The 142,076-nt window shown below is 47.3% G+C and overlaps 3 protein-coding genes across 12 annotated transcripts; 2 read left to right on the top strand and 1 right to left on the bottom strand.

Moving 5' to 3' along the window:
• Window positions 1-8,779: 8,779 nt before the first annotated feature.
• NDRG3 (NDRG family member 3) lies at window positions 8,780-65,687 on the top strand. 4 transcript variants are annotated; one of them, XM_050313736.1, is made up of 18 exons: window positions 8,814-8,882; window positions 9,124-9,193; window positions 34,004-34,108; window positions 37,876-37,911; window positions 53,969-54,074; window positions 54,726-54,846; window positions 55,291-55,353; window positions 55,676-55,736; window positions 56,839-56,925; window positions 57,461-57,517; window positions 58,649-58,752; window positions 59,142-59,207; window positions 59,658-59,709; window positions 60,980-61,027; window positions 61,674-61,709; window positions 61,800-61,851; window positions 63,633-63,671; window positions 64,174-65,687. In XM_050313736.1, exons 3-18 carry the CDS (start codon window positions 34,052-34,054, stop codon window positions 64,350-64,352), a joined length of 1,164 nt encoding a protein of 387 aa, XP_050169693.1. In that variant the 5' UTR covers window positions 8,814-8,882; window positions 9,124-9,193; window positions 34,004-34,051; the 3' UTR covers window positions 64,353-65,687. The 4 variants fall into 4 exon arrangements, with proteins under 4 accessions (XP_050169692.1, XP_050169691.1, XP_050169693.1 ...); XM_050313734.1 differs by having other exon boundaries at window positions 8,811-8,882; window positions 61,674-61,851; XM_050313737.1 differs by lacking the exon at window positions 63,633-63,671 and having other exon boundaries at window positions 8,815-8,882.
• A 3,327-nt stretch (window positions 65,688-69,014) lies between these two features.
• SLA2 (Src like adaptor 2) lies at window positions 69,015-72,330 on the top strand. The gene is made up of 8 exons (XM_050313738.1): window positions 69,015-69,117; window positions 69,530-69,699; window positions 69,793-69,892; window positions 70,023-70,109; window positions 70,415-70,518; window positions 71,033-71,182; window positions 71,326-71,449; window positions 71,549-72,330. The coding sequence occupies exons 2-8, from the start codon at window positions 69,612-69,614 to the stop codon at window positions 71,694-71,696; spliced, it is 801 nt and encodes a 266-aa protein (XP_050169695.1). The 5' UTR covers window positions 69,015-69,117; window positions 69,530-69,611; the 3' UTR covers window positions 71,697-72,330.
• Window positions 72,331-75,550: 3,220 nt separating this feature from the next.
• Window positions 75,551-138,385, bottom strand: PHF20 (PHD finger protein 20). 7 transcript variants are annotated; one of them, XM_050313726.1, is made up of 22 exons: window positions 138,275-138,385; window positions 136,192-136,242; window positions 135,381-135,428; window positions 130,461-130,512; window positions 124,319-124,433; window positions 118,405-118,576; window positions 118,171-118,255; window positions 117,399-117,478; window positions 114,094-114,481; window positions 113,600-113,707; window positions 112,468-112,644; window positions 111,323-111,496; window positions 104,950-105,228; window positions 96,657-96,830; window positions 93,497-93,595; window positions 92,760-92,921; window positions 90,380-90,576; window positions 85,340-85,439; window positions 83,259-83,454; window positions 81,425-81,824; window positions 79,737-79,920; window positions 75,551-78,212 (listed from the first exon to the last, which is right to left on the bottom strand). In XM_050313726.1, the coding sequence occupies exons 5-22, from the start codon at window positions 124,399-124,401 to the stop codon at window positions 78,070-78,072; spliced, it is 3,201 nt and encodes a 1,066-aa protein (XP_050169683.1). In that variant the 5' UTR covers window positions 124,402-124,433; window positions 130,461-130,512; window positions 135,381-135,428; window positions 136,192-136,242; window positions 138,275-138,385; the 3' UTR covers window positions 75,551-78,069. The 7 variants fall into 7 exon arrangements, with proteins under 7 accessions (XP_050169683.1, XP_050169684.1, XP_050169688.1 ...); XM_050313727.1 differs by having other exon boundaries at window positions 90,380-90,549; XM_050313731.1 differs by having other exon boundaries at window positions 124,360-124,433.
• Between the last annotated feature and the right edge of the window lie 3,691 nt (window positions 138,386-142,076).

Genomic DNA, 142,076 nt, shown 5'->3' with positions numbered 1-142,076 from the left:
ATTTCTCTTTGCCTCATGCAGAACCTGTGTGGAGCCTCACCCAGGATTCCCCAAAGCTTTCATTTGCTGGGTGATGTCCATCAGCCCATGTGAAGTGCTGGATACTCCTGCCCTCTGGCCACTCCAAAGCTCCTCAGGGGCACAGAGCACTGCATGGTGGGGTTTGCACATCACTGAGCTGTGGGGCACGAGGCTCACAGGGCCAGAACATCAATCAGGCTGCACTGAGTGGGACGGGGGTGGTGGTGGTTGTGCTGTGCAAAGACCTCTGATGTAGGGGGATAATCAGGCACAATCAGGCATGGCTGACCCTCTGCAATGGCAGCTCTACATCTCTTCTCTGTGGACCACACATACCACGACCACCAGGTATGTTGGAATCCAGTCCATGTTGATTGTTTCCTTTCCCAGGTGAAAGCAGAAATATACAGAGATTGCAGATGCACCAGAAGAGGACAAAGGCTGCACACAAATCAACTGCTGTAAATCACTTGGCATTAGCCAAGGTATCATGGTTATCACTGTTGAAGGATCAGGAACTACTGGTTGCAGTACAGTTACCCATTCATTAATTGCTTGTAAGTCTTGGATAAACCTATGAACTATTTTTCTATCCAGGCCTAGTTTAGGTTTTTGAATGGGCAAGGCAAGAGTATTACAGGATACTCATGAAGAATTGAAATCTCTTTTTTCAGAAAATCTTCAATTACTGGTCTTATACCTTTCCTTGCTTCCTGAGATAATGGGTATTTTTTTAAGGAGAGGGATTGGCCTCCCTTTGTCTCTATCTGCACTGGATTAGCTGACTTTGGTATCCCAACATTTTTGGAACTTTGGGTCCATCTTGTCCTCAGGACACCCTGCTCATGTTGCTTCTCACTGCTGTAATCCAGCAGTTAACCCTTCCATCACATGTACCTCAACAGCTTTATCAGGTAAGGTCACAATTGTCACCAGCTGTGATGGCTGACTGTGTCATTCCCATAGAGCACGCTGGGGTTTGTAGTGCTCCCCCAGTCCATGAGTGCCGTGTTTGTGTGAGGGTGTGGCAGTGCACCCATCCCAGCAAGGACCAGCCCCTCTGGCCAGTGAGCTGCCACCACCTCGGCCACGTCCCTGGCCAGCGTGACCAGCCCCGTCACCCCTGCGTGGTGGCTGTGGTGGGGCAGGAGGTCAGACCCCGCTCAGTGAGGGGTAACGTGACTGTGTCTGACCACAGGTCACATTCAGTGGGGCTACAGACCGAGCCCCAGTGGGCTCAGTGGAGCTGCTCCTCCTCAGAGCTGAGGGTCAGCAGACAGGGGTTCCCCCCGAGGAAACTCCTCGAGGCTGAGAGCCCTCATTGCATGAGGGATTGTGTATTCTGGGTTTCCCCTCTGAAATCTGGAGAATTCTTACAGTCAGGGAGCTCCAATTCCACTTGAGAGCACAAATCTGTATTCTAATGTTGTGGGAGCTTTAATTGGTTTATCTGGTTTATAAAATAATTCTCATCTGAACACATCCTCAATGACAGAGAGCACTGGGTAATTCCATAAATCACACCTGACTCAGCATCTGCCAAGCACTCCCTCTGTGCAGCCCTCCTCGCACCAAGAGCAGGTGGTTTCCATAACAGCACTCTGTGGTTCACAAGAAATTTAGAAGATAAGGTACAGTCATTGACAGAAACGGAACAGCAGGGCGATGTGGAACAGCAACGTTCTGTTGTTGATGTAGATGTGTGCCATGAGATGCTGTAGAAGTACAAGTGTTACCTCAGAATCAGCACCTCATCTGTGCCACAAGGCAAGTGGCTCCTGCTGCTGCCTGATGGTGGGACACCTTTGTGGATTTAGCTCCAGCAGCTGCTGTTATACAACTACTCCCACACACGACAAATTTTTCCTTATTGCAACTCTTGTATTGCTGATTGTTGTAACAACTGTGTATGTAAGGATCTTCCTACTAACTGAAAAGCTTACTGATGTAACCTGCAAATTACAGTATCCTTGGGAAGACCCTAAAGACCACAACAGCAGGGGCATAAGGCTGTCCCTGCTATTCCCCGTTTCCTTCTCACAGTCTCTCCAGTAATGGGTATTTTGTTTGTCTCCTCCCAGAGTCAGAGCACCTTTCTCCTGGGGGCTGTACCGGGCACAGCAGCGAGCACAAGCCCAGGGTGGGTGGCAGAGGCCACCGGCTGTGCAGCTCCAGGGTGGCACTCACGTGACCTGCTAGACAGAGAGATATTTATACACATCTATCTCTACATATGGGAAGCTGTACAAATGTGTACAAATATATTATACAAATACAGGTGTACTTCCATATGTTTTTTTTTTTATTTATTTATTTGCAGAACATATCAGGTGTATCAGGTGCCCAGGGAAGCTGTGGCTGCCCCATCCCTGGAAGTGTCCAAGGCCAGGTTGGACGGGGCTTGGAGCAACCTGGGCTGGTGGAAGGTGTCCCTGCCCATGGCAGGGGGATGGAATGAGCTGAGCTTTAAGGTCCTTCCCAACCCTGCGATTGTTCTGTGATTGGTTTTTATGATAACATAATGATTCTAAAAAAGATTGTGTAATAAGACATTAACTTAATAATTAAAATTTACCCGCAAACAGAAAATGAAACAAGAGGAAAAGGCAAGCTCAGGGACTGCAGTGTGCAAATGTGCTGGGCAGTCCTGACCCCATGGGCTGCACACAACCTGCACCCAGCTGGGACTCAGGGACAGACCCTGCTAGAGGTGGTCATCCATTCATTAACGGGGCTATTAATGCTGGTCTACCAGTTACACCCTCTGAGAAGCCCTGTTGTGCTTTACACTGCAGGCAGCAGCATCTGGGATGAGATATGATGTAAACTCGACTGAGACTGGGGAAGTAAACCTGCAGTTTTCAACTCTTTCTCTGACAAGCTCCTTTCAAAATTCATGGCTTATTTTCAAAGCTCACCTGAGACAGTTTGGTCAGGAGTCACTGTTTTCTCCCCACCCAGTGGCTCGGCACTGAGAGCTGCAGGCAGGGGGGCATTACCCCAGGCACCCCAGCTCAACCCCCTCACACTGCTCCCCAGCAGCACAAGGGGGGCACCCCAGTGTGCCGCTCCCATCGCTGCTGTGCAGGGGGCAGCGGGCACAGCTGCCAGGGAGCACCAGCCTGGTGTGGCAGAGGGGACGGTGTTTGGCCCTGGCCTCCCCAGCCAGGTGCTCTGCTGTCCCCTGGCACCCAGATGGGCCCCTGCCCTCACTTGCTGGGGACCTGCAGCCTCTTTGTTTTGCCACTGAAGCACTTTCTCTGCTATAAAATGACTCATCACTATTTTTACCAGATTTTTTTCCATATTTCTATCAATCACATTCTCTGGAATAGCTTCCATACATTTGCCTGATAAAGCCAGTAAACTGAGCGGTCTGTAGTTCCCCAAATCCCTTTTAGAAAGCATCTGCCATGTCCCATTCCTCTCAAATCAAGGGCATTTCATTCTGTGGTTATATAAGCAGGTAGATGACTAATGTTTGTTTAGTCTACAGCACGGGAGCAAGTATGATCTAGTGCGAGCAATTTCTTCTTATGGGCAATTTGTCTCAGGATTTCTTCTACTTCCTTCAGTTTGAAACAGATTTTCTGGCTGATTCATTCCCCACCAAAAAAAAAAATCTCACCCAGGGAATAGCCTGAAGCTGTTTTGGAGTAAACAGCACTGGCAGCAAAGCTTCAGCTGCCTTCTCAAAAACCTTTTGGATTTTTCCTAGGCTTGAACCTCCCTCCCTGCCTTTGGATAGTAAGCAGACACACATGGGAGTTATCTTGACTTTGGGCCTCACAGAGAGGCCCACCCTTGCCCATCCCATCCTGCTCCTCCTGGGATCTGCCTCTCCCTCTGCCCACTGGTGGCACCCAACTGGGCAGGGAGCCAGGGAGCTTCGTGTCACCCTGCCTGTCCAGAAACACTGCCCACAGCTGCTGCTTTAGACCCCTGTGAGCCCTGGGAGGAACAGGACCTTTTCTGCCCACTGGATCAGGCACAAGATTTGCCACACAGGTCTCCTGTAGAGAAGCAAGTGTTGTGCTGTGACTGAGCCTCAGGGGATGTTATCTAAGGTAGAGCTCTGTTTTATAAGCATTTCATCAGTTCCTTATCACACTGCACCATGCATTTTCTTAGAGGATGTCTTCTATCATTCATGTTTTAATTCACTAATTATTTTACAAACACTGAGCATATTTCCAGTCCAAAGCTCCATCCCAAACTACTCGGTCTCCAGGACCATGCCTTCAGTTAAATCTATACCCATATTAAATATATATCCATATTAAATGCTATATATCTTACATATAATGTATAGGTCATATAGCATTAACATATATCATAGATAATATATCCGTAATCTTAAACATTCATTTATGTACATTTATATGTATAGTTTTAATCTGGATATTTTAGCCACTTCCTGAGCCTGCTCTTCTGCACCAAGATAATACCACAGGGGTCTTGCAAAGATTTTCTTCCCTTTTACTGTAACCCCAATGGCATTGTCCCATTTAGAGCTTTTTCAGAAAACAAGATGTGAAAAAATGCATTCCATCAGCCACATTCCCACATTTCCCATCACTTCCACTGCACAGCTCTAATGTGTAGCTGTACTTTCAGGCATGCTGAGCTTTCATTGCTTTAGTTTCTATTTATACTTACTAGGAAGTGAACACAGATACAGTGTTTACTAAACAAGTAAATACTTACTGATGGCAAGGCAAGGGTTTGTAGAGGAAGAGGGAACCTGATGCAGTCTGTCTAGGCAGGAGGCCGGGAGCCACTCCTACCTGCACAAACAGAGCCAGTACTCCCAGCTGCTGTGCCTGGAGCAGGGCCAAACTCGGGCAGAAACGGGGGATTGCTGAAAAGGAGCAGAAGAGCCTTTTGTGTTTGGCTGCTGGGAGGGTGCACGGGCCATTCACACCTGGTCTGTGCCCCTCAGCCACAAACCAGCCGACACAAGGAGTTCTCTGCCCTGAGAACACCGAGCAGTCTGGCCCTGTTTGCACCATGAGCTGCCCTGCCCCACAGATCCTCAGTCAATGGTCAGCACAAAGGATGGGCAGTGACAGTGTAGGAGATGTTTCAACATGCCAACGAAACAAGCAGAGGGTTCCTTTCACCTCTTCCATTTCCGTGAAAGCCCCAGAAAGACACAAAAGATCCATGAGCCACGATACAAAGCAATGAGGTTTCTGGAGAGCAGCTTTGCCCCCCCGTTACAGTGCTCCATCTTACGGGGAGGAGCTCTTTGAGCCAAGGCACACCGTGCAGGGAGCTTTCTGGACGTGAGCAGCCACTGCTTTGGAAACACTGGCACCCAGTCCTCTCGCACAGCCCACCTTACAGGCGTGTCATTCCCCATGCACCCCTGGGGTAGCAGCTGCTCCACATCCTGGCTGGGACTGTTATAAGTTACTTTTCCTCTGGAATTTTGAAGATGGCAAAAATACCTGCAGGACAAAGAAATATAGCAAGAGATTTTTATTGCAGTGCTGGGTACCCATTTCCAGCACTGGGTGCACCTTTGAATCAAACAAAGAGCACACTGCTGTTTGAAAACCGCGCTTTTTGTACCCTTTGATATCAGTTGTTGAATATTCATTTTGCTGTCCGCTTGTTGCCTTAAAAGGTAATTTCTCTGCTTTGGAAGTGGGTGTTATCTTTTGGCTGGTTGTAACATACCTCCCCTGGGCTTGTACAGGGGGGTCTTGCATCATCCTCACATTGCAAGGCATGGAGGGTCTCTCTGTGTATCCACATGGCACAGAGGAATACATTTTTATTCATAATTTGTTCCCTGTTCCCAGCCGCAAAAGATTCCCTGGTGAGAGGTCCAGATAGGACCCTTCACCTTACAGTCTCCACGGTATGCCTATAAGTTAGTAAATATACAGAAATAGTTCTTTTGTTAGTACCCTCTGTTCATTTTAATTTGCTTGGAATAAAATCAGTTCCTCAATTTTTCACAGGACTGAGGGGGACAGTCAGCACCTGTGGAGCCTGGGAAGATGCTGGACAGCAGGAGAGTCCCATCCTGGCGAGGCAGAGCTGCAGACCAGGCTCCAGCCGGGAGCTGCTGGGGCAGCTTTGCTCTCTGCATGAAACTGCAAAGGCCTGGGAACCCAATCCCCCTGGTCCAGGAGATCTGAACAAACCTGGTGAGGCCTGTGGATGCAGGGATGGCAGAGTTAAGCTTGTGCTCCACTGACTACTGCAACAGAAGACAGAGGTGCCTGCTCAGTACCAGCCTCGGGTTCTTCACAGGCTGTCACCTGATCCCTGCTGTCCCTGGAAACAAGCCATCCATCAACCAGGACAGCCCTCAACAATCAAATGAATCTCCTGTGGGAAAATCAACAGACTTTGCTCCCCTCACCTTGCAGTACAGCAGCATATATGCTGCATGCTTCCTTCTGTGCTGTCACAGAAGCTGTCAGAGGGAGAAATGTTAGATTTGTAACTCCTTGCAGACTGAGAGCAGTCCCAGGAGCCTTCCAGCCCAGTGAGATGCTTTGATAGAGACTCTGTTTTGTCAAAGCTGATACCTCTGGCAAACACTCTCCTTCAGAGAGTGCTGAATGAAAATATGCAGAGAAGATGTTGGAGCATCTCTGATTGCAACAAAAAACAACAGTACTTCAGAAAATATGATGTGGATTAGGCAGAAGAGAGGCTGGCAGAGACAGACGGAATTCTAGCTCTTATTTTCCATGTACAGCTTTCCTCTGAATGCAAACACTCGTTTTAGCTGTACTAAATGTGCATATTTGAGCAAGTAATGGGTGAGGTTTAAGTTGGCCTAAGACAGTTTTATCACTTGGTAGTGAACAATTCATTTTTCTATAAAGTTTGAAAAACAATTAAATGAATTAAAATACAATACTGTTTCAAGATTGTCCTAGTATTTTGAACTACAGATATGGATGGAGGGAATGGTTGCTTCATTACCATTGATCTCCTAGACTGACTCATGCACCCAGGTGGACATGTGTCTGAGTGACTGCAAAAAGCATTGAGGAGCCCCATCCCTGACTGCCTTTACAGCCAGAGAGCCATCACATTGTGGTTATTGCTGCACTGGATGCTCAACACCACAGTGTAAGGCTTTGTATGTCACTGCCAGCAGTGCTGCTTTTCTTTAGCGTCTGCTCTGAGAAAAATAGAAGCTCACACTCTCTGAGAGAATTGCAGAAAAAAAGGACACATGTCAGTCAAAAGCACATGGGGAGGAGGTGGTGTTAGTTAGGGCAAATGCTGCTGCCTTTCGGAGGGTCCTGGACTGCTGTTCTGCAGCACATGCCCAGATGAAATAACAGAATCACTAAGGCTGGGAAAGTCCTCGGAGACCATCAAGTCCAATCATTAACGCAGCACTACCAAGGCCACCACTGAACCGTGTCCTTGTGTTTGAGGAGTCCATTCGGGGCAGGTGGCTCAGGGTGCTGCAGACTCAGCTCTGCCTGGAGGGAGCCTGAGGCAAGAGGAACTGCCACCCTGTGCATAACAAAGGGCAGGGGGACCTGTGGCCCAGCCAGGTGCCTGGACACTCAGAGACACAGCACAGCACTAGGGAGGAAGAGCTGAGACTTGCACACACTGGGACTGCGAGGGGAGAAAAGCCCAGGGGTCTTTTGCTGGGGGTCCCTCCTTGGAGGCACCAGCTCCAGCTGTTCCTGTGTGCCTGCACTGTCACTAAATTGCTCTGTGGAAGAGACAGCTGAGACTGTCCCTGGGAGCCCTGGTGAGTGGGGTGTGCGGGGATTCAAGCGGGATCCGCCAGTCATGGGAGCCGCTGCTGCAAAGGAGCTTCAGTCCCGCTGGGAGAGCCACTGGTGGTGGGAGAGCAACTGCCAGGGAGTCCCGGGAATGGCCAGGCTGGGAAGTTTCCTCAACAACCCAAGTGCCACATCCACGCATTTTCTGAGCGCTACCAGGGATGGTGACTCCAGCATTGCCCTGGGCAGCCTGTTTCAGTGCCCGACCACCCTTTTAGTGAGGAAACTTTCCCTAATACCCAATTTAAAACATCTCGTGGCACAACTTGAGGCCCTTTCCTCTCACCCTGTCACTTGTTCCCCGGTGGGGGGGGGAAGAGCCTGACCCTCCCCGTGACGTGCTTGGGAACGACATCGAGGTGCTGGAGGGGGTCCAGAGAAGAGCAACCAGGAGTTGAGCACAGGTCCTATGAGGAGAGGCTGAGGGAGCTGGGGTTGTTTAGTCTGGAGAAGAGGAGGCTCAGGGGTGACCTCATCACTCTCTACAACTACCTGAGAGGAGGTTGTAGCCAGGTGGGAGTCAGTCTCTTCTCCCAGGCAATCAGCAGCAGGACAAGAGGGCACGGGCTTAAGCTCTGCCAGGGGAGGTTTAGGTTGGATATCAGAAAGAAGCTCTTTACAGAGAGAGCGATCAGGCATCGGAACGGCCCGCCCAGAGTCGGGGGGAATCCCCCAGAGTGTGGGGGGAGCGGTGGATTCCCCGTCCCCGGAGGTTTTCAAGGCGAGGCCGGACGCGGCACTGAGCGGTAATCGCAGCGGGGTTGCATCGAGGGGGTTCGGACTCGACGACCTCGGGACGTCTCTTCCAACCCAGTTAATGGTTTCGCAGGACCGCAGGGTGGCACCAGAAACCAGGGCACGGGGGAAGCCTGGGTAGTTAAACATCGGCGTTCCTTCCCCTCCCGCCTCTCTCACGGCCCCGCTTCCCGCCCTGCGCGGGGAGGCGGCCGCCGGCGGCATGGCGCCGCCTTCCGCCGTTCGGCGGAGGGCGGCGCCATGCCGCCGGCGGGGCCGCCTCCCCGCGCAGGGCGGCCCCGCACAGGCGCAACGCGGCGGGCGGAGAGCGGCGGTCCCGCGGTGCAGGTGAGCCTCGGCCCGTCCCCCGCGTCCCCCCGGCCCCGCGCCCCTCTCCCGCAGCGCCGCCCCGGCCGCGGGGCGCTGAGGGAAGCGGCGGCGGCGGAGAGAGAGAGAGAGACCCGCGCTGAGGGAATGACGCCCCCCCACCCCTCATCGCTCCGCGCCCCGCCGCGGGAGCGCCGCGGGTTTGTTGCGGTGCCCCTTCATGTAAATAGCTCTCTCCGCTTGCTCTCGGTCTGCTCCGTAGGTTTTCCTCGCCGGTGTTCGCGTCTCGGAATTCTCGCTGGCGGTGGTTAGTTCGGGGCGAGGAAAACGCGGTGGGTCTTGATTTTTTTGTTTGTTTATTTGTTTGTTTGTTTTTTCATTTTATTTTATTTTGGCCCGGCCTTGTGGGAACGTGAATGGGAAAAGGGAATGGCTCGTAAAAAAAAAAAAAAAAAAAAAAATTCGTCGGCTTGTGTCATCACGTTATGTTAATGTCTCTGGGTTTTTTTCTGTATTGTATTTGATGTCGCAAGGAGCTACAATTTAAAACATTATAGCAAAACGAGATGGTTCTGCCGTTTTACGAGCTGGGATTGTGAAGTGCTGCAGAGCAGGTGAGGCCCCGAGCCCTGCCCTGGCTCCTGGCGGGGCCTCGGGGGTCCCGAGGGCACCGAGAGCCTCCTGTCCCACCCGGGCTTTGGCTGCTCCCCGGTGAAAGGAGGCTGGAAGCGGTGTGTGATCACGGCGTGTGAACCGCTGTGAGCTTGGGGCAGGACTTGGGTGACTTTGTCAGGCTCGCGTTTGCTCCAGAGAACGGGAAAGGTCTGGTAAGGATCAGGGGAAGTGGCATCTGGGAAAGCCAGAAGAGCTTTTGTGCTTGAATACTGAGGTGATGAGAAGATGGGGGTTACAAGTGGAGAAGGATGCCCCATCCCTGGAAGTGTTCCAGGCCGGGTTGGACAGGGCTTGGAGCAACCTGGTCTAGTGGAAGATGTCCCTGCAGGGGGTTGGAAGTGGTTGAGCTTTAAGGTCCCTCCCAACCCGTTCCTTGGTTCTATGAGGAATCTGCTTCTGCTACCTGTGCCGGGCATGCTCATGAATCTCCTGTATTCAGGAGGACTTGGGGGCTTATTGCTTAAGCTTTTGCCTTGCCTTACCTGTAGAAACAATAGCCTTCCAAGTTCTGGAGCCTGTCAAACCATGTTTAGCACCAGTGTATTAGTCTGTGGTGAAAAGTGAAAAGGTGAGGTAAAGTCAAAGAGCTGGGTTTAAAATTAGTGTGGATGTTTTCCAGTGCAATAATTTACTTGGGCTGGGGGAGCAGAGCTTAGCAGATGTCTGTCTTAGTGAACTGGGGGTAGACCCCTGAAGGAGCAAGACGATTGCCAGGATTCATCTGGATTGTTGGCCACTGGACTGGGGATTGTGGAGGGATCTCAGGACTGGCAGTGACTGTTCCAATTTCCTTTATTTGTTTGGGATTTTGAAACTTAGCTTGCGTGTGGCACGCAAGGCACGGAAACTTGTCTTGGGGGCAGCAGCTTGGTGTGGGCTGTATTTGGCTTGGATCGAGATGTTTGCAAGTGTGGAAGCTGCAAATGTTACACGGTGAAAATTAAACAATGCTGTACAATTAAAATTAAACAACTCCTGGAAGCAGCATTATTGGAGGCTGTAATTATATTCCTAGCTATTCATTTTGTATCTGAGGTTAAAAATTAATTGAAATGAGGAAACGTGTTTGATTTTCATTTTCCTGGTCTCTGATCACCTTCAGAAACCTTCCAGTGCTCCTGTTTGCAGCTCATATTTCACATTGTTCATGTATGACACAATTATCAGTGTTTTTCATTGGTAAGTGTGCTGGTACATTTAGATTTCAGAGGCCTTATTACGTACAACATGTATTTTGGTTCCTTACAGATATACTAGAAAATTTTCTTGAAGGTTTTTCTGGGGCATTTTTTCTTAAACATTCCTCTGTTTTATGCTCAAGGTAAACACTACAGCAGAATAGTAATATATAGCTATTTCAGTAAGAAGCACCAAAAATTACAGTCATAGTATGGTCTAAGTACAAAAATAAAAAAGGAGAAAGCCATTCATCTTTAGTTTTTGGGGAGTTGGTTTTCATGTGTAAGAGACTAGGGATTTTAATTTTTAATTACTTAATTGTCATTCTCACAAACAACAGCTCAGTTGGATTGCCAGCACTGTTGCTTTCTGGAAACTGGTTGAAGCCAAACCCTCAGTTTTGTTTCTGTGGGCAGTGCTAACACCACAATTCCCCCCTGAGCAGGGTTTATCTTGTGCTCATCATGTCGGCTGTGTCTTGGACACAAGTAAATGTGTCTGTGCTGCTTGAGCCCTGTTGGGCACTGGGCAGGGCTGGCTCAGGCTATTTGTGGCTGTGATTATTAAGGCCTGGTTTAACCCACGAAGGTGAGAGCAGAGGAGGGGTTTGCTGCGATTTCCCTATGTAATGCTGAAGACAACGTTCCTGATGGATGTTTCAGTGCTTCTCAGTGGACTCATTTTCCTTTGAATGAGGTTTGGGAGGAATAATAAAATGCTGTCTTGCTTTTCCCTGGGAATTCTCAGTGTTCTGTCTATCAGGGCAGTTACTAAGTAGAGCAACTGTGATTTGGTCCTGCCATGAGAAGGACTGGGTGATTGTGCCTTCTACTGTGCACACTGGAGTTGATGAGAGACTTCAATAACCTCACTTGGTCTTCAGTTCTGTGCTTGTAAATTCTAAATTGTAAATGGGACTTGCTGGATTTTTAATGATCTTATTGATCACTCAGTGTTTTCTGTCTGGTCATATCCCCTTGTCTTCTGTGACTGTTTATTGCAGTTATCCAGTTGGTGCTGTGGGAAGCATGGAAGGAACAGCTCTGTTTTCATTTGGCTATCATCTTTCCCAGGCTTGGATGTGTTTCTGTGTTTACAACGGGTGGAGTTCCCCAAAGAGATGTTCCTTATTTTACAGAGTGTAAAAACAGTAGAGGTTATGAATGCAATGTTTAATTTTGCAGTAACCTTTACTGTTCAGTCATGTATAAACCAGATTCTCATTGTAATTACCAGATGGATTAAAAATGTGAAATTGGCACTTCCCCCCCCCCCCCCAAGAACTGGAATAGTGGCTTTTACCTGTGTGTTTAAACAGAAGAGACAGGCAATCTGCAGCTTCCTTTTCATCTGTATTTTGGTCATGGAGCTGTGTGTTACATCTTAACTGATCTAATGACTGGCTGGGCCTGTTCTTGCTCTGTCTTGTACCACCTTCAGCATTTCCTGGAGGTGTTCCTGATCCGTTTTAGTTTGCTAAATAATCAGAGCACTAATCCAACCCCTCTGTGTCCTCATCTCCCCAGAAGATCAGCTTTTGCCAGGTAAGCAAGCTGAATAAGTTCAAAGAAGGGCTGAGGAGTACCAGAGACCTAATTGATTTCTGCAGTGTAAGAACAGCCACAGAGTCAGGTGGAACCATCTAGGCTGCTGTTCTTTCCTGACAGTGATCAAAAAGACGAGCATAAGGTCAGGACATATTATATAAACTTTGCCTGATGGCCCTTTTGTCTCTCCTCAGCTGTGGGATGTCAAGAGTTAGATGTTGTTTGCCTTTGTTTTGTTCACCCTTAATGCGTTTTTGTGTGAACTAGCCTGTGTCTCCTATCTGTTTAAATGTACAGCACTGCCACATCCCAGGGGAAACCTTCCAGAGCACAGAGTCATCCTGTAGGTACTGACTACCTCTGCTTGTTTTCTTTTCAACTTGACAGCTGCTGGCTTCATTTCCTATCTCTGAGGTGTTGTATTGTTTGGACACAGTGAACAACTGATCTCGATTTACCTTCTCTGTTCACTGATGATTTTACAGGTTTCTGTCATGTGTCACTGCAGCAATCTCTGTTTCCAGGCAGAAGAGCCCTAGCCTGATTGATTATTCCTCATTCATGTTTTCAAACCTTGTTTCCTTTTAAAAAATATTTTCCCTTCCATTACGTCCTCTCGAAAGGAAGGAGCAGGCACTGCATCCAGGATTTAAACTACAGACATTCTACAGCTTTATAGGGTGGTTTTATTACTAATCATTTCCTAACATTAGCTTTATTCTTTCATATGTTGAATGGCTTTGAGCTGATGCTTTAATCAGTCTGCTGTGACTCCAGCAAGATTTCCTGAATATTAATGATCAGTTTGGAGCACACCGGTCTACGTGTGAAATAAGGACCACTTATCTTCAGACCGCTACTTTATTTGCACAGAATTTCATCTGTTGTTTTATTTCCCCATTGTTTACTCTCAGAGGGTTTTTTTGCAGACCTTCAGCCAGCCCTTCTCTTTGCTCTCAGAACAGCTTATATCCTCAGGAGACTTTCACTCCTCGCCTTGCCCCTTTTTCCAGCCTGTTTGTGAATACAGTGTGTAGCAGAGCACTGCAAAGGCTCCTGGCTGACTCCCTCCCTGGGAAAACTGACCTCTTATTCCTGTCCTGTGTGATTTGTTTTCAGCTGGTTGTGGGTCCAGGCCTGGGCTTGCCCCCCAGGGTTTCCCGAGGGTCAGCACCTCTCTGGGTGTCTCCGTGTGGCGGTTCCAGCGCTGCTGTGAGCGCTGCCTGGGGAGAGGCTCTGCCTGTGCTGGGGTCCCTCTGGCACTCCACACAGGGAGTGGCTGCAAACAGATCTGACTGGAAATGAACCCAGCAAATGATAAATTAACGCTGATTTAGTGTTGTTGTTCTGGCAGTATCCAAACGTGGGGATTTAATTAGAATCAATTCAGTCAGATAAGTGTGTATTTCTGTGCCTGCTGCTGCTGATTGAAACTGTGACCTTACAGGCTGAACTGTAGTCTAGACTGCAGTCTAAGTGCCTGTGCACACACTTTTCATTTCAAATTGGCATGATTTTGATGCTGTAGTTACATTAGCGTGACTTGGTGTATGAATTACACCCAGGTACTAATTCAGTGGGGTTTGTGACTGCTTCTTGGACACCTTCCCTGGACTGAGGCAGAAAGACATGGGACCCTGAGTTAGCATCTGGAATTTCTTAAACGAAGACAGTGAATAGGGAGGGGGGTTTAGTGCATTTATGTAAATTAATAGGGATCTAGTAATATTTTTTTATCCTATATATGGACTTTATTCTAATTTATTAAGAACAATTGCATTATAAATATTTTAAAAATATGCGACTGGAAATTCACAAATTTTGCGATTGATACCCTTGTAATGTTTTGTAAATGCTAGAATTCTTTGGGGTCTGTGTACATTTAAGCTTCCTAAATACAAAGGATAAAAATCTTTAAGGACATTTCCATTTGCTAAATCGACTGTTCTTGAAAATTTATATCTGAATTCTCCAGTTTTGTTGTCACACGTAATACTTTTCTGCTGAGGGTTTTTTAGGTTGTTTTGTGTGGAGAACCAAAGTTAGGTGCTTATGTTTTTGGTGGGTTGTTTTGGCTGTGATAGTTTTGAAATTTGTTACTTAGCCAACAAGGTCTGGGTTTTTTTTTTTTCAATTTGTGTAGGTGTTTCTACCTTTGCACAGGCAGAAAGAAAAACTTGACTGGCGTAAAGGTATAGCCCTGTGACTTGGATTGGTGTCTTTCCTTCCAGAAAATGAGGGCTTGTATGTGGATTTGTGCTTTATTTTCAAGGTGGTAGGAAGATGTGACTCGGGGAGTGGTTTAAATGTGCTTTTCTGTGCTGCCAGTTCAGGTGCTGCATGGGTTGTCTCTGCCTTGGTGGAGGACTGACATAACAGTGTTGGGAGTGTTGAGCAAAGAGGCATTTTTAACCATTGTATGGGAACTCTACGTGTGCTGTTTTGCTCATGAAGTTCATTCTGACGTGATTTTCATCAAAGAAATGGCCCTCATTAGAAATTCAATTTCTTTTCCCCTTTAGCTTGGGTGAAAAGATTATCAAATACGTACCATACGGTCTTAGAGAAGCCAGGGAAGGTTTTTTTCTCATTTTACAATGCAATTGGGCTTTATCCATGGGCTGAAGGAGAGAAAGGCACAGGACTTGGTGAAAATTTTCACATGGATTAGCTCAGCCACAGAACAAAACTATTCTTTCCTGATAAGTAGTTAATTAGAAATATTCATTATTAAAAAACCCCAAATCAATAAGAGTATTTTTTTGTTGTTGTTATTTCTAGGGGTAGGTGGATGGAATGCCCAGCAAGTATTGCAGCCAATTCATACTTGGCTAAGAAGAAAACCCCCAGGAGCAGCAGTGACAGGGGCTGTGTGCTGCTGTGACCCAGCTCTGTCTCAGCCTGGGAATGTTCCCAGACAGGGGGTCTTGCCATGAGAGGGAAGGTTTAAAATATTCTTTTGGCCACACTGAGCAGAGCCGTTGCACTGGCTGGGCAGTGCAGTGTGCAGTACCTTTTGGGCACTGAATTTCTCTGTTTTTAACTGATTTTAAATGGACTTGGAGTTCATGGCTGTCCAGCTCCTGGAGTCAGTCATAGAAACCATCGGCATTTCTCCTGTTTCCTACGTGCAGAAGGGTTATTCATGTGCAATTGCAAAGTGTGATGCTTGCAGATGGAGAACACTCTTTAAAAAAAGGCTTAAAGCCGTGTTGATTTTGTTGTTCTTTAGCTGAGGTGTTTGAATATGTGCTTGTCTGGATGTATTGCAGGTGGTCAAAGGATCTGTGACCAGAGTGCTTTGTGGCAGTAACTGCTGACTGATTTTGCTGTGGCTGTGCTCTAACAGAGGGAACCATCTCAGGTGTGTGGTGGTTACTCGAGGTGTTCCTTGCCTTAAAAGTGATTGTACTGCAGCACTCCCTGTCGCTCAGCCAGTGTTCCAGTTCTCACCCCAGACCTGCAGGGAAGTTAGAGACCCTTGCTGATGTGATTTTCTTAGGGAATGTCCTGGTTCTTCTGAACTTGGCATGCTGGAGAGCATAGAGGTGGAAGTGCAGGGATAAAAAAAACTGCCTTCCCCCGCCAAAAAAAAAAGATCTTACTTTCTGATATATTTACACTTTGGGTGGTAAATGGAAGATTTTTTACAATTCAGTTTTTTAATTGTTGGACTCAATGATCTTAGAGGTCTTTTCCAACCGTAATGTCATGCCACCTTTCTGGTCCCTCTCTGGCCAGAGATGGTCATTCCAGGGCAGTGATGGACACTCCTTGCACCTTTCTAACCAAATGTTTGTTGGTTTGTTTTTGTTTTGTTGGTGTTTTGTTTGTTTTGTTTTTTTCCATTTTGTGTTTAGTTTGGTTTTTTGTTTGTTTTGTTTGCTGTTCATGTTCAGTATTAATTGATGCATTTTGTGTGATACATGCTTCCGTGTTGCCTTCCTGAATTCTTTGCAAATGCATAGGAATGTTGGCAATGATTTCCAGATTTTAGGTAGCCTGACAATGCTGTATCTGGCTATTTGAGCAGTTCTTGGAAATCTGGGAAGCAGCTGTGTCAGTGCCAGGGCTGCCTGGTCATGTGTGCACTCCAGGAGCTTCACGAGGATAATGAACCCCTCAGGCCCTTTGGAGAGTGATTGGGTTTACACTATGAGAAATGGCTCTTATTGTTATGCTTGCTGGTAATTGCCTAAATAAAGTGTTTTCAAGGGTAATTCTAGGCCACTCACACCAGTATAAAAATGTCTTTAAAAAAATTTTCAGAGCTTAGCAGTTGGTTTCTCAGGAGGGAGGTCCTGTGCTTGTTCCACATGAATGCATTCTGGTTTTGGTGGTGGCTTTAGGTGTTAGGAAATGAGGTTTCTTCTCTGAACATTGATTCTCTTGGCAGTGCAGTGACCCCTAAAGACTTGTAAAAAGTCTGTCATTTGCGCTTTTTTTTTTTTTTTTTGGTGGTGTCCCAAAGGAGCAGCGTTCCTGCAGGAATTCTCACAGTGGAGAGCAGATGGGTGTGTGTGGTGGAGCAGCAGATGCCTCTGGCAAGGGACAGTGAGCTGAGTGCTGGTGTGGCACAGACAGACCTCGGCAGGGACACCGAGCTGCTCTGTTCCCCTTCCTCATGACCTGCTCTGCAACAAAGGCCTTCAGCTTCTTTTTTCCTTGTTTAAAAAAACATTTTGTTGACGTTGCAAACCAAGCACCAGGCAGCCCTCAAATGCCAGCTTTGGAAGTGGGGTTGCACAGGATTTCTCAGACAGATGGAGGAGGCATTCACTGAGCACTGTATTATCTTTTGTTGTCAGGAGGAGAAAAATTATGGAGGTTTCTCCTTGGGCCTTACAAAAGATAACTGCTTTTCCACTCTTGACTTTAATTGTTTCATTCTTCTTTATTAAAGACAGGAGCTTCTTAACAATGAAAGCAATAAAACAGGCAGAGAAGCCTGTGCTGTCTTCAAAAACAGAAAAAAGGAAGAAATAAGAAATAGGATAAAGTCCATTGTATGGCATAGTAACCTTTGAAGAAATTAATAGTAGAATAAGAATATGAATTTAGGACTTTATATAGAGACAGGAGAAATATTGTCAGTACTATATTGTCATAAAATAAGAAATGTTTGGGTGGGTGTTTTTCAGCTCTTTAGGGAAGTCTCCAGAATATCAATCTCTGTACTTTCTCTCATTGGTGGGAAGTAGTTGTTGGGGGAAAAGATGGAAATGGCCTAAAACACATTGCACCAGAGGGCCTAATTCTCTACCTGATCATTAATTGCCTGAACTGAGAAGTGTTGCAATGCAGAGAGATAGCTTGCTTTTCTGTATTTGATGAGTCCTTTGATGTGATATATTAATGTTTTCTCAGATCTCTGGCCTTCAAATGTCATTCTGGGCTACGGATTGATTGCAAATACAGCACTTATGCTGCTATTTTTATCATGTCTCCACATTAAAATGATCTGCTTATGTAGACACTGTCATCAGTCACCTTGTTGGCCTGAAAATGACTTAAGCAAATACAATCTTCGTATTGTCAAAACTTTGAATAAGGAAAGGCTCACAGAGTTTAAATCCTGATCTTGAAGCATTTCCTTTAGTGAAGTCTGAAGTATTTTTATCCTATCATAAATCACTAGACTCAGGTTTTCTTTTGTGTTTTAAAGAAAACCCCAGGTCTTGCAAGCAGCAGTGATTGCAAGTTGCTTCCCATAGTCTGGGGCCTCACTTTCAAGACTGGCACTCACCTTTACATAAATCAAGGGACTTGTTCCGTGCCCTTGGTCACTGCTTCCCTGCAGGTTCAAGCATCAAAGGTACAGGGGCAGACAGGGTGTCCCTCAGAAAGTCTGCTTGGGCCTCTGGTCTGCTGAGCTCCTGAGTGCAGTTGCAGCAGGAGGAGGGGGGATCTCTGTCTCTTATCTGGCCAAACAGACAAGGACTGCAGTGATTTCTGGGCTACTGTTAGAAAGTTCCATCTTCATTTTACTGGCATGCCTGCGTACTTCTCATTTTGAAGGGATGAGCAGTCACATCTCAAAATGGACACCTCTTCCTCTGAGCACCTGCATTAACACAAATGGTGATGGCCATCACCACTGGCCTGTTAAGGGCTTGGTTGAGCCAATGCTGTGCTGTCTTTCTCTCTCATGCAGTGGCTAGATGAAGAGCAACGACCTTTATTGCTGGTGATTGCATAATAAATAATAGAAAACAGCTTTCAGTGTGCCTGCAGGGCAGTGGTGGTGAAGGGAGGGCTCTATGTTACTCCAAACAGGCTGCAGAGGCATTGCAGGGGAAGTAGCCTTGGAGCTCTTACCTCTTCCTTGGTTTCTCCCCTGATTCGAGTTTCATCTGAAGGACGACCAAAGCGTTTAAATTCTACCTGAGGTGAATATTTAACAGGAGCGTATCAGGTGCCAGTGTGTTGGGCTGCAAGGGAAAGTGTTGGTCCCTTCATTAAATGCAAAGTTAATCCATGCTGACTCAAAGATCCCCAAAGAAACAGGACCACTCACTCCCAGCATGTGTGGTTTGGTGAAGGAATTATGGAGAAAAATTTGTTATGCTGTGCTAGAGATGAGGTTCAGACAGATGACAAAAACTGATCTCCTCTGACTTCACTGAATAATATCAACATAAGGAGCCAAGAGTAGAGCCTAAAAAGAAACCAGGATGAACTTATGCAACTAAATCAGAGCAACACATCGTTTTGAAAAGAAATGAAACACCTGAGCCTGTGATGATTCCCTCTGAGCCCCTCCTTTGGTAGAAGCCCTTGAGCAAGGAGAGGAGTGTCCAGCCCTGCTGCAGGGCAGGGGATGGATACTTTTCTCTTTAGCTCTCTGGCACAAACCTTGTGCAGCTCATACACAAATGGAGCAAATGTACATAAAAGGACGAATTAAAAAAAGATAAATTAAAAGCTGGGGTCAACTTGAGGTCTAGGGAGAACATACGAGCATCTTAGATTTAAAATTATGTAATGAATTTTTCTTTAATGAAATTCCCAACTCTGGGAGTGGTGGGGGAAGCCCAGTTTTGTGTAGAAGACTGCCTGCACATTTATGAAAATATGTGGCAGCATTAAGGCACATTTCTAAAGAGAAACTCTGCTATATCTCCCTGAGGAAGCATGAAAAATAGTCTTACAGAGCAGTAAAATCATAGGAATAATCTACACTGGAGCTCATTATCAGAATAATCTGGCAAGTTCTTTGAGTGTAAGAGAGGTGACAAGAGAGCAAAGGCATGGAATGAGGGGAGAGGAGACGTTAAACAGTTTAGGACTTTGCACCTCGGAAAGGAGCCACTGGGAGTTCAAAAGGAAGTAATAAAGTTTTATGGAAGGATGACTGGCACAGAAGGGGAGTGAAGAATATCCAGCATTTCTGAGACCATGAGGACTATTGGGACATCCAGTAACAATTTAGCTATAAATCAGACAGATGGAAGGTTTATTTTATACAGTGTTTTCACAGTATTAGCCATTGCCAGAGAGTGATGTGGAAGCCAAAAGCACAGAGAAGTCAGAGTTATAAAAATAAATGGAAGAGAGGTGACAAATTAATTTTTATCAGCAAACATACATTGTTATATAGTAAATAGAAGAGTTAGCTTTGAGGAAACATGGAAAAATCCTATGGCACTGAGTGCTAAAGTAGCATTTTAAATTCAGCACAGTGAAGTGATGCAGCTGGAGAGCAGCCCCCACTGTAAGTGTACAGCGATGGGCTCTGAATTAGCTTTTCCAGACAGAGTGGGAACTGGGGGTTATAATAGACAGTTCTACCAAAATATTATCTCAGTGTTTGGGAAAGCAAATTGAAGATTAGATCCTTGTGGAAAAATAACAGTGATCAGACTGGGCAGCCCGCTGGTGTGTCGAGTGCCAGCACACCCGTGGTGTGAGCGCTGCGTGAGCAGCGGCCCCATCGCTCTCACAGCCCAGTGAGACTGGGAGAGATCCCCAGAAGGCTGATGCGAATGATCAAAGGTGTGCAATGTAAAGAATGATAAGTAGATCAAAACTCTTCAGTTTCAAGAAGAGGTCTTTGAAGAGGATATGATGGAAGCACAGAGTCTTAGCAGCATGGAGCATGTGTGAACCCATTTTTCACTGTCTCTTTCGAGAAGAGGACTAAGACCACCAAATGGAAATAGTGGGTGGCAGGCTCAAAACAAAGTGAGATATTTCTAAAGTGGGAGCGGGACCTCCTCCTTTCTCTTCGGGGTAGAGATTTTAATCTGTTGGAACAATTCCCTGGATTTAAGCTGATTTATTCTGCAGTTAACACTTCATCAGAATGCTGTTCATGGGGCTTTGAAAGCTTAGCTCTAGAGCTCTGCTCACAAGAGAAATCCTTTCAAATGATGGAGTAGGGATATGGAGCCTGGCTGGCTAAAACAGCCCCTCTGATCACTTTTCATTGGGAAAATCAGAGCAAACTTCTCAACAGAGTGTTTTAGTGGAAATACCTGGTACAGTTCCTGCAGCTCAGAACAAACAGCCTGGCCTTGTGTCTGGTGTTCTGAGGTTGTAATTGGAGTATTAAAACTTGGTGACAGCAAGAGCTAATGCACCCTCTGTGACCGTGAGTTGGGATAGTGGCATGTTCTTATGCTGAGGTAGGACATCCAGCTTCATCTACTCCAGGAATAATACAACAATAACAAAACAATTTGTCATTGCTCCAAAAAAGCAGAAGGTTTTGCATTCATGGAAACTGGACGTGGTTCCAGTGTACAAGTACTATTTATTTGTGCTTTATTACCTGTGCTTTGTTGTGTTTGCATATTTATTGACAGAATTAATTTCTTGCCATTTTAGCCCAATTCAGAGCACCTTGCTAAACATTTATTTACGGAATTTTAAAGAGGGACATCACTAAGTTGGACTCATAGGCTGCTGAGAAGAACTGTGCTTTTGGGTTGTGCTTAACATCTGCTTCTGACCTGCAGAATGGCCTCTGGTCACAGAAGCATTTCATTATTTCCAGCTCATTAAATAAAAGCTGTGACCTCAATCTGCAGATCCCTGAGATGTTCCGAGTTTGAAAGAGAGGAGTGGTGGGGTCTGCAGGTGCTGCTGAGCCCACCCCCCTGGTCTCTGCTGCAGTGTGAGCATGTGGCTTGGAGGCCTTGCTGAGCAGGGCACGGCCGTGCCCGACGCTGGACCGGGCTCTGGAGGTGGCGAGGAAGTGTTTTGGGTAAGGTGGGTGATTGTCATTTTACTTGTAAAGTGTTATTCTAATCCAGAGCAATTGGATTGCTGAGTAACTGGATCACAGATCACCAGATGTGGAGAGGTCTGAGAGCACTCACGGAGCGTAGCACGAGTCACCTAAAAGTCATCAGCTGGAACTGCTGTGGAAGAGGCTCCAAAGGGAATCCCCACTTTGGTTCCCTGATGGTGGCTTGAACTGATATGATAGTCTTTACAATTGGGTTTGGCACCTGATAGTACCACGATTCACCTGACTGTCTTAATTACATCTTATGGTACAACTGTCCTTCTTCAGAACATTTTAAATATCTTCTGAGGCTTTTTTTAGATATCACGGCTATAACATTGCAATACTGGACATGGGGTAGGAAATGTATCTGCCGTTTTCCAGAAGGATATGGCTATGAAGCTTGGAGAGGGAGGGAAAAAGAGTAGTGTTGGAGGAATAAAATCAATCCAGAAGTAACCAGGGCTCTCATTTTATTTCTGAGATGCTTGCATCAACAGTGTCTTTAAACTTAATTCTGCCTTAAAAGGTTAATATAGGAGAAATGTGCAGGTAGTGTTACAGAAAGGAAGTACTAAGCCAAGTAAAAATATTTGATCATTTCTCTCAGGGTGAGTTGTTGGCAAGCTAGCCTGTCTTTGGAGAAGGTACTGTCAACAGGCTTTTTGTAGGGTCAGGGCTGGTGTTCTAACCCTTGCCATTTGCCAAGAGCCTTATGTTGGGAAGGTCCTTCTCTGGACAGCACATGCAAACTTCTGGGGGAAGTTGTGGCTGCTCAGAGCTGTGCACATGGGCTGTCAGGAGTCAGTCTTCGATACAGCCTCCAGAGAGTTACTTTATATTGTGTATTTTTGTTTTGTGACATTGGGATTAAAGCACTCTGGGTATAATAGGTCAAGCTCTTGATTGTTTTTGTGGCTGTCAGGGAAGGAGGGAGGCATTAAGCTCCATTTCATGGGTGAGGCTGCCTTACTGTTTTTTCTGCAGCACAAAGCCTGAGAATAAATACCCTCTGTTCACAAGGAACAGCAGTGTTTCAGTGCACTGGGGAAGAAGCTTCTACAGGGCCTGAAAGAGCCAGACACTGTACATGTGGATGTACAGGCAAAGGGGAGTTATCATCAGGTGTGCCCTATCCTGGGCATTTGCTCTTGAACTCTCCCGAGACTGAATCTTGCACTGCTCAGATCCTGAGCAGTTCTTCGTGTGTCCTTTTTCTGCAAAGTGTTGAACGTTTTTCAGATCTGGCAATCAATTTAATATTAAGCCTGTTATTTTGACATATTAACATCTGCCCTGAAAAATCTACCAGGAGATGAATTTCTGCTTCGTCTACGGTTTACTGTGAAGTATCTGACTTGACTCCTTATTCATTATTAAACAGTTTTAGAAAGGGAATTTTTAAATAATTCTGATGTGTGGCTGTAGCAGCCACACCTACTTATGGATATTAATTTTTCTTTTGACTGTGGTCTGTGATATTTTCAGATTAAAAATCTCATTGTTTATACATCTATCTTCCACTTGCAGCAAGGGAAGTTCCCGTTGGATTATAGGAAACTACTTTTGCAATGAGAGTGGTGCATAATGCTAGAATCTACATCCTTAGAGATTTTCAAATCTGTAAGGCCCTGAGCAACTGGATCCAGCTTTGAAATTACTCCTGCTTGCAGAGGAGTAATCTCTCCTGCAGAAATCCCTTCCAGGCCATGTGGCTCTGCAGTTGTGTTCAGGTGCCGTACGCAGGTCCTGCCGTGCCATCCTCCCCTGTGCAAGAGGCTCTGGACGGGCTTCCGAGAAACTTCCTCGTAGTGATTCTTACTGGAGAAATTAGTTTTAGACTTTGGGGTAATCAGCTTGTTCCTTCACTGTTGGTGTGGAGTGGTGTGTCCTTGTCTCGTGCTGGTTTCTGTGGAATGAAGCCAGGAATTAATTTGCTGTAACCCAGTCTTTCTAAACATAATATAATGGCCAGTCTTCGCGAGCGAAGATCCGGGGAAGGTCTTTACACCTTCCAGCCTGCGCATTGGATTTTTTAGGTGAGACACAGTGTGCGCGGAACTGAGCCCACCCTTTAATCCTAAGGTTCATCTGCAGCGGCCAAGCAAGCTTGGACGGTGGCAGCGAGGTCCTTAGGACGTAGGTGGGTTGCCTTTAAGGGCTGACGAGCCCCACCTGCCCGGGAGTGGCCCTGACTGGGAATCGAACCCGGGTCTCCGCGGTGATAGCGCGGCGCCTTTACCACTAGACCACCAGGGGCTCATTTATTATTTATTTAGTCTTTCTAAACAAAGAGGGGTTAAACATGAAACCCATGTGAGGGTTCAGCTTCATTCAGAACTGGAGTGTTGGAACTAAATCACTTGTATTGAGATCTTCAGTTAGTTTTGAAAGTAATACCTTTGTGTTTTAAAATCCTCGGGGGTCTGGTTACAATAACTGTATGCCCTATCTGGAGTGTCTGTGGGATCATGGGTTTCCCCTGTAAGATGGATGTGAAGCTGTCTTAAGCTTGTGAATGTTTTTGCAGTATCCCAGGTATACAAAACTGAACTTCACTTAATAGGAACCCCCTTAACACTATGATTTCTTAATGACAGTGAAGCTCTGCATTGATCTAAACCAGGGACTTTGGTTTGGAGAAAGGAAGTTTGGGTAAGGAAAAAAGAAATTATTACTTCTAACTGATAATAAGCAAAAGCTATGCAGAATCAACCTACCATTCTAAAAACTGTTCTTTTCCTGGTGTCAGTTGTTTACCTAGTCCCGTTCACACATTAGATAGCTTTGGCTTCTGATTGTGACCACTCAAACATGAATCAGTGGGGGGATGAATAAGGAAAGGGAGGGAAAGAAGGATGAAGCAAAAAGGAAGCAGGAGTTCTTTCCTGCCTAAAATGCCAACAGGGCTTGGATTTGGAGGGACAGAATCTCACCGGGGAACGAGGCACCTTTAAGAGGGTGTGTCTTTTGGACTTTGGCAGATCTCAGGCAGTAATGGCCAGGGCTTTTGCAGGAAAATCTAAACTCACAAGCAGCCTGACCCAAGAATAACCACTGGAATCTGTGGAGAGCAAACTGGGTTTGGGTGCACATGGAACCTGGTAAGTAGGTCAGAGATTTCCTCCTGGGGCCTTATCTGACAAACTTAAAATCTGGGAGGCATAGAGTGGTACAGAGCGCCATCCTTCTTTGGCCTCCTTTGGCCTCTTTGGCCTCCAGCTAGTTACAGAAAGGCATTCCTCATTCTATGGAAAACATCAACTGCCTTCCAAGGGTATTTTAGGTATCTACTTTATATGTAGTTTTATAACTGACTTCAGGCAGAAGTCGTTCTTATGAATGATGTACTGCTTAAGCAGCTGGTGTTTTCCATCCTGTCTCTCTCCTGTATTCATGCAGGTGTTGGCAAACTGCTCCTGTAACTCCTAAGGGGGGATGCTCATGGTGGGTGAAAGAAAATGTGGTTCATTGCTGCATCACAGACTGGTTTTGGTTGGAAGGGACCTCAAATATCTCATTCCACCCCCCTGCCATGGGCAGGGACACCTTCCACTACACCAGGTTGCTCCAAGCCCTGTCCAACCTGGCCTGGGACACTTGCAGGGATTTTCTACCCTCTCTGAAATAAGACATTGCAACCTGTTTTATCAAAAGACTTCTATCCATTTCAGGAACTTATAAAATGAATGCCCATGCTGATTTATACTTAGGTGTTCATTTACAGCCCTGGTTACCTGTATCCAGGGAGCACCATGAAGACTAATGAGTTAACTGCTTTATTTGTAAATTTGCCTACTCTGATGTACGTGATCCTCAGCTTAGACTGCAGGAGTTGGGGACGACTCCAGAGCTCATTATGTGTCTGGTCCTCATGACACGAGCTTGTTCTGATGTTCATGTGGTTGTCTGATAGGCTCCTTCAGCTCACTAAACCAGCAGAAAGGTAGCCTGGCAAAGAGTCTGCATTAAGTCTGCTCATGTTCCAGTCAAGCATTCCAGACATTGCCTGAGGCAGGGTTTGGGTTCCAGCTGCAAGGGGATGGAGCAGAGTAGAGAGCTGAAGGGTCTGATGTTCCTTTTCAGAGGCTGTCAGGTGAAACTTTAGTTCCTCTGTATCTTGAAATAATACCTTACAACAAGGCATCTCAGAGTTCTGTTGTGTATACGCTGTCTACATGGATTAGAGGCTGAGTGCAGGCCCCTGTGTATCACCTGGCAGCAGAGTGAGCACGTACAGAATATGCTCTCTGATTCAGCTGAAGAGCTGCTGCTGCCCAAACACCTGATTTCTTAAATCAAACCTCAAATCAAGGTCTTTGTAGTTGACAGATTTAGAAAAAAGGAGGCAAACAAGAAACTGAAGGAGCCTTTTCATCAGTCAGTTCACTGATCCAAGTGAAAGCCAGTCTTGGAGAAAACACTTGAGGGAGGGATTAAGCAGATCTGATTTTTTAGATTATTGCATAATCATCGGCCTGGTGCAAGGAAGGAGAGGAAGGAAGTTGTGGCTGGCACAGGGAGGGAGGGCAGGAGCATCCCTTTTGGCAACACAGTTGTATTAAATGAATAATGACATTTCCTCCCGAATCGATCCTGAGTTGTCCTGTGTGTTACTGGTTTTAACTGTGCTAACCACAGTTGTCTCTCCTGGCCAGCTGCTTCAGGACGGGCATGTAATTCAGCCTGACACACACAAGAGTGCTTTCCGCTTGGAAGTGAATTCACAGACTGGAAATGATGGGACAGCTGTGCAGCAGCTGCAGTGGGTTTGGAGGAATGGCACTGATACCTCAGACTGCCCCACAGATGGCACAGGGTGGCCCAGACTAAAGAGCTTGTTCTCTGGAGCTCAAGGAGCAATGCTGAGTGCAGAAGGGGAAGAGTTCATTCATGAGGAAGAGGGAGAAAAACCCATATAATAAAAATCTTATTTTAGTAATTTGTTTTTCATACAATCTACATGAGTTCTTAAAATTTATATCTGTCCCATGAATGCCCTTTTTGCAAGTACTTTGTAGCTAGAGCAGATGAAACTGCATCCTGAGACTGAAATCTGTCTTTTGTGTACATACCCATCATTATTTAATACTAAGCAATTTGCTGTGATAAAACTTAAGATCTCTGCCATGTCCACCAGGGTGTATAACCTGGAATTGGAGATGCTGAAATGTTTGATCAGTTTTTGCCTGTGAGTATACTACTTTTTGATGACCAAAATCCATTTATTCAAGTTTGAATGAAGTAAGAACAGTTTGGGTTTGCTCTGTGAAGCTGGGAGTGGTTTAGATGTTTATACCTACAGAGCACAGTGAAAGGCTGTTCATTACCTAAATGAGCTGAACCCAGAAGAATTTGTGTCTTCTTGGCTGCTGAGGAGCAGAACTGTGTGTTCCTCTTGAGCTTTGCACATGTCTGTGATGATTTTTAGGTTTGGTTTATCCAGACTGCACTACATTACACTGCACATGCCAAGAGATGTGACTAAAACTGCTTGATGCTATTTCTTCTCTGGTGAATATATATTATATTGGATTTAGGTTGTACAATTTATATGTATGAGTGAGCACAAAAAATTTAAATGAAAGTTACTGTACAGATGTTTTTTTACTTATGCATTTGATCTCAGGATTTTTTTTCCATCCCGGTGGCACCTCACACAAGTAAACTAAAAACGTCAATCAAAATCGCATTACAAAATAGGAAACCCGAGGTCTGACTAATTGCTTGTTTAGCTATACAATAACTCGAGTGGTGGTTCCTCCCAGGCAGCAAGAAGGCTCCGTTGAGTGAAGTATTATGGAATGGTTTGGGTTGGAAGGGAACTTAAAAATCATCCAGTTCCAACCCCCTACCGTTGGCAGGGACACCTTCCACTAGATCAGGTTGCCACAAACCCTGTCCAACCTGGCCTTGAATCACTGCAGTGTAACATTTGGTAACCAGTGAAAATGCAGCTTTTTCAGTAAGATAAATAAAATGCAAAATCAGCCTTAAATTTCAGTTAATTGAAATGTGCTGTTTCATGATAAAAATCATTGTTAAAATGTCATTTAAACAGATTTCCAATCCCCTTTGCCCCGGAACACTTTGCTTTGCTCAATGCAGTATGTACTCCCATTTGGTTAATTTTTTTCACTTAAAACGTAGAAGAGCACTGCTGGTTAGTAGGAAGCATGGCTGAAATGAAGCAGAAACAAGCCTGAAAGTAAAACTGCAGAGGAAGCTGCAGGGTCTGGTGGAGAGCAGTCAGATTTCATCAGAAGCTGCTGAAGAGAGCATTTCCCGCTTTGCCTGGTGTCACAGGGGAGGGTGAGCGCTATGGAGCAAGTGAGGTCAGCTACAAAGAGTGAATGCTCTGCAGGTGAGAGCTCGAAGGTGAGGAGAGGGGGACAGAGAGGAGGTGACATGGGGAGAAGCTGCAGTGGATGTCAGGATGGTTACAGTGCTGATGAAGAGCTACAGATGTTTTGGTCTGGACAAACATCCAACCAAAACCTTCAAGAGCCCTCAGCTGTGCCTGCTGGGACCTCCTGAACTACAGGGGTAGTGGAAGCAGGTGGCTCAGTAGAGGTGAAAGGGTCCTTGAACAGATTCATTTGAACATGTCCTTCACCATGACACTGGTAAAAATGGCTCTGTGGTTTAGTTTGAGCTGTGTGAGCTCTGATGCTGGGTAACGTGGGTGCTGCTTTAGGGTGGTGCCACTGGACGTGAAGGGGACATGGGACATCATGACTGATGGTAACAGCCACTGCTTCTTTCATTTGCTTTTGGTGGAACAGCTTATTCAGGGAAATGCTGGAAAGCTGTTTGAAAGAGCCACGACCAGAAAAGGCTCTTTCAAAGACAGTAATTTGCATAATTTTCATCAGAGAAATTTCTCACACCAGTTTATATCCTGGGTGTTCCCTCTCTCAAACTTCTGGGACTGGCCTGTGCAGGGGAGTACATGGGTCAGTGTTTTCCTGGGCACTGGTCCAGGTAATGCAAAACACCTTCAAGACTTTTCAGCGTTCTTGCCTGACCAGCCCTGTAGTTGTAGCCTGTTAATTCAGATGGTCAGCAGGGCTGGTGTCCTGCTCTCTGAGCTCAGTTACACCCATGGCAGTGTGACACTGCTTTTAGTTAGAATGGGACTCCTCCAAAATTAAGCTGGGCACAGACCTTTTCCTTACAAACCATTGTTAGATGTAGGTCTTGCTTAAGCTCCTTAGAATGCCAGCTGGCATTTCTGTCCTAGGTGTAGCCCAGATTTCAGGAAGCATGGTGGGTTGGGAAGCTGCTGTTGCTCAAGTGCAGGAGCTGGCACTGCACGAGTGAAGCAGAATGGAGTTTCTCTGCAGGCACGGTTTGTCTTGGAGATGGAGTGCCATGTGGTGCATTCCCAGAAATATATGAGCTGGAACACAAAGTGACTAACCTAGGAAAGTATTTTTAAAGTGAATTTGGATCCTTTGCCTGTTTTGCTGGAAGTTTACAAGGTCAGGCAGCATTTTAGTGTAGCAGAGTAGCCCGTGCAGGTGTTGGGAAGCACACTGATGTCCAGAGCTTGCAGAGGGCTGAGGAGCAACACAGCAGGAATGCCCAAGGGTCTCAAGGCCCATAAATGAAACTTTGCTGGGATCTGTATGCCAAGGCTGCAGTCTGCCCAGCCAGGCTCAGGAGCCCTGTCAGGCAGATGGTCCTCCTGTGTGTGAGAGCAAAGCATGGAAGGCACAGAAAAGTGGGAATTCCCCCGTGAAGGAAGGGAAGAGCTGGTGCAGAGCTGCCCAGCACACACGGCTGAAGGAATGCCTGAGCAGCAAACCTGCAGGCTGTGGGTGGAGTATTTGAATTCTGGCATGGGCTGCAAATCCTGGGTTTGTTCACATCTTCCTTTGCACACCAGGAGCAGCATTTCTGCTTTCCATCTCCTCAGAAGTGGGCGGCTGTGTCGGAGGCTGGTTCTCAGGAACCTAACCCGGATTGTTGTGGCTGGAAGTGCCCTCTGTCCCTAGAGAGGAGCTGCTTTAGTTGGCCTTTGCTGGGCTGCTGAACAAGGGAGCGTGTGTTTAGGAACATTGGGTACCACGTTTGGTAGCACAGCTTGGTAACTGGTTGGTGTAATTTTGCCCCAGTGTGGTTACCATACAAAGCAGCAGTGTGACAGGCTATCGTGGTAACAGATTGGAAGCTGTATTCAAGCTGAGATGAACAAACAAGAATTTTTAGCCCCTGAATGCAAGGTTTTGTTGCACTGAGTTCCTTAGCAGTGTGGAGAGATTGCTTCTTTCTTTTGGCCAGTCTTCGCGAGCGAAGATCTGGGGAAGGTCTTTCCACCTTCCAGCCTGCGCATTGGATTTTTTAGGTGAGACACAGTGTGCGCGGAACTGAGCCCACCCTTTAATCCTAAGGTTCATCTGCCGGGGCCAAGCGAGCTTGGACGGTGGCAGCGAGGTCCTTAGGACGTAGGTGGGTTGCCTTTAAGGGCTGACGAGCCCCACCTGCCCGGGAGTGGCCCTGACCGGGAATCGAACCCGGGTCTCCGCGGTGATAGCGCGGCGCCTTTACCTCTAGACCACCAGGGGCTCCAAGGAGAGATTGCACCCCTGTAAGAAAACAGCCGAATTCAAGATGCAGGTCCTACAGTTGCCAACCCTGTGGGAAGCAGTTGTGCCAGAGCCTCAGTGAGCAGGACCTGGAGCCTCGGTCCCCGCAGATGATGCAGTTCATGCTCAGTGGGTCCAGGCCTGTAGGACTCGTGCTCTTGACTTACTGAACTTACTTTACTGCAGCTTCTTCCTTTGTGTATTGAAATGATGTAAACTGAGAGCAGCCTTATCTTGGAGTAAGCACACAAACATGGATTTCAGATTGTATTTATGGGTAGGTGTTTCCTTTCTGAGGCTCACCAGCCTTGGTTTTTTGTAGCCTTCTGTCTTCTACCCTGATTCTAATCTCCATGCTTAATGATTCACATCATCTTTCCTGGATTCTCCTTACTGATTTTCAAAGAGCATAGCGTCTACTCCAGCCTTCAGGAAACCTTTGGAAAGGGATGGATGGTTTCAGTTGGGGGATTTGAGTGTATTTATAGTAATATATAAATAGAGGCAAGAGGAATATTTACAAAGCAGGTGGTACAGGGACGTTTATAGAAAAAATGTATGATTTATACACGGATCGTTCCAGGCAAACCTTTTGCTCTGCCTGTAGTCTGTCTTCTACAGAGCTCTTTTGAGTCCTATGAATATTTATGCTGCTTTGTTGTGTCAGTTTATGGAATGACATGTATGTCTCTTTAAATAACAGGAGGAGTGGAGGGAGGAATTTTGATTGTTTCCTGGGCAGACATGTCTGCAGAGCTTTTACAAGGAGTCTTTAACATAGATGGAGCAGAGAATAGCCCAGATCAACAACATCCCACCCTTCCCTTTGCCTCTGCACTTGGAGATGTGCTTTACAAGGTCTCCCTGCTATAAATCATTCTCTTTTGCTCAAATGTGCCCCTTTGCCGTGTCTCAAACCAAAAGGTGTGTTGCTGTTGGCATTGCAGGGTGCTTGTGTGAAGTTGTGGCCAATAGTCCTGCAGAGCGAGTCAGATCTTGTGGTGTGATCACCAGTTACCCAGATTCAGTCCAGGGCAATCCCACTGAGCTTGCTAAGACCTTGGGAAGAGAAAAGTGCATGCATGTAAATATAATAGCCAGTCTTCGCGAGCGAAGATCCTCTGAAGGGATTGAAATGACGTCCTGAGGCTGTGACTGCCGTTTTGTGGAGAGCTCCCAAGTGAGTGGATTGGGAAGAGCTGGTTCAGCAAGCTAAAAGAAGCTGCTTGCCAGCAGTGATGGGGACCACCTGTACCTTTTCCTTCAAAAAATGTCAAAAAGCTTTAAGTTTCTAGGAAAGGAGAAAAAAAAAGTCAAATTTGCTGGATGAATAGATTTAGAATCAAAATGTTTAGGCAAAAATTCCACCATCTGGCTGTTTGAGGCTGTGTAGGTTTGATCTTTCTGTGTGATTTAATCTCAGTTCAGCAATTTTCAGTGGCTCCCTGGCTCACCTCAGCAGTGGGTTCTCTCTGGTCCCTTTAGAGGCCTTTCTGCTGGGTGAGAGAGCAGAGGAGCCTCCCAGGCTGACAGTGTTGCAGACTGGAGACCCCCTTTCCCTGAAGCAATAGTGGACCAGGAAGATAAACATCAGATTAATTTCAGAGTGATGCTTTTTACTGCGTGCACTGTAATTGCATCTAGAGACCAGGTATGAAATCAGAGCTGATGAGATATATAAGCATTTGATAATCCTTGCTTTGAAGCCCTACTTAGGTTTTTATTTTTCTCACATTATCAGTGATGACCATAGTAGTGCGTGGGATTTACAGAGTGTGTCTCTCTGCCTCTCTAGGCTTTGCACACTTCGTGGGCATCCTCACACCGACAGCAAATGGTGGCCCTGGGCAGGTTTATACAGGATGCATCCCAGGGCTCTCTGGGATTTTTGATTAGCCAGGGGAAAACTGGGAGAAATATCTTCAAGGCTTTAGCAAAAGTACCTTTGAGCAATCTAATGCAGAGCACTTGGTGCTCTGACGTGTTCTTTGGTCAGTCAGAGCTCAGTAGAGAGGGGTTATTGATGCTCTGCTTCCCTGTGGACTCTGGTTTAGGCAAAAAGCCAAGGTGTGAGCCTGGACTTGGGAGCTCACCACCCCCTTGTGTATAAAAACCCACAGAGAAAGGTGGCTTGTGTGTGCACAGATTTTTAATCCCTTTGGAGAGATGGACAACTTCTTGGTCTCTTGGGTGACCCCAAGAAGTTCCTTCCATCACATTCCTGCCTGCCATCGGGCCCAGCAGGTCTCTTCAGAGGAGCCCAAGAGAAAGGACATGCTCTCCAGGTAATAAAGTGACAGTGATCATTCCAGTACTGTCTGCAGCTTATCTGCAGCTTTGTGACACCCGTGTGAAACTTTTTGTGTCTGTAACCTCATGGGATGCTGGTTTGGAGAGAACCTGGTAGATGTTGAGCTCTTAATCAGCCCCAGTGTATATGGGGCTTGCAGAGGAAACTACTCTTACTCCTCTTCTGAGTGAAAATTCATTGTGAGGTAGGGGTTGTTACCTTTTACATCCTTTCCCAAAGCAAAGGACATAAAAAAGAGGGAAATTGCTATGGCTGATTTTCAGAGGGAAAAGGCATTTTGTTTCCATTTGTTTTGTGCCAGCCTGGCTTCAGCCACACCGGTGTTAGTTAGTCCTGGCACAGAGGGTGCAGCTTTGCACAGTATTAGGGGGGAGGGGGATCCCTCCTTCCCAGGGCAGGATGTGTTTGTGTGGAATTAAGGTGGCTGGAGAACACACGTGTTCTTTTTCCACTTTTTTTTTTCTTCTGTGATATATCTTCTATGATATATATTATCTTGGGCAAAGAATTTGATTTCTGACAGTATTCAAGAGACTTTTCCTAGCACACTCAGCTGGTGCCCAGGAAGTCCACCACATGCTCCTTTCTGTTTGTGACTTCTATGTCATCTGCAGTAATTGGTGCGATTTTCCCGAACAGCCGGATAACCTGCACGGTCCGGCATGACCATCCCTTGCCAGAGCAGTCTTCTATCGCTGCAACTGCTTGCTCGAGAAATTCTGCTGTGTAGGAACACAGCTAGAGCCTCCAGAGGAATAATGAAATCGCTGGTAAACTCAGCCACATTTTCCTCCATCCTCACTGCTGTATTTATACTGGAAGATTTCTCCTCTGGCTCCGTCAGCAGCGATTTCTCACACACACATGGCAGACTCACATAATGTTGGTTCTATTTTTTTTCTTCCCTTTGCTGACTTTGCATCATCTGATCGTTTGGGCTGGCCAGTTAACAGTGTTACCTGCACATATTCCACTGGACCAACTGTATCTGAGGGCCATTTCTATATCTGTAGGAGATTGGAGAAATGATTACTTGCTCAAAACAACAACTAAGGGGGAAGGGGGAGGTGGTAGGACAAGTTCTGCGTAGGTGGGGCAGTCAGTGCTCCATATCCCACCCACTGGAGCCTTTGGTCCAATCCCAAAATGGTTATCAAGCCATTGGTGCCCCAAAAGCCCCACCTGGGGAGGGCCCTGGGAGAGCAGAGCAGATGAAAGCAGTGGCACAGGTGGTGCTGGCATGTCCCACTGCCTTGGACCTTACAGCAGCTGAGACCTTGCTGAGTCCAAGGCAGTGACTGCTCATCTTTCATTTTCCTTTCTCCCTTTCTCCCTCTGTCTTGTCCTAACCTCCTCTTCTCAAAATCTGGATAACTTAGACTTCAGTGAGTTGGAGTTTCTGTGGGCAGGACAAGGAGTAAGGAGACTGCCAGTTATGAGCATGATTGGGTTTGCCTTCTGCACTTACAGGTGCCTTGTGTTGCATCAAGAACCAGCTTCTTGCAGGCTTCATTTGGAGCACAGACAAGTCTAATGAAAAAATCTGAAAGCTTTCTTTGACTAGCCTCACTTGTGATGCTGTTTCTAACAGTGTGTCTTTGTTTCAGAATCACCCATTCACTGTCTGAGGATTAACTGGCTCCAGTTCCAGCACCATGGATGAACTGCAGGATGTTCAGCTGACAGAGATCAAACCGCTCCTGAATGACAAGGTAATGCAGCTGCTGCTTTGTTCTCACAGGTGACTCAGGTGACTTTTCTGGGAAGGAGCCCTGATTGCCAGAATCTGTTTACAGCCTAAAGTATCTTAAGTACTGAAAAAACCCACTCTGCTAACTTACCAGCACACACTCTTCCAAAGTCTCAGGGAATGACAGGCCACCACAGTTCAGGTAAGTTTGGAGTAGTGAGGATTTACAAAGGCTGGGCAGAAAATGGGAAGGTGATCCCATTCCTGACCTGGTGTAGCTGTAGAACCTCTAATAAGTTTCTCCTTGTTAGAAGAACTTTGGATTGTATCCTATTTTCTTTTTTCCTTTTTTTTTATAAAATATTTTGTCTTAAATTATCCTTTAGTGTTTTGACACCCAAACCAGCCCCATCTCCCTGGATTTAGTAATGGGGAGCTGTTTCCTTTCAATGTCTCCAGAGCTCAGCTGGAGCAGTCCAGATTCATGCAATACTGAGACTCCCGAAAATCATCGTGTTGTTTAAGTCTTTCACTTTCTCTTTTGTGGGCTGGAGAAGAGCCATCTGGGCTTTAGGAGAGCCCTGGTCTCACTGGATTCTGCCACAAATCGTTGTTCTGAGTGCCTAAGTCATCATGGCCATCCCAACAAGATGTAGCATCTCGCATCTGCAAACTGTGATTATGAGCAATGCAGTTTGCTCGCTTTCCGTAGCTCACAGCCAAGCCCAGTGGTGGGGGAAGCAGTTTCCAAGGCTTTGCTGTTTCATGGCTGACATCAAGAACTGGCTGGTGCTGCCAAAGGGCTGTGCTGCTCTGTCCACTCACTGTGTGCTTGCAGGAGACTGTACTGTCCTCCACAAAATGGGTGAAATCTCTGAAATTCTGCTGTGGTTTAGTCTGTGCTGGTTAGTTTTTCCTCATTTCTCTAGTGTACTAGCATATCTCTTTAGTACCTGTGAAATCTAAAAATTCAGCTGAACTCTGCAGTCCAGCTGCCTGTTCTGACAGAGCAGTGCTGACTGCTGGGCTTCCTCAACTCAGATTTTTAAAATGTTTCCTGGTGGGTGAGTCTTGGAAGTACAAAATCAGTGTAGACCAGCAGATAAAATACAGGCCTTGAGAACAGTTTGTGGTTTCAAAACAAGAGATAAACATTTACAGAAGACAGGCTTCCTAAATGCAGTGCCCCAGATCTTGCTCATGATTCTCCTGGGATTTTCCGTGTTTGAATTCAAGAGGGTAGATTGCCCTTGCTTCAGTCAGCTGACCTAAGCAGGAGGTATTGCAGCATGCCAAAACAAAGTGGTTTGCACTTTATAAGATTCAGGCTCTCTGTCAGGTGTGGCCTGGTCAGTGCCATCCAGCCCTGGCTGTGGTGTCAGCTGTGGTTCACAGGCAGTGTGCTCATCAGCACAGAACACCCAGTGGTGGTAACCGGCACACACAAGGGCACGTACAGAGTGATGCTTGCTTTCCTTGACTCAGTTTTGAAGTTACAGGAAGCATACACTACCTCAGTAGGGAAAAAGACGGTGAGTGGCTCCAGACCCATCCTCAGTACTGCAGGGGAAGCGAAGTGTGCTGAGCCTCTCCTTTTTACACTTTGTTTTAACAAAAGGAGGGGCTCAGGGAGCAGCCACCTCCAAGATCTGGCCCTCAGTAAGGCTTTCAAGCTTAAAATAATACATGTGTGCTTTTTAGACATAGTTTATGGAGCATGTGGGTGTGGTGCCATAACCTGCTGTTCTGTGCAGTGTATCAGAGTCCAAAATCTATTGAGCTGGCAGTTCACTAAGATTTTTACTGACCAACCCACTTTAGATGTAGGAGTTGGAGCCAGCATGGATTAATGGCCAGAAATAGTACAGTAAAACTCTTAAGGTGTTAATGGGTGAGTGCTCATGAACTCTTCAGGTACAAGGGCTGCTGTGCACAGAGAAGGAGCTCTGGTGTCCTAATACTCAAAACAGTGGAATTGCCTGGGAAATGGAAATAGGTCCTGTCTTGTTCGCTTGTCTGGACACTGGAGACCACCAAATCCTGGCTGTGTTCTGTCTCAAATCAGCAAAAAATTATAAGCTTGCCTTTTAAAGAATACAAACACACTCTTGTTTGTGAGTAGTTTAAGCCTGATAGCAAGTGCAGGGAAGTAAAATACGCTATATTTGTTCACCTCGTTCAGGCTCACTAAAATGAGGTGACTTTATACTGGGGAAGTAAAGGAACTTCAAATGTTCCCATTTAGTGGAAGGAGAGAGAAAAAGAAAGGACTGCCCCAGTGAAAAGTTTCAGAGCCAGATTCAGGAGGTGGAATGGGCAGCCTTTAGGCTGGGTTGTGTCGGCCCAGCTAGCTCTGTGCTTTGAGGTGCAGCCTGGAAAATCTGCCTTAAACTTTCTCAAGACAACGAGCCAATGGTTTAAAGTCAGATTTTTTGGTGTCTAAAATCAAGGATGCAGGAGCCAGGGCATTTCAGCACTAATGCTGCTTGTGCCTCATGGTATACCCTGACAGCAAGCAGCCCAATTCAGACCTTCATTCCTTGCTTTGTGTCATTTCCTCTGCGCTCGCTCAGGGAATCTCAGGCTTTTCCCAGTACAAATTCAGATCAGCCATTTCTTTACTTAGCATGCACCATCCAAATCCAGTGCTGGATACAGAATTTCTCATTTCTCCATAGATTTTGTTTAAGTCCTTAATCTCTGTGGCATTGGGTGACTGAAATGACTTTCTTCACAGCCTGGTGGTGGTGTCAGAAATCTCAATTAATTTTAGTGTCTCAAATTGAAATCAGAGAGGGCTGCTTTTTAGTTTCTTTTCCCACATCCTGAGGATTTGGTGGGTTTTGCCATGTTATGCTCAAAACACTGACATGGTTCAATACTTACCACAGACGAGGAAAGGGGGAAATGGACCCTTAAAACAGATTTGCAGATATCAGATGTCTCAATCTGCAGAATGTAGGTAGCAACCCCTGTTCTTGCTAACGTGGCAAGGCCCTGCAGGGAGGAAAACAGGGCCATGTGTTTACACATGGAGAAGAGTGAGGGTGCTCAGCCAGAAGAAATGTTTGGAGTGTTTCTGTTGTGCATATGTGATCCTAGTTGTAATTTTGGTGCTGAGGTGCTGTGCCTAAAACCCACGAGCAGTAATGATTTGCTCAGCCTTTTGCAGCAGCTGACAGCTCTCAGTGGTGTAACCTCTGAGGTGGGCACACAGACAGGTTCCTGCAGCCCTGCAAACCTGCGGGATACCAAATGTGTGCTGTCCTGACCGTGTGGGTCACCCTGTGGGAGCAGTCAGTTGTGAGCTGCGAGCCCAGCTCCCGTGTGCTGAGGTTTCAGTGGCGTGCAGGGTCTCTGTGCCACGGAACAATCCTGTGTCTGTGACTGCATGGCCTGTTTTCCTGCACTCATCACATGAGATCCCAGGGTTAGTCCTTCAAGAGTTTTGCATCCAAATTCTTAATGAACAGCAAGGACCAGACAAAACCCAACCCCACACCCAGCCCAGCTTTGGCCACGGTCCTTTCTGTGTGCACTGTCCCTGCTCAAATGCTCTCAGCTGTGCCCTGGCAGCCTCTGGACAGCCCCAAAACCCTGCTGTATAGAAATGGGCAGAACTTGCATGGGGTTTACTTGTACAAGTCTCGTATTTTGCTGCTGACCTGACTGCAGCCATGCCCTGTTCTAAAACAGAGGTCTCTGAGGGGAACTTTCATGATGTTGTTGGGGGTGTTCTGGGGCACTGAGCTGAACTCTTTTTTTCTTTTTCCTGTTTTTCATTTACAGAATGCAGCTCGCAACTTCCAGGACTTCGACTGTCAGGTAAGACACGTGTAGGAGACGAGGATTGGTTGACAGACTCCCCATGGCTCAGCAGTAATGTTGAGAGAGATGAAAAAAAAATCTGTATCTTAATTTTACCTCCTGTTAAGGTTTAATCAATAAGAACTGGCATATATCCAGTGGCAGAAATTGCCTTCCATCCTTTCACGCCAAGCAGTTTGTTCTAAGGTGCAGACCTGGACTGCTCTGCCAAGGCTGCACAACATCTTGCAGGATGGCTGGTCTCCTGAAAAGCAGTTTCTTGGAAAAAGTCAATATGCTGAGGAACTTCAGCTCTGTCACACCCTGTGTGGTTCATTGGCTGGGAAAGGAGGAGGTTGCATGCTCTGTCCGTTTGTCTTGAGAAGAGATGGAAGTCACCAAGCTGCCCATGATACAACACCCTGCATTGCTGGGCCTGGGTCTTGGCACAGCCGTGGTCGTTTTCCAGGAGTTTGTCGATGGTGCAGAGATGAGCCCAGTGGCTCTGGTTGCCATAGCAATAATCCTTTCAGGGGAGTGGTTGCTCCACCAGCATCGAAGACAGAGGACACACTCTGGGATGGGGGGAGCGCAGCTCTGAGGTTCTGTGGGGCGTTTTGTGGAGCTCAGGCTCATTTTCCATGCCAGATTATCCTGCTGCCTTCTCCCTGAGTGTGTGGGTGTGCAGCCAGCAGCTGTGCCTTCTCTCCAGCCGTGGGAGGCTGCTGTGTCTGCAGTGCTGTGCTCAGTGCAGGGCAGGTCACACAGTGCTGCTGAGCACACCAGCAGGGGCAGGGCTGCAATAGATGTCATAGATTTAATAAAAGTCTGTTGATGTAGATAATTCCAGAAAACCACTTGCAAGCCTGTGCAGAACAGGAATGTAATAAATACAGTCCTATGAAGGTAGTTTGTATTTTTCCTTCTCTTGATATCACTGACAGTACCCCCCATTCGGGCAGACTCAGGGCACTGTACTGCTTTAGCTCCATTCAATGTGAGTTTTGTTATTATCTTAAAGCCTAGAAGTATAAAAATCACTAATTTTAGCACATTGTAACTGTAGTTTCTTGTCTGAGAAGCAGCAACGGTGTTAAGCAATGATTTTTCTGTGAAGTAAAGGATAATGGTTTTAAACCACTTTCCTGTACCCTCATGTCTCCATCTCTCTGTATCTTCTCTGTTACCTCTAGAGGTAAATTGTGCTCCCATGTTAGATGGGTAATGGGTAAAAATTGAGGTAAAAATGGGTAAACACTGAGTAAATGTTAGATAGCAGAGGCACTTCCTGCAGTAGCCTGTCTGCTAGGGTTGGGAAGAATGTGAATGGGATGCCAGGGTATATTGGCCTCCACTGCCAACCCTCTACTGACCCTCCAAAGCTCTGGGTGTGCCCCTGTCCTGCCTGGCTGGGAGCAGCGTGGCCTTGGAGCTGGAGCAGAGTGGGAAGGAGAGAGCTGTGAATGGCTGCTGCCTTTGGGCTCTACGCTTTCCCTCAATAAGCAAACCTCTTTGTGCCCTTCTTTGAACTGAGCCCCAGATCTGAAGCTGGGCAAGCCCCACAGAAACTGGGTGCTGCTGTTGTCTCAGCTCCCTGTCCTCCCCAGGACTGAGCTTTGGGAGGAGCTGAGTGGGCTGCAGGCAGGGAGAGGGGCTCTGGGGAGTGCTGGGCCTGGAAGGACGTGCTTGTTGCTTCTCTGCTTTGCTGGAGATCAGCAGTGAGCCTGTGGCCATGGCAACAGTTGGGCAGGAGCAAGATGTTCCTTCTGGGAGCCCTGGGTAATTCATTTAGAATACAGGGTTTTTTCAGCAAGATGTTGATACTGTGACTGTAAATGTTGTCCTAACCTCACCTTTCTCCAGCATCTCTCCCTGCAAGGTGCAGTTTCAGGGCACACCTGGCTTGACACCCTCCCTTCCATTCCTACCTGGAAAATACACCAAGGGCTAGATTAAATCTGTTTGAAGTCTGCCAGCAAGGATAGATGGTGTGTTGGGTGCTTGGGTTATCTGCCTTAGTTGATAGTTCTTACACGGGGAGATTGAGCTATTGTTTCATCCTGTGAAAAATTCCCACCGCTTTTTGATCTGGCAAAGCACATCCAGCTGCCATAGCCAGGCCTCTGTGAAACTGGTCACTTTAGCAGCAGGGGAATTTGAAGTAAAGAAGTTTGCCAGGGATTTCAGAGGAAGGAAGATCCTGTTGTGCAGAGAAAGACTTAAAAGCACCTAGACTGAGGCAGAGGTTTAATTTGTCCTGAGTTTCACAGGGAGGAAGAACCTTGGGGAGGATCTCAGTTTGACAAGAATAGGCACAAACTGATTGATGAAGGCTGATAACTGGAATATGGTTTCCAGTTACAGTGCAGTGAAGTTCCCAATAGCAGCAGAATCTGCAAGGGACCTGGTAGGTTTTAAGGCAAAACTTAAAGGGTTTGTGGGATGGATTGTCTTATACAATGTAGTGTTTGAGAGCACAGCATCAGTGACGTGACACCTGCATTTCAGACCTTTTATTTTTCTAACAGTTCAAAAGAAGCTTTTTTAAATGGAGACAAAGCTGTGGCTTGGACTGGGGCTGACCACATCCTGGGCTGTGCTTGCAGGGCTGCAGGCAGTGGGGTGAAGTAAGGGGGTGGCAAGGACAAGGTGAGGCTCTGTCAGCACTGTTGATAACCCTGTTGGCAGTGCAGGTCCAGTTTGAGCTCCCCAGTATAAGATACGGACATATCAGAGTGAGTGCTGTTTTATTTCAGTCTGTGTTATTCTGTGTCCTCAGCCACGAGGTCATTTGCTGTAAATCTATCCCAGAATTTCACAGAATATTCTGAGTTGGAAGGAACTCACAAGGATCGTTGAGTCCAACTCTTAAGTGAATGGCCCATACTGAACCCACCACCTCTGGTGTTATTAGCACCCTGCTCTCACCAGCTGAGCTAATCTCAGTGTCCCAGCTCCTCCCAGGACTGACTGATGCCCAGACCTAGGCTTGGATACAGCTGGAGTAAAAGCCAGCTTCAGTGTTTGTTTGTTTTGTGGTGCCTATAGGCGGCCTCCTGGCTGGAAGCTGGGGTTTCAGGGTGTTCTCTGCAGCTGGGCCATGCTTGTGAATGGGAGAAGTGTTTAGTTGAATCCCTCAGGAGCGTGTCATTAGCACTGTCACTGACTCCAGGGGGTGTGCAGTGCTGGGCATGCAGGTTCCCCACACTGTTTTTGTACAGCTTTGGCATGTGTTACTTTACATGGTAACATGTATATTTAAGGTTTGTAAGATCTTTCATTTGGGGAAAAGGGGTGATGCCATTGGGAATTTCTATTCGCTTGCTCGTGTGTTTGGTTTTATTTTTAAATAACTTGCCGGGATCAGATCTGGGCAAAGTCAACAGCACAGGCACCCTCCTGCTTCTGAGATTTGTTGCTTTAGGTGAATGTGTGTGAGGAAGCTTTTGGCTTTTCTGGTACAACTGACTTCCAGATACAGCTGCCCTGGTTTTCTTGAACTGTACATCTGCAAGCAACCCCAGCTAACCCTGACATCTAACAGATTGCCTGGCATCAGTTAAACAACCCCACGTAATCTGGTAACTGCAGCGGAGATGAAATGGAGAGCTAGTGTGGGGGCTTAGGGGTCTTTATCAATAGGAATGTAGGTTATTGTCAGAACTAAAAAGTATTAACCTAAATCTGAGACCTACATTTTACTTGAAAGCTATATGAACCCTAATGAAATGTAGGCTTGGCTTTTTCCACTGTCCGTGGGCAGATGGTGGAATAAACACTGTGTGCTGCAGAGGGACAGATGGTGTGGTGACCTGTGCCGTTAACAGAGCTGTGCCTGGGCTTTCATTATTGTCTGCAGACCCTCTTCAGCTTCCAGAAGTACGTGTTTTGTCTCAGCCTAAATCTCTCCCCTCTTTCCAGATGATTTGCTCTAAATAGAAATGAAGGAATATGCAGATATGTTTGGAGAACTATCCAAATAAACCTGCGTTGTGTTTCAGTCTGACCTAAGCTGGCATGTGTAGCTGACACTTCCCCTCTGCTGCCTCCCACCAGCAGGAAGGCAGAGAAGAGTTTGGCTTTCAGAAGGGGCCTTGGGGTGTGGGGATAGTCTGGGATTTGGCTGAATACTCACAGAAAGCTCACAGTGTGTGCACGAGGTGGGAATAAGTAAGTGCAGGACCTGCAGGGTTCATCTGAAACAGAAAAGACAAGGCATGCATAAACCCTTGGAGAAAAGGAATTACAGCTTCCCAATACAAAAACTGCTGGATACCTTGCTGGCATTACTGGAAATGTAGAGTCACTCAGTTGCCTGTGCCCAGAGCAGCAGACAGCACAGAGTTTACAGAGTTAATGGCAGACCTCGATGAGGAAGTTTTTATCCCTTTTTTTTAGCGAAAGTATCACTGTTCAATAAGACCACATTTTTAATTACTTGGTTTTGGAGGAGTTCTTTCAGAAGTACATTTGTTGGAAGGTTTTTAATCTGCATTTTTAAATGTTTGCTTATTCTTGCCCAGTCTCTTTGCTTTATTTTGGCTTGCTGTGCAGTCAGAGATGGTATCTGCTGTTGAGAGGTTATTGAAATATCCCATCATGTGCATTTGCTGATGTTGGAGAGGTTGAATTGAAACTGTGTTCGTTGTTTAATTAAAACCAGCTTGCTACCCACTGGTGTTGAATACAAGATGTTTTAAGACGTCTTCTGTTTATTGTGATGAAATAACATAGAACCTTAGCACTTTGAGGAAGGGTTTGCTTTCTCTGGGTGAGTAACTGGGGCTCTTCTCAGCAGCAGTGAAACATTTTGCCTGGAATATTGAGGACCATTGTTCCTCTGATTTGTACAATGAGTTCTTTTGTTCAAAGTGCTAGAGTGAAATTAATTACAACACAGATGATGTTTTGATCTAGAAAGCAAGTTTACTTAATGCCTGCTAAATTAATGCTGCTCCTAATCTTATTAAAACTAGCATCACCACTAAAGCACTGGGTTTGACTTCTTACATCACAACAACAAATACTGTAAAGCTAAAATTATTTAAATGGATTTTTATTTTGGACATTTTTTAATTTTTGTTTCTTGGGAAGGTTTTCTTCTGATTCCTCCCATCCCTTGATTTTCCATCTAAAAGCTATGTTTTCTGTAAAACTGAAGTGTTGAGTTCCGGAAAGTTTTAGCCAGCTGGACTTGTACTGAAACATGGCTCTTATTTTTAGATGTATGTGCAAAATCCTTCCTTGGTGTTTATTTAAGCACTACCCTTGCTTTCTGTATTCTGTGGCAACAGTGTGCGAAAGAGGCTGATTATGCAGCTGTGATGTTTGAAATTCCTGTGCTTTTAATGTTCTTGTGGGTGAGTCCTTAGAGCAGAGCAGATGTGTGTGCTTTAGGTTGAGACAGGGGTTTGAATGGTGCCTTTCCAGCAGCAGTGGCTGAGCTGTTTCCATCTGTTTGCAGCACTCGTTAATGGTATTTCACAGTGACTAATGAGTACCTGCAGTGATAGGTGTAACTCAACACAGTGAGGCTCAGTTCTACTCACCAGGGATGTGCATGGTTTGGCGACACAGAACATGGCCCTGCTTTCTCTTCTTCGGGAGTTCTGAAGATGTTCACGGTCTTCAGCAAGATGCTGAAATGCACGTCGTGTCAGCAGGAGGACTGTGCTTGGCTGGAAACGTGGCCCTTGGCTTACTTTCCAGGTTCCTTGAGGAGCTATGGTGGTCTGTGGTCTAGCAGTCACACAAAGTGTTTTAGACTCTCCTGTGTATTGGCACATTCAGATCTCCCTCGGGGCCTCAGGTTTCCAAAAGCTGTGTGTCTGCAGGTGGTGGCACCTTGAGCCCACTGCCCAGGGATGGGAGAGCACCAGACATCAGCCTGTTCTGTTTGCAGCCTGTGGGCAAGGCTGCAGTCTCATACTCTGCTGACTCAAAACAGCAGTGCAGAGCACTGGGAGACAACACCCCCCTACCAGCCTTGGGCAGAGGAGAGCTCATCTGCAATGGTTTCATTCAGATCTAGCAGGTCCAATTTCCTACCTGAGACAGGAAAGCAGGGATCTAACCCTAACCCATGTATTCCTCAGTCTCTGCTGGATGTCTCTCTCATGACCCTGGATACTTGACTGGAGTGCAAGAAAGTTGTAGCTTTAACTGCTGCTTGGAACACACGGGCAGGGCAGGAGAGAGAACATCCTGCTCCATCTCAGACGTGTCAGTGTTGCCATGAGTTGCTTGTTGGTCTCAGCACTGTGTGGTTGTAGGGGTTCGTGTTCTCTGCTGTGGGAGCACAAACCCAGCCTGTCAGCCACTTGAGTTCTTCTGAGTGCAGAGCCAGTGCCTGTTCTCTGGCAGAAGCTGTGTTTGGAGGTGACTTGCTGTTTCTTGATGACACGAAGCATTAGCAAAGGTTGCAGAGAGGCACTGGGTCTGTCCTTCACCGTCACCTGCCTTTGGAACAGGCACGCACAAATGTTTGTTTGTACTCCAGCAACAGCAGCACCTTTGTCTCCTGATGCTCTTGAGTTTGTGTAAGCAGATTGAGTACCTTGTTTTGCTGCTGCTCTCAATTCTCACCCAGAATTTCTCTAATTTAAGACTTAATGCAATTACACAGAGTACCAGAAACCATTGCCTGCTTGCATAGATCATATTGTGTTTTCTATTAATAAATTTCTGCTCTGTATGCAAATGAATAATTTACTTCAAGATGTTGCTTTAGATCTGATTTAGTCTTGCTTCCCATGCAGCCATCTCCTTCAGCTCTACTATTTCCAAAATAATTTTGCACAGAGAAGAGGTGGGAAGCACTTACCTGCCAACTGCCTGAAGGTTGGTGATACTATAACCGGGTGGTGATGTTTTAGAGTCTTACAATACCTTTTTCTTATCTTACAGGCATAGTTTGTGGTGTTGTTTTAGCAATGTGTAGAAATTTGAGGGCAGCTGTTGCTGAGAGCGAGACAATGGAATCTCTGCTTCAATCTCTTCGTAGTTAATAGCTGGGATAGGTTGCCCCAGGAGCAAGGTGCAGTTTTTCACCTTTGCCAAGATCGGCAAAGACAATACAAAGTAAATAATAGCTCTGGCCAGAGTCACTGGAAAAGGGGAAAGCCTGCCCTGAGTAATCTGCATCTCCTCCACCTTACAGCAAAGCATCAGAGGCAGTTTTTCTTTGCCTTAGGTGAACCAGCAGCTGAATGTACCTAAGTTGAAAGGTTTTTTGGGATGTTTCTAGCCCTCTGCTAGTACAGACATTCAACAGGCTTGAGCAAAATGCAAGCAATAGACACTTTACTGCTCTGTGTTCTGCCAGGTTTTAATGTTTTAAAAAAAAATTGAAGGGATTTCACAGATGTGTTCTTTATTGTTAATCTCCACATTAAATCAGTTCCCAGTTTTTCCAAGGAATTAATTTTGAACTTAAAACAGCTTCACACTGGGAGGTCATCTGGTAATGCCAAAAGAGAAGCTTAATAAATTAGTCTTGAAAAGTACTGGCAGTATGAATTCTCATCATTAATCATTCCCACTGTGAAACAAATGGTTTACTTCTTAAGTCTTCAATAACTTTTAAAACTTAAGCACTGGATCACACTCTGACCTGGGGCTGAGGCTGTGGCTGGGATTTGGACCACTGTGGTGGGGCACCCAGGTACCTCTGTCTGCTGCCTGGGGGTTTCTGGAGCTCAAGGCATCAGCACCTTGGGAGCTGCTGTTGGATGCCTCACGCTTTCACCCAGAATGTTTTTTCTATGGAAAGTTTTCGGTGATGTTAAGGAAACTCTGACCACCCAGGAGCCACTCTGGCACCACCTGAGCTGGGACTGAGGCCCCTTGGCAACTGCTCCCTCCCCTCACAGACCAGGTTTCCTTACTGGCTCCACCCAGGTTTCACACTGCAGAGTCCCCAGCGTCCAGATCCTGAAAATAATTTAATCATGGTGCAATAACTGAATGACAAAATACCAGCTGGAGCTGGTGCCTCTGAGGAGGGACCCCGAACAAAGGAACCTCTGGGCTTTTATACCCTCCCAGTCGAAGCACAGGAAAGTCTGGGGGTCTTCAATCTCTGGCTGTGTCTCTGAGTGCCAGATCCCCCTCTGAGTGTCCTGTTCCCCTCACTGGGCCACAGGTCCCCGTGTCCTTTGTTATGCAAAGGGACAGCAGTTCAGGCCTCTTGCCTCGAGCTCCTGCCCCCCAGAGCATGGGTGCAGCTGCACCCACGCTCCCTGCACTAAAGGGATTCTTTAGTGCCACTAGCACTGTCATTGCTTCCCTCTCTGGCCAAAGGTGGCAGTCAGAGTTGTTTTCTGCATTTAAACTGTTTACTCTCTGTGTGCCCACTTCTTCCCACAATCAGTCCCACAGTAGCTTTAGCCTTTGGCAGTCATAGTTGAGTGTGGGTTTTCCTCCTCAGTTTAAGAAGCATACAGAGATGTTAAGGACAAATGGGATAAAGTCCCAACCTTGTCTGACCTTTGCAAATCCCCAGCAAGAAATGCTTCCCAGCAGTTCCTGCTTGGGTTTGATATCAGATGTTTTGAAGTTGCTGTTGGGTTGTGTTTTATCACCTTCCAGTATCTGAGCCTTTCTGGTTCACACACATTTCATTTTCTCAAGTGCAGGGCTCTTTGACCAAGAGCAATAAATCTCAGGAGCTGGCACCAAAAAGATTAGAGCAAAAATTGCAGGGCTCTCAGAGATGGGCAGTAGCATTGGTGACCTTCCTTTGGTGGCCACTACCTGTTCTTCTGCCCAAGCCCTACCTGAAAGTGTATCTTAATGGTATAGCTAAGGCAGGTCAGTGCCTCTGCCACCACCTGTGCACCTGCACTGCTCACCTTCCATCTGAAGCAGAGATCCTGTGGCCACGGGGTCAGTTGCTTTGGTTTCCCTCTGTAGTGGAGCAGTGACCCCAGCCCTGCACTCCTGCTTACAGACTTGCACGACAGCAGCAGCTCACTGGACACGGGGCAGGGCAGAGGGACAGGAGAAGGACTCTTTTCAATGGCACTTCATCATCAAGTCAGCTAATCTAAGTTGCACCCCTTATGTGGCTCCAGCACTGCATTTTAGCCACAAACTTCTGTGGAGCTACAGCTTAGGGAGTCCCAAGATGGGAGAAGTTGTCATTGATGTGATTCTGACAAGGGCAGAGAAATATCTTGTGCCTTCCAAGAGCTGCTCTGTGACAGGAGCCGTAATGTGTTCCAGATCAACATCCTTGGGGAAAAGAAAAAAAAAACCAACCAACCACCAAACTATAGAAGACTTCACTGGTTTTGCACTCAGAGTTCAAAACAAGAACTGCACAGAAATGGAGATTATTGAACATAAACTGAGCAGAGAGCAAGTGCCCGCCATCCATCAGAGCGGAGATGAGGAATGGTGCCAGAAAGCCAGCATGACTAACAGAAGGGCAAGGAGGCTATTGAAAACAAAAAAGCAGTTTTTAAAAAAGCTAGAGAAAACGGAAAAGGTTATAAACTCTAGCAGATTAAATATATGAACAGAACAGAGGCAGAAGGGGATTCTGAGAGATTATTTGCAAGGGGAAAAAAATAACTGTCCTGTTTCAGACCTATCAAAATGGAACCACTTGGGAGAGTTTGCAGAGTGCTACTGACTTCTCAGGTGCTGGAAGGAGGGCTCAAGGAAGATCTAGCCATAGCAGAAAAACTAAATTTAATTTCTTCTGCATGCAAGCTTAGCACAGGGCAGCTCACAGAGGTTACTGTGCTGGAATGCTCTTTGTGGGGAATCAGCACAGACCCTGTCTTAAACCACAGTGCCTGCTGCAGAGGCTGTACAAAAGATAATATTTATGCCTTTTTTAGCAGTTCATAATATTTCATAATATTTATTAACTAGGAGTATCAACGGAGGAGTTTTAAATGAGTTTAAGGATGGAATAGTTGAGGTGTTAAGTGAGAGCCATGCTCCTCTGGTGAAGGAGCTTTACCTGTCAGACAGATCCCACAGGAATTCTGGGAATTCACTGACAAGCTGTACCAGATAGACTGATAAAACCAGCAGAGTGTAGTGGATGAATTACACTGATAAATATTGGGAAAGGGTCAATGTAAGTTTTGTAAAGGGAAGTCCTTCTCTACAGAGCTGTTGAAATTCTTTGAAAGAGTCAGTAGTGATATAAATAAAGATAATTCAGTTGATGCAGCCAACTTGGATTTCCAAAAGACAAGACCCCTTACCAAAAGGAGTCATAAGACGTGTCTTAAGGGACTTAGGAGGCCGTGTGGTCAGAGGAGAGGTCCATTCATGGATGAAATACTGGTTAAAAAACCCCAGCATTTGTTTGCACAGTTGTTTGAGATCACTTGAGAAGCACCCTGGAGAGCTGTGCTGGGACCTGCACTGCTAAAATATACTCTTCAGTGATCTGGAAAAAGTGATGGAAGGTGCAGTGGCAAAATTTATCTGCCTTTGGGTAAACAAAGTGTGCTGCACATTGAGTCAAAGCTTCCTGCAGTGGAACATGAAAACGTGGGCTCAGGGCTGACGATAACTCGGGGGCATAAAATCCTGGTATTGCAAGGGATGAGTGACAGTGTCAACGAGGGGCTTGTGGCTTTCAGCAAAGCAAATCAATCCTTGTTCATCAGGAGCAGAGAACAAAGCAACCTCATTGTGCTGCCACGTGCAGCCACAGCGCGCCCCTGACGTCCTGCCAGCGCCCCTGGGCTCAGCAAGGACACAGCTGCACAACAGCAGGAGGGTCAGCAGAGAACTGCAGGATGCTCAGGAGAAAGCTGCTGTACCAGGGCCACCCAGATAGTCCCAAGCATGTCAGCCCAAAAAGGAACATGTGAGGGAGTTGCAGTGAGGTGTCAGGGCATCGCTGCTGGGGATTGTGGAAGTGGAGTCAGTTGCTCTCCAGCTTCCAAACCAAGGGCTAGGAGGTCTCGTGTAAAATCAGCAGATACAAGGTGGGGAATTAAGTGGTTCTTTCCCCTACAATTGTTAAGCTTTTCTGGTCACAGGGGGAGGCAGGCTCAAGGAGGTGGTGGCAGCTCCATTCCCTTCAAGTCGAACACCACACCTCCAGTTCAGGAAGTCTCATTTGACCTACAGATTGTTGGAGGCTGGAAAAACTAAGGGGAACTGCTACAAGATGCATGTGTTTGAGAAAATATCTCTATGTGCTTTTCCACAAGCACACTCTCCTGAAGCCAGCCCAGCAGGCTCAGCTACAGCTGGTCTCCATGCCTCCTGCTCCTCCTCCATCATCGCTCTCCTCATTCACGACCCCCAGGCAGATCGGGGTGTGTGCTCAGCCCTTTCCCTGCAGCTGTCACAGCCACCCAGCCACTGTTCTGCCTCCCACTGCAGCAGGTTGGCTGCAGCTGCTGTTTATTCTTCACCTGCTGTACAAATGAAGTCAGGAGATAAAATCTCTTCAGGAAAACCTCTGAAAGTTTCCAGTCCTTAAGTGGAAATTAATTTATCAAGCTCTTCAAAACACAACCGGCACATCATGATCTTGTCTCACATTCGTCTCCCTTGTTTTGGAGACTGCAGGTTTGTAAAAATTTGGCTGTCTCCTGGCCATGTTTTCCACGTACCTTCTCCTTTCACTGCTTCCCTGCCCTAGACCAGCTCAGTGTTCAGACAGCAGCTGGAGTTCCACAGCTGCAAGGGAACAACCCTTGAGTCTCTGTTGGAGCTACACTGATGCAATGTGTCAAAGCTGGCCTGAGCAGAGGCTACAAAGAAACCAAGCATGCCAGAGTCTGGATGTCTGGTATTTTCCAGCTCAACAGCTCTGTATGAGCAATGGGGAAATCCCAGGTGGAAACATGCAGAGTTGGTGTTTGGAGTCAGGCAGTGGTTATGGAGGCAGTGACACAGGCAGGGCCACCTCACTGGGGGGCTGGGAAGGGTGTCTGCGAGAAAGATGTGAAGAAAACGTGTTTGGCAGGGACACAGAATGCAGCCAGCCAAGCTGCTGTTGTCCCACTGAGAGCTCTGGTGCCTGCTCTAACTGGGTTATCCTGCTCCATGTGTGGGAGAGTAGTAAGCCAGTAATAATGTAACAAAATAATAACTTGGGGGGGAGACGACAGTTCAAGGTAGCAGTTGTGCCTTCTAAGTGTAGAGACCCTCGCTGTCATCTAAAGTGTGATACCTAGGCTCTTTTTTCAGCCTCTGTCTCGTGCTGTCCTGTGGCTTTGATACGTGGCAGAGCTGTTGTGGAGAGAAGCAGTGACAGGGGACTCATGTGTGCTCTAATTGTGTGACATCTGAAAATGATTTTGTCCTTTGCAATCGGAGGTTGAGACAAAAGCCCTAAAGCTACAGGGCAGAGTTTCAGAGCAAATGGAGTTCACTGGAAAAACTGACATTCCCTACTGATTGCCCCCTAGGGAAGCTGGGGGTGAAACTCAGTCTTATCTCTCCAGATAATCTTGAAAAAGATATCAGCATGATAGCTGATAGGTAGTTTAAAAAGTGGAGGTAGAAACCCTTATCTCCATTGTAGTGGCTGCTACTTCCTTTATAGAGCTTGAGAAAAGCCTTTAAAAAGTAAAATGCTTTAACCAGAGGAGGGAAGCTGATTCCCAGAAGGAGGATTTCCACCTTGCCTGGAAACTAGCAAGAGAAATAAGAAATAATCTTAAGCACTCCCAGTCTGAGGCATTGTTACTGTACAGGGCAGAGTAAGAAGTTTGCAGATTTAGCATCTTAAACTTTTTAAAGTTTTGCTTGCTGGAATTTTTTAAAGATGGGATTTCTCAAAGATGGGATTTCTCATGTTGCTTCCATCTTCAGTGGACATTCCCTGTATTGGAATCACTAATGTGACTGAAGGAGTAGCCAGGGGAGTCCCCTTCAGATTGCAGATTGGGCTGGTGCCCAGTGGGGCAAACTGTCTCATTTCCCCAATTGCAGTTTACACAGTTAGCAATGTCAAAGTAAGCAGGAGAGCAAGGATTAATTATTAGCTCAAGGAAACTCTCCTCCTTCCCCACTAGAGAGCTGAGACCCAAGTTCAGCTTCAGAAAACAGAAGTGCAGGGTGCTGCAGTGGGACAGAGGCTCTGAAGTGCAGTGGGTGTTTCTGTTTCTAGCACCTTGTCCTGGAGCTCACCCAGTGAAAGCATGTGTGACCTGAGCAGTGAGTTGGAGTGTAATTCCAGAAAAGACTGAATTGCAGACTTTTTGAAATGTCACCAGCTCTGTTGTTGCTTTCTATGCTTTTCTCGCTGTTGCCTCAGTTTAGGTGTTGTGCTTCTGTTTGATAGCTGACCTTTTGCTGGTGCCTGTGGAGCCTCCCTCGTCCCCTGCAGGTGAAGCTCCATGAGCTGTGAGTCAGTTTAACCGGCCTCGTGCTCAGGGCAGGGTTATTTCTTCTGCCACCCCTGCACTCCCCTTGGGCTCTGAGCCACAACCAGCATTTGCCAGATCTCTCTGTGAGCTTCTTAACTCACTGACCTGGCAGAAGTCTAACAAAGATTAAAAAAAAAAAGAAAAAAAGAAAAGAAAAGGGCAACTGGATAGTTCCCTGCCAGCTCAGTGAGTTAAAGCTGCTTATGGAAGAGCCCAGCAAGTGCCAGAGCTGGCAGGCAGACCTGCTTTTACTGGCAGTCCAGGCCTGGTGAGCTCAGGGCATGGGGAAGTGCAGATGAGGGTTGCCAGCTCCGGTTGCTTTGGCACTCACTGGGCTCTTCCGTGAGTTCACTGTTTCACCATTCCGACCACCAGCACTGCCAGTCACCTCTCCTTCTCCAAAAGTTGCCACTTCATTTTTAAAGGACTTGTTAACACCTGCAGGCTTGGAGAGCCCTAAACTGGGGCCAGTGCTGTGGCTGTCCAGGCTGGGGCTTTGCCCAGCTCAGCAGAGCAGCCCTGAGAGCCGAGACAAGGCCAAGGGGCAGAGCTGGGGGTGTTCTGGGGGTCAGGAAGCAGAGGCTGTGCCCTGGGCTGCCTTGTGCAGCCTTGCCATGAGGGCAGGCACTCCTGCCGCGTGGACACACGCTCAATTTACACACACAGATGAGTCCTGTCCTGCCCCCCACTGCCCCCTCCCAAGGAAAAGGGAGCTGTGTGAGCATCAGGCTGGGTAACCTCACCTGCAGAGAGGTCCCTGCTGCTCTGTCAGTAGGTACTCCAGCTTCTGCAACAGTGCAACAGCTGCATGCAGGTAAAACCCAGCCCCATTCAGAGGTGTCTTCACAAATCCTTCAAAGCCAAGCTCAAGGAGGCTTCAGACTACCTGAGGGGATTTAGCTGTACCAGCTTCCTCCTGTTGTCACACTTCTGGGGGAAGTGGGGAGGCTTTGGAGCCCTTGGAAAGAAGCACAGCTGGAGGAAGGAAGGTCTTTCACTGCAAGAACTAAATCAGTCTGGCCCACAACTAGCCTTCAGAGAGCCCAGAAAAAGGGAGTGAAGTGGATTTCTGATGTACTGCAAGCCAGGTACTCTCCCCAGTCCTGTATTTGGTTTAATGACTTTCAGGGTATTGGAAAATACTGTTTCAAAACCAGATTTCACATACTTTGTGTATACTAGTAGAACATATTTTTCAGATATAATATCCTTACTTTAGGGTGAACCATGAGGCTTTTTCCTAAGCAGATGCTGTTTTAATATCAAGAAAGTAATTGGTGCTTTTTATAGTGTCTATAAATCAGAGCAAGTCTCTCCTTTGATTTCTGTAGATGAGAGAAGGGACCTAAAGATGATGTTGTGTACCCAGCCTCCCTGCCGTCTCCACAGGTTTTCCAAAGTCCATAGTTATCCCAGATCAGTGTTTGTCTCACTGTGTTTGCAGCTATTTTAGTTCAACTTGGACAATGCTGTGGGCACTTCTGTGTTTGTCATTATGAGGCTGTGGCTTGTTGCTGCACTGGGCAGATACTGAAGAGGTACCAGGAGGCCTCGTGCTCCTCTTGCTGTCTGACACGAGCCTGACACAAAAAGCCCTTGATATTTGGGAAAAGACACATGGCTTGGCTGGCAATTAATCATGAAACAGGTTGTGAAACTGCTGCACTGATGCCCAGTTGGAAACCTGCATAACCTTCCATATCAGTGCTAGCTGCCAGAGGCACCTGGGGTGACTCAGTGTCACATTATCATACCTGGAATCATGGAAGAAAGTGTTTGGTTGAGGTGCAGTTCTCAGCCTTCCCTGGGGCACAGGTCAGCAAACACTAATGCAGCAGCATGGGCAAGAGCTGAGGGTCTTGGCCAATGTCCAAAGTGGGGCTGCAGTAGACAGGCAGCCTGGGAGAACAGATATGTGTGGGTCTGGATCTTTCATTTTTGCTGCTGTTGAAAGGAGAAGCTGCCACTCCCACGTGGATGGGAGCAGCCTCACAGGCAGGCAGCGATGGGATCTGCAGAGCCTGGGTGCCTTTACTGTCCCATTTGCCTGCTCTGTGTTGTGCTGTTTCCCAGACACCCTGGTACATGGTCCCCAGAGGCTGCCAGCCTCTTGGGCATTGTCCCCTGCCATCAGCCTGCCCATGGACAGGATGGTGCCAAGGGGGTGGGTTGGGGAGCTCACTGGCAAGAGACTTGAGCGCTGGTGTGTTGGAGAGAGGTTTGCCAGCTGGGGAATGCAGGCTTGGCTGTGGAAGTGGAGCTGCATTCCTCCTGCCATGAGGCCCAAGACACAGCTGCAGGTTACACCCAGCATCTGCTGCAGTGCAGCAACATCACTGAAAGCCACTGAAATGAGATCTTGTCATGGGAGGATGCAGGCCCGGACCCTTCGCACATCTGAACAAAAGCAACCTGCTTTGGGCAGTGCTTGTACAGAGGAACTGGACAGATAGATTTGGGAGGGTTGCGGATTGGCCAGGTCTTGGAGCAACCTGATCTTGTGGAAGGTGTCCCTGCATGTGGCCAGGAGGTGGAATGAGATGGTGTTTAAGGTGCCTTCCAAACCAAACCGTTCTGTGGTTGCAAAAGCACATGTACTGTGGGTAGGAGAGCAGTGTTAAAGTGGGGGTGAGGCCCTTGCTGCTGGCCTTCAGTTGGGTTCCCCTGTGGTGCAGGCAGCACACATAACACTGAGACTCCTCCTTCTCTCTCTGCAGGAACATGACATTGAGACAGCTTTCGGAGTGGTTCATGTCACCATGCGGGGCACACCCAAGGGGAACAGACCTGTCATCCTCACATACCATGACATTGGCCTCAACCGTAAGCCCTTGCATTCCCAGGACCTTGAAAACGTGATTGTTTGTGGTATTTGCTTTGAAATGTGGGAGCAGCAGGCCTGACCTGGAGCTGAGGTCATTCCAGGGTGAAAAGATAAAGGTCTGCAGGAGAGAGAGAGCATGTGGCATGGTCTGTCCATTCCAACAGCCCTTGAAAGGTAGGGCCAAGGTGGAAAGGTGGAAATAGGTCCACCCAACACACTGTAATGCTCTGGCTGACTTGTTGCACTGTGTGATAGGGCCTCCTTTCCCTGGGTGCTGGGCAGGTGAGCAAGTCCCTTCTGTGATGCTGCAGAAGTGTGTAATGTTCTGGCAGACTCAGTTCTCTTTGGACGTGTCTTCCCACCCAGCACGTGCTGTTACATTTGCACAGGTGCTCCTCCGTGGGTACTGTGAGGACCAGGAACAAGGCCCTACTTTCTGGGCTGTTTGTCTGCCCTCCAGTCGTGGCAGTTCCTTGGCTGGGACTTGCTGCTGGGTTGCAGTTTTGAGGCACAGCAGTACACAGCATCCAGCACCCACTGCCCCGTGGGCTGGGGGGGTTTGAGCTCCTGCAGGTGTGTGCCGTGTGTTTGCAGGGTGGATTGCAATACAGCTTCAGGAAACGTCTCATTTCATTTTATTGTTGTTGCAGACAAATCCTGTTTCAACGCATTCTTTAACTTCGAAGACATGCAGGAGATCACCCAGCACTTTGCTGTGTGCCATGTGGATGCACCAGGCCAGCAGGAAGGAGCCCCCCCGTTCCCCTCTGGGTAAGAGCCCCGTGTTGTTCAGTCTGGACTGAAGTGGCACCCAGTTTGCACCAGCTGGGACCGCCAGGCTGAGCGTAGTGGGAGGCAGCTCTCAGGAGCAGAGGAAATGGCAAGATGAGGGGGCTTCCCAAGGGGCAACCAGGGAACTTTCTAATTACTAAGACATGGGTACAGCCCTCACTAGTGGTGAGTCTGGTACCAGCTGTCTGAGCATGAGCTCAGCAGACTGCAGTCGAGCCGGCATTTCATCTGTCCATCCTGCCAAAAAGACCACAGCTCTGTTAGTCTTGTTCTGAGGGATGAGATCCACCCAGTTGACTGGAACACACAGTATCATTGCAAATTAATAACCTGTGCATGTGCCTGTCAGATGTTCCTACCTTGGGTAGAACGGGAAGGTAATCTCTGTCGAGCTGTGTTTGGAGATTCTCTCTTGGTTTTCAGGTACCAGTATCCCAGTATGGATGAACTGGCTGAAATGTTACCTGCTGTCCTGACACACCTGAAGTAAGTCTCTGAAAGGAAAAGGGGTGAGCCAGCTGGATACAGCCCTTCCAGCACGTACCTGTGCCTCTGCTTGCCATGTCTGAAGTGCTCACTGAGGTGTCCCAAGAGGCCTGAGCATCTCCCAAGCAGTGTGCCCCTGTCTGGTGCTGTGCTGGGAACACTGCTGCCTGAAGCAATTTAAGGCTGCTGCATCATTGCTGGGTCGTTTTGAAAACGAGCCATAAGTGCACAGCTGGATGCAGAGAGGGGAAAGGCTTTGCCACTAGGGATGCTTCAGCTGAGCTAAGTTAGTCTTGTTGATTGTGAAATGCCTGTATTTCAGCCTGAAAAGCTTCATTGGGATTGGCCTGGGAGCTGGTGCTTATGTCCTCAGCAGGTGTGCAGTAAGTATCTCTTCATTGCTCGTGACTCAGGTGAGCTGTGGTCCTCCCTGATCAAACAGTGTGTGGGGCAGGGGCAGAGGAGCAGTCAGTAATTACAGCAGGGCTGCAGGGAGCCTGGGAGACCTGCCTCGGCCAGCTGGTTATGTTGGAGCAGTCAAGGTTACTCTGAAACTATGCCAGGCGTGGAAAGACTGCAGTGTGATGCCTTTGAGTCATCAGAGCCCATTCTGACTGCTAGGAATAGCCAGCCTTGAGTCTTCACAGAGACTGGCTGCATTACTGTGTGTTGTGTCCAGTGTTTGTGACACCAGAGAGCTAATGTGATGTACTGCAAACCAGTGCTGATGAGGAATGTGCTTTGTCACTGGAAGGAAGCAGATTTTATACTCCACCCTTAGACAAAAGTGCCTTTATCTTAGTACCTGCTTACACCTTTCTCTCTAGTGTAGTGTTTATGTGAAATCAGTGGGCATCGTTTAACAGCCCAGGAGTTTGCCTAAGTCTTTCAGAGATAGTGTTAAAAAAACCCAGAAATCTGATATTTTCAGTATAATTTGCTTTAGGTTGTTGAGTGCAGAGAGTTGTCAATTATTAGGCCATTATTGTTTCTTAAAGCCCCTGCACTGGGCAGCTGCCCCTCCTACACAAAGGTTTCTGCTTCCCATTCCCTCCAGCCAGGGCTGAGCCTGGGGCAGTGTGAGGCACTGGTGTTTGGCTGTTCCTTGCCTTCTGTATCGTGTAGTTTTCAGCCCTGCTAAAGAGGAGCTCGTTGCAAATCAGCCTTTGTGCTCAGCACAGTGAAGTGGACGAAGCCCTTGCCCTGCTTCCTGGGCTGTGGAGTGTCCTGCTGAGCACAGAGGTGTTTCCTTCTGCTTCAGCAGTCTGTACAGTGGAGCAGGAGAGCTCCATAGAATTTCAGCCTGACTGAATGGAGTGCAGTCTGGCTGGAGCCAATGGCTGCCTGGCACAGAGGAGCTCCCCACTTTGTCTGCCTTTCACTGTCCTACACCTTTTGCAAGAAGCTTTCCAGCTGCTGTACCAGCCATTTTCCCCGTGTGGGCTGAATGATCCTTCTGAGTGTGCCTGTGCTCTCTCCCCACAGCTCAGCCACCCCGACCTGGTGGAGGGACTGGTTCTTATTAATGTTGATCCATGTGCAAAGGGATGGATTGACTGGGCAGCATCCAAGGTGAGATTCTGCTTCCCCACACATCTGCTCTCCACAGCACTTAATGAGCAGCGTGTAGAGTAAGAAAAAAGACAGAATACAGGAATTTGTCCATTTCTGGCAAGAACTGTAAGATCTCGTTTCTGTCCCTGCTGCATCTTCAGTCTGGGTGTAGTATGGGCTCGGCCGTAGAGCAGGGGTGGGTGTGATCATATGTGAACAAGAGATGCAGATAAACTGCTTGGAGATGAGTGGCTCTAAAGCACTCAGCTTTCCTCTGATGTAGTACTCTTGCTTGCAGGCTTCATTTGACTGAGACTGAATGAGATTCTGGCCCCTTGCAGCTATTTAAGGTTCCAGGTTTCTGGAGAGCTATGTTGTGTGTGCACATGTTTATTTGAAACTTTGCATGCCCATCCAAAACTTGGGGCATTTGTATCTTCTATCACTTGAATAGTTTGTTATTTTCTTCACTCTGAGGAGCTGCTTTGCAATGTGTAATGAAACTGTATTTCCCAGTTACTCTCCCTCCTCCTCATTCACAGTCACTCTTCAGTTTTCAGGCTGGACAACCAACATAGTGGATATTGTCTTGGCGCATCACTTTGGCCATGTAAGTACCCGGCAGGTGTTAATGTCACCCATGCAACTGTACATGGAGCTCTAACTTAGGTATGGAGCTGCTCCCAAATAGCTCTGCTCCATCAGCTAAGGGTTGCCACAGGTAGTACCATCTTCTCTCGTGTCAGGCTCACAGTGGGGTTTGCACGCTGCGGGGAGCACACACGTCCTCACTCCTTCCCTCACTGTCTCCGGGCACGTTAAGGCAGTGGTGTCCCACACACTGGTGGTACAACTCCTTGTGGTCCCCAGCCACTGCCTGCAGAAACAAGTGGCAACCAGTTCTCTGTAGCCAGCATGGAAGCCTTTGGAGTTTGGGTAGAGCACAGATCAGCTGGATCTGACAGTGGTATCTAGTACGTGTCCAGATGTTGAGCTGCTGCATTCTACTCTTCATCTTCCCCCTCAGTTTCAGCAGAGGCAAACCAGCCCCTCCTGAAAACTTTGGATACAGCAATTAGCTGTCTCCCTCCCACTGGGCAATGGCAGGGCCTGTGCCTCGTGCACACTGTGTATGACACACAGCAGATCAGTTCCTGATCTGGAGCCCTCCTGCTCATCATCAACCCTGGAAGGAGTGCTTCCTTCTCCAACACACCTTCCTCCTGCTCAGGGCACGTTCTGGCTTCAGGCCCCTTTGCTGTATGTAAATTCCTTGCATTCCCTGCTCTGTCTCTCTAGGAATGCAGTTTCTTCCTAGAACTGGGTGTTGGGATTGAACTTTCCTTTGGCCCCAGTCTTGTTGCCTACCTATAAAGCTTTGCTTCTTGAACATTAAGCATAAGCGGAAGACCTTCCTAACCCATCATGATTTGTATCTGTGCAAGCATTACCAAGGCTTGGGAGTTAACTTACCCCATCTCAGGATTTCTGTGCTCTTGCAGCAGTTGGGTGCTGCCAGTTGTAAAACCGTGATCACATTACCAAAGCATGGCAGGTGCCAGGCATGTCACACATGTCTCCTGGGTACTGGTGCACTCTGGAGCTGCTGCCCTCTGTGTCACTACTCACAGGGAATGATGTGTATGGAGACACTTCAGTGCTTCAGTGTTTTTATGACTATTGTTTCTTTACTTGTGAAAAATATTTTTTCCTGTCTTTCAATTCTTCTGCTTTTGTACAGGAGGAACTGCAGGCAAATCTAGATCTAATCCAAACATACAGGCTTCATATCGCACAGGACATTAACCAAGATAACCTTCAGCTGTTCCTCACCTCATACAACAGGTACAGGATACCTTTTTGCCTGACAGAGTGCTCCCATAGCTTCCCTGCTCAGTAGGTGTGCTGCCATATGTATTACCCTACTGGACATTATATCAGGGGAACCTTTGTCCTAAGCCTGGTGTTCAGCTGTTATCCTGAGCCAAGCCCAGCCCTCGTGTCTGCCCACAGACCCTGTCACACCTCAGTAGATCATCTCTGGGCACACAGCATGCCATGAGAGCATGGCTCCTATTTTCTGGGGATGGCTGCTGGGGTTCTTGCTCATGGCATGACACAGGGAGTGATGCCTGGTGTGCTGAGCCAGCACTCATGGTTGGATTTTGTGTGCTCCCACAATAACCAGTTTCCTCTGCAGATTTGATGGAGAATTGTTGTGTTTTATCTTTCAGTCGTAAAGACCTGGAAATTGAGAGACCGGTTGTTGGTGTCAATGAAACAACTGCAAAAACACTCAAGTAAGTTGCTCTGGATCAGCCTGTTAAAGTTACTGACAGCAGAAAAGATGCTGTTGCTTTCTCAGCAAGAACCCCATCAAACCCAAGCGCTGGGAAGACTGTCTAGGACAGTCCTGGGCTGTGGTGCAGGACTGTCACCTGCAATGGGGCACAGAGGTGACTGGGAGCCCTCTCATTAAGACCACGCTGAGATTCTGCAGAAGGCAGGGTCGGAGCACACGTGAGCAGCAGCAGCAGTGCCGGTGGTGTGTGCAGAGGGGACAGTGTGGATGCGTGTGCAGGCCCTGGAGAATGTTTTGGTGCAACAAAATGCCAAGGTGTGCTGGCAGGCAGAGGCTCTGCAGAGCCTCTTCTGTGTTAACTTTTCATGAGGCTGTTGGTTCAGAGAGCTCAGCCTTCTCAGGAGTCCCTTTGATACACTGTAACACATCTGTTTTGGTTTCTGACCAGGTGCCCTGCCTTGCTCGTGGTTGGTGACAACTCGCCTGCAGTGGAAGCAGTGGTACGTACCGTGAATGCTTTCCTCTCGTGACATTAACCCACACGTCACTGAGCACTGCGGGGCTCTCACCTTACCCAGAATTAGTCACAGACAGTGGCTCTGTCCCAAGCTCTTTTCTAGTCCCTCAGCTCCTCATGGGAGAGCTGAGACTCAGGAGACTGAATGGCCCTCGGAGCAACTCCAAGCTGAGGATGACAGGATCTGAATGAGCACCTTACTCGACACATGATGCAGAGGACCCTGTTCTGGAGTGTGTGTCCTTTGCCTGCAGTTTGGTTTGAGTCATGAATCTCTTGCAGTTACACTGAGGCTACCTGGGGATTAAAAATACCCAGTGTGATTCCAGTTCCTGTGGTGTGGAGTCCCATAAGCTCTGTTAAAGCACTGCATCGTTGGGAAGGCAGCACTTAGAAGCATCTCCCTCCTGTGGTCCTCTGCAGACACCCATAACCCTCTTTCCTCCCAGCACAGCTATGAATGGGGCATGGCCCAGTGCAGTGTGGTTGTGGCACACATTGCTCCTCCCTGGCAGCCGGTGATCATGGGGAGACCAGGGGGCTGTGAACAGAAGCAGTTGTCTAAAACCTTGGAAGAGTGTAGGACTCTCTTGAAGCAGTAGCTTGGACCTAGGAGATGTGCATGGAGGGAGGGCATTTTCTGGCTATGGCCTATTGCCTTTTCATCAGCCTGTTTGATCTGGAAGTCTGAACAAAGTCTGCAAGTCTTGACTTTGCTAGGATACTATCCCTGAGGATTCCCACTGCTTCCTGGCCACAGCATGGGTACAGCGTAAGGTCTTCTGCATCTTGGCATGCCTGTCTGGCTGCCCAGGTTCCCAATCCATGATAACCCCCCCTGCTGAGATTGCTTTCCCTATAGGCCCCCCACCTATTCCCTCTTTGCAGCAGCCTTACAGAGGCCATGGCCTCCTTGTCTGGCCAGGGGACTAAGTGATGTCCCTCATGCGGCACCGAAGTCTCCTTCCCTTCAGGGTTTCATGGGGCATTGCAAAAGCAGAGGGAGATTTCACTTGAAGTCAGGACTGCAATCACAAGGTCCCTTGGATGGAACACCTGCCATTCCTCCCTGGATCTTTTATTCATTGTTCTCTTCCTACAGGCTCTCTGCTTTCTTGCTCAGTCCTTCCTGGCCCCAGACAAACTCCCATTGCTGAAGACAGCCACTGCCTCTGGTGCAGCTGCCCTGCACTTTACACTTTACTGTTCAAGTTTTCTGTGTGATACCATGTCCCTGTCTCCTTTTCTTCTAGGTGGAATGCAATTCACGTCTTGACCCAACCAAAACAACCCTTCTGAAGGCAAGTGCCACTCCAGAATCATTCCAACCTGCACAAAGGCACTGTTTTTGCTGACCCCAGCTCTGCTTAGGTTTTTGCTTTCCATGCATTTGGCTTTAAGAAGTTTGTAGACAGTCATTGAGGGCTGTGTTTTCTCCTCCATGGAGCCAGAGCTGGGAGGGAGGAGTTTGTCAGGGAGTCCCCACATCCCTGCTTTTCAGCCACCTTAACTGGCAGGGAAGGCCTGCTGAGAGTTAGCAGAGGTGCCCTGCCTTCACCCCGTGTTCTGCAGCAACAACACCCCTTTCCCAGCCCTCCCACCCTCCCCCGTGCCCTGCAGTGTGCCAGGCAGCTGCTGCATCAAGTACAAAGCAGCAGGTTGGGGCAGAGGGGCTGAGGGAGCAGTGGCAGTGGCAGTGGCAGTGGAGGTCACTTCTGGCCTGCTGCAGAGTGGCCTGAGATCGCTTGGTAGCACGGCCTCCAAGGAGCGGGATTCCCTCAGCAGCAGGTCCCAAAAGGTGTGTCACCCATCCAGCTGTAGAGGTGAGGTGATAGAAGCCGCAGCCTGGTGCTCTCAGCACTGGGGGTGGGCAGGGCTGGTGTGGTGTGGGGTTGTCCTCCTGGGGTGGGAAGGACAGCTCACCCTGCCTTTTGTTTCCTCCTGCAGATGGCCGACTGCGGGGGCTTGCCCCAGGTGGTTCAGGTGAGACACACCGTGGCTCTCCCATGGCTCTTGGGTGGTACAGAGCCCTCTGTTCTGCTAGCACTAAAGCCACTCTCTCTGTTTCCACAGCCCGGCAAGCTGACTGAAGCCTTCAAGTACTTTGTGCAGGGAATGGGCTACAGTAAGTGGCAAACACAGTTTTGTGGTTTGGAACGGGGTTGTCATGAAGGGAACTCAGCCTTTTTGGTCCATCCAAGCCCACTGGCATCTGTGTCCCTACCCCTGAGCTAGTGTGGTTGCCAGGAGATCATCCACGCTGGAAAATCAACTAGTGTGCTGACAAACCTTAGCAAACCAGTGTCGTTCCCTGACATGTGTTGGTGACTCCTTTTTGGTTGCTGGTGTTGGTAAAACCTTGTAAGTGTGTCTTTGTGCCAGTCCAGAACAGTGTGTTCCCAAGAACAGAGCTCTCCTGTGCATACCTTCTCTAAGGGGAGGGAGGCAGCATTGCAGCCCCACAGCTGGGACAGGTACATGAGGGCTCTTCCCTTTCTCCTCAGACACTCCTGCTTCTCTCAGACTCTCACCAGGGATAAGCAATACCCTGGAAGGAATCCCCCTGATGGCTGAGCAGGGAGCTGGGTGACTTCTGAGACACCCAGGGAGCTCAGAGAGAGCTGTGCTTTGAGCCAGTGCATGCCCTGCCCTCTGGCTTCCTCCCTGTGATTGGGGGCAGAAGACACTGTCTCCTGAGTGTGTCATGCTAACAACTGCTCAGCTCTCTCCCTTGGTGCTCCTGGGGGAATGGAGAAGGGCTTCTTTATCTCCAGGAAGGGCTTTTCTACTGGGGGATGTCAGCAGAAGGGCTTCTCCGTGCACCACAGCAGCCCTGTCTCACCTGCTGGGGCCAGGAGCTCCCTTCTGTGGATGCTGAAGCTTCAAAAGCTGGACCTAGAGAAGGAGTTGGTTTGTGTGACTGGCTGACCACTCAGCGTGGCCACCGGGGCAGCTGTGCCACTCGCAGTGCTCTCCACACAGCCAGCAGCTCTTTGCCACACCATGGTCAGGGCTCAGCAGAAGGCTCTGTGCTTTTCCTCAGAGTTAAGGTGTGTGTAGGACAGTGATGTTCTCCAAGGCTGGCCAGAGGAGCCTGATCCTGCAGAGCAAAGTGCTGTGTGAGGAGGATCCCTCACAACCTGAGAGCGTTTCAACATTCATGTCTCTTGTGTTCTGGTGTTAGCAAGTGCTGTCGTCAGAAGGACTTCAGCATCCCTTTGGGGGTCAGCTCTCTTAGCAAGAGGATGTGCAGCTCTGAGGAAGGACGGGGGCAATTTTCTCCTTCCAGAAGTAGTGGCTCATCCCAGAATAGTTTTCCCAACTTTGGTGGGCAAGACTGGGGGCCACTGGGGAGCGCGGTCAGCAAGGCCATCTCTCCTGGGGGGAACAAGGAAGAAGCAAATCACAGCTGGGCACTGCTAGAAATGCAGAAACCAGTTCTCCAACAGCTGTGCCTGCTGTAAATTGGCTGAAGCAGCTGGACCTTCCTGTGCTGACACTGCAGGTAGAAGGTAACGCCTTGCAGGAGGCTTTTAGCAGGAATCTGATTCTGTCATCCCAAAGACACAGGTGTCTGTCCCCTATCTGGAGTTACACAGGGAAACATCTCTGTTGAGAAGGTGTGGGGTGTGCAGTGGGGAGTTAATGTCATCAGGTACGTTGTGATTTTCAGCCAAGGGCTTTGCAGACATCTGCCCCGATGGGTTTTTGGGTGAGCTCAGTGTCTCCCTGAGGGGCTCATCAGCAGCTGTTCTCCCAAATCCTGGGAGCTCTCAGCAGTGTGTGAGTGGGGAGCAGAAGGAAAGGAGTCTGGGGGTCCCAGGAGCAGTGCAGCCACTACTCACACGCCGCAACTAATTGGCTCTTTCCTGTATTCGTCCCTCTCCTGTCTCATGTTGTTTCCAGTCCCTTATGTGCAGCTCAGCCACCTAAGCACTGAGTCAGGTACCTCCAACCGTGCGTCCTCCTCGGCCCCGCTCTGTGTGCTGGGTGGAACTGTTCTCCGGGTGCTTTGCTCTGTCTCAGCATGTCCTGCCGTGGGTGGGCTGGTCGTTGTACCATGTGTGTGCCATGGGTTTCCAACCTTTCATTTGTATTTTGTTGATTGTTGCATGACTTCAGCTCCGTGGTTTTCTGGAGTGACGAGACTGACTTTCAAAAGGTCACCCGTGCCACAGCTGCCTTGGTTTGCACAGACACTGGCCGTGACTGCACTTGCAAATGATTAGTTACACTGCTGGCATTGGCTCACCTTGGACCTTTTGAAATTGGGCCTTAAACATCTTGCTTTAGACGTGCAAAGACTTAATTTTGGCGGTGAAGAGTGAGTTTTCTTCCTCACGAAGGGTACAGCTCTTTCTGTGCTTACCCGGTGACACCCCCCAGTGCCTGTGGCCCTGGCTCCAGGGGCTGCCCGTGGTCTGAGTGCCTGTGCTCTCTCTTGCAGTGCCAGCTGCCAGCATGACCCGGCTGATGCGCTCCCGCAGCCACTCCTCGTCCAGCGTGGGCTCCGGCGAGAGCAGCCGCAGCCGCTCTCATGCCAGCACCCACGGGGAAGGAAGTGCTGGGACCCCAGATGGAATTGACCTCCAGGCTGCACCTCAAACCATGGAAGTATCCTGTTAGGCAGGAGCCCCTCTTCTGGATTTAGACAGCTCCACTTGCCCCACTGAACCCACTCAGAATCTAGCATTTCGTCCAACATGGCATTAACTGTTCTCTCTAACCTGTGCATGCCCATCCGAGCAACCACCTCGGTAGTCTGTACTTGGCATTACTTTGATCCTTTCTGTATTCCCTTGGCATCAGAGCCTCTTTAAAACTCGTCGACATTTCGCAGTCTTAGTACGTCCCGTTACTGTACATGCTGATGCCATCTCCTGTCTGTGCTGTGTATCAATCCAGATGACAGCCGTTGTCTCCCCTCTTCATTTAAATATAATTTCTGTGGCTTTGTGAGGTTTAGAATTGCTTTCTAGTTGTGCTTCTGCTAAAGGACCCTTGTGGTGCAGTTGGTATGGCATCAGTGGGACGTGGGAAAGCAAGACCACGAGGGTGTGGCTCGCCAGGTGTCGGAGCAGGCAGGGCTCTGTGTGGAGCTGTGCCTGGGGTGCAGAGAGCCCACTGGAAGGTCTGTGTGTTCCCACATGCCAGGCAGCCATGAGAAAAACAAATGGTCAGGAATACTGTCTTGATCTCATCTCTGTGTGTGTTAAGAAGGAGCAGAGTGATTTCTTACCTGAGCCTCCTGAAAGAGCAAAGCAATTTACCTGTAAAATTCCACTAACAAGGTGCACTATTAACCAAGTACAAGGGATTAAACTCCAGCAGCCCTGGCTCCCTGACCATCTCCACAACCCTCTGCTGACCTGGCAGAAGGGCAGGATGCAGTGACACGTGGTCACTGTTCTACCCTGGCACAGGTGAATCTTTACCTTGAGCAGGTTGTGAAATAGGAAGCAGGGCCTCTTGCCAGGTGGAGATCCCGGAATCTCCTGCACTGCCAGCTCTGCCTCCCACTGCTGCTGCCCAGGCAGGGTCTGCACAGGGTGCAGTTAGCTGAGGGCAGGAATGTGACAACCAGCACTGACACATTCCTGTGAGTCAGGTCAGAAAGGTGAGCAGGTACTAGTTACTGTCTTTGTGGGACTCACAATTTTGCTGCCTTTTTACACCTGGCCGGGTCACGGAGGGTGGACAGCAGATGCCTGCTGCTTGCCAGGGTCTGGTGTTAATGGAAGAAAAGGGATGAGTGGTCAGGGTGCTGCAGGTCTTGATGGATGAGCAAAACATCCTTTCCTCACTGCTCAGCAGCCCTGACCCTCTGGGAGCCAGTTCCTCCCAGGGTCACACTCACGTTCTGCTCCATTTCAGGTAGGGAATGGGACGGGGAGGCTCTGCCTGAAGGGAACTTTGTACCAGTTATTGAATAAAGCTATAACTAACTGAGTTTCATTGTTATCCCGTGTGCTCCTCGTGTTTCTCTTGGCAACCTGCACCCCTCTGGGTTTGTCAGTCTGGGTGTCTCCTGCAGCAAGTGGCAAACTCTTCCTCATGGCAGGGACAGGACTGGGCACCTCTGCACTAGGACAATGTGTTTGGTGGCTCTGTGGCCCCTGGCAGAGGCTGTCCAGGGGTGCTGGAGAGAACTGGCCTCTAGCAAAAGGCACCTAGAAACGTCCAGAATGGAGAAAAAACAGCATGTTTGCTGCTACACAGGCAAGAACCACCTCCCCACAGGCAGTGCTGGGAGCCACCTGCCCTCCCTGGGGCAGTGCTCTCTGCACGTTCCACCAGTGTGACACAGAGTTAACCTCAGACCTGTGACAAGGCCACTGCCATTGCAGAGGGCAGTTTGGGTGGCAGTGGGATGGCTGTTGGCACATCTGCCCCACAGCCAGGCACAGGGAGGGGATGGGCAGCAGCCTGGCGTGTAACACAGCTCATTCCTCCCCTGCTGCTTTCCAGACCCAGCTTCTGCTCCCGCTGTCAGGTGTCACTGTAATCCATGGAGATGGATTACATCCATCCACAGGGCTGGAACAGGGTTACAGTGCTGGGCACAGGTTAGTCCCAGTCTTGCTGTCGTGCTGTGGGCTGGGATCCTGATCCTGCCTGGACAGTCTGTGGCATTTGGGGGAGGTCATTGCAGGAATGAGACAAAGTGTTCTTCTGAAGTGCACACTGAGTGACAGCTGAGAAATGGGAAACGCTGGACAATTGTAGCAATGAAGGAGTAGTGGCAGTACAAAGGGATGAGCACAAACAGACATTTGAATCTGAGACAGGAGACCAAAGAGACCTGGCCCCCAGCACAGTGGGAGTTCAGCACCTCTGGGTGAGGCACCATGTGCAGGAGAGGAGCCGGTGTAGGTGCAGCACTGGAATCTAATGCCAGCGGGCTGCACCCAGGAACTGTCCTGTCTCCAGTTCCTGTATGGAAATACAGCCCCAAAGAAAGGAAACCCAATGTTTAAATGACAGGGAAATGAGTCAGAGGAAATGATCCTGCAGCAGGGACAGGTGCTAGCTCAGAGAGTGCTGTTCCTGAAGATGTGGAGCAGGAGAGCACCAAGCTCCAGGTTGCTCCTGCACCAGGAGCCCAGTTTAATACAGAGGTGAGATTTTAGCAATTTGGAAGAGGAGTGATTTAGCAGGGAGTGCTGTTGCCATGGTGGTTCACAGGAAGAAGCAAGGCAAGATCTCTAGTGATGGTTGCCATAGATTTTATTACCCAAGGATAACTGGGAAAAGTAAACTTTGTTTTACATAAGCAAGTGCTTTTCCTGCTAAAAAGGCAAAAAATCAAAGCAAAATACAAGGTGAGAAATGAGTTTAGTAAAGGGCAGTGTTGTTTCCTGGGCAGCATGAACAACATCAAATCCAGGCAAAGAGCTTGAGCTCAGGACAGCCTTCCCTGGGCTGGCGTCCTGAACCCACCTGGCTGCTGGGGTGTGAGCTGGATGCCACTGGCTGCAGGGCATGGATGTGCATTCCCTCCCCTTGAGGGGCAGCAGGGAGGTTGGAGTAAGTCCCTGTAAAATGGTAGAGTGTTTCCCTGATCTCTTTCTGCTGTTGGGAGCTGGGATGCCCCAGCGGAGGGAGCTGAGCCAGGGAAGGGCAGGCAGAGGGAGCCAGCACTTTCCCATGCTCCCATTCCCTTAGGACTGAATTCCCAATTGCTTAAAACCTTGGGGCAAGTTCATTCAGTGGCGTGTCCAGCCCGAGATGCCAAATTTCTGTATTGGTGTCTCCTCCAGCAGTGAGTCTGGCTGAGCTCAGCTCTGGGTCACTGCTGGAAAAGTGTGACTTGCAGCCACGTGTTGAGGTTTCTGCCTTGGGGCTGCAGGGCCTCAGGTGCTGGGGGGGCTGTGCTGACCCAGAAATCTGTGTGCTACCAGAAAGCCACTTTTTCCACTTCAAGCTGGGGATGGGAACTTGGGGTCCCATTTTATTTTCCAGCCCTGGGCCCAGAGCAGGGTTTGGAGGTGGGGGGGAGCAGGTCATGGCTCACCGAGGGTTGTCCCCCACATCCCAGAGGACCCCAGTAGTGCTGCACCACCAGTCCAAGAGCTATGGAATCTTCTCCCAAGCATAATCAACCCCCTGCAAAACAGCCCTGCCCGAGCTCAGGGCAGGCCTGAGCAGGGTCCTGAACCCCAACAGCAGCACAGGGGCCAGAAGCCCTGTTGAACCCGAGTGCATTTCACACTGTCAAGGCAGTTACAGCTGACCAGAAACTCTGAGGTTTCAGCAGAGGCAGCAGCAGGAGGTGCAGCTGTGGCAGGAGGCTGCCGAGTATCTGTTCCCACAGCGGGGACAGGGCAGGAAATGGTGGGGACACACTGTCCACACTGCACAGCTGGGCCATGAGCTCAGGAGCTGCTGAGAACAAATCCCAAGGACCTTCCTCAGGGCAGGATTGGGGGGGGGTGGATGTTTGTGTGCATCAGAGGGTCCTGACAGCGGGAGTTGGGCCTGGGGGCAGCAGAGGTGGTGCTGGCTGAGCCACCAGTGTGTGCTTTGAGAGGTGAATGGTCCACACCCACAGTCTGGGCAATGAATTGGGCAGTGAATGGTCCCACACCAGCAGCAGCTGCTGGGCCTGGATGGGCTGAGAGTGGGGATGGGGCAGAGGTGGGGCTGTCACCCATAACCCAGCCGGGGGGGGCACAGTGGGCAGTGCTGGTTGTAGGGCAGTGCTGGCTCTGGGGCAGTGCTGTCCGACAAGGGTTAGGGTTAGGTTAGGTTGGGATGCCCCTGAACATCCCAACCATCCCCCCCCACCCAGCACATCCAGCACCACCCACCCACTGAGGGCAGGACATGGCCCTGGTGCTGCTGCAAGTGAGGAGGCACCCTGGGACATCCCCCCCTTCACTAAGACCACCCTGGGAATGGAGCATTTCCAGCCTCAGCCTACAATTCCTGTGTCAGCTCTGCTGCCGCTCTCATGTGCTGCCCCTCTCATGTGCTGCCCATCCCTCCACCTTGCTCACCCACAAATCCCAGCGCCTTGAGTGCCCACATGGATTTTCCTGGGCCTGCTGCCCATACCGAGGGCCCCAAGGAGCTCAGTTGAGCGACCTGTGACTGAGTGAAAAGGAGAAACCCGCTCTAGTGCGTGCACGTCACAGGAAGCAGCAACCGCAGCCCCAGCACCTCAGAGCCCTCACGGCAGCACCGCCGGGAGCAGCCCCAGCTGGGACCCCACACCCAGCCCTGGAGCGGGCTGAGGGGGAACCAAGGGCTCTGGCAGGGGCAGCGATTGTTACCCACTGTGCCAGAGGGTCCCCGTGCACCCTGGTGTCCCGAGGCTCCACCATGCAGGGAGGGCAGAGCTGCTCGGGTCTGACGGCACCCAAATAATGGCAACAGCAGTGGAAGGCAGGTAGGTGGAGTTCACCTCTTGCTAGGGCAGGAACAGAGTCAGGGCAGGGAAGGAGGGGAGCTCAGCCTGGGGTGTATCTGGGTCACACACAGCTCCAACTGCACCTCTCCGTGGTCAAGGGGTGTTTTCCCTGAATCCCCCTGGGGACCAGCAGCTTGGGGCATTGGGATAGGTGCCCCAGCCCCTGGGGGACAGGGCTGGGATGAGATGGCAGCATGCAGAGAGTGAGCCTGGCCGGGGACTGTCCCCCATGAGGCTGCAGATGCCCTGTCCTGGGCAGTCCCCAGATATCCCATCCCATCTGTGGTGGTGGTGGGAGGGTGGTTTCCTCGAAGGGCTCCCCTGGGAGCTGCCAGCCCAAAGCCCTGCCCTGGACCGTGCTGGCGTCACCCCACGGAAATGCCCTGCCCAGGACACGGGAGGGGGATGCTGACCCATGAGCCTGAGCCCTCGATCCCTCCCGGACGGAGCAGCCCAGGGGCTGAACCCCAGGGATGGGGAATCTGCCCGGCCGGGAGAAGCCACTAAGCATCCCATCGGCATCTGCTGACACCACGCAGCCCCCGCTGCCGGCTCAGGCAGGTGAGTGCCCAGCAGCTACTGGGCCAAGCCCCACCTCGTGCCGGGTCCTCCCGCCCCAGCCGGGGAAACTGAGCCCTCTCACCCTCCCTGCAGCCCCCAGCGCTTTCCAGGCCCTGGCCCTTTGTGACTTCCCCTCCGGCGCGGGGGTGGCCGCTGTCCTGAGGATGGGGGAGCGGCTCCGCATCCTCTCCGAGTAAGTCCCCGCACCAAGTGACGACTGACCAGCGTCCAGCCCGTGGGGCCACGCTGGTGGCACCCACCCTGCGGGTCTCCCCGCAGCCTGCAGCCTCAGCCCACAGGAGGGTCATCCCTCTTCCCCACAGGGACGGGGACTGGTGGCTGGTGGTGTCCGAGGTGTCTGGCAAGGAGTGCCACGTCCCCAGCAGCTGCGTGGCCAAGATCAGGCACGGGTAAATGCTGGGAAGGGTCTGTCCCAGGGAAGGTCCCGGGGACTCAGCCCCACCGCAGAGCCAAGGTCGAACCCCGGCCACGGCGCCAGGACCTCCCGCCCCGTGTCTGCCCCGGGGCCGTGGAGCAGGGCTGAGGCTGGGGAGGTGGCCCAGTGTGCTGCAGTGTCCCTGGGACATGTGCTGCGGTGTCCCCCCGGGCTGTCCCCCTGCCCCGGCGGGGCGGGCTGAGCCCTGGGGGTCCCACCGGGCCCTGGGGGTCCCGCCCGGCCCTGGGGGAGGCTCTGCCAGCGCGCCTGCCCGCACAGGTGGCTGTACGAGGGCGTCAGTCGGCAGAAGGCGGAGGAGCTCCTGCTCCGTCCGGGCAACCACAGCGGGTCCTTCCTGATCCGGGAGAGCCAGACCAGGCGAGGTGAGAGCCCTCGGGCCGGCTCCTGTACCCTCCCAGGCCTCCCCCGCGGGCTGCCAAGGAGCAGGGAGAGGGAACCCCTGCTCACACCTGCTGGCAATGCCCCTCCCCGCGGGGCCGCTCCTCGCTGTTGCTGCTCTCCCGCTTTGTGCTGAGCCCCTGCCACGGGGCCTCAAAAGAACAAACCACCACCAGCTTCCTACAGCTTTGGGTTACGCAGGGAAGTGATAAAGCTCAGCCCACAAAATGAAACGGGGCCCCACCACACCTGAGGGGACCCTGTGGGGAGACCCTGCGGGTGCTGTGGTGCAGATGGCTGAGGCACCGAGGACAGCTGAAGTCCCAGCCCTCCCCCCTCCCCCGGGTTGGTTTGGAGGTCCTCGTGGCACGGGGCTGGCAGGGGGCTGCAGAGCTCCATGAGGGGAAGGGCGGCACCGCTTGTGTGACGGCAGAGCCCCCGCAGGAGTGGGAGGGGTGGGTGCCCCGGGCAGCCCAGCCGCGAGTCCTTGGCCCGCAGGCTGCTATTCTCTGTCGCTGCGCCGCGGGGAACGCGCTGCCTGCGCCTCGGTGACTCACTACCGCATCCACCGGCTGGAGAACGGCTGGATCTACATCTCCCCCGGGCTCACCTTCCCCAGCCTGCACAGCTTGGTGGATCACTACTCTGGTAACGCCCCACCAGCCCCCCGCACCCTGGGGGGGATGCCCTGGGCCCTGAAGGGGCGAGGGGGAAAAGGTGGCAGCCGCTCCCCCCCCAGCTCAGGAGCCCCCGGGGTTGGGGGTTGCTGATGCTGATGCCTCCGTGCCCAGAGTTCAGCGAGGGGCTGTGCTGCCCCCTCAGCCAGCCCTGCTCCACGGACGGGATGAGGGCGGCCCCGGCTCCAACACCGCCCCTTGTCAAGAACCCATCGCTGCACTGGGACGAGATCGACAGGTGAGGAGCGCAGGGCAGGAGCTGGGGCTCCCCACGGCCCTGCCAGCCCCGGGAGCTCGGGGTGGGGTGCCTGCTGACCGCCCCATCTGCCCCGAGCAGCTCCCTCCTGCTCTCGGAGACCGCATCCCCCCAGGAGGACTCTCCCTTCAGCCTGGGCCTGCGGGAAGCCATCAGCTCCTACCTGCTCCTCTCGGAGACCGACAACCCTGAGCCAGACCTCGCAGGGAAAGGGGCAAAGCAGAGCTGAGGACAGGCCCCAGCTGGCCACAGCTTATGCTGGACACCCATGCCGCAGCTCAGCCTTCACTTGCTTTCAGCCCCAGTCAGCAGCCCCTCGGTGCTGGGGAGCTGGGGGGCCCCAGACAGCCACGACCAAGGTGGGGCCAGGCACCAGCACTGGAGGAAGGGGCTGCCCGAGGGCCCACCCTGCCCCAGGCCGGGCACTTTGGAAGGGGATGTTTGAGCACCCAGAGCCCATGGGAGGAGGAGGAGGAGGAGGCAGGGGCTGCACAGAGAAGGAGCCCTGCCTGCCCCACAGGCTGCCACAGGATGCTCCTGGGATCTGCAGAGAGGGGATGTAAATGCCCAAGCTGAATCCTGGCCCGGGTGGAGGAGCAGCCCAACCCCATCAGACCCCTCAAGTTCATGCTCAAATGTTTTTGGGTGTGGGTGCCTGTGTAGGAAGGGCCTGTGAGCAGCAGCAGCAGCCACAGACCCTCATGCTCTCACCCCACATAACTCGGTGATCTGCTTGCTGGGACCAGCAGCCTCTGACTCTGCTCAAAGCAGCTGATTTTTAAACCTTTTAACAGATGGATTTTAAGTTCCATAAAACAGGATCCTGCTGGACATGCAGCAATAACCATCTGTAATGTCTCAATTAAAAGGCATCTCCTTCACAGCTGAGAGTTGGTGAACACTTTGTGATCTACCCCTGGGGTGGTTTCACCACCACAGCCTGGGGCCTTTGCTCCTGCCCCCAGCCGGGGTGAGCAGCCACAGGTCAGGGCGGGCCCTCTCTTTGGGCAAATTCATGAATCTAAGAGGTTGAGAAGTGTAATTTAGCGCCACAACTGCTGTTCTAGGAATGAAAGGAAGAAATAGGTCTGTGGCAGGAGTAGATTATTTAGAAGAGCAGAATGCAAACCCTCGTGTACAACCCTGATCTCAGCTGCCCACTGGGCTGAGGGGCCTGGGTAGCAGCAGAAACACCTCAGAGCAGCCACACTCTGAGCCTCTGCTTTCACCAGGCCCTTATCAGCAAGGCAGGAGTTCCTCTGTGACCACAGGGTTCACTGCTCAGCCACCCCCTCGCTCTTCCTTCCCCTCTGCACCCACGGCCAGTGCAGCAGGACCCCCCTCCTCCTGTTCCTGTCTGATGAGCTCACTCTTGTAACCCACCATCACTTTCTCATTTCCTTCTCTGCCTCGAGCTTTACAGCCCCACTCAGCCCCGACCCTCAGCCCAGGTGGCTTCAGCACAGCACAGAAGCTGGGTTTGTCCCTCAGCCTTGGCCTTGCCCCTGCTGTCACCCGTGGGGCCCCTGAGGCAACTCAAGAGTTTTTTCATCCTTTTGCCATTGATCCATGTTGTGTGAACTGAGGTGGGCCTTGGTCTCCTTCCTCCACCGTGCACCCAGGGTTGTTGGATGCATTTACACATAAGGATGGTTCTACTGCCACAATCGAGAGGCTGCTGCTCCTGTTGTTTTTAACCTGGAGCCAGGTGCTGTGGGACAGATGTGGTTGGAAAGGCTGTTCCAATCCTGCCCCACCACCAGCAGCCTCTGAGACCTCCACCTTCCCTGTCCTGAGAGCTCCCGGTTCTGGGCACATGCCACTCATGCTGGGCAATGGCCCAGCCCCAGTCCTTGCCTCCCAGGGCTCAACACGGCAGCCTTTGAACCCCCTGGGCACAAGGCAGGTTTTGGCAGGTGCCAGAAGCACAGAGAGGGTCCAGCAGCTCCCACAACAGCAGCTCTCACCCAGCCAGGGAGGGCAGAAGAGGGGGGGCCACGGGGCTCCTGACCCGGGCAGGGACATCAAGGGCTCTCCAGGGACTCAACAAGCCCTGACCAGACCCACCAGCGCCAGGGCAGGGGAGGAGCCACAGCTGCCCCAGGGCCAGGTCCTGCCCAGAGGTGTTCTGAGAGCCCAGGACGCTCACAGGGAGAGAGGAGCTTCCCAGCTTCTCCCCAGTGTCTCGGGCACGAGGGGATTGTGAGCTGTGGCCACTTTGGCCACATGAGCCACACTGTGGGCAGCACAACCTCCCCCAGAGCCCTGTCACCAGCCCCCTCTGAAGTGACACCTACTGATACCCAGATGTGCGACCCAGCCAGACAAGACTGCGCTCTGCCCTTCACCCCCCTCAAACCAACCTCTCAGCATCTTTCCCTGGAGCATTTGCTGGGGCTTCTGAAGGGATTAAGGAGCTGCAAAGCAGGCAGTGTCTCCATCAGCTCTGAGCCTCTGTGCAAAGGGCACAGCTGTGCCTGCAGCCCAGACCCAGGGCAGCATCCAGCCAACCCTCACCCCAGCAGACACAAGAGGGCACAGAAACCACCCCTTCAGGAGCAGGACCTTTGCCCATGTCTGTACTCAAGCTCTAGGACTCAAAGCCACCAGTCTGGAAGCCCAGGAGGTACACACAGCTCCTTCTCCTGAGCCCAGTGCAGCCCACATTCCCCTCCTCCCAGATGGGAAACAGAGCCCCAGGCGTGGAGCATTCCAAGGATCCATGGCCCCATCAGCCCCTCCTGTCCAAACACCCTGAGGGCACAGACTATCACCAGCAGCAACAGCTGCAGCAGGACAGGATGAATCCCAGTTTGGCTGGTTTGTCTCAGTTTTTCTGTCTGCATCTGTGTTCTACCAGGAAAAAATTGGTGTGTACTGTTCCTGTGCCTGCTCCAACAGGACCTTGTTCTGGGTACCTGTGGCAGGTTTTGCCCAGACCAAGAGCTGTACCGAGTTCCTCCACCTCACAAGAGCTGCTGTGCACCCTGAAGGACTAAGCGCAAGGATATGACACTTTGCTGAACCCTGCAGTGGCCTGCAGTGCTCATGACCAACGCTAGGAAGCAGTGGCAGAACCAGGCACGAGCACTCCTGCAGCGGGACGGGGCACCAGGGCCAGTGCAGATGCTGCTCTGCCACCACAGCACCATCCAGAGGCTGCACACCCACCAGCACCAGGTCCTGCAGTCACAGATCCTGTCCTGGCCAGCTAACACTGCCAACAGTGAGAGGGCTGTGTCTGATTTCCTCAGCTGAGCAGCCTCAAGGTGACTGTTCCCACAGGCAGGTGACAGCTGACTGAGCAGCTGGGAGAGGCATCTGCAGGAGCCTTCACACCGGGCAGGTAAATAAATCCCAGGCACACCTTCCCCAAAACACGGTGACCCATGGCACACACCCCCCCAAATTACGCCAAATTCGGACCACAACCTCAAACCCAACTTTGACACGGAAGTGATGAGCAAAGACCTGCACGAGCCACATCAGGGGCTGCCATCAGTGGCTCACAAACCAGGCTCCAGCAGGGATGTGCCCTCCAGCATGAAAATCCAGTTCTACAAGAATGGTGGCTTTTTTTGCAGAAAGAAAGGGAAGTTTGTTAGGACCAGGGAATACACTTGTTCTCCTACTGGGGAAAGAGATGGAACCAGAAATGCACCTGAAGGCACATCAATGCCTCCCCTGCCCTCAGGCACCCTGTGCCAGGTTCACTGCTCCTCCAGCACTCACCACCTTCCTCCCCTTCCCATGCCCACGTGTTTTCTCTGTGTGGATTGTTCAAACGCATCGAGCTCCTTCCTCCAGCCCATCACCAGTCCTGCACTGCCTCTGCCCCCCACCAGGCTGCTCATCCCAATGGGACCAGGATGAGGGGCAGATCACACGTAGCAGGTACTAATCTATTACATATATTAGGATTTGGGAATAAAATGTACAAGCTCCTCATCAAACAATACTGAACAAAACCCAATACATAACCTGACAAACTACACCACCTGCATTTCATTGTGACGTGAAGCAAAAAAGTCCAAAGTTATTTTATTGAGCTATAATTAATTGAAACAAAGACTTCACTAAGACTTATCCAACAAAAACCTATTTATTTATTCCAAACACCAAGATACAGAAGTTTTCAAGTTTTGCAAATATTGCTCCAAAGCAAAATTCTATGTACAGCCCCTCGGTTCTAATAGTGCATCAACAAAGACAAACACGCATATGTACCCACAGTGCAATGTTTGCTCAGTTCATCAAGGCTCCACGTTGCATCCACCTACCAGTGATTTAAAGAAACAAAAAAGTGACCTGCCAGCCCGAACAGCCGGTTCAGGCTAAGAGTAACAATGTGGAAACTTGCAAAAACAGGGACAGAAACAAATCCAGGCAGAGCACAATGAAGAATCTTTCCTGATCAGGAGAAGTGCTACTCTATTTTAAATAAATATTTTCAGTCTTTACCTGTAAGGGCTTCCCCAGCACTACTGATGGGAAATGAGTCTTCAGGATCTGCCACGTGATCTACCCATGGGAACCACCTTTTCCTCCAACCCTCCAGTACTGCCCTGAGCAAAAATTAACTGACAAGTAAAAACAGATAGTGAGCACACAGAAGCCATTGCTTGAGAAGTTCCCCTCTGGAGCACGAGGCCTGCCAGGGCCGGGGAGCTCAGCTGAGCCACGGCCTGCAAGGGACGCGTGGCGGGAGTGCTGAGCACAGCTGGCACCCAGGGGGCACCCAGGGAGCACACTCTGCTCCACCCCACCTCAGCCCTTTCCTCCTGGCTGGGGGCTGCTCGGCCGCTGCTCTGCCCGTCCGGTCACTGCAAGCTGCTCCAGAGCTGCACTGAACTCGGGTGGCCTGACAGGAACGAGCCAAGGTGTAAGCACTGGTCTCATCCTCAGAGAGCCAAGTGATCCTTAAATACCATGTAAGCTTTATTCCAACTGTGCTACAGAAGAGTAAGTTTAATTTTCTGCTGTACATATGTTGTATTCGCTATATACCAACTAGTACTATAAAACTGAGACAAATTATTCCCTGAACTGAATCTTGGCACAAAAGCCTTAGTTACTACCTAGAGCAGCCTAATTATTCTGTTTTCTGAAGGAAATAAAACATTAACTGTGTAGATACCGTAACTCCTACAACAATATTGGATATTTCAAGTTTACATTATTCTTTGCAGAATACACACATTTCAGACCTATATCCCAAATTAATGATTTGTACAGGTATGGGCCTTTCTGTTGAAACCGTGCTTGAACGTTACCCTTCGGTAGTACCATTGCACACAATAAAATCAAGGTAACAAATCCAGCTTTTTAAGGACACCCTCTCACTGCAAAACCAGTTTACAACGTTCCACAGGAAACTGAACTCAGCAACGTCTGGGAAGGAAAACTCAAGTCACAGCCGTTCTTTCCGGAGCGGTGATCTGCAGCTGAAAGACTCTGAACTTCTCAAATACTCACGACTTTCCAAAGACTCTGTATATAACATGACTGAACATCAGCAGCATTGTCACCTTGCTCTCACAAAGTACAAACCAGAAGATTAAAACTTAAGGTATAAAAAGGGAGTTGGTGAACACAGACCATCTAAGGTAATAACCCACTCGCTGTCTGCGAGGACAGCACCTCATGCATAGATCTCGAGGCTTTTATTTACACCAATATAAAATAAACTGATTCCCCAAACCACACATTCATAGCGAGTCTTTACAACAAACACGTCCAGAGTATTGCAAAAAAGTCTACATTTCCAAATATAAGTGGAATGGCAATTATTAACAAATGGGTAGAAAATACATCACATCCATGACAGCCCACGCTGCAGAGGAAACTGGGAGCGTGGCTCCAGCCTCTCCCAGCACATTCCGTGCTGCTGCAGGAGGCACAGGATGGCCCGACCAAAGAGCTCGAGAATGCACATAAACACCACGTTCATGGGCTTCCCCAGTACCGAGTCATGTGACAGTGACAGCATAAACATGGAAAACAATCATTTATTCTGAAAATAAGTGCAATCCACCTGTGACCTCCTGCTACATTATTTCCTGTAACAGAAGTGGGGGTCAGACCACCGTTACTTGCAAACCTCCACATAACACTTTATACTTAAGAGCTGGACATTCATACTTACTAAGTCTGAAACTGTTATAACATTTCCTAATGATTAAATACTGAGTGCTAGTATGCATAAACCAGAAGGAATAAAACATGACACGAGTCACTTAAACTATGCAAAGTTATTTACAACCTCTGTCAACCAAACATTTTTGGCTCTTGGAACTCTGTTCTTCAGTGGCACAATTTTCAGTCAATTGAACGATGAACGTGTCGACCGTTTCAGTGAGCAACTTTTAAGGAGTGAAAATTGAAGTGTAATTTATCAACCGACATCCAACCTCCAGAGACGAGGGCACGGCCTCTTCCAAAGCGCTGTGATTGCCCAAGAAACCCCAAATAACCTTCCTGCTGTTCTCTGAACAACACTTCTTCCCCAGTCCCTGAAGTCAACCTGCAGCCCGTGCAGCCAGCAGGCCGATGTGCTGCAGAGCTGCCCAGCGTGGTGCCCTGTGGCAGTGCCCCCGCCAGCCTCACGTGGAGCAGCACAGGGCGATCTGCTGCACCTTGCCCAGGTCCGTGATCAGCTGCTTTATGCAGTGTTTGAGCTGGGGCAGTCGAGCCAGGGGTTCGGGGGGTTCCAGCTCTCCGGTGTAATCCAGCCAGCTCTCCAGAACTGCAAAGGAAACACAACTGTCACTACTGCAGCTCTCAGCAAACAGCTCATCTGAAGTCACAAAACAGGACTTCTTTAATCTTGCATGAATCTCAAGAAAGCAGTGGGCAATGTTTTTCACATTTGGTTTTTTGAGAAATCAGAAAAACAGGCCCCTCACACCAACTGACTTTTGATAGATGACAAAATAATTCACAAGGGGGTGGGGGGGAAGCTGATGCTCCTGGGAGAAAGCAGGAAAGGAAAACTTAGGACCAGATATTGTGAAATCTGGGGCTAAATGTCCTCTGATCTGTGTCAATTCCAGAGCAAGGACACTGAGGTACAGGCAGTTTATACCATCAGAGTACCTTTAGGGTCAGCATTAGATGCCACTGAAGACCCTGAAAGGATGGGACTGTGGTAATGAAAGAAATCTTATCAGGACAGAACACACCTGGCCGAGACAGACAGAACTGGGTAACACAAACAGGTTAAGTCCAAAAGCATAAACAGTAAATTGCTGCACAGGGAAAATGAACTCCTGCTCTAAAGCTTCTCAGTGGGAAACAAGAACCAGAAACCCACTGAGCAGGAGACAACTCAGGTGACAATGAAGGGGGGTCAGGTTGAGCTGTGATGAGTTCATGAGATGTTGACAGTATCACAGATGGAGACAAACCCTGAGGACTGAAAAAACAGCTCTGCCAAGAGCAGCCACCACCACTGCCCAGATCAAGGGCTGAGTTCAGCCCAGGGGCAGTACCTGCTGAAGAACTGGGGGGCCTTACCCAGCCCTGCACTGAGGAGATGTTTGCTCAGAGCAGAAATGCCTTGCACAGCCCCCTGCTCAGCAGCACATACAAAAAGTCCAACTTTTGGGAACCAGAGCTGCTTCATTTATGAAACAGGCACTGATTACAGACCTGACTGATCTTCACTACCTCAAATATCCCTTCAGCTGTTCAGCTTTTCAGCACCTTACTTACAAAGAGAGGGCTGTTTCTTGGGCAAAGATTGTATTCCCAACCCCCTGGAAGAAAAGCTGCTGTTGTAACCACTACACAACCAACCATGAGAGCCAACAATGGAAAGAGAAAACTATCCTGGATCGTTGAATGCAACACAAAGGGTTCAGAAGTCTTCCACTTAAAGGTCCAAAGACCTTTAAGTGAAGAATTTGGAAGAGACAGGAAAGGGTAAGAGCCTTGTGCCCCCAAGAAGCCACCCAGAACAGGCTGACACAACCAACCAGCAAGGCCCCAAGGAACAGGGAAGTGCAGATACACAGAAGAGGTTTGGAAAAGGACAAAACCCTGAAAGCAAAAAGACACATCTGATGCATTTATTTAGAGATGACCTAACTAGAACTTGCTCTGTGAAATTCTGCTCTTTGTTTGAAAATCCACCCCCCACATCAGCAGAGTATCTGTTTTCTATGTGATAAAGAAACACTCATCTCTTTGCAGGTCTGCAGAAGTAAAATTCTGGTTAACATGTTTTGAACAGGCAGTTTAGTTAAATATTCTTTTAAGTGCTACTTACCATCTAGCTCCTTCTCAATGAAATCCATTCTGTGGATGACTTCATCTTGCAGAGATTCCACGTGGGCTAGAAGATTGAGCTGCCACTGCAGCTGCGAGTTCACCACTCCTTCTTTGCCCTTCTCCATCAGCTTCATCTCCATTGCTTCCTCCGCAGAGCCTTTCTTGGCCACGGCCTCTCTCCCCTAGCAGAGATGCACACGAGAGCATTTGGAACAGGGAACACAACTGGGGAGCCAACCTGCCTGGGGCTTGCCAGGCTCTGCCCTGAGAGCTCAGCTCAGGCCAGAGGGGGAGAGACACAGAGCAGACATTGATACCAAACTGCTTTGGGCAAGAGGATCCAAACACAGACTAAATACTTTGATAGGTGTTTTGTAAGAACCATTCTCTGCACTTCACAAGCAGCTGATGTGCTGAAGGTAACACACAGCTGTGGTTATGGCCCTGCCACCTTCCATCTGGGATACTCTGCACTGGATCTGGGCATCCCAGAGAATGCTGAGGCTGTTTTTCACCTGCCAGGAATCAGCTGAAGAGCAAACAATTCTGCAGTGAGAAGGGTTTTTTTTCTTAAGGAATCTAATCTCAGTTCTACTAAAACTTTCACTGAAGCATCAAGACAAGCATTTCCACCCTTTACAAAAGTTGACTACAGTGTCAGCAGGGTTGATTCTACTTCTCCACTTTTTTCATCCTTCTGCTAAATTAGGACAGGATGTAGAAAAAAGTTCTTTTAGACTGAAGAAGTAAAATATTTTCTTTTCTGGCAAAGATAACACAATCTTGATTGGCAGAGGAGTCAAAAATAACGAATTACAGCTTACATATGCTGTAAAAGTTCATATGAAGTACATATGAAATAAAAGTTCACCACACCTTTAACCTAAGAAAGGGAGCTCAGTATTTCATAGAATCATAAGATTGTACAGTAGTTTGGAAGAGGTCTTTAAAGGTCATCCAGTCCAACCCTCTGCAGGGACACCTTCCACCAGCCCAGGTTGCTCCAAGCCCCGTCCAGCCTGGCCTTGGACACTTCCAGGGATGGGGCAGCCACAGCTTCTCTGGGCAACCTGTGCCAGGGCCTGCCCACCCTCCCACGGAACAATTCCTTCCCAATATCCATCTAACCCTGCCCTCTGGCAGGCTAAAGCCATTTTCCCTTGTCCTGTCCCTCCATCCCTTATCCCCAGTCCCTCTCCAGCTCTCCTGGAGCCCCTTTAGGCCCTGGCAGGGGCTCTCAGGTCTCCTGGATCCTTCTCTTCTCAGGTGAACCCCCCAGCCCTCCCAGCCTGGCTCCAGAGCAGAAGGGGGTCCATCCATTTCCCAGAGGGTTTCTCACATTCCTCAGCCCACATTTCACATGAATTGCCACTAACAGAAGCACCCTAGTGTTTATTTTTATATTTAACAAATAAAAGCAAGCAGCAATGAATTGTTAGTGGACCACAATGCATGGTCCACACCTTTCAAGTGACTTGAGGTCCAGAAGTCAACCTATTGTTTTTGATTATAATATGAAATGAAGGAGTTGATCACATCTATCATTTTATCTCTGACTGGCAATTTAACTTCAACAGCACAAGAAAAAACTTAATACAAACCAAATACTATCAAAAAAGGTAGAGGTTTGCACTTTGCCAGGCAAACACATGCTCTTTGCAGAGAGGTCTGTGTTAGTACAAATACCTTGGAGTAATTGTGTTTGGATTCATTTTCCACCTTGCATATTTCTTGGTCCAGATTCCAGCCAAATCTCTCTGACAGGGCGTCATCTCCATTCTCCCTTATTCTATTCACTCCATCATCCATGGCTGAGCCCCTTGTTTCCACCACCAGCCTCTGCTCTATGGCAGGGTAGTAGGCCCGAGGTTTCTGGTAACAGTGTTCACTGGTGATGTAAGATTCCTCCACGGAGGGAATGGCTGAGGGCTTCTCAGCCGTCCCGTTCCAAGTTCTGTAACTCGCCGTCTCCTCTTTGCAACAGTTTTCCTCAAAGTGAATGATGTGTTTGGTGTGGATTTTCTCATCCACTGTGATGTGCTTCCACGGGTGACACCAAAGCTTTAGGTCGGGATGTTCTTTGTTTCTGTTCAAACATAAAAAAATTTCAAGTGGCTGAGCAAACCATCCTATCAAATCAAGTAAGAATCTTTGAACCACTACATGCTAAGTCATCACAGTCACTAAAAAGCGCCCAAGTACTCTGAAATAACAGTTTCAGTGACCTCAACTGTTCCTACAATGTTCTGTTAGGCTCAGCATTTTCATTTCTATAACGTGGTACATAGGCCAAATGTTGGTATTAAGAAAAAAATTGAAAAATAAGTTGCAAATAGACACATACCAATGCTGCCCTCAATGGAACATTTTGCTTTGTATCAACAGCAAAAATTAATTTTAACTGGGATATTTTTAGTAAGGTATGGTCCACCAACATACCATTGAGGACTGCATCTCACCTTTAACTAACCCAGGCCATCACACTGCCCTCAGCATGGAGAGAACAGGAACAAAACCTGCCACAAGCATCACAGACCTGCCCAGTGCTCCACATCTCAGCACTACATGAACCTCAATTCACAGCTGGAAAATCAGAATCTGAACTCTCACTCTTTAACAAAAGGCCCAAGAAGTGGTCTTATATTTATGTTCCAGTCTCCAAAGAGGGAAGAGATTACTTACAGATCTGACTACAGGATCTCATCATGGAAAAGCAAAACCTTATGTGAAAATTGCTACTCTCTTGCTTCAAGCATTATATTCCACTGTTTGAGCATTTCTAGTCCTGCCACTGGACCTCCTGCATCACCACAGATAAGATGAAAATGAACCCTGAAAGCACTGAAAGCTTTGCTTTCCAAATAGCTGCTGCTGTGCAATTTATCAACTAAGAAATTATAACAATGGAATTCAATCAATTTAAAACTGCTGGATTCGAGTTAGGAAAAATTTTTTTCAGTCATCGCAACCTAAGGATGACTTTGAACAGGAAAAGATGCAGAAAACTTGATTTTATAGAAAGAAAATCAAAATTTATATAAATTATTACATTATTTTCTTCATAAATAGTGTATGACCTTTGCACAGAAATGAACTGTTGCAGGTTGCTGAAGGTACATCTGCTCTCCCCCTGCAGCAGAGCGACACACCACACCCAATAAAAACATCTGATTCCTGATGGAGAAGCTATGATTGGATTTACTGGAATGGAGAAGGCAAGTGCTGTAAGAATGCTGCCACAGGTTATACACCTATCCTCCTCTTCTTACTTAAATCTATTTAGGTGCTTCAGGAGAAGCTGCTGTTCTTAGTTTTCCCCCTCTTTCCTCATCCTTTTATACACACAGTCAATTTACACAACACACTTCAATAGCTTTAAGAGCGACGATCCCATCAGCAATTCAAACTGTGTTACAAATCCACAAAGCAGCACAAAGGTAGGTCTGAATTTGGGGTTGTTTTTCTCCTTGCAGTGCCACTGCCCCCGAGAAGGTGGCAGCTGGCACTGGGATGTGCTTACTGCAATATGCTCATCTTCAGCTGCAGCCCGTGCAGCACCTCGATCACCCTCTGCACGTCCCCCAGCAGCTGGTGAGTGGCCACGATCTTCTTGGCGTTCTGGTGGGAATAATTTTCTTCCAGAAATGCTAAGCCATGCATGTGACCATTGCTTAGCCACTCCTTCTCATACCAGTACTTCAAGCTGGACCTCTGACCTGAAGTGACAGGAATGAGCGAGTTAAAACAAAGCACTGACTGTGATGTGTTAACAGGACTGGCAGTAATCCTGATCATCCCCAAGGATTGCAAAAGCTCCTTTGTTCTCACCAACAGCACCACTACAGAGTTGTCAAAGCAGACAGAACCCTGAAGAAATGAAGATTCAAAAACCTCTGCCCAACTGTAAAAGCAGTCAGACCCCAAATCCCATGCAGGGACACCCAATAATAGGCTGAGGCACAGAAAGGAATATTTTAGCAGGAAATCACACTGTCTACTCTAACCATGGTTATGACAAACTACAATCTGAGTGCAGGTCTCTGCAGACAGAAAAACACAGAACAAGGCAATGAACTTCCTTTCCCCGTGGTCTTATTTTTAAACATCATACATGGATCAGCACAGGCATTCAAAAGTACATTTTAAAGGAACCAATGACGAGGTTCTGATGGAAAACTTGCCTAAGTCAGGTTATTAATGATGGTATTTCTAGCTTGAGAGGTTGGAGTATCAACAACTGAAATGAAACGTTAAATGTGATAAATGCATCAGTAAAAGTAACTTAAGCTGCCAAAAAAATGGCATTATCAGGAAAGGGTAGGACTGTAGATGCTTGCTGAACTGCAATCACACAAACAGTCACATCATAAGCATCTTGATCATGATTAAGCAGGGGCAAATGTTAACAAATGTCTTAAAAATCCCACTTGACTCAAAGAGAATTGAGTAGAATAGCAGTTCATACAGTTTTTAGACAAAATTACACCGAATTTGCTTTTATTTCCTGAAGAATAAATGGTGCTGTAACACATCTCAGCAGTTTCAACTGGGGAAAGGTCCTAAATAAGATTTTGCTGAATGGCCCTGCCCAGTTTTAAAAGCCACTTCTTTGTAGATCCACAGAGCCTGTGAGCTCATTTCCAGCCACAAGCAGAGTCATTGAAATCAAAAAGCCACCACTGCAGTCAAAAAGTTGGAGGTTTTCCTTGTTGAAAACAGAGGCAAAAATTAGGCTCCCCTACTGTAAACTGTAGAACCTTCAAAGGAATAGTTAATGATTCATTAGCAAATTAACCTGTAATCAGTTTTGGCACAAGAGCATTCTGATGTCCAAGTGTGATGACAGTTTGCATGTGCATTTTAGTTACATTTCAAACTAACTTCAGTTGACATAAAGCAAAATATCTTGAAAACAGAGGGGTAAAATCCTAGAAGCAAGATATTGTAAAAAAAACCCCTCTTAAATGTACTGTTATCTGTGTAGTGAAATAGTTTAAAATTTAGTTGTGGCATGTCTTTCTTGCTGTGAGTACAAACATCAACTGCACAAATCCAGGATTTTGAGGTACAAAAGAGTTGGCAGCTTCCAACAGCCAAAAAAATCTGAGATCACAATTCAACTATGCATATAAACCAAAAAGATCTTTTCATCAGGCCACCAGAGATCCATTTTCTTGCCATTTAGAAACATGGACTCAAGCAAGAACTTCATCTGTTTCCATTTTCATCAAGGCTTGTAATCCATAGAATAGGAAGTCAGAAAATATTCACCTGAGTGTAATTTTACTGCTGTGGACCAAGACATTTAAAAATCCATCGTTTCCCACAGCCAGACAGTAGAGTCCTTAGCACAGTGTGGCAGATGGTCATCCCAGTGAAAACATTCATTCCCATCCCTGCCCAGCTGTAATTCCACAATATTGACTCGTGGACATCGACAGGAATTAAACTTTCTGTATCTGTGACTGAAAATTACTTACAGTGACAGACACAGCTAAGGGCAAAAAAATAGTTTAATCTTTGAGCTATATATATATATATATATAAACTAGCAAGTGTACTACACATGTAAGAAGGTTCTGCAACCCTACATTTCCGTACCTGGGGGATCCTGGCAGATATAGCAGGTGTACTTCTCAGGGACATTATCTTCCAGCAGACCCATGCAGACCCCGTGCTGCCAGCACAGACACTCCTCACACTGCTCAGAGGAAAGAGGGGCACATTAACACAAACCAAGGCAAGGAGCTCAACACATCAGTTAAGAGACACAGCATCTATGTATTTTAAGACAGAAAGATGGGTTAAGACCCACTCACCCCCCCCTTCCAAGCAAACCCATTAAAGAATCAGACTACAATAAAAGCTGAGCCTTTCCCACACATTTTTATGTGTATTTCTGGAGAATGACAATTAAAATCTGAGAGCAGGTACTCTGAAGGGTACAAAAATGTTCCCTTTGGAGATGAAAATCTTTCATAGGATGCATGTGCACATAACCAGGACAGCAATCAGTATTGCAATCAAGCTTTTTTCAGCAAAACAGATCCATTCTTCTGAATTAAAAAGCTTCCCTCTCAAATAGTAAACCACATTCAGTTACTAAATCCCAGAGACACTCATGTCACACAGGACTAGCCAATATTATGCTTTGCTGATTCTTGTAGCTCTAACATTTTATCTCTACCAGCACAAACCTGCAGTGCAGATCCAGCTGTACCAGCTTCAAAAGCTTCTGACACCCTGCCAAGGGGGGGCATCACAATGGCCAAGACTGAATACAGTTTGGATTTTTTAGCACAGTTACACTACTGAAAATACAATCACTGCTCTCAAACAGTTCTAGAGCAGGAAAAACCCCTACATTCACATGTTCTGTTTCTGCCATTTTCTCCCCCCCCCCATATTTTGACAGGAAACAAAATTCGACTGCAGCCTACAGAGCACTGAAACGTGGCACAAAACCCCACATATTGAGTCAATTTTGATTTGAAACTGTGATGTCAGTTCAGAATTACTGTTTTCCCAAGCAGTGAGATTTATTTCTCAGAGCATGAGCCAAAAGGGTCTCATTAATGTTGGTGCAGGATTTCAGTATGAGCTAAAAACACACCCCACAAGCAATCCCAGCTGCTGCTCCTCACTGACCTACAAAGATGCCAACTTGCTAAACAAGTTTTATTAATGCTCTTGTTATCTGCTGCCACTCCTCCAGCTAGGAGGGACACAGCCAGCCAGGTTCTGAATACTTTCACTGCATTAAATGAGAGGCCTGGGGATGGAGGAAATAGAAGCCCTGGGAGAAGAGAATTTAAAAGGTTGTAGAGAAACAGGTTTCTGAAGGATGAGACTAACAATGTTTTGCCTTACAAAATGGGTAAATAGTCCTAAAGCAACAGGGAGATGTTTTCAAAAAAGGCAGAGACACCATTCTTCTTTCACAAAGGTGATTATTAGAGCCAGAAAAAGGTGTTCTAAAACAAAGACAATGAATTAAGAAAAACAGACTGTGTGCTAAAAACAAGAAGGGAGCTCCTGGTTCTAGTTACACCTGCATCCTATAAATCATGCCACACTGCACAGGGCTGTGCTCAGTGATTTTCCAGGCAATTTTGCCCAGAACTCCAGCACAGCATCCCAACTTTTTTTTTTGTTACTCAACTGATATTTTTAGTCTGTACCCCAGCAGGGCACAGGTGTCTCCATGTACCTGCAGGTTCTCCTGCACAGCACGGCTGGCCAGGCCCCTGCTGGCACACCCGCTGCAGGGAAGCCAGCCCTGCCCAGGCAGTAGCAGGGACATTCAAAGCACACCAAGTAGGAAATTTGGAAGAGAAAAAAACCATGCAGTGCTGTGCCAAAATATTCCAATTGAAACTCAAGTAACAACAGAAATAACTGAACACAAAGGGCGTGTTTTTAAAGCAGCTTTTCACATCCCAGAACAAGAACGTCCAAAGGCTGTTTGCATCCATCACCAAATCCATCCCCAGGATTCTCTGCCCCACACACAAACACACCAATGTTTGGGTATAAAAACCGAGAAGAAGGGACAATGACAACCTGCCTGGACTGTTTTGGGGCATTCCATGAAGAGGGAGTCCTGTGCCTCCAGAGGGAACACAGGGCAGTGCTTTCCACAGGCTCCAGAGATGGCATCAGTAACCTCCCCCCAGAGTACCAGGAGCACTGACCAACAAGATGTTGGGGGGGTTTATACTTTTTCTTGATTTAACTTCTACTACCTGAGCAGGCACTTCCACAAATGCAAACCCAGAGTTCTGCACCCTGGTGCAATAAATGACATTCTTAATGCACAGATTGCTCAAGATAATTAATTAAGGCAAGTTCAGGATAAAAGAAGTTTATATAAAACCTCCAAGCTGAATTTGGGGGGGTGTTATTAGTTTGAATACCTAAATGGAACCCACCCCCATTTTAAATGTGAGTTTCATTAAATCTTAATTGTTCCTAATCTTTCAGGAAAAATAAAGGTGCTGCTCGTGTTTAAAATTAACATTTTCCCCCGTTACTTCTAAATTTGGCACATTCATGGAAATGAGCACAGCTCAAAGACAAAAAGCCTTTCCATTCCCCCTCTTGTAAGAGAGGAGGGGATCCACTTATCCTGGGATGCATGAAGGAGCTGTCCTGGCTCCAATTCTGATCCCAAATCAGGCAGATGGGCACACAGCCTGCTCAAGCAGGTGCCCCAGGTGCCAGAAATGTCAGTCAGAATAATAAAGCAGAGGAAAAATAAACACCCCAAGGGAGAAAAGTGCAAAGAAGGTCAGTATTCTTCTGAAACCCCATGCCCTGAGCAAAATGACCCATCTTCAGAAAGAAAGGACCAATCTAAATCCAAGTTGCTTAGGGCAGACAGCTCTGAATTCATTTTCCAAGCGTCAGGTTGAAGTGTGAGCGGAAAACAGGGAAGAAATCTTTCCTAATTATAAAGTTATGACAACTACACCGGATTATCGCTCTAGAAAGCCAAAGGGAAGTGTCAGTCTTGGCACTCCACCTCTGAAAAGCTGAAAATAGGTTCCCCTTGTGAGAATTCCACAGTTGTATAACACAGCAGCTTTGCTTTGTATTAATGCTCTGTTCCTAACGAGTAAACTCGGGCATTTCTCACCAACAACCAGACTGTTCAAAACATTTTCCCCCAAAATACAGGCTGACAGGGAGCTGAAGGGAGCACAGCATTTGGTTCCTTAAGCAAACCACCTAACCCTACATCCCCATCTCAGCCCCACAAAATCCTGTGACCAGCTCCTTGCTTCCCCATTCCTATTGCCTCAATCCCCACAGTGAATGCAGGTACTCACCACGCTGCCCATCTGAATCTCTTTTCCAGAGAGAAAAACTTGCTCTCCCAGCCAATTCTTTCATAAAACAGATGAAGTGTTTAAAACTTTGTAAGATGCTCAAAAAAACCCCCCAAACTGTTCAACCTAGAAAGCCGATCTTAGAAGCAGCCCACAGAACATTCCATAGGCTGTCCCAGCTGACAGCTCCCAACATTCTGTGACCCTGACCTAGTGGTGAACTAATTTTTGCCAGGAAATTATAGTCCAGACTATCTGTGTTTTAAAGTCATCATCTCAGAAAACATCCACCCCCTTTATTCCCCACTGTCAGACTCCTGCTCTCCTGTACACTCAGATGGTATTTACTTCAATCTGCCCATCACTGCACCCTCCCCTCCCCATGCACAAGGAACCTTTTGCCCTGCATGTCAGGATCCACAGGTGTGCATCCAAGGGAATTCACCACTAAGAGTGTCACACCTTCCACAGCAAACCTGCATGAAAACTGCCCACTCGAGTCAGCTGTTCCACTCCACTGTTAAGGACACACAAACCGAGCTGCAGTAGCCAGCACTATTAACATTTTTTTAAATTAGGCTGTTGGTGTTCAGGGCAAAAAAGGTGTTTCTACTGTTCTGCTGCAGAAGTCAAGAATTCCTCCCACTGCAGTTTAAACAGTGCTCCCCCTCTTCACCTGGACAGGTTTCTGCCTCCATTCAAGCAAAGGCCACCCAAACATCAGCAGTGGTTCTGAAGCAAGTTTAGCTCAGCTCCTGTCTTGCCTCCTAGTTCCAACCTGCCAAAGAGGAATGCAGTTCACAGGAACAGGCCAGGAACTGCACCACAACGGGCTCCTCTAAAGTGGATTTCAAGCCTCACAAAAATTAGCACCAATGCCTGGGAAAGTGACTTCAAAAGCTGCAGATGAGGAGTGAGGTTCACGTGCCAGAAGAATATTTCTGAAGTTAGTGTCATGCCATATCCTTTCCCAAATCAACCTCAGGAGAATGCAGTAATTACCTTAAAGGTTACACTACTGACACTCTGAACTGGAGGCCCACAACAAGAAAAAGGTCATCTAGATAGGAAGAGTGGGAGACTCTTAAAAAAAAAAACAAAAACCAACCACCCAAAACCAACTAACTACTTCAGAAGACTCACTTCTTCTAAAGGGCAAGTACAAAAGCTTGCCATCTTGGTTCAAGAGCATCACACACTTCAGCTCCTGCACATGCTCCTTCTGAAACTTATGGGGAATGAGCAGTGTGGACCAGCTCATGTAAAAAGCAATGGTAAAATTAATTAGAGAAAAAAAAAAATGAAGTTGAACTGATCTGTTTGACTTCACTGTTTGAAACTGAGAGGAACTGGGTGTGATGGTTCAAAGCAGCTGTGTATGGAATGATTCCCTGACAATTTAAAACATCTCAAAAAGTAAACAGTAAAAAGTAAACAAAAAGTCAAAATAAACACTTCCAAACAGGTTTTTGCCAAGAGTTTTAAGCAGAAGATGTAACAGAAGCTGCTCTGAGTTTTCTGGGAAGCTGGTTTAAAAATAGCACCTATATGTGGAATGGACAGATGGCCTCATGAAGATTAGGAACTAAGAATGTGCACACTACTGCAGAATGGACAAGTGCAGCTCTGCTTCACAGCAAAACACTCCAGTAATTACCTTTTTTCGGTTTGTTCAGCCTATCTGGAGAATTGTATGTTCAAGTCAAGCTTCTTGCCAGGAAGAAAAAAAAAAAAACAACCCAGCAAATGCTTTTCCACTGACACTTTCCCCTGTATCCACTGACACGAGCATTTACCCTCCAATTCATACCTGGATCATGAAGTCATTTTCTTCTTTTACTTCACAAACACAGCGAACAATCTCAAAATCACTTTCTTCAACTTCTTCATCAGGGTTGGTGGTTACATCAACATCCTGACTGCAGTCATCGTCACTCCAAAGTAAGCTGTCCATAGATGACTCACTCAGGGTGTCATCCTCTGTACAAGAAGGATTTATATAAAATCCTAAGTGATTACAAAAAAGGTCAAACGACCCTCAAGATCTCATCCCAAGTATGCAGACATACATTCCTAGAAGTATGACTTCACAGTGTCATTTAAGGAACATCAGAATTTAACAGTTTATTGAAGGTTACTACATCATGAAGTTTCATGTTTTCATTAATAGCTCCTTAAAAATAGTCCAACTTAACAGTTTCTGTCATTAAAATGGTAATCTCAGCACACAGAGTCTCAAAGCAAAGGCACAAAATCTCCTTAGACAAGTAAGTATAATAAACAAAACCAGACTTGCACATTCAAATAGGATTCATACCAAATTGCTGCAATTTGTACAGAATTGTGACTTGGCACTTTTAGTGTGGAGCTCCCAAAAAGAGGCAAGAGGGTTCTGGTTTATGAGCCATTCAATCTCACACAGTGATGTCTTCATGACAGAAACGCTGAGTCCAACACAGAATTTAATCCTGCTTCAGGAATTATTATTTTCATTTAGTCTCCTGTTCAGGATCCATTGATCAACTCATGGGCAGTGCACAGCCCAAGGTGTTCTCCCAGAACACATTCACACTACTTAGCCAAAGCATTGATGCATCTCTGGATTGAATAAAACTGCCAAGAAAATCTTTACTGAAACAGCAGGTTAAATTGAGATTCTTACCTCAATAACATTAATCAATGTCTGCATCTTCCTTGGGGATAGAATGGGAGGGTTGGAGGAAGAAGACAAGGATTTTAATTATCTGGAAATAATCTAATGAGTTGGAGGGGAGTGGAAGATGAAAACTTCAGTCACTCTTAATTAAGATTGTGGGGTCTCACCTACAGTGGGTCTCACTATTTTCCTCACTTAGCTCAGAGAATCACAGAATGCAACACTAGAACCACCAGGGTGTGATACAAACCACAACTTTTGGAGAAACAGTTGTTCTCAAGTTAAAGGGGTTGAGAACCCAATGCAATAGTTCAGGAGTTTCATTCCCCCCTCTGAGCTCGGACAGTGCCGAGTACTCTGAAGTGGCAGGCCAGGCACTTACACCCCAACTGCACTTTCACTGACACCACTTTGTTTATCTGGGCACTGCTTTTATTGGTGGTGCAACTTCTGCAGATGGAAAAGGCAGCAAAGCAATCGTGATAAGGACGAAATAAAACCATTTCCAATATTTTCCACCACTTTCAATGTCTGTGGATTGATCAGAAGAGGTCTGAGGAACTGATGGCCAAATTACTGCATGTTCTGTGGTTGATATACTCTGAACACACAACTGCTCACACTGGCAGAACATCTTTCAAGGCATTACCACCAAAGCACTGCAGTAGTTTTTAATGTTTCCTGTGTTCCTTATGTAGTGGAATTAACTGAAGGTAATTTTTAGTTTTGCCTAATGCCAAAAAATGAGAGTTGTGCCCAAAAAAATAATCAAAGAGTCCTCCACAGGGCAGCTGTACAATCAATAAGACTTTAAGATTCTTGTACATAATCAAGCTGTCATACACTTCCTATTTCCTCTCATTTGTCAGCTTTAAGGACAAGAGAGAGAACAAAATGTTTGCTGTCTTTTTTAGTGACAGTAAACAGTAATTTGGACCAAGATATTGGGAACTATGAAAGCTGGAACACAGCAGTCACATTTTTATGAGTTCTGTGGATGAAGTACTGGGAAGACACCAATAAACACCTGCTCAACAAACAGCTCCCCAAGAGCTCCTCATTATGAAGCTCAGAGTCATTATAACCATGTATCATAGAGTATCTGCACAACCACACCTCACCACACCCAGTGGTCTCTCAAACACAGCACATTCTGGAGCAAATTTGCAAAGCACCTGTTTTTAACTCTCAAAGAGCTCTCACTTTGGAGAAACCTTTAGAAATATGAAAAGTGTAATTATGAAGTTTGAACACGGTTATTTTAGAGTTAATAAGGTGCTGCAAAAAAATGCAAAATTAATCTGATTACTAAAATAAGGGCAACAGTCTCAACGTGTATCTGAAGGTAAAGTCAAAGCAAAAAGCAGCAACATCATCTGGCAAACCAAGTGGGTCCAGGGAAACACACACAGTGCTGTGTAAGAACAGCCAAATTCACACCATAAGAACTGGTTCTCAAGTATGTTAGTGCAGCTCACATATTTACTAGCAACCAAAGACAGAACCAGCAAGACAGAGAGCAGAGGCATCTCACCATTTGCTTTTGATTTCCCCCTGTGCTGTCCAGAATCAGCACAGTGCAGCGGTGTGCTCGGGTGGGCAGATGACTTATTGGAAGAAAGAGATTTTGTGACCACTGATTTTTCAGGAGAAAGCTCCTGTGAGACATCTGTGTTTTCCCCAACGCCAGAATACCCTGTAAAATTGTGAAAAGTGTTAACAGTAGAAATCTGGGGTCAAGAAAAGCTGACAGAAGAAACAGCAGCATGCATTGCCCACAGCAGGCACATCAATTCACTGAGCCCGTCCCCCCTCGACACGCTGGGGCTCCAGGACTACCCAGTGCTGCAGGAAGCTGTGCAAGCCTCCTGGAGGCAAGGAAGTTCTTGTCTGAAACAGGATTTTATGCTGTTCAGTCACTGTTCACTGCTGGCAGAAGAAAGGCTTAAGTGGCCCACCTTTCCAGCCCAACCATTCCTCAGGGAGCAGGGGTACAACTGCTTTTGCTTCCACACAAGCACTGCTGGCTGGAGACACCCCCTCACATCCCACTGCTCTCACACAGGCTACACACATTCCCTAATCCACAGACTTCGATGTCGACAGATCTTGCCAACCACAGTTTAAAATTACTCAGTTAATAAAATCAGAGCTAACAGATTAGTGAAGAAAGCAGTCTGAACTGCAATGCCTGCTCTGAAGTGAGCTAAACTGGGTAACAAAACAAAATAATAGAGCCATTCTCATCTACAGAAGGAAAGTGAGCTTTACCAGGCTTAGATCTCTTTTTCTTTTTTTTCTTTTTCTTTGACTTGGATCTTCCATAGTCTTTGGATTTTCTTTCTTTGTTCTTCTCGTGTTCTTTAACACCTAAAATTAGACAATATTGCAATTTAATTTTTAAATATATATACATTTATTCTATTATTTCCTTAAAGACCTCCACAATTTCTTTGGACAATCAAGGCCATTTCACTGCAAAAAAACCCAAGAAAATTTATTTGTAAGAATTTCCAGCTCTTAACTGGAACGGTGTATTTTAAAGTTCTAATTTGATTGTCCCATAAAAAAAATTAGAATCTCCTGTGGGAGAAATCAACTGTACACAAGTGCCGATTTATTATTTACATGCTTCAGAAGTTTTAAAAAGAAGAGAGACTGAAGGATTTGTTATATCCACCTTCTAAATGATTATGAACATTTCAGGAGCATTGTAACAGCAGCCTGACAAGAAGAAAACCCAAACCCCCCAAACTCCAGTTCCTCAAATATTTTCACTGAAAACTGAATAACAACTGGTTCACTGGCTTTAACTACTACTCTCTCAACATCTGTTCTCCAGGCTATTTTGTGGGATTGAACCCACAGCACGATGTTTGAGTGCCAATCCCGTCCACCCTCAAAGGGTGGTACCAGAGCCCATCACAGCAGCGGAGCCCACCTGGGCCTGGGCACAAGGCCTTGCATTCCACATCCCAGGGTTTGTCCTCAACTTCTGGCCTTCAGATTTAGATCTCTGCAGCAGAATTTTCCAGATACTTACACAGTTCCTTCAGTAAATTATCCTGACTCAGCTCTGGTGCCATCAACACCTGCTACAGAGGGATGCCTGGCACCTCAGAACTGCTCTGCTCTCAGAGAGCCTGGTTGAGCCACTCACCCTCCTACTCACAAACCTATTTCAGTTCTGGTGATGGATAGCAGAATAAGCACCTAAAGACACTTTATACTGTAAGAAGTCTCCTGCCCAAATCATTTCAGCTGCTCTGTAACCACTTAGGAAGCAAACCAGCAGTACCCGTGTATTGTATCACCCTCTCTCACAAACACCAACAGCAAACTACCCAATTCACTGGCTGCGTGTTTGTGGCACAAACAGCTGAGAAACTGCACATCTCAGTCATGTTTATCAACTGTGGTGCAGGAGACATGCTCAGCAGAGTCTTTAGCCCCACATCTCCCCATCCTCTTAGGCCTTGAACATCTCCTGCTGCTTTGCCCCGCTGTGCCTCTCCTGGCACGCGGTCAGCGATGGCTCAGGGCCACATCAGCTGCTGCCCCATGGCAGATGGGCACCCTGTCACCTGTCCTGCAAAGGCAGCAGGACTGGCAGCACAAAAGCCATCTTCATCCCCCTTCCATGGGTGTTGAGGGGGTTATTCAAGTGTCAGCACAACTTCCTTCTTACTTTCCTCTGCCCTCGTATCTCCCGTTCTTCTGACGCTCAAGATCCTCCGGGTACCATTCCCTTCTCCCTGCTCACAGGGATGCAAGGAAGTTCTGCCATTTTATTCCTCCAGAAGGGCAAAGAGAATAACTGAGCTCAACAGAAGCAGGAAAATTCTGCTTCCTTTTGTTTGGGAACTGAAATTCACAGGGTCAGATCGCTGGATTTGGTCTAAGATACCCAAGAGCACAGAGTGTCTCAGTCACTATTAATGTATCCATCATAAATCTGACAGAAATTGTCACTTTGTTCCACACTTCTCCCCCTTGAGCTAACCTGTATTTCTTAAAATCTGAAAAAATCTAAGTATTTGCAAATTTCTGTGTACAGCTATCTTCTGACTGCACATCACAGTTAATGTATGCTCCCTGAAAAAAAAATCTGCAAAGAACAAGTATTGAAGTGTTACACCAGGGTCTTCCAAAAACCATGTACTGAAGAATCCTCTTGTCTCCCACTGTTTCTCACGAGCACTCTAAAGTGCAATGAATTCTGACCGACCCAAGACCAGACAGGGAGACTGTCTAGGTTAGGAGCATCCTCACAGAATTGTGTGGTCAACCAGAATGATAAACTGACTTATATAATCATAAAAATGAAGCACAAAAGAACTACATTTTTAAAAGATTTGGGTTTTTTTTGCAAAAACCTAGGACTTCAACTTTCTTGAAAGGCAGAGGTTCAGGAGAACCAGGATGAGTACTCATCATCCTCCACCATGTGAAAGTTTAAATACCACGCTCCCAAGTAAGACATGTCCCACTGAGTCAGAGCACTGAGGAGACTGATGGGTCTCATTCAGGCCTTCCTACCAGGGTGGGCAGCAAAAGGATGCCCAAGCACAGACAGAGGTGCCAGGCATTGCCTCACTGCTCTCAACAGAACAACAGCCAGGCAGCTGAAGTGAAGAGCTCCAGGACACAGATCATCTGTTATACACAGAACAGTCTAAGCTCAGAGCTTGTGTTTTCCTCCTCCCTGTGACTCACATTCTCACTGTGGATCTGAAGGAAAGTGGCAATGCAGTCAATCTAGAGGTACACTGGAAATTGTTTATATATTATTTATGTAAAGTATTTTACCATATGCATTGTTTCTGCCCATGTGTGTGCACACACATCCCCCCCTCCACTGTATGGCTGTCACCTGTCACCCACCTCTACTAGAGCAGGTTTCAGTATGAACAGCCTTGACTCTACCACTCAATAGTCCAAGTCCTGAAGTTCTTCAGAGATGTTTAAGTAGCAAGTGTTGACTACCAGTAGTCAAATGCTATTAAAAGAAACACCCCCAACAAAATAAACCCCTTCAAGTCATTGTGCCTCATGCCCCCCCCATCCACCCCTTTTAAGTATAGGATTACTTAAAATATTTAATGCTTTGGACAGTCAAGAGTTCAACAGCATTAAGACCCACGCATCAAACAGTAAAAATCATGCCCTTTAATACTTCAAGTACTTTTTACATCTTAAAGATACCACCCACTGACTGGGAGGAACAAGGCCCAACGAAGACAGCAAGAAAAGTTACCAGGTGAGAAAACACTGCTTATGTTTCATACCTTACATTTATAGGAAATTACTCTCTAGAGTATACTCTCTCAGGTATACACAACAATGCCATCAGCATTACCAATTCCTTACAATGCCTGCCAGTTTTCCCAGCCTTTTCCCAGTGTAATTTGAGGTGACCCCGCAGCCGTACCATGTCCGACTCTGTCCCGAGGCCTCCGCAGCGCTCTCGCTATGTGGCTCCTGCTTTGGTCTCTAAGAGAGTGCCGGTGACTATTTAATGCACTTACAGCGGCTGAAGTTCTTCTCTTTTCTATTTTTTCATCTCTATATGGGGTACTCCTTAGGGCTATGTGTAGAGGAGCATCTACAAAGAGAACAAAGACCAAGTCCAAGCTTTAAATACTTTCACAAGTCAGTCTGGTTCAGCAGCAGCAGCTCTGGCAGTCCGTGGGGAGTGTTTGTGATCAGACACTGCTCAGCTCAGTCCTAGCCCTGACTGAAAGGCTAAAACCTCCAGTGCTCTTGTTTGGTTTGGTGAGGGTTTTTTCCCTTCAGAAAGGAACAGTGGATGCACATGCATTCCCCAGAGCCCTATGCTTTCAGAAACACTGCCACTTTGAAGAGAAAGGGGAAGAGGAACCGTTCAGTTTGGCAGAGATAGGGGTCAGGTCATTTTTCTTAGTTTCTCCAAGAGAAAAGGTTGTTAGAGGAACCACAGCCTGTCCTCCAAGTGTGCTGTGTAAGGAGGCACACAGAAGTGGTATAAAGCAGCTCTGCACATACAAGGAAGAGCAGTTTTAAAACACACACCACTGAAACAACAGTGTTTCAACCGAGAGTGAGATGTAAGAACTCAGGATCACTACCTAAAATTCATAAAAATCATGAGATACAGAAATGGCTTCACCTGAGATTCCATTGATTATTTAGGTCAAGTCAGTTTTCTTCTCCTAACTATAGGTAGCAACTCCTCCTGACCAACTCCTGGACATGGAAAAAGAGTGAGGAAGATTGTAAAAGCTAAGGCTGCAAGGCAAGTAGCACAGCAGACTAGACAAGACAAGTACACTGACATTTTGGAGTATAGTATTAAGTATCTTGGTCAGTGAGACCCAATAGCCAAGGTGACAGCTTGCTGACTTCCATCAAAATGTCTGTTCTAGCATCACAAGCACCTCAAAAGTTCAGTGGATACCTAAGGCAACTTCCTTCTTGTCTGAAGAACAACATGCCTCTTGGGCACCTCTAATTAAATAATTCTGAGTAGAACCTGAAAGAGACTAAAACCAAGGAAAAGAGTCCTAGAGAACATACTTAGGAGAAGAAATGGCATCGAGCACCCTGCACTGAAGCAATAACAAGGCACATCGCAGAGCTTACAGGATCAAGGGGATCTCTTCAGGCAAAAGGAAGTCCAAGATGTAGAAATCTGAAGGCCAGCAGGTGACATTTTCCCTGGTCCTCTCACTCTGAAGATGCATCAGAAGTTCAAAGAGAAAAAGAAGGGGAGCCATCCGTGCCTACCTCTGTAACCAAACTGTTCTCTTCTACTCACCTGCCCTGTTTATTGCTTTACAGCAGCCCCAAAAGACAGACATTAAACAAACCCCTGACTTCCACACAGGACTCTCAAAGGTGCCTTTTGTCCAATCAGGCAACTCACTGGTGCCTTTTTCTGGGCACTTATTTACCTCAAGAGCTGCAAGACTAGAAAGGAGCAGGTTTTGTCCAGAAGGAATTACCAAAACCAGAAGATACTCCTTGGTAAGACACCACAGTACATGCATGACCTCCCATTTGCAACAGGACTAACTTCTCTCGCAGGAATAAGTAAAGAGGTTTTGTGGTGGTTTGGGTTTTTGATGCTGTTTTTGTTTGCTTGTTTGTTTTTAAGCTGAGTTTACTCTTGTAAGACTTCCTGCTAACAGAATTTGCTCTTCTGAGGACTTCCATCACTAGGAAGATCAGACATCACATCATCAGATCAGACAGAACACTTTTCCCCATGGTTACACAGTAGGTGAGAAATAAGATGAGAATACTTCATAATCTCTTTGGGAACACCAGGGCCCTAACAGACCTTCTGAAATGCAAACAGATTGTTGCAGCACAGGCTGAGAAGTCACAGAAACAAGCCCTTTTCCAGCTGTCCTGATTGCCTACCACTCTTGCACCACCTCAGAGAAACCCAAAATTACAACACAAAAAAATCCATACAAATCAGACAAGCTTCCCCAGGCCTCCTAGCTTCCCCTGCTCCCATCAGCTCAGCTCACTGTCATGAATTAACACTTCACAACCCCACGGCCACCTTGAGCCCAGCAGTCTGTGACAGAGCACGAGGCATCATCTGGGCTCCTGCTGAACAAAACGGTGTTTCCTGTCCGTTGGGGTCTCTCTTTGGCTTTGTGAGACTCAATTTTAAGGAGATTTTTTGCCAAGAATATGTTTTATCTTTTATGACACTCAGGTTAACACATTTCTGTAAGATATTTGAGCCCCCTGTAACACAGTCCTGGGGGAGGTCAAGGTACTCCATCATACACTGGATGTATTTTTTTTGTCAATAATTGACACAAACACGTTAGGTTTTGAAACACTTCTGTTCCATTGACAGAAAAGTTCAGAGGGTCTGCAAGACCTCTGAGCACTCTGAAATGTATTTTATGAGTTGTGATTAAATTTGAGAAGATGAGATTAAAAAAATCCTTGGAAATTTATCCTCAGATTTTGGGACAGATCAAAACATCAAAACTGATGCCATGGAGATGCAAACTTGCAAACCTTCCACACTTAAAGTGTCCTTTTTCCTCTCCCCTTGCCAGTGTAACTCAGGCCAATTTATAAAATTATCCCCTAAAGAACAAAGTGCAATTATTCATTACAACCACAACCAGGACCTTGTATTTAGGTATATGGCTTTCAAACTTGCCCATTCCCCCATCCTGCACTAGTACCACCTGCAGAGTGTGCCACCTGCTGCCATCCTCTGGACTCCCCCAGCCAACCTGCAAGGACCACACTCATGGAGACTCCCATCAGGGGTGCACAGGAGGACCCCATGTGTTTCCTAAAGCTGTCCATGCAGGCCCTATGAAGGCACCTGCACCTGTGTCCCACCTCAGGGAAATCAAAAAAGGCACAAAAAGCCTCCTGACATCCTGGGCAGTGACACCTTCCCTGTTCTTGAAGAGTGACATTGTGATTAAGCATCAGAAGAGATTAATTTCTAGCTCAGGTGACACCAAATACCACTTACAGGAACAGGAGAAATGTTCACAAGACACTGGAGACAAGGAGGTTTCAACCTTCTACCATGGAGTTGTTCTAGGCCTCCCTCCTAAGCCTGGAAGAATTATCCTCTTCCCTGGGACGAGATGACCCACAAGCAGTGAAGGATCTTAGAAACCCCAAACACAGAGCTGGGATGTGAAACCACCTCAGCCATGCAGAAAGCACAGGGAACTTACACCTGAGCACACCAAGGTTTGGTGACAGACAAGGCAAGAGCTTCCTGTGCCCTGGAACACTCGTGTCACACCCCAGGTCAGAGGGTAACTCAGCATTCCCAGGAAGCAGATTGCATTCCCAGTCTTGTGCTGTGAATCAGACAGTATTCACCATCCACAGCTGTGAGATCATTTGCTGAGAATATCCAGCAATGTTTTCAAGAGCTGAAAGACCACGTATCATCCTGACTCACAGCCATCCCCACGAACCAAACAGTGTTGTCAGGATAAGCTAATGACGATCAGCAATCCTGCAGAACAAGGAGGGTGTTAATGCCATCTTCACCCGCTGCCAGGAGAAGCCCTGTGTTTGCAGATCACCATGCACATCCCACTGCCTGGCAAAAGGGCAGCCAGAATTCAGAGGAAACAGGAAAATCCCCCAAAGGATCAACCTGACAATGACTACACCACAGCCCAGAGGTTCACCTGTGAACAGGTACCAGTAACAACCAGATGTCTGAGATGTTTAAGCTGTCAAAGCAAGTTTGCCAACCCCATCCATGCACGATTCAGATCTCATCACTGACACGAGTAAGGACAAAGCCCCTTTTTTCTCTACATGCATTCCTGTAAAGAATTCATGCTTTAAGTCATTTATTCAGTAACAGGACATACTGTAACTTTGAGTAGGCAGAATTTTCTAACAATGAGGTTACGTAAAAGAATTTAAACCTGACAAAGCACTTTTTCCTTCTTGAAGTGCCTTTTATGGACTCCACAGTAGGGACAGATTTTCTAGTTTCCAAATCACCAACTGCAGATCTGTTCCTTTCTTTTCTTTCTCATGGCAAGGAACACAGCAGAGCCAAGACTGGTAGCATCTTCCTAGAGCAGGGCTATTGTTACATATCCACACACCAAACAAACCAGTGCCTAACACTGTACAGTGTTTTTGAAGTCCCAAAACTGAGTTTACCTTCCATTAGGAGCAAAACTCCTCAGGGGAGCTGAACAATGTCCTAGGAGCAAATGGGTGTCAACTGCTGAGGTCCCAGTTGTGCTGAGGGCAGTGTAAGGTCTGTCAGCACCAAGTGGTTATTGAGAGCATTAAGAACACACAAATCACCTATGATGGCACTTCCTTGCACACACATTATCAACTCCCCTACTTGTTCCCATCTAATGAGGTTCCAGACTCCTGGGAGGTCTCCAGTTCTCAGCAAGTAGAGCCTCACCAAGGCCTGACATGGGGTACCACAGCTGTGCAGGCACCCAGGTTTGGGCTTTCAGATTTCGGAAAAAACATGAAAGGCAGGAACTGCATTTTGCTGAACCTCAAAATAAAGATATTTTACTAAAAAATGAAAGCCACCAATTCAGAAAAACTCAAAGTCGAGGTGTTCAAATTCTGAGTTGCAGGTAGAAGGAGGGAAAGGAAGCTATTCCACGCCTGGTGCCCTTGGAGTGGTCTAGGTCAAGAAACAGCAATCTTTGTTAAGAATACCCATTTGCAGGTACTTTACATAAAATAACATGGACAGACAGACACATCTGAAGGAGAAAACTGGCACCTTCAGAGAAAGCTGTTTACATTTAAGTGTCTGTAGGGCACAAGTGACAATATGTGATGACATACTTCAACAGTGAACAAAGGGGTTCTGCAGCAAAAGAGAAGGGATCACAAATCAAAAAGCCTCTCTTGGGACTAATGCATATGAGCACAAAATCCAATTTTACTCCATTTTGTTATTACAGCCATCAACAAGTAACAAACTGACAAAAATTTTCAGAGATACTCCACCACATTCAATTCCCAAGAGAGAAATCTGATAGAAAACTCAATTTGAGCAGTCAAAACCTTAAACAACTCTTTGACATGACAGCCTAAGACCAACACTGAGCAGTGTCTGCAGCCCAGGCCCAAAACGCTTCCTCAGAGCTCAAGCACCCCCACTGGTGCAGGTTCCATTCTCCTGTTCACCGGAGGGCAGGAATATCTGCACCTCCTCTAGTCCAGGGGGACACAAAATCAACAGCTTGCTCTGTGAGAACAGTTCTTTCCTGGAGACCAAACTTGTGGAGGTCAGTGTTGTAACACGGGCGTGGGGGAGGAGCTACCTCGTCATGATTTCATCAGATTTCCTGATTAATTAAAGAGGAATTGCCTGAACACATCCAGGGGCCTTAAAGCCCCGGTCCCTCTATCCAGGCTGATTCTGTTAAGGCATGTCTAAAACACAAGCAGCAGGCAATGGTAGCTCCTTCCCCTCTGTTCAGAGCCACTATAGAACTTGAGAGAGCTATCTGTCAAATTTGCCACTGCAAAGGCAAGATCCTTCTTTGGAAAGAGGGAGAGACAAATCAGTCCCACATCAACCTTTCCAGCTCACTCAACACCAAGTGGCACAATTTACATTTCAGAGGTCAGAATTTCAGTCTCCACTTCGGTGCATTCATATTTAAATTGTTCCTTCCCACATGCCACAATGTGGTCACTGAAGACCTCTTACATCCATCTTTTTTATGTGTTGAAATTATAATGTTAAGCACTTCATGGAAAAGGTTTTGCTACTGTTCTGAATACTGCAGATTTTTCTGGAACTTTAGGGACAATAAGTATTTTCATTTGCTATATAGTAACAGACCATCTCCCCCACTTATTTCTGTGTAGTAGAAACAGTAAAGAGCCTCAGAACTCTAAAATAAAACTTGTCAAATAAGGACTTAAGTGTGACAAAGCTTCTAAAGCCAAGAGCATCTTCAAGCTTTTGGAATAAAAAGATTCACAATTTCTAAAGCTTTATCTGTGAGAAATACCCACCTTTTCTTAAGCACTAAAATCAACCTAATATAGTGAAGTACAAGAAAAGGACATTTGTAGCAAAGTTTAAATGATTTAGGTATTTTCTCTTTTATAGAAGGACTGTAAGGATGAAAAGTGGACCCACCACATCCTGGACTGAATTATGGATTCCAAAGCCTTCCCTCTAAGCAGTACATCCTAAAATGCCTTTTGAAAAGGTGACATAAAAGCATTCAGCACACAGAAAGTCTTGCTTAGCAGACTTGGCTTCCTACATGTGCCATCAAGGCAGAACAGAACTTCAAATCCAACAGTTTGAGCTCATAACCCCATTACTCTGGTTTGGAGCACAAAAAACTGAGGAATTAAGAACACAGTGAGATGCAAACCAGTGGCACTCGGTATCAGTCACATGCTGTAATTAATATATAATGATATTACTTTTCCTCATCAGGACAAACCTCAGTGTGCCTTCACACAAGCAGGCTTTGAGTGGGAAGGTGAGTGGAGAAGTTTCCAGCCCCCCTTCCACCTTGATGTCAGCACACCCCAGGGGCTGTGGGCAGGGAGAGCCTGGGAAGCACATCATGGAAATGATCCAGGTGAAAAGTATCCATTCACAAACGGGAATGAGAGGGGTGGGGGCTTAAAATGAGCAAGTACAGTTACATCTCAACACCACAAGGAATGATGAGGAGATGATGACATCAAAGCAACTGTGTGCACTTGGAAAGGATAAATGGGAGGGTCAAGACCTTGAGTCACTAGTCAGTACATCCAAGACAATCACAGGAAAACAACTCCACAAATCAAAATAATTATGCAGTTGGAAAGAGCCTAACAGAAGTCTGGCTATGGAGAAGCACGTGAGATGCACAAAGCCTGACCTGGTCCATGAGCAGTGTCAGCAGCCAGTGCTCACACTGCTGGTCCCAGGTGGGTTCCTCCAGGCAGTATTTGGGCTCAGTTAAGCTGCATGCACGGTACAACACACACAACTCATCACATCCTAATACACCTAAAGAAAACTATCTCTAATCCAATCTTCTGCCTTTGCAGGATTTAAAGTTACAGAGGTATTTGGGGGTTACATGTAATAACAGTAGGTAAAGTTCCACTGATCTTTTTAGGAACAAGCAAGGAACACCTCAAGTGAAAAATCGTTTTCTGGGCTCATAAGAAAAGCAGCCCTGAAGTAAAGTAAGACAAGGCATCTTCTGCTGGGGTGAGCTGGAGCTCTGGGAGCAGTTTGCAAGACTGAAATGCTTTAACAGAATATTAATGAAAGATCAAATGCAAAGAAAGACACTGGGGAATTCAGCAAGTAGAAAGCTGGGTTTTATAAGAAAGGCTCCGTGAAAAGGCAGAAGACACAACCAGTTTTATGGGCCCACAGCACAGAGACATCAGTCCACAAGAGCAAAGTCTGGGCAGGTTCTCAGCAGCACCACTGCAGCTCACACCACACCTACACTGCCACTCCAGGGTCGTGCACGGGGCACAAAGCGCTTCAGGAAACGAGGGGGAAGCAGAAGTGAATGTGACTTTGCAAACTGCAAAGGTCATAACTCACAAACAAACAAAAAAAAGAGAAAGTGTTTGGGGTTTTATTGCTAACTATTAAGTTTTTATTCCTTTCCATTACCCATCTGTTATGTGAGGATCTTTTTTAAGCCCATCTGAAACAACTGCATTTGTTAAATACTAGGACTTTTCAGCCCACAGAACAGTAAGTACTTCAGGAACTGGATTTCTAGCCAGGCATATGCTTGAAAGTAGCCCATGACATGTAAAGAGCAAGGAAGAAATAGGACAGAACTGGAGTTACTCAGACCTTTTCCCCAATACAAAAAAGGAGAGAAGACTTCAACCAATACTATTTGTCAAGCCAGGAGAAAAATAAAAATCGAGTCAGAAACTCAGGGAATTGTATTTTTTTAAAAGGAACAGAGGTATAAAGGTGCAAGTGAGTTACTACAAAGAGAAGATGCATAGCGAGTTCTTTACCAGAACATGATCCGTATTCCTAGAGAAGGGAATTTCTTCAGTATTATCTTCTCTAAAACAACATGTGCACACATATTGTATTTCTTCTCCACACAGAAAAATGCTAAGACTGAGCCCTAGAAAGACTCCTTCAGCCCAAAAGAAAATGCCTTTCTGTTCTTCTCCACCTGTCCTGCCTGCTGCTGCTTAACAAAAAAGGAAGAGATCAGCACCATACTTACACAGTGACCCAGCTGTGCTCCGTCCTCTTTTTGACCTTTCTTGATTAGCTTTTTCAGAAGCCAAAGAAGCTCTGGTTTGAATATTTCTTTTTACAGGGTTCTGCTGTGACTCTGCAGCCTTCTCCACTCCATGAAAGTATTTCATGTGATAATGCAATAACTTGGCTTTGCGGAAGGATTTGGAACAGTCCAAGAACTTGCATCTAAACTTGTGATCCTGGTCAACAGTTGCAGCTTTTTTTGATGCAAGAAAGTCTGTTCTCCTACAAGGTTTTGTTACTGTAAGAACAAAACAGATAAATTCCCCCATGCATTTGCTACATTTATCAAATGGTTTCCTGAACTTAAAAAAAATAAATAAAAAAAAAGTTAAGTAAGCATGCATTCAAACATATTAGCCATGAAATGCTAAAGACAAAATGTTAATGCTTTATCTGCCTTTAAGATCAATAGCTTTAAAGGGAAAACTCTGCCTTCACTGTTCTTAAAAAGTGGTTGTCGTGACACCAGCACCGTTATGAGTTACTGTTAGAAAAAAACCATTTTGCTTCCCTGAGTCTCTTGCCCAACAGCTGATACCAGTGTACAGTGCTCCTACACACAAAAGACTGAATCCCACAGAGATTATGTCTCTAAGTCATGTTCTATGAAGTATTTATACTTTTTAACACTTTCCAAGGGAAACAGTTCTGCTTCTCTGCTAACCATTATTTTGCTACTGCTTGCTGGGTCCCACCACTGAAACCTGGCTATTTCCAAGGACAATGGAAGCAATATGTCAGAGAAACATTTTTTTTTCAAGTAAAATTGAATTTAGTTCCATTTTGAAGCAGCAATGAAAGCATGAAAGCAAGCAAAAGGAAAACTGCCTGTTACAAAACGTTTCCTATGAGCTACAGTTACCCAGTTTCTCAAAAAAAGCAGGGCAAGTTTTCAGGCTCACACAGAAGAACATTTTAAGGCACTTATTTTCCACAGCACTGCCATGCAACTTGGGGTTGTATCTAAATTGACCTGGTAAACTCCTAGTTCCTGTTTTATCATTTCAGAAAGTTTTAATTCACGTTTTTGCTAAGAAACATAAAAAAGCAACATTTTGAACTGAATCAGATTACTGTCACCAGTAGCTGTACTCAATACAACACAGGAGAGGTAAAAATTAGGAATTAGATATAAAGAGCTCAATGCAATTATCCATCACTAATACACACACACAATCACAAAATCCCTCTCCAGCTAGGAGACAATTTCAAAAGGCTCTCATTTCTAAGAAACAGCTTCCAAAACAATTTCTTTCAATTTGTTTTGCCAGCATTCAAATATTATTTCCATATTTATAAGTATTTTCAACTTGCAGGATTAAGCAAGAAGTGTTTGAAGGCAAGACCCAGGCCTTAGCAACAGTGACTGAGCATGAATGAAAATGAAGCAGCTGAAAACAAGGGACAAAAGGACCCAGAAACGTCATGAACAAGAATAAGATTTTCTACAGGTGAGCAGGAGGAAGACACTGGGGCACAGGCATGGTAAGAACGTGCTGACAGAGACACCAGCAGGACTGCAGCAAAGCCAGGCTACTGAATCACACCTGCAGAGTGACAGAGGCTGCCAAACCAAAATGGAAAAGCTGCATTTGGAAAGAAGGAAAAAGGATTTCGGGGAGGCTCAGGGCAATGGCTGTGGGTTTAGGGAAAGCAAACACAAGAAGGTTCTCTTGACTGCAAAGCTAAAATCCAGTATTCAGGACTATGAATGCTGAGAATTTGTTACTGTTTAATATCTAACACAAAGATAGGATAATATAACTACAGCAGAAGGGAGTGATGGGGTCCAAAGACTTAGGAAAAAAACATTACAGGGATGATAAGGGAAAATGTTGTACCACCACAAAAGTGTCAGGATGAGGCCCTGCATCCGAGCTTAGAGCACTTCCCCTTCACTGAGCTGGACAGACTCTGGAGAACACACAGGGAATGACTTTAACTGATCAGCTACAGGGCAGAAGAGAGGACAGGATCATGTTTGCTGAAGCTTAGAAATAAGAGATAACAAAGGCATGGGGCAAGGGGAGAGAAAGCAGACAAAAAGCTTACTGCAACATGCCAAAGAAAGGTATTCAGAGTAACAAAAATGCAGAAAATCCCACACAATTTGAAATTGCTTCATTTATTCCCATCACTGCCACATTTGGGGGCATATTCCTTCTCTACAAGTAACAACAGAAGTGGCTGTCAGCTGGGCACAGCAGGCAGCTGACACCCAACTTCCCCACCCAGGGCAGCCTCTGCAGAGCCTCCGCTCCCAGCTGAGTGCTGGGAAAATCACTCCTTACACCAACACCTAAAGGGGCAGCTGCCAACCTTACAAATGGAATTTTTGCTCACAACTCATGCTACTAAAACTGCTTTCTATAGAAAGTTTTGCTGTATTATCTTCAGATTTTCAGGCACTTGCCTTTTCCTGAGGAGCTTGGTGGGTGTTTTCCCTGAGCACAGAGCAAAGTGAACAGTAAGTTCACACCTGCTATTTCTTTTCCACGTTTATAACCAAAATTAAAACTCCTCATCTGGCTTTCAATTAGCCATTACAACATTAAGCACAGACACTCAATGTCAAGCATCAGTGTCTGCTTTAACTTTCAAAAATATCCCTCCAGTGTTGCAGTGAGGAAACCCCTGAGTCTTCTCGGGGCTGAGTGACTCAAGGGTCACACCGAGCACCAAGTGCACAGTAAAACAGTTTTCACACTGTGCTTTGGGCCACTTCTCACCCCGCTAATTACTTATTTCTTCTGAAATCTCGTTTTTCCTGAGCTCACCAAGTGTTCCTGATCACCATTTAAGCTCTCAAACTACATTTCTTCCTTCCTTCCTTTTCAAAAACCTCTTTCTTTCAAGCTCTCAGTTGTGAAACAAAAACCATCTTGCTTAATTGCTCTTCTCAAACCAGTTTAGGTAAGGATAAAGCATTTCCAGTGCATCCAGAATCCGTACAAGGAGATGCCTGGTGTAAGAAACACATACAGCATCAACAATCACAGGTCATTACACATTCATAAAGGTGTGATTATTTTGTAACATTACTTGGTGGTGCAAGAACTACTCAGGACAGTACTTCCCATGACCCTCCCCTCACTGTTTTCTCCCTGTGCTGGAACCAAACAGGCGTCCATAAGAGCAGGGAAGTCTGTGCTGCTCAATAAGGGGATGAGTGAGCAGTGCATCATCTGCCCCTCCATGTGCCCTCACAGGGGGCCAGGTGGGAGGAGGTAAAGGCTCTACCTGCACTTTGAGGTGTATCTGCAACACTGACCAGATTGTGCAGCCTCCTTGTAGGGAGCTTTAAATCAGCAAGGTAGGAAGGACTTTATTACCTACCACAAGCTCAAAGTGACAACTTCTACCCTCCCTTGAAGGGCTCAAAGCCTGCCCGGGTGAGCTGCAGGAGAACAGCAGCTCCCTCAAATGGATGCTTCTCCTTAACTGAAACCAAAGCTAAGAGCAACAAAATCAGAAAAACAGGTGTAAGTAGAAGGCAAATGGAATCCCCACTGCCTGTCTATGCAAATAAAGAAGTAATTTTAGGAGTGCTGGGAAATACAACTACAAACACGACAGCAGATGTGTGCAAAGCAAAGGCAGCTCACCTGTACAGCCCAATCAGTTTGTAAGAGTAAACTCACAGCTCCTGTACAGGGCTTCAAGCCTGTTTTCAGACATATGAAACACAGCTTTGACTCACTGCAAACATTTGCCACAAGACTTGCCAGCAGCTTCTTGGAAGACAACTTGATTTAGCTAAACTCTCATCACCCTTTCTGGTCCTTTGTCCTTAGAGGCACCAAAAGCCATCAGAGCAGGATTTTTATCTTCTAGTACATTAATTGGAATTTTGTTGGAAAATTTTAAAAAGCAGTTTAAGTTTTGAGAAGAAATGCTGTACTGCCCTTTCAGAACACGTTACAGACATACACATTTTAAAACATACAATGATAAAAAGATTTCAGATTGTGTGTGCTGTTATGTCTGCAACTACTGTGAATCTTGAATCATCTACCAATCAGTCACTGAAAAAACACCCTTTAAAAACTATGCTTTTGTCCTTCAAAATTCTTGATACTCAAATGCTGTAAAAGTCATGGTCTTCCTATAAACCATGCAGGGTAAAACCAGTACTACCCAGGTGCATCACTCACTAACAACCCTAACATATCACACTGAAGAAAACAAAGGTTATTAATGTTATTTTGCAGTATTTTCCTACTTTCCTAAGAAGAGGAAGAATTCTCATTAAGTGACTAGAATTAAAGCCTATAGACAAATAAAAATGTTAGTGCTGGGTTACAATATTGCACTTCTTCTACGTATCAGAAGTTACTGCTGAGCTGAACTTCCATGCTGTATTTTGAGGGAATCCTGCATGCAATAAACACCCCATTTTCCACCCACACCACCTACTCTGACAATGCACTCCTTCCCTTCCCAAGCCCCCAGCTCTGTTTAGTACCCAGGGCAGACTGAGAGCATAACAAGCACACCTGCCTGACACACAGTTCCATCTGGAGCCGTGCATTCCCGCTGCCTTCAGCTCCGACACCAGCTATTTTTAGGACAACACACCCAGTTCTGTGACACACCCACCCCTTCCACGAGGGCAGGAGGCATTTTCAGGTCATACCCAAAGGCCTCTCCACACCCCTCCCCACCAAGGCCTGCTGTGCCCCACGAGGCAGCTCAGCAGCCCTGCAGGCACAGGAACCATCCCACGGACAGGGAAACACAGATCCACACTTAGCTACAAAGCACTGATCTGTGATAGAATCAGTGAATTTTAAAACCCTTCTCTCAATGAACTGCTCATTAATAGCATTTTTAATGTTGATTAAGTATGGAAATGTAGATCTCTGTACTTTGATTTCAGGTGACAGCATTTACTCAGAAAGACCCAGTGGAGTTTTTATTCCCCATCCTTACAAGTTCTCTCCAACAAAAACAGCTGCTTGCCACATCTGGATGTCCACCCAGCTGCATGTCTGGCATTTGTAACTGTACATGAGATGGCTTTAATTAAGTAAAACAAAACCCATGCTCAGAAGTGTGGGGTTGTACATCGCACCACTGTGCTGAACTTCAGGTCAGAATTCAGTGTGAGTGCATATTCCTAAATTAATCCAGCTTGCTCAAGTCCTGACACAAGTGCCAGGAACAGGAGTGCACAAGCTCTGTCAGAGCCTTTGGGCAGCTGTTCCCACAGCCTTCCTGCTTATACCTGAGGAAGCAAGCTCAGGAGAGGGCCACATTCCACACACCCACCAGTGGGACTGACACCACACACACGGGTGTTACACATTCAGCTGGAATTCTCCCCAGTTTAAGCCCAAATTACAAATGCTCAGCAACAGCTGAAGGACACCAACATCAAAAGAGTTCTAATAGCTCAATAGTAAAAGACCATTCCCACATCCCACCCGAGCCAAGGGAAGGGCTCAGCTCCTTCCTGCACTGAGGGGGCACACCAGTGAAGAGGAGGGGACACCCCAGCCGTGCAGTGACCCCAGAGGCACTGCGAGAGGGTCTGTGCAAGCAGCAGGGCAACCTGAAATGACCAAACAGGAGGGCAGCCAGCACACAGACATTACAACAGCAGTGCTGAGCACTGTGAATCTCTCCAAATGCTCTGTTCCATTTCAAATTCAGCTTTTCTGATAGAGCATAAACTAGGAAATGGGTAGTTCAAGTTTGCCCACTTAACTGTAGATCCAAGGATTAAAGTTATGAGAAATAATCACAGGACAGCACCACATTTTGACACAGTCTACTATCTGCATAGGAAATTTTAATTTGAAAAAGCAAGGTAGGAACACTCCCAGGTAAGAGAAAATAGAATATGTGTATTACTAAGACAGACACTGAAATGTTTGCACTATTCCATAAATTTGCACTAAAACCTTTTAATAGCCTAAACATAAGGATATAAAAATGCACAATCAGGATTCCCAGCCAGCAGTAACAGTAATGTTACTACACACCTGCAGCACAGAAAGGGTAGAAGAACCTGATCTTTGAAGATGTTAGTCCAACTTAATCCAGAATTCCAAACACTGAAAACAAGCACTTGTTAACTTCATCACTCATGCTGAAAATATTACACCCAGTCATTTGAAAATTATGATTTCCACTTCTAAGAAGATCACTGTTCGTCGCCAAAGCATAAGATTAAAACTGAGCCCATAAGGAATAAAAATACATATTTTTTACCTACACTAACACTGCAAGAATGCACAGGGTTTGTTAGTAACACTTGTACAAGCACAAAACACCTGGCATCAGTTGCCTTAAGAAATGCACCAATGTTAAATATGAAAAATCTGAACCTGTAGCAGCAGAAGGTTCTTGAGTTCTGGCAGTAACAGAGGAAGACTCAGTGTCTTCTGCTTTTCCTTCCTGTAAACTGGCATCTGTAGCGAGTGCTGTGCCTGGTGACGTGTGTCCAGGTGATCCCTGTTCACTGAAACTTTGGTCAGGTTCAACAGGAGTTTCTAACTGGGCTGCAATAAGAAAAACACCTCCACTGAGTAAAACGCAGACAAAATCATCCTGCAGAACACTGGGGGGGTGCTCATCCCACTGCATGCAGAACAACTCCCATCCATGCTCTGCTTGCTCCTGCGGTCACACACAACACAGCTCCCTGCAGCAACTCTCTAAACTGACAGCTCTTACAAACACACAGGCTATGTAATTGTTCGTGGCCCAAAATAGGACAGGTCTCCTCAAACCACCATCAGAGCTCCCCCAAAAGGGCACAAAAGGGAGTGTTCTCTCCACTAAGTCTAAGATTCAAACATCCCATTTGATGCTTTTTGTGTTCAACAGGATTCAGCTGTAAGAACTGTAAGTTCAGCATTTGGGTTGTTACTTCTTCAATCTGAAAGTGCTGAAACTTTGTAATTACCTCATTTTCATAAGCATAACCTGCATTTCCTAAAAAAAGAAAACCCAGCCACAAAAAATCCCAAACCAAGCCATCAAACAAAAACCCAAAGCAAAACACCCCCCAAACAGAAACACAAGCCAAATAAAAAAAAAACCACAACAAAAAAATAAACTAAACACCAAAAAACCCCAAACAAATAAAACAAAAAAACACCACCCTAAAAAACCCCCACTCACCCACCAAAAAAACACCCCCACAATCAAACCAAACTATTTCTTTGGAGAGTTCCATAGGTTGAAAAATACTCTTTTGCAAGGCCAGTCATCAGTTATCCTCCACTGGAAAAACTCCCTCCACCCAAGGAAAATACCAGGGTTACTGATGCAGGGGGAATCAAAAGCAAAATGCATCCAGGACAGCAGAGAGAGAAACTTTCCAAGAGTTTTCCCTGCACTGCTGATGCAATCAGGTTCTAATTGCAGATACAGAGCCTGCAGGTTAAGCAAGGGAAAATACAGAGCTTACAACAAGTAGATTGCTATCTCAGCACACAAATCCAGAGTACACCAGGAAGCCACTTACCCTTCTCAGACTCGTTTTGGTTACATACTGCATCTTTCCAAGGCTGAATTTCTGCAGAAGTTGTGACAAGATCCGTATTTAAAATCTCATGGCTAATACTGGACGAGAGTCTCGAAGATCGTCTCCTGCTCTGGTCTCTCTCAGCATTATCTGAAGAGTTCTTAAATTTTTCCTGAGCTGGAACAGGCACATTTAATGGTACCATTGGTACCACGCAGTCACAGGATTACTAAATAGCCCACAAGCAAACTTTGAAGTTCTCCCCTGCCTGGGATAGTTTCCAAGTGTGTTTAAGGACTGAGGTTAACAGCAAAAGCTAAAAAGCCTGGGTGATTAAGCCTCTGTAAAAGCTACAATTGTAACAGTTATAAATAAACACAAAAATACAGCACAAGCCTATCACACAGAGCTCTCAACTTTTTTCTTCTAGTAACAGAACTGAAGTACAGATACAATCAGTATCTGGAGCAGCACTGTTCTCAACAGCAGCTGTACCACTGACATAAAACACCAGGAGTTAGATGAGGATTCAGACACACACCTGTCACCCTGAGATGGATAATGTACACACACTGAAGTTTTAACACTCTGTGGTCCTAAGGAAGGGAAAGAGCTTTCAGCTCTTCACCTCCTTGGTCCTGAGACTGCTACAGAGAATATAATTCTCTTTCCTCATCAACACATCCAAGCACTTCAATCTCAACATCCAACACACCAAGGTAAAGTAGAAAGCTGTTTGGCTGCAGAGACACGAGTATTGAAGTGCCTTTGCTAAACAATGTGGTAAATCCTGCATCTATTAACTGAGGAGTTTCTACAACTTTTAAGGCTTTTATAACCTTCTATATAGTGGAGGCAATATAATCACTGCCTCCCCTACGTTTATGAACTCCTTTCTCAAGGCTCACAGCTGATGCCTCCTTTATCCAAACCCAACTTCCAAGATTTAGGAGGAATTCCAGCAGGATGCCACATTTGAATGGCCAATATAAGAAAACCAGTGCTGGATTTCAGTCAATGCATCTGTTCCAGTTCAAGGTTAATATTACAGTTTTCCCCCTCCCCATCCCTTAAGCTTGAAGAACTTTATATATGCAAATACTGTGAGAGTTGAGTACCAGAAAACACTCACACAAGTTTTTTTCGATCCTGGCACGCTTTGCTGGAACATCCCCTCCTTTAGGGATTTTCCGACGTCTCAACTCCAAAGTTATGGGCTGCAGGGTCTGGGAACTTGGCTCTGTTTGGAGAGAGAAGAAAAACTGACTGGATATGAAGCTTTGAAACACTAACACCAATTCCAAAGCCTCACAACCTGAAACCCTGAGCCTGCATAAATACAGCTTCCCCTGGTTTTCTGAAGCTCTCACAATAGCATTTAGCCCTCCTGCAGGATTGCTTTATAATACACGAGGGCTACCTGCCTAAACCTGATCTCTGACCAAGCCACTGAGGCTCCAAACCTGACAAGGATGCTCTCAGCTGGCCTGAACAAAGGGGAGCTTAACATTTTTTACAAAGTTTCTAGAGATGTAGGGTGTGAGAGAGCAAAATACTTCTCGTTCCTTCAGGTAAGTTTAGAAATGTTCTGACATATGGCCTGAACATTCACCCTTCACTACATACCTGTTGGAGGGGTTATTGGTGGTCTGCCACGCTTTCGTTTGGTTTCTTTTGTGTTCTCCTGTGGACTCTTTACATTGTCATTCTCAGGCTTCTTCTCAATTTGTGTATCTACTGAATATTCCATATCATTCTCTGATATATTCTCTTTATCTTCTTTCCCATTCTTGGATATATTCTTTTCTGAGACCTTGCCTTTTTCCGAGATGACCAGAAATTTCCCCTCTTTATCAGGCTGCTTGACTCGTTTCTCAGTCTTCAGTGTCTTTTCATCTTCGTCTTTCTTTGCGTTACCTGCTGCTTTCCTCTGCTCTTTAAATTTCTCCCGGTTTTCAGGAGATGACGGAATTTCATCACCTCTTTCCTTAGGCTTAGCATCACCCACAATATTCTAGATAAAGAGAATGACATGAGAAAATCAACTTATTGCAGTCTGAAGTCACCCCTCACCTCCGTATGGAGCAGTCCTGTATCCTTGTCCCGTTTTCCAGAGGATAAAAGGCAGAGTCATTAAAGCAACCGCAATCACCAAAGTCATCAGGAACCACATTTAAACTTAAACCCAAAATTTGGAACTTACTTTGTAATTTCTGTCCAGCACGAGAGGACATGAAAATCCTTAATGGTCCCTGGCCAGCATGCTACTGATGCAACATTCAACTGCCACCTCGTTTCCTCAGAGCTCTTATTTAATAACACCAGACCAGGAAGAACACCCTGCACCAACAGCTCCTTCATGTTTCACAGTAACATCACTGGGGAGCAGAGGAGGATAAAGGTTGATTTTGGTTTTCCCCCTTCGAAGGATCCTGTGACAGGCTGTCCCAGATGAACATGAACCCTCTGGCTTTGCACCTGGAGTAATAATTTCTATTTGGTCATGTGCCAACACTGCCTTCAGTTCAACCACCACCTCTCTCTTCCTGCTGCCTAATAACCTGAAGCATTAAGGAGCACCCATGCTCCTTTCCAGAGACAGTTCTGCAGGGCACAAGAAGCTTCAGCTTGGAACCAGGATCAGAGGACAGCTAAATACCTCAGTGCTTCTTTGGGAAAGAGAGACAGCTGATTTGAGCTATAAAAACTTCTCAGAATACACTGAAAACTCACTATCTCCTTGTACTGCACTACACCTTGCCTCCTGCATCTTCACCCTCTGTATTATTTCAACCATACTTGGGACAGACTTGATTTAAAAAAAAAAAAAAATCACTGTTTAAAAGTGTGAAATCAAATTGTTATATATTTCATGAAAACAAGCAGGCAAATGGGAAGAAAGCCTTTCACCTTTTTAGATGTCTGAGCATTGTCTTTACCAGACATCACAATAATCTGTCTTTTGTAAACTCCTTAAGTGCCACAGCTATGGGAGAAGCTTCAGTGGAAACTCAAACGTTATTAAAAAACAAACCAAAAAAATAAAAACAACTGAAAAAACAACCCTCAGGCACTATGTTTCAGCACTTGCTCACAGAACCAGCTGATCTGAATCAAGTGTGTGCTACTGGAACTCTCATAAGCCATCTTAGCCAAAATATTCTCAGGAAAATGAATCATGACTCCAGTATGTCTGAGTCACCTGCTGATGTTCCTGATCTCCCCAAAGCTGCATGTCCTTGCAAAGGCACATTCACACTGTTGCAGGTCATTAGCATTTTACCATCACTGCTCAACATGGCCTGTTACACCCTCTACACTCTCATTAAAGAAATTCTGATCAGCTCATGTTGCTCCCTTCAGGAACCAGGTGGGTTGGGAGCCTTTTTTTCCCCTTAACAACTACCAAGATGTGAGCCATGTGTGCCTTAAAGGCTCCCTTCTCTCCTCCTGAAGAACAGACACCTTCCTCCAGGTCCAGCACACTGCTGCACCCCTGCTGTACCTGAACCTCCACCTTGGCAACTCACACTCACATCTGAACCTGCAGCTCTCCAGTGGCTCAAGTGGGTTTTTTTTTAAACTTTACTTCTGGCTATGTAAACAGAGCTCACCAGGAAACCCTCACTTGATGCTGCTTTATGCTAAAGGACAGAAAAAATGTTCTGCCATAACTTAAAGAGATTCTCTTGGACTAAGAAATTTGGTCAATGGTTAAAAGGAGGAAACAAAAAAAAAAAACAACCCTTCAGCTCCTTTCAAAGAATTTCCAGAGCTATGCAGAAACATGAAACTCCCTAAAGGAGAGACAAAATATTTTGGCTTTCTTATGCAGAGTATTTCTTCAGATTGTTCAACTTCATGCATTTAATGCTAAATATGGTGGAAACATTTGTCATGGCAATGAAGACTCTGCAGGTTGTTCCCTCGTATAGGTCAACCTTCAGCCAGGCACCACAATAACCATTTAAAAGCTACTAATTGCACTTTGTGGCAAATCTGAAATCATTTTCCCTCCCAGCTTAGCAGACACAGAACTCTGGAGACCTCCAAGGAATGGCACACTTCCTCACAACAGTTTAAAATGTAACAGTTTAAATTAAACAGATTTAAATTGTATTGCTGGCAATTCATTCCTGGAATCTGTGTTTAACACTTGTACTGGGGAGACTAAGTCGGTTTCTTTACTCAAACAAGTTTCAGAAAACTAAAACCATGACAAAAAACCACAGGTTACAGCTAATGAAAGGTCTAAAACTTCTAAACCCTCCCTATAACAAAAATTATTCTGAAGCAGGTACTTCAGAAGCTTTGACCAAGTTACTCAAGAGCAGAACTTGTCAGCCTTTCCTACAGAGTGCTCACACATGAAAATCAATGTACAAAGCACTATTTCTTCCTTCTCACCACGAGCAGGACAGATTATAATTATTTTTCTTTCATATAATGGTTTACTATTACTTTCCATCATGAGCTGAAGGCTGAACCACCGCACTGAGCAGGTGAAGGGTTGGTAGAACAGCCAAACCACAGAAGTGGAAGAAGGAATAGTTAAAAAAGCCTATTTTCTTAAAGTTGTGAGGTGAAAGATAAATAGCCATGTTCCTTAAAAGTCTCAGGACAACTAAGTAGTTCCTTTGGGAAAGAACAGTTTCTGCCCCCTCCCCAGTTTCCTTCCCTTTATTTTAAGGCATACATAAACTAATCTCAATGACTTCTTTAGTTCAAGAAGTGCACTCAGAGAACCTGAACCCGAGAGCTTTGGAAATCACACCACAAAGATTCACAGAACCTTTTCATTTTAAGACACTTCACTTCAGATACACTGTATTTTAGCAATAAGGATGTTTCATTCGTGTCATGTTTTATAATTGATCAAATCCAGCCACCTGAACTTAGAATACACCAGGCAGCACAAACACAATACCCACCTGATCTTTGGAAAAAGCTTTGACATGAATGTTCTTGACCGTCTGCACTACACCATCATAAAATTTCACAGTGTAAGTACCTAAAATTTGAAAATAAAGCACGAGCTCAAAGATCAGAAGTTATTTAACAGAGCATTTCCTACCAGCTCCAATATTCCAACTGAATACTTAGCTCTAGATAAAAGCTGCCTTATCTGTGTCCTTAGAACCCTCAACAGCAGAGCTCCCATCACAGGCCAAGTAAGGGAGACTCAAAGTTACCCAAAATAACTCTGGTCAGAATAAAGGTGCACATCTACTCTTAAGAGCTGCTCCTTAGATGCATTTTACTCACAAAATTCCAAAATATTCTTGGTGGAATATTCTGATACATAATTACACAGCCTTCTTCTCCTTGATCTTACAACACAGTCAACCTAAAGTAAGCCCAGCACTAGAACAAGTCTTTCGTGGTTCCACTCCACTTCCCTTCTGGTTTTCAAAGGGCTTTTGCAGCTCTGACACCAGTTTTATTGCAGTTACATGCATCTCCTGACAACAAACTTCAGGAATAACTTTTCCCAAATATAGACTTCAAGCAATTACTGACTGGATATCCCAGCAGAAAGGTTTTATATCTCACAAACAGGATGAGAGGCTATAACACATAATAATACAGCTTCACATAGCTGTCTTGTGTCTGCTGTACTACCCTTCCACCTAAGTAAAGAAGTCCCAACACAATTAGAAATGCATCATAACAACCATGACAAAAGCAGAAACAAGGCCTTACCATCTTTGTTAACAGAAGTAACTTTGGCCGGGTAGAAGCGACAGTCGGACCAGCACGCCAAGACCTGGTCATTGATATGGAACCCCTACGAGACATGAGGTAAAAGTATCTTCATCTGAGAATTACTGAAACACACAATTTCATTACAACATTCCAGCCATCAGCCTTTCAATATTTAAAACAAACCGCACATTAAGCTGCTACGTGCTCAAATGTCCCGTAAGTTCTACTTACTGCACAGCCTTCCTCCTCATGCAATCCCTCTTTCCTTAACTGGATTTTCTCTAAGGGACGCAAGTAAGGGCTGTCCCAGCAGAACCATTCGTCGTATCTGTGGTTCCAGCGTTTGAAATGGATAAGCACTTTCCCCTCTTCATAATCGATTTCTTCAATGTGAGCTGGGTACCTGGCCAAAGGGAGATTAAGATATTTTAGTTGAGAAGAAGGTAAGCTGTGTCAGACACTTCACACAAACAGAGCTCGGTTTAGCTTCTCCAGTCTTATTACTAATTGATGTACCAGTTGTATGAGCAATAAAGGTGCTACAGAATGACTGAGCAAAGCACAGAACAAACCCCAAAACTGAACAGCAAAGGCAAACGTTGGCTGAAGCAAAAGGAGACAACTAAGGAGTTCTCAGTCTGAGGTGGAAAAAGAAATGGAACTAGAGATCCAGAAGTCAGAAAAACCTTCCCTACACCTAGATATCTTACAAAACTGATATCTCACTCTAATCAAGAATAACACCTGGGGGTCAATGCACTCACTTCTCCAAGATATCCATCAGTAGGCATCGTGAATCATCTTCCCAGTACAACAGCAAAAGCCCAGCAGGCACACTAAACCTAATCTAAATTTTAGATTCTCAAAGTTAAATTTCATCTGCAAAGGTCTGGGATTTTAAATATAAACTTCTCAGAAGTAAAGGAAACTGAGATGAGTCAAATTCAAATGTTTCTGATCAGGAAGACTTTGTAAACTCTGTATTTCTTTAAATTGCATTGGTAATTTGTAACTTCAGCAAGTATTTTGGAATCACAGCATATTTCACTACCCCAGCTGAAGATAACATCCCAAGCACCAATGTTTTCCCCTCCACAGTAATGACACCAGAAGAAAATTTCCACTTGTTGGTGTTTTCAGTATTCTGAAAGAAAGGCAAGGCCTCAGTGAACTCTGTAACAAAGGGCTGAAGACAAAACCCAAATCCACAAGTATTCTTTACCTGGCAAAGCACACTTAGAAGACAGGACAAGTGGCACAAAGAAGTGGCATCTCAAAAGGAGACTGATACCACACAATAAAGCCCAGACACGTCAGAATTAAGACTTAAATGCAACCCAGGCTACCATTCTACAACCCTGCCTACACAAAGGAAAAGCAAAGCTACCTCCAACTGAAATCCTGCAGCAGATGGGAGACACATCCTGTCATGACTGTTTAGAAAGAGCCACAAATAAGCCCTGTTAGACATTTACAGACTAAGGCCCCACTTAACTCTCAGTGCCACAGGCCTCAAGCCATGCCATTAGTTCACCCCAGTGTATAGCCAAAACACAGGTAGCAAAGGCTGGGGAGGAGAGGGAGTCAAATGGAAGATACTCATGGCAGGGACATCTTTAACTCACTACCAACTTCCTAGAAAAGAAGCAACTTCCTTCATGTGACAGTCAAGGTGGTTCATATTCAGGTAACCTCAAGCACTGCCCTCCACAAGTTCATGAGGGGGCAATGGTCACAGTCACAAAGTAGTTCTACTAAACATAAGTAATTTTTGACTATCACTAAGTACAGGTAATGACAAAAAAACGGTATCCTGTTCCCTACAATCTGAGTGCAGCAAAACCAGGTACGAAATCTCAGGTCCCCTCAATAAGAGAGCAGCCCTCGGGACTGCAGTGGGCCTAGGACTGCTCTAGTTCTCAAAGGTGAACAGGGAAGCTGATAGAGGTGACAGAGTACTGACTCAGGATCAAGATAACCCTTATATAACCATCTCTGGTAAACACAATTCACTGTCTCCCCCTGGGGAGAGACAAGCCCAGGTGACAAGAGCCAATGAAGTCCATGCTGCAAGGCTGTTCCCTGCTTCATAGGCAGTGAAAAGGAGAATTTCTATGCTAGAACCATCATCCCAGAACCACACACCAGTGCCATCTGCACCTATCCCACCTCACCTTCTAAACACTCCCTGATGGGAGTCCAGACCATCAAGAGAAGCATATCTGACAATGAGACCCAAGCTCAGCTTGGCTGAGGCAGTGTGGTGGTACCAGAGCTCTCAGCTGGAGAACATGTGCAAAGCCTCACCAGATCTTCTCTTTCTGAAGCAATGAACATCAGCAAACAAATGTTCAGAGCTCTCCACTGAACAGTAAACCTGTCAGAACCTGTGCCAGGTCTGTCCATGAACTCTGACAGCCCCCTCCCCAATACCACCTCCCTTTCAGATGACAGCACTGGCAGCTTCCAAACCAAGCAGAAAGGTTCCCAGGTTCTCAACAGCCCTGAGCACCACACACTGACAGTCCCAGCTTCCTCCTTCCCACACCTGCACCCCTTCACAGCACTGAGCAAGCACACCCTGTCGGGAGGCACAAGTGTGCACTCATCTCTGCAGAAGAGTTAACAGAGCACATCCATCCACATCCTCCAAAAAGCCTGTGAACATGCCAAGGGGCAGAGGTCACTTCAAAGAAATTCAGGCTTCTTTATCAAAAAGAACCATACTCTGGGAGGACACACAAAGTGAAAGGCCAATAGCTGAAGCCTGGTTAAGGCCTAAAAGAGAGCACAAGCCCTGTGTCCAGGATAGCCCAACATATCCTCCCCCAAAGCACAAAGGAAGCATTCAGCTGCCTCAATGGCTATTCAAGACAGCTAACTGATCCTGGCTAAGAAATCCCCAACTGGTACTGATTTGAATATTTATCTAAAACACTGTGAAAAACAAGCTGAAATCCGAGACAACTTCTTGCAATTTACTGGGAGGGCAAAACAAGCAGTTTTCCAATTGAATTTGAAAGGATTGGTGAGCTCTACTGTTCAAGGCCTTAGGAACTGGCTAAACAGTAAGGGAAAACCTTTTGAGATGTCCAAATTGCTGGCATTAGTTTTGTAAGAACCCAAGTGACAATCAAAAACTCAAAAAAAAAAATCAAAAACTCACACCATGGCTGTCAAAGCACAGCAAGCAGTATGAGAATGCATTTATGGCAGACACAGATTTACCTCTGGGAAGAGGGAAATATCTGGAAATTCCCTGGACTGGTCTATCTCCCTTCTCCTTTCCTACATACCAGAACAGAATTGCTATTAATTCCCACTCCCTTGGAGCTGGGAAGGGACAAGCTCAGTGTAGTCAAAGCAAGAAACCAATTCCTGACAGCATGGACAATTAAACTCATGGGACTGACAATCTAAATCTTAACAGGGTACACCACCCTCTCACAATACCAATCTGGTTTCAATGCTCGAGAGCCCTAACCAGAATCAAAAGTCTCTTCACACCCATTTTACTCAAACAAACAGAAAAACTGGGGAGGTGTCATCACAATAAGGTAACACAAGAGATGCCAATATTTGCCTGCTACAGGTAACCAGTGCAGTTGTCTTCTTTTCAGTAAGAGAGGATGCAGCCAGCCAGCACTGCAGAGCTTAAATGATCCCATGCAAAAGGTTTGAGGAAGTCAATTCAGCCAGGACAGCGTGTCCCTGTCCATCACTACAGCAACCTGCTCTGGGATCTGTCCATGCAGGACTGTCCTACTGGAGCAGTCCCACTCCCCCACCCTCTCAACTCCAGCACTGTGTACTGGGAGACCTCCCAGCGGGCACAGGGGCACCTCCACATGGCCAGAGCTCTCCTCCTTTAGCACCTCGAGGTCAACAGACACTGTCATGAGTCTTTCATGACAACTCTGATGCCCTAAGAACTAAGCCAAGCACCAGAAGTACTCCGTGTAGTCCCTGGAGTTTGAGCACAGGAGGTGACAGACAACTGCACCAGGGAGTGAAGTGCACTTCCAAATCCAGCAAAGCAACCTCCAGTATGAGCTCTACAGATGCGACATCCACTTTGCACTCTGCCAAGGGGCAGACCCCTCATTGACTACTCTGCTGGCACACACACAGTCTTCTTCCACAGGGTTGGCATCACATCCACACACCCTGGAAGTCCTGAACTAGCAAATCAGGGCACAAGACACTGCCATGAAGGGGAGGCACACTGGGCTCTGAAATGAAGCACTTGCCAAAGCACCAGTGCCATCTGAGCAGCAATAGCAGCCCATGAGCTGACAGATGTGTTTGGCACTGAGCACAGAAATCAAAGCCCTGTGACCAAACAGGACACTGAAACCTCCAAAGGTCTAGCACTGGGAGCAGTGTCAGCAAACAAAGTTCTGTCACCACACCACGGGATGGTTGTGGTCACACAGGGGCAGGTGAAGGCAGCAGGGGAAAGAGCAGCCTGCTGTTCTCTACAAATTGCACACCGAGGAGTTGTGTATCAGCCTGTCACCACTGACATTTTTGCTCACAGAAAACAAGCCCCCAGCTCTTACAAACTTCAGTTCAGAAACCCTGGAAACAGAACTACACACAACCCAGGTGTCAAAGCTCAGCAAGCAAATGAAAGCTTTCACAACCAGAGAGTTCATAACTAAGCTGTGAGATCAGAGTTGCAAAGCACTGAGCATGAAACAGGCCATTTATGATGTGTTTCCAAAAACCAAAGAACATGGTTTGGTTTGGGACATTCAGCGTATCCAAAATTCAAATTCAGGCCAAGGGTTATGTGGAAAGTACAGCGGTTGTTGAATTCCCCCCCCCCCAAGTTTTCCCCTTCAAGAGCTGTGACACTGTTGCTGTGCAAACATGTCAGAAGGATAATAGTTATTAACAGGAGTTATCAGCCTTCCTCAAACACCAGCTGTACCAAACTGCATCTTTATTAAGCCTACAGCAGAGACAGGCTAAGAGATGCCTTTTTGCAGGCCTGACTGCTTGTTTTTTGCTGTATAGACAAAACTCAACAATACCAGAGATGCAGCAGATTCGATCACTGCTTACCTGTGCAACTCTGGGTTACACAGGTAAGCCAAATCAACATGTAAATATGATGTAATGTTCATACTTATGTTCTCTATGGAAAGAGCTACATTTACTCATTTTCACAATGCCAATCCCCCTGTACCTGTAAAATAGAGGAACACTCTGCATGCATGCAGAGTATTTTGGAACAAATTCCCTATGTCTAAGGCAGTGCTCCGTCCTTCTGAGATGCCCAGATGGTTTTCAACACTGGCTTTGCACACTTAGCCTATTGGCATGTGCCAGAGCCCTCAGTACAGTCACCCATATAGACTCCTCAATAAAAAATAATTTAAAAAGTCAACTATAATTCATTGCTCGGAAGAGAAGTTCCCTACAGGAGCTAAAGACAAATTATTTCTTGTATTTAAGGGGTCTTCTGACTCAAACAATTTTCATTGTATGCCTCACTCACTGAAAATTATTAAATGCTAAGTTTTGAGCTGACTACCAGCAATGGACAGTCACAAAGTTCAAAGTCAGCCCAAGTAGCTTTTAGGCCCATTTCCATCTTCCTGCTGCAGTGGTTAGTCAAAGAAAGTGTTCCTCCTCACAGATGAGGGCTGCAAGACAGCCTCCAGAGCAGACTTGTTAGAGCAGAATACGTTTCCCCACCACCCACCCTCAGAGAAGCACAGGTCACAACATTCAATCCGACTTTAAAGCCTCTGAATTCACAACAGCACCGGGAAAGGAAGCAGTGAGGAACTGCCTGGGGTGTTTTTTACTGCAAAGAATTGACTCTTCCATAACATCTGCTCTGCAGTCTGTGTACAGCACAGAACTTGAAGGGTGAATTCAGGAGGAGGAGAGGCTGAAGTCCAACTGGATTTAGGAGCAATCCTATTCCCAGACACAGCAGCAGACACTTCTCAAGGGCCAGCACAACACAGCAACATCTATCGCCCATTTCAACCACTGGTATACGAACTTTTATAAATGAACTACTTTCCTACAAACCAATCACTAGGACTCTAAATATTGTACCAATACAAAATGTTTAAGATATGAAAGACTTAAAGTTAATATAATATGAATGGTTTTAAAAAAATACCAGTTTTTTAATCTGTCACGGGCTTCCAACTGGGCTCCCACCTCAAAGTTGATCCCTCTTCTATTCGGAGGATGTTTTGTCATTTTGTAATATCAACACTGCTGATTTTATTCCCCTGAAAAATGCAATTAAATATCAATCACTAATCAAGACATACACAAAATAAGCTTATGCACTATAATCCCCAGAAGCTAGATGTTAAGGGACTGCTGTAACTTTGGTTTGCAGACAGTAATGGGGGCAATTATCTCTTAACCAAGGGTTCCCAAGTGACAGTGTGCAGAATCATTCCAAAAACGTGTTCCAAATGGCAGCTACCGGACCATGAAAGAGAGAAGCTCAACCTCTGCCCAAGGGTCCAAGTTCCAGGTCAATTAAGAACCATGCAGCCCAATGTTTATTCATAACTGAGACAGAAGTTTTGTAATATTCTCTCCCCCCCTCCCGGTTTTGATGAAAACAAGGAATCCAGTAAACAGGAAGTGGGCAAAAACAAACACAATGACAATCTTTCAACAGCTACCACAACAGTGAAACACTCCACAACACTAAGTCACTTCATCACTGCAAGTGCAATAGAGTTCAAAGACATCAGAAATGCGGAGTTTCTTTACCCAATTTGAGAACACTGTCTATACTGCTTGCAGATTTACATTTGCTTTCACCCAACTTCTCCACCATTTTAACCAGAAAATATAAATGGTCTTCATTAAGATTTATTTCCAACAGTGTATATTAAAGTTTAAGAAATCTTGCCAAAGTAATTTCTTTCAAGGTACATTTAGTGGAAAGCCTGCTCAGGTGCTATTTTTCCTGATTTTTTGTCAGTCATTCCCCACTATTAGAAGATAAAAATCATCATCCATTCTTGCAGTCTTCAAGCTCACAAGACCCAAAAAACCACAAGCAAGTTTTATTCAGTAGCATCATCCTTACAGTAAGGCTGTGTCTTGAAGATCCCATTAAAGATGGACAAAAGGGATGCAAGTTAAAATAAGAAGCCATCCAGCCTTACACTACAAGAACAAGGGCCACAAATAAGCAGCAGCATCTTGGCTCACACAGGGCATAAACAGCAATGGCATCAACTGAGCTGCATCTGTGAAAGGACTGATACTGTGAAGAACTGCTCTAAGTTCAAATGTGGTTCAGAAACCAAAGCTATTTAGGAAAGTCATAAAGCCTCGTGGCAGGGAAGAGCTACTCCTTCACCACACTGAAAGCCAGGCCCTGGGACACAGAGGCAGCCCAGCCACCTCCACACAACCACCACCCTGCAGAGGAACTGCTCTACCAACAGCTCAGCTCTGCCTTCCTCCAAAGCACTGCTTTGACTCGGAGCCTCACCCCTGTTCAAGAGCCTGCAGGGTATGGGGAAAAAATGCTACTGACTGTAAGCTAAATTCACACAGAGATAAAATATTCTAGCCACCTAAGAACTGGAAAAGTTACTTTTCTGGAGCATCTGGTAACAGACTGAGTTCACCCAGCATGGATCTGGATCAGCCCAGCCTTCTACAGGTTGGAGCAAGAGTCCATTACTTTGAAGGAGCAGAGTCTGTAACTTTTAATTGGGAAAGGTAATCAAGCAAAAGTTCGGATGGTTGGGATTTTAGTTTATTTTGCATTAGAACGTAATAATTAAAACAAGGAAATCTAAGCAGCAAGTGCAAAACTACATTTTAAGTGGCCACAACTCAAACATCCACTATTTTCTCTGCAGATTTACATCATTAAAACACCCCTTTCTCAGACTAGCAATGGAACTTCGTGCCCCCAAACGTGGAGCAGACACATTTTGCTGAACACTTGTGGAAGAAATGACATCTGCAAGATGATTCTTTCGCCTATTTTTCTTTTCACTAAGGAAGGCCATGCCAAGCCAACATACTCCCAAAAGCAAGGCAGGTCCCCCTCAGCAAGAGCTGCCCCCTGGACCCAGGGGACTGAGCTCAGCTCACCCACGTGGAGCTGGAGAGGAGCACACACCTCTCCTGACTCCAGGAACAGGCTCTCACACAACAGGGCCTGTATAAACACATCAGTCTGGGTGAGGAAGGTCTTATTATAGTTTCAGTCAAATATTTAAAAAAATACAAGTGTCACAACTAAAAGAAAATCTGATTAAACAGCCAAAGCCATTTAATCATATTTACAGAAGCTACAGATTCAACGAAAGAAATCTGAACACAGCTAGAGTCAGCTAACACTGACCAACATTAGTCACAGCACACACATACTGCGAGCAGCTTGTTACAAGGCAGCTGATCACAGGGTTGAAAGAGAGGAAAAAGCTCTGTGGGCAAAAATCTCATATCACTGCCCCCTCCTCCAAAGTCTTCTTTCCTCTCCCCTCCCAAGTTTGGAAGCTTGGGCTGCTTTGGGTTCTCTCCCATCCTGTCACTGGTTTGCACTCCGAGCCAGCAGTCCTCGTGCTGATCATGCCATGAAAGCAGGCTGGCTTTTCCACTGGCACCCAATGCCAGGAACAGCTTCCTCAACCAGAGGCACGCTTGGTCGAACATCACACGAGATGAATTACACATTAGAGGATCAGAACCATTTCACCCTGAAACACAGGGCCTTAGAGCAAGACTGAAACCACGAGATCTGACCTGCCCTGGGAGCCATCACATGGCTCTGCACAAACCAGGCAGCACCAAGCAGCACTTGAGCAGCATGAGCAAAGCCATGTGCAGAACTGCAGTCCTCAGAGAGCAACACCCAGCACGGGCACCTGCCTCGACCTGGAGATTCTATGGTTCAACCTCTGTCCTCTCCTGCACTTAAAAACATGGAACCGTGTTAAAACAGCTTAACCAACAACCCCAGACTGATCAGACACAGTCAGAGCTACAGCTTGGAAATAAGAACACCTCACCAGAACATCTCTTCTAAAAATTATCTCCATCAGAAAATCAGTTTGTGCTGCCTTGGTAGCTAAAATGGGACACAAGCAGGCTCTCCACTCTGGTTACTCTGAGAACACATTTTTCTCACGTGTCCAGGACCGTGATTAAAACAGGGGTAGTCACTCAGCCCACCCTGAGAGCTGTATGGCTTTTCTCCAAAATTTATTTCACTATAAAGATTAGATCTGTTTCAGGAAAAAACACCTGAGGATTCAGACAAGTCACTACTTTCGACACAAATGTTTCTAAATCTACACCACTGGAAGTGCACATGTTGTTTAAAAGGGGAAGCCTTTTCTTCCCCAGCAAAGTCACCATGAGGGAATTTAACTTTCAAAGGCTATTCAGCCATTCAGACACTCAGAGGTGCCAATCAGCAGGTATGTTTATCTCAGGGCACTGTAGAAGAGAAAACCCTCACATCAATATCGATCCCTTCAGGGGTCACAATCTTTGACTTCCAAAACAAGCTCTCTGCTCTGCTAACAGTGCAGGGCCTGTTCACCTGTAGCTCTTCTTACTCTCTCCAGTTTTAGGCTGTCAGTGCCAAGCCCCAAACCTGACGAATCACCCAATTCCAACAGAAGAGGGTTCCTCTGGAAACGGAAGAAATGTTTCATGTTATCAGACAGAGCCAACCCAGGCAGTTATGGCAAACTCTCACTAAAAACAGCCTCTACTGTTTTCTCCCTGGAAACTGCAGAATCACTGCAGCCTTTCCCAAACCACACCTACCTTGGCAAAGACTGTTTTCCAAATGCCTGCCGAGTGATCAAAACATTCCTTACGTAGTATCACACCAAGAGCCCTGCCTTGAAATCAGCCCCACTTTCACATTTCGTATTGTCTCAGTGCAAGGCTTCATAAGCAGCTCAGAAGAAATGCAGGTCCCTCCCACAGTTCAGCCTCTTCTCTCCTTCATTCTTTTGTGCATCCATGCCACTCCCAGGCATTTCCCTCCCTCTCACATAAGGACACAATAGAGAGGAAAAAAGAGGAACTCCATGAAAAAACAAACATAGTTCTCTGACTTGATAAAGGAGAACAGTAAACTTCAACAGTTTGCACAAATATATTACTCCTTTGCATTGCAAATGTCAGTTTTATTCTGGATTGCAAGCTCCAGTTCCTATGAGGCACTCAGTACCTCAGTGGTGATTCACAGGACTACCTGGTAGGATGGGAATAAAATAAAAAGCAGTGGCAAAACCAGGGAGCAAAAGCAACTCGCCAGAGATTGTCCTGTGTTCCCTGGAGATGCAGCACACTGAACTGCCCTGGGTGCTGCAGGGAGCACTGCCCTTCCTACACAAGCAACACAAGCTTGTTTTGCTTCCTTCTAGGACAAAACACATTTACAGCTGATTCCCACAATGCCTAAGCTGACTCTGCCATCCTCCCCAGTGTTCCAAATCTGCTGGCACACCCACATGTCCAGGATGAAACTGCCAAAGACTAAGGCCATTCACATTTTGCACATTAGGGCTTTCTTTGCTCTGCAATAGTTAGTTTTGACCTTTACCTTATATCACCTGCACACATGACACCAGCCTCACACCTCCCCTGGGGGTAAAACAAAGGCCAGCCCTACAATATGCCCACCCCCGTGGGGAATGGAGTGCAGAGCAGTGCATGGTCCCCACTGCAACCCGAAGAGCCTGCAGGTGGGTGACCACAGCCTGGCTGTGCTGAGCCCACACCTGCAGGAGAAAAGCCACGGTGTCAGACTGCAAAGCAGCATCTACAGACACCATTTATATTATACAATCCTCATGGCACCTTAGGAAGACTAAGTGCAAGTCTTACAAACACTTAAAACACCACAGACTGTACTGGTACTGACTTGGGAAGCTGACTGCAACAGACTTTTACTGCCTGCAGACAGAAGAACCTCTGCCTACCAGGTTTTGACTGCTGCAGCACTGCTCCCATGCAGTAAAGCCTCACTGTAGTTTACCCTACACATAAAACCAGATGTCAAAGCTGTTAAAAGTGTTCACCCAAGAACAGCTGCTGTGCTGGCTATCCATCCAAGGATGTCTACACTCCTGCCTCTTCTGTTTGGGTCCATTCCACAGCCAGGTGACTCTGTTTTAGGACAGGACTGTAAGTGTCAGATGATATCCTTCACACTATTTCAAACCACAACACCTCAGATCTCTGGGCAAGTTCCAAGGAATTCTGCATCACCTCCCTTTTCTTATTCACAAGACCCATTTCAAACAAGACACTGCAGTATTTGCAGTTCTTATTTGCACAGCATAAGATCCTCAGCTAGATCTTCACCAGCACTCACTTCTTGCTTTAAAAGCTTCTCAGATTCAATTTACAACTGTGCAGGCAAACTCTGAGCCACTCAGCACTCAAACTGGCTCCTGAACTGACCCTTAATATTTCCACAATAAGAACACTGTACAGCTGATTCCTCAGCACTGAAACATTCCCTCAAAGTGTGACACAGAGAGGATTTCAGACTCCTGCTTTTCCTCTGCTTTATACATGCAGATTAACAGAACTGACACTAGTAAAAATCTACATTTGCTCTCCTCCTCAGGCAGAAACCAAGACTTTCTCAGAGTACTCAGTGACAAAACTGAAAACGTGTTACAGGAGTGGCCCTCCCCAAAATAAGATCTCACACTCTCCCTAAGATTACGGGACATGGAGAATGTCATTTCATGTAACTGTGCTCTCAGTTCAAACTGGTGGTGGAACTGCAACAGACCAAAATAGAAGCAGAAATTATGAATATGAGCAATTTAGCAGAAGAGAAAAAAATATTTTCTATAATAAAATCGATTTGAATTACCAAGTGCAATTAAAGAAATAAATACTCATTACTGAAAACAATTCTTTTCAGTCATTTGATCATGTCCTATTTAGCTGTTCTGGTTTCCCCCTTTTTTTTCTGTAACACACTAAAGGTAAAAGACAAACATTCCTGAACACCAAACAAGCAAAAACATTCTGGAAAAAGGTTTGAGTCACATGAAATAAAGCAGTGTTTTCTTAAATAAAGCAACACTAATGGAAACCTACTTTAAGGAAACACCCATTTTTCCTCCAACTGAAAATGTGCAGTCTTTTAAGAACGTAAGAATTTAATGTAGATAAATATTACCCACAGCACCTCTGCAAGAATTACAAAAGACCTCAATTTTAAAGCAAAACTTCAAAGGTTTAAAGAAAAGCTACAATTAACAAAACCAAGGATCTATGCTTATACTCACCTAGAAGAAACTTGTTCATGTGGCCACAAACATTCCAAACACTGATGAACAACTACAGGGAAGGAAAAATAAGTCATGTGATTTCTCAGACTAAAAGTAGTTCATAGTTCAGAAAAATATTTTCTCTACAGTCAACAATATCCCAATAACAGAATAACACCTCTAGAACATGAATTTCATGTGGAATTACTTCATTACAGGTCTGGAGGCTGCTGTGATCCAGATCAGAGAGAAACTTAAGAGACCCTTACAGACACACAGATATTCTCCCTGCATACCCACATCAGATTTCTCCATCACTTATTTACCCTTTGTCAATAAAAGCCACCAGTAACTTTATCATTACTGCTCCTCCGGTGCACCAGGTACTGCAGCATTAATTAACCACCCACTAACTAAGCAGTCCCCTCCTGGTAAGGAAGACAAGCTCAGTGGATGAGCTACACTCACCATGTGGCAGAAGGAGCTATGTTTTGCTCATACAAGAAAGGAACCAAAAGGGTTTCCCCAGAACAGTTTCTTCAACCATAAATCCAATTCCTGCCAATACACAAAGGCTTCCCTGCACTGCAGGAGTGACACAAACAGCCACCTGCATTGTTCCCAGAAGCCCAGTTTAGGCTGCAGATTGGGCACTCCAGTGGCATTTCTCCTGGTTTCTACCTAACTGAAGCTGTGTAGAACCTGCCATGGTTTAGGAATGGTATTGTCCAAGTCAGTGTTCCCACTGAAACCAAGCCATGTGGCACCCACTCATTGCCCCTCCTGCTCCCCATCCCCTGCAGTGGTTGCAGAGTCAGAGGCACAAAAGGTAAAGATCACAGGTTGAGATAAGAACAATTTACTGAAAACAGCCACGAGGTAAGAAAACAAACAGTGACAGCAACAATATTCATAACAGAAGTGTACAGCAGAGGTGAGCAATTCACACGTGAATGTTCCCTGCCCAGCCACCCCCCAGACAGTAACAGTGAGGTGGTGCAGATACACCTCCAGGTCCTGGCCATGCCCCCTTCCTGGCTACTGCCAAAATTAGCCCTGTCCTGTCCAGAACCAGGACACAATCCATCCTTTATTCTATACCATCTACATCACGCAAAAATACACACACACACACAAGCACGGGTATCATTTCCACAGTCAGTGGCAGTCCCTCCAAGCTGTCTGTTTAGCCCACGATGGTGAGGTCTACACCTCCCAGATATCTGCCAGGGCAGGAGGGCTGGGGTGCTGTTGGTTGGGTCAAGCTGCAGAAGGAGCTCACGACTGATGTATCTGGGGCAGTCCATCCCCACTGCCCATGGGAGTTATGGCACACACTGGCAGTGCCATTCAGCAACCACGGGAATTTCCCTTTGAACATGCAGTTCAGCACTGGCCCTCAGGGTGCAAGAAGGAGCTGTGCTTCTGTGCCGATCACTTGGGAAGCAGCAAAATCCCCTTCAGAAGCTGCCAGGATCTCTTTTTCAGTTAGGGTATGTTTTGCCAGGTACATTTTGCCAGAGACTCCAGGAAGGACCATCCTTTGCAGCTGCAGAGCAGAGCACATTTTCATTTCTTGTCCTGTCCTGAGTGACCCAAGGGCTATTGCACGAGCAACCTCCTGTTTAATTTGTTCAAAAGCCTGCTGTTGTTCAGGACCCCACCTAAAATCCTTCTTCTTCCAGGTCACTAGATAGAGAGGGCTGACAATCTGACTTATCTGGAATATGCATCCTCCAAAAAAGCCTGTGTTTCCTCCTTGCTGGTTGGTAGGGACACAGCTGCTATTTTGATGACCACGTCCATTGGAATCTGACGAAGTCCATCTTGCCATTTTACTTCTAAAAACTGAATTTCCTGGGCAGGTTCCTTGACTTTAAAGCAAAACTGGCCTTCAGAAGGATTATCTTCTCCCCTTTCTCAAGAACTGCCTCTGCTGTGCTGCCCCACGATGATGTCATCAATGCACTGTAAGTTTCTGCAGCCTCACCCTTTTCAGTGCCCCTGGGTCAGCCCATGGCAAACAGGGGGGCTGTGTTTCCAGCCCCAGGGCAGTCGGTTCCAGGTGTTCTGCACACCCCTCCCAAGTAAAAGCAGACTGTGGCCTGAACTCTGCTGCCCAAGGGATGGAGAAGAACCCATCAGCAACGTCCACAGAGGCACCACTTGGCTGCCTTGGTCTCCAGTTCATACTGAGGTTCCAGAATGTCTGGCACAGCAGCATCAGTGATGGTGTCACTTCATTCAGACCACGATAGTCACTGTCAGCCTCCCCTCCCCACTGGACTTACACACTGGTCATACAGGACTGTTAAAGGGGGAGTGAGTCTTGCTGAGCACTCCCTGGCTCTCCAGTCCACGCATCATGTCCTGGCTGGGGGTCAGGGAGTCCCAGCTCGTGTGGTGCTGCTGACACTGCACTGCTGTAGCAGCAACCAGTAACTGCTGTTCTTCAACCCTCAGCAATCCCATAGCACAGGGGTCCTCTCAGAGACCACGCAAGGTGTACAACTGCCTAACTGTCTCCAGAGAAAGCTCAGCAATGCCCTTTGGGGTCCTTGAGATACCCTCTCCTGAGGTATGCCAAGAACAGACTCTGGGGCAGTCACGAGGGGGTGTTTTTACCATACATTCCCAGTCAGACTCATTTCAACTTCCAGTACAGTCAGCTGTAGGGATCCCCCTGTGACCCTAGAAATAGAGATGGATTCTGCCCCTACATATCTTGACAGCACTGGGGCACACTGTGCACCAGTGCCAACTAAAGCCTTACACTCCTGTGGGTCTGATGTGCCAGGCCATAGATCCACACAGTCCAGCAGATCAAGTTGTCCAGCTGGCTAGAGGCAGGGCCCCTCTACTTCTGGTCACAGTACTCATTGCTCACTTGTAAATAGGAACTGCAGGTCTCTTCAAGAGGATGGGAAGTAACATCAGCCCTCCTGTTCTGTCAGGAAACTAGAGCAGCATTTACCCCTGAAGGATTTCCTGTGGTGGCTGTTCTCCCTCTCAACTCACACAGTACCTGTGCTGCTGGGGCAGAGGCGGGTTTTCCATCCCACTGCATCACATCCTCTCCATGGTCATGCAGGCAAACCCACAGGTTACCTCACAGTGACCCCTCTCTCGAGCTGGGTGGCACCTCTCCCAATGGCAGAGACTGCGGTCATACGGGCAGGGGACATTTCCTGTTTGCTCGAGCCTTTCGAGTCTGTCACAGCCTTGGACACTCTTTCCACAGCTGAGGTGCAGGGTGGCAGGAGGACTCTGTTGCCCTGTTTGTCCTCCTTCCATTGACATCAATGCCATTGAGCTGGTGTATGACAACAGCACGCTCTGTACAAACTTGTGCCACATGGATTGTGTGCACTCGACCTCCACTGGATGTACAGGGATTCCAATCAAAAGGAATCCCCTATGGATTATCTCCAACACAGCCAATTCTCTCAGGCACTGGACACCTTTTTCCCTGGCATTCCGCCACCTAGCAGGTTGCATAAACTTTGCACCTCTCAGCAACTGCCACAGCATTTTTCTTTCACATATTTTATCACTTCATCAGGGTCCTGTAGTTGTTCAGGGGTGAACTTCCAAACCACCAGAAGAAAGAAGTCCTCCAAATACCGGCCCATGCCCTCCCACATTCCATGCCACTCATGACTATCCGCCCTCAAGGCAAATCTCTGAAAGACCTCCCTAGAAATATCTTCCTTAATTCTAAACGTGGTGTGGACCACACTGAGGAGACCTGACAGACTTAGCAACAAGAACAGGTTTTCCTTAATATCCAAAGGGAACTCAAAATTCACAACATGCCTGAAGCAGAAAAAGGGATTGAAAAGCTGGGGAAGATCATCCTTCCCTCTTGCCTCCCCAGACTGGGTGTCATTATTAATGGACTCCCAAAGGTAGCACCCAAGGTAACAGCAGCAATATTCATCACAGAAGTGTACAGGAGAGGTGAGCCATGGATTCACATCATTCACCACTACAGGCAGAGCCCAACAACAGAGACCAGCAGGCCCAGCCCCTGCAAAAACTAACCCTGTCCTGGCCAGAACCAGCACAAACCACTTCAGGATGTTGAATGAACCGAATCTAACCATCCCCAAAAAAGACATTATTGCCCTGCCTAATGGGTACCTGTGGTCTCAAAGTGCCTTTGACAAATAAAAATTAAATGTGGAAAAGGAAAGAAAGCGGACTGCTTCTAATTGCCACTCTACACTCCCTCAGAAGCAAAACCAACAGCAATCCCACAAAACTCCTTGGACAAACTGACTTACAGTGGGACTACATTGAAATATTTGGTCTAGGGTGTGCTGTAGCAGCCTGAGGTTGAACCTCCTGAACCCCAGACCAGGAGCTGTCACTGCAGCCTTGCATGACCAATCAGGACAAGAACCGTGTGCGGGCTCCATGTCGCTATTTTACCAAGACAACAGGTACCTTCTTAAACACAGGCAGCTTTAACAAACAGGCAGAGTCCAGGAACACAACTTCCACTTGCTTACACACAGTCTGCTTGACCACAATGCCAGAGCACTGGGTCCAACACCATTTTGCACTCAATACCCACATTTCAGTCTGCACACACATTAAAGAATGAAGTGGCTCTGAAGCACTACCACGACATCCCTCCTGCAAACAATACCTCGGTATTGCACAGAAACCCACATTTCAGATAGAAACTTAATACTTCAGGCTATGCCTGGTCACTAAGCTGACCAATTAGTTCTTCAGCTTTGATGTCCTCCCCAGGCTCTGAGGTTGCTCTGGGTGTTCCAGCAGCACAGGATACACTTACAGCAGGATGCTGAACCTATGATTTTTCTTATCAGTAAGCATCAACATGAATTTTAGCTATCAGATGAAAATGTTATGACTGAAAATGGAGGGAGCAAGTCAGAAAGCACAAAAATTATCTGGTTACAATACCTGTAGCAGTAACTGGACTTGGACTTATGACTCTTGGAAGAAGTCTACCTGTAAGAGCATGCATAAAAAAAAAGTCTGAGAAACATTTTTCACAGATAATTTACACCACCCGCAATATTGGCCACTGAAAACCCACCCAGTCAATACACAGTGCTCTGACACCTAGACATGGCATTCTCAGTTTTATTCCTGCCTGGACAGGACTAAACCTACCCTACTTGTCGATAAAGGATATTTTCACAACAGTCAAATAAAAGGAAATGTTCCAAGTTAGACTGCCATGAGCTTTGATGAAAAACAAACAAAAAATCAGTGCATTTTGGTATAAGACTGGTAACAGTGATACAGAGAAGACAGCTGCAGCACAGGCTCTGGATTGATACAAGGGATCATGGAATCAAAAAGCCATTAGCAAACTACAGGGCAGGGAGGGAGCCATTCAGCCTGGGGTACTCACAGCCTCTGTTATGAACACATGTGCTTTCAAGCCTAACTAAAATCCTAACTCAGACCCAGCCAACAGCACTGTCTTTGCACCACTGACTCCCAGGCTGGCCCAAGGATGCTCAAGCCCTGTAAAACACCAAGGCACGTCAACAAACTAACAAGCCTCACAAAGGAGTGTTTATACTCCAGTAAGCATTATTACCTGCACTCAGCATGGACACAGTACACACCCACACGGGCACTTAGCCTGGTGCCTGCACTCCCAAAAAACCTCAAGAGCCACTGGCTCCAAAAAGGTGTTTTCAGAAATACACAGCCCATGTAGCTGCTGGCATTTTGACAGCAAAGACAAACCATTTCTTACCTGAAAAAAAGGTATTTTCCCGCAGAGGAAGCACAAGGAGTCAAAGCAAACCTGTGGGCAAGCAAAGAACAGAACTGTGAAGGAACAAATTGAAGCAAAAAAAAGAAAGGAGGGTACTTGCTCAGCAGTTCAATAAACTCTCATAAGCACTTCACGAGATTCCTTAATATGATACACCAGTAGGTCCAAACAAGCAGACAACCATCAAGACTGCAGCATAAGCACTGATAACAACCACAGGTAAGGCTAAACAACAAATCCTCCCTCTGCCTCATGTGCATTCCTCAGCTCAGTTCCCAAGGCAAGAGCTCACAGTGTGCAGGACAGTGCCACCCAGGCAGGACACAGGGGACAATTGCTGGGACAGCCAGTGTCAGCTCCTGCCAAACCTGACAAGTTACAGCTACACACAATACCTGCTTCCACAGAGGCAGCTGTAAATAAAACGGGCAGTTACAGAGAATTTATCACCACCTACAATTAAGTTAGGGGTGACACTCTCCTTTCCTGGCCAAGGGAGGGAATTTAGGTGAATATCATTGCTTAGGTCACCCAGGAACTACAAGAGCAAAAGAAAGTGCTGCAGAGTACTTAGCCAATTAAAGCTAAGAATTAATTACAGGCTTCTTACATTTCAGTCAAGGCAGCACTGTTATAAGCAATTATCACTCTAGCCACATTCCCAACTTGACCTTAATTAATTCTCCTGGATTACAGACACACAGATTTTACTCTCAGCCTGCTCAAGTAAGATTTTATTTCCATAGAGGAGACATCCACCAAGTTATCTGCAGGAATGTAAACTGAACTCTTCCACGGGCTGACTCAGGTCAAACAAAGTGCATTCACCGAAGCCACCTTCCATCACAAAACTATTAAAAGTCACACCAAAATTAAAGAGAGAACTATATCACGACTGATCTCTGCTGAAATCTTCTCACTTGGCTTTCTTTTGGAAATTTGGAAATTTCTTTCTGGAAACAGAAATTTAAATGAACCCAGGTTCAAAAGCATCTCTGTTACAGAGATGCTCATTTATAACCTGCTGTACAGATACTTCCAAAAAGTTAATTCAAGTCACTGTCATTGTTTTTAACACTTGGTTTAGTTTAATTCTCCTACTGCATACAACACCAAATTCTGTACTTAGAAAGATGGCATTTCTTTTATCCCTCCTGATCTATTTTCAAGCATTTAGGCTACAAACAATAGCCTAGGATCACAGAAACATCACCGGTACCCAAAAGATTTTCAGTAAGTAAAGGACATACAACTGTTTTCCAAAAGTGTACTGACAACCTATTTCGATTAACCAAGAGGCCCTGGTACGGCTACAGACTGAGCATCCACACCAAGCCCACTGGCACAAAACCCCACCTGGGCAGCAATAAGCCCAATCTAAAGCCAGGCCTGCCAGGAAGAACCTCACGATGCCTCCCAACTGCACGCCATGAGGCAGCTCTCGGGTCAGCGCATCAAGAGCCACAATTATTTCTGTTCATTTAGAACATTTTAAAGGGACAAAACGCAGCGGGATGGAGAAGTGCTCCACGCTTCGCGGCATACAGAAGGGCGTGAAGCCTCCAGCCGGCGGTGCCGCCTGCGGAAGCCTCCCCCGGCCGTGGCGATCCCCGGCGGGGCCGGTACCTGCTCCACGCGGGCTCCCGTCCCCCGGGACCGGCCCCGCCTCGGGCCCCGGCACGGCCCCACCGGCCCCGGCCCCGCCGCAAGGTCACTCGGCCGGCCCCGCCGCCCGGGCCCGCGCTCGGCCCGCACGGACTCACCTGCCCGCGCAGCTCCGCCGGCCGCGGCGGGCACGGCCAGGGGCGGTGGGCGGGGGCCGGCCCGGGCCGCGGGGCCTCAGCCGGGCCGTGGCCAGGCGGGAGCGGCCCCGCTCGGTGCCCCGGGCCCGCGGGCGGGAGGAGGCGCCGCCCGGCCCGGTCCGGCCCTTTGTGCGCGGGGACGCGCCCGCCCGGCCTCCCTCCCCGCGCCTCCCCGCCGCACCGCGGGCCCGCAGCGCAGGGCAGGGCGGGACAGGACAAAGCAGGCGGCCCGGCCCGCCCAGCCGCCGCCGCGCTCTTACCGAGGGCTCTGTACGGGAAAAAGGGTTAGAACGGAGCCGCCCCGCCCGGGCCCGCGGCGCCCGAGCCCGCGCACCCACCGCAGCCGCACAAAATGGCCGCCGCGATGCGGCGCCGGGGGGCGGGGCCGGGCCGGACACGCCCACTCCGGACCGCGGGCGCGCGCGGTTCGGGGGCGCGGCCGGGCCCGCGTGAGGGCGGCGCGCGCGGGAACCCGCGGGGCGGGAGCGGGAACGGGAACGGGAGCGGGGCCGGCCCGGGCGGAACAGCGGGGAGAACGGGCGAAACACCGGGGAGAACGGGCGGCACGGCCCCTGGGGACACCCGTGAGGCCCCTCCGCACACCCGGCCCCGGCTGCCGCAGCCGCCCCGGCGGGGCTTGGTGCCTCCGGGTCCCCCCCCTGTCGCTGAGCGGTGCCCGCCCGAGGGGGCCGTCGCTGCCCCTCAGCCCTGTTCACCCTGTGGTACAGCCAGAGAACTGCGGGTCCTTCTGTAGATAACGGAGCTGTTCTTTTTGTTGTTGTTGTTCTTTTTTTGTTCTTTTTTTTTTTCTTTTCCAGTTTTATGCTAGTTTAAAGCCAAACCCGCGCTGACACAGAAGAGCAAAACTCTTTGCAGGCTGGGGTTCCTAATGGCAAATATTGCAGCGCTTTGTCCCCGTGGGCGGATAAAATCTCAGCGGTTCACAGAGATTTCCTGGAATAACTCATGAACTCCTGCTCAGGGCCCACAGGCCAGCAGAGCCTGGTCAGGTTCGTGAGGGCAGAGTCACTGCGGGGCCGGGCCCCATCCGAGAGCTCTTCCCTCCCGCCCTCCTCCCGCAGCCGCAGGAGCTGCTGGCGCTGCCCAGACCGGGCTGTTCTGTGACAGCACCCTCAGCCCGGCGTCCCACGGCGGCTGTGAGCGGTTTGACAGCCTGCGAGCTCCCTGCGGGCACCTGAGGGAGCAGAGTGGCTCGGCTAAAAATACCGCGGCAGGGAAAAAAAAAAAAAAAAAAGCATTGAAACATAACTATCGGTGTGGATTTATGTTTTGACCTGGAAATCTCACGTGCAGGTTTCTAGAAGAGAAAAAAAAAAATTGGAGAACAAATTAAAGTAAAAGCAGCTAAACAATAACTCCAACGTTTTTGGAGGGACATAGATGTTTATTTTATTGTACCAAAACATCACCATAGTGTTTGTGTAATGCATTTTTCGACAGCACTGTATTTCACTCTGGAGTGTCACCACTTAAAAAATCTCTTAGCACACCTGCCCTGAGATGTGTCAGAAACCACTCATTTCTCCTCAGAAATGGGTCTTCCTAGCTCCCACTGGATTCACTTGTTCTGCTGTTTCCACTGAGAGCACATGGCTTTTGGCAGTTCACGGATGTGTCTGAGCCAGTTGGTGACATTTCTCCTTGTGCAGTGTCTGCCCAGTGTAAGCACCCCTGGTACAACTGACTGGGAGCACTCAGACATCAGCCATACCTGCCGGTTCTGCCTGGCAGCCCTTCCCAGGGAACGGGAACAGTGCTCTGCCACAGACACCTGGCCTGGCTTGGCCTGTTCCAGCGGGGTCACAGGTAGATCCTGCTCGGATCAGCTGGATCACTTTGGGTCCACTGTTTCCCAAGGAAAGCAGTAAATGTGGACAAACTAAGTTTTGCAGCCCAGGAAGGGGCCCAAACTGGTTGCAGGAGCACTGCTTTCCTCAGCCCCTGCCAAGACTTTGGGCAGAGACCTCCTTGCTCCTGCTCTTGCCGAGCTCCTGCAGTTGTGTGCTGTGAACTTCAGTGGATTTCCTTGCAGGGACATCACCATGCTCAAAACATCACAGGCTATGCCAGATGAGTGCAATGTGTGGCTTGTGGCCCTTGTGGCTGGTGCTGCTCCTCCACTTGTTGAACAGAAGAGCTGCAGCTGGAGTGTGTGCCAGAAACTGCTTTGGAAGGAGAGGAACACCATCCCTGGCTGTGCCCCTCGCTGTTTCCCTCGACACCCGTGGTGATCACTGCACGTCCAACAGATGGCTGTGCCCGTCTCTGGCCTTTGTTTAATGAACAGGAGCTCTGCAGAGGGAAAGCTGCCCCGATGAACCAGAGGGGCTGGAGGAACAGGCACTGGAGACCTCCCCAGATCCAGCCAAAAAGGGGTGGGAAGTGAGAGCAGCAGAAACGAGGGCAGGGGAGACGGGGAAGGCGGCAGAGAGGTGTCCGGGCTGAGGGGGAGCCTGAGTGAAGGGGAAGACGGGGATTTCCCTCAGCCTGTGTTTCTCTTCTGTTTCTCAAGATGTGAATCAGGAATTGGATGTTGACAGGGATGGGCCAAATATCCAGTTTGGTGCAATTGCCTGAGTTGCAGCTGCTTGGCCATGACAGGGAAGAAGGTCTAAAAGGGGAGAAAAGGAAAAGCAAAGCCCAAACCAGGCATCTTTGGCCTGGCAGTTCCTCCTTTGGTGAGGACTTGCTTCGCCTCCCAGACTGACAGAACAGAGAGGGGGAAGGGGCCTGGGCACATGAGCTCTCTCAGCCAGGTCACACATAATGGGAGGCCCACAAAGGCCTCCAGGGGGTCCCCACCCACAGGTTTGGTGGGCACTTTCTGTGTGACAGGATGTCATCACAGTGGTGTGACAATGCAGTGATGTGACATCACTATGATGTCACAATGCCCCATGGGTATACTGAGACCAGCTGCTGTGCCTCTGGAGCAAGACCCATCTGGAGCTGGTGCAGGATCACAACACCATGAAAACTCCTGGAAGGACCCGAGGAGCACCATCTCCCTGTTGGTGTCCTGCTGAAAGGCAGCGGCACTGCTGAGAGCACAGGAGATAGCAGGGGGGAGAGTGGGCACCAGACAGGGGTCAGCTGGGGAGCGGGGACACAGGGGCTGCTCTAGGGCCTCAGGACCTGTCCTCTCTTGCAAGCGCTGTGCAGGTGTCTGTGTGTTCCCTGCTTGGCCCCAGAACACCACATTTAGGAGAAGGAGATACCTGAGAAATGGACCCTAAACTGCTGGACCTCCCACTCGCAGTCAAGATCCCTGTGTTGCCCGGATCCAAGCCTGTCTTATGCAGGGCAAAGCTGGGGGAAAAGGTAAAGCAAGGAGAAAGGGGTAGATCAGCTCTCCTCTTTGATGGGGTCCCCATCGGGTGGAGGAGTTCCTGTGGCCCCCTGCTCTACAGCAGGAGCTGCAGCCCTTCAGTCGGACAGGGCTGGGCAGTGCAGGGAAGCTCCAAGCTCCCTGGAACACAGAGAAAAAGGACTTGCCAGTTCTCTGCAGTTTCTGGCACGGTCCATGTGAGTGGCAGGGCCCAAACCCGCAGCAGGTGACTTTGTGTTGGGGTACCGGGGCAATGCACCCCTTCAGCTCAGCCAGCACTGTCGAGCCAGGCTCTGGGGCACTTTTGAGGGGCACTGCAGCCTTCTCCTGCTTGCCTTGGTGGTGTCTTCGGAGCAGCTTTGCCTTCCCTTCCTGGGGAATGCACACACTGTCCTCCTCCTCCTCCTCCTCCTCCTCCTCCAGCCTGTGCTGCTCATTCCCAGGGCAGAGACGTCCCAGTGGCAGAGTCAGCACAGCCCTTGGGCCTGCCCAAGCTGAGGAGACTTCCCTGCATTCTCCATTGGCTGCATTTGAATGCTGGGCTTGACCTTTGAAGGCTCATTTGTGGATGGGTCTGCAGCTCTTCCTGGCAGCCAAAGATACCCATTTGCTGGTGGGTTGCTGGTGGGATTGCTGGCAGGTTTTGTCTTCTCTGCCCCAGCCCATCACAGCCCAGCCTGGCCCCTCAGTCTGGCTGTGGGTCTCTGTGCCTT

The sequence above is a fragment of the Myiozetetes cayanensis genome, unplaced genomic scaffold (assembly GCF_022539395.1).
Source record: "Myiozetetes cayanensis isolate MyiCay16 unplaced genomic scaffold, myiCay2020 scf19, whole genome shotgun sequence".
Lineage (NCBI taxonomy): Eukaryota > Metazoa > Chordata > Aves > Passeriformes > Tyrannidae > Myiozetetes > Myiozetetes cayanensis.
The sequence above is the reverse complement of the archived record's forward strand: the minus strand, read 5'-3'. Positions and strand labels throughout refer to the sequence as shown.

Excerpts from the sequence above, each read along its gene's own strand:
- NDRG3 (XM_050313735.1), top strand. The coding sequence starts at position 34,052 with ATGGATGAACTGCAGGATGTTCAGCTGACAGAGATCAAACCGCTCCTG. Across the intron at positions 58,753-59,141 it reads TTCCTCACCTCATACAACAG|TCGTAAAGACCTGGAAATTG; the intron begins GTACAGGATACC and ends TTTATCTTTCAG. Across the intron at positions 59,208-59,657 it reads ACAACTGCAAAAACACTCAA|GTGCCCTGCCTTGCTCGTGG; the intron begins GTAAGTTGCTCT and ends GTTTCTGACCAG.
- SLA2 (XM_050313738.1), top strand. The coding sequence starts at position 69,612 with ATGGGGAATCTGCCCGGCCGGGAGAAGCCACTAAGCATCCCATCGGCA. Across the intron at positions 70,519-71,032 it reads GGAGAGCCAGACCAGGCGAG|GCTGCTATTCTCTGTCGCTG; the intron begins GTGAGAGCCCTC and ends CTTGGCCCGCAG. Across the intron at positions 71,450-71,548 it reads CACTGGGACGAGATCGACAG|CTCCCTCCTGCTCTCGGAGA; the intron begins GTGAGGAGCGCA and ends TGCCCCGAGCAG.
- PHF20 (XM_050313726.1), bottom strand. The coding sequence starts at position 124,401 with ATGACAAAACATCCTCCGAATAGAAGAGGGATCAACTTTGAGGTGGGA. Across the intron at positions 93,596-96,656 it reads TCGGGACAGAGTCGGACATG|GTGTTAAAGAACACGAGAAG; the intron begins GTACGGCTGCGG and ends GTCTAATTTTAG. Across the intron at positions 83,455-85,339 it reads TATCTGCCAGGATCCCCCAG|GTCAGAGGTCCAGCTTGAAG; the intron begins GTACGGAAATGT and ends CTGTCACTTCAG.